A 120,185-nucleotide genomic window follows, 5' to 3' on the forward strand; every position below is an offset into this window, starting at 1 on the left:
ACATTTCGAAGGTAAGCGTCCCAGCCACAACCCTGAACCTTCTCGCCTAACACAGTCAAATGCACACTGACGAATGGTTGTTGTCAAATGCACACTGAGTGGTTGTCCGTGAACTTTTGGTGCATCCTCACTGCAACAACGTAGGAAAAACGAGAGAATTACTTCGTACCCCAAACAAAGAATGCTCAAGGAGCGTGTTCGTGCTCACCCTCTGCGTTGAAATGCGTTTCTTCGTGTCACGGTTGCTCTTGTAAGGGTTGTTTTGATTCTTTTTTTTTAGGATTATGTTGACACGGTTTCGGCCCTGGCTGACTAGAATCGTGCAGTCTTCATAAAACATAAACGCTAAATGGGAGACCGTTTTGGAATTATTTTGATTCATTTACCGCGTGCCAACATTACATTTACCCTCTCGATTGTGGTGGTGTGCGCGCGGGGCTATGCTGTAATCCTAACACCAAGTAAACAGCAATCACACACACACCACTACGAAACACACCGTACGGTTGTAAGGCGTTGCCCATGACAACGACAACGGCGTCACCATTCCAGAGGTACGTGAGGATGCGCGTAAACAAACCCACACACACACCCTCATACATGTCCCATTGCAAGTGCAACAGTTTACAGTACATGTGTGTGTGTGTGGGCTGGACTGCTTCCGCGTACTCGCAAAAGTGCATCCGTTTTGCATTTTCCCCTCACGTGCTGTAGATTTTCCTTCCTTTACTTTACTACTAACCTTGACTTCGGGCTGGTATATTCGACCCCGTCCGGAAGACCCGTTTCGTACAAAGCAAAACCGACCGACCGACCGACCAACCGAACGGAAGGAAGGACGATTTTTTGCTATGCCAAATACCTGGCCTCGAACCATCCCAACCTGACGGTCTTTTGTTGGGCACGGAGGATGGAGAGAACCGTATTTGACCTCTCCTTTCGGTTGCAATCCTTCCCACTTGTGCCCAAGGATAAGCTCAGGCTGAGGAGGCATCGGTGAAGGGTTGGAAATGTAAAGGAACCAATTTCCTATCATCGCCTATAACCGATTAGAGTGGTATTACAATCTCGTAAAATGATTTATATAGTTGCTATTCTGTACTTACACTTTGCGGAAGTGATTTCTACCGCACGGTACATGTTTCGAAACAAAGAAGAATGTGCACGGAAATGATAGCTGCACTTTGCGATGCATCATTAACCAACATTGCTGGTATGTGTAGATTATGGGTTATGATTTTCCGCCTTGTTGTATGGGAATTTGCAGCAAAATAAACACCCGTTTAGCTCGAATGATATTGCTTCACTTTTGAATAATTGTGTACGATTGGTTTCAATTCAATAGAGGTTTATCATGTTTTAAGTGTCTGAGTGTCATTATGAAGAGTAGTAGAAGATATTAAACATTCGACTGTATGGGTTAATCTGAATATTATGTAATCATGTTATAAACTATTTTTTAAACATTTGAAAAGAGTTATGCAATGAATTTCTCTTCAATCATATTATAGTTATCTAGGTTTTGAATTAAAAAAGAGTACATACTTTGAATGTGTCTTTAACGCATTTTCTATTCAAAACGAAGGATCTTCAATTTCATTTTACATCAGTATTTTGTTAACTATGCTCAAGGAATAGGAACTGGGTGACTAAATTATGACTAAGGAGTCACAAAAAGGACAGGTTTACATACGAAAGTCAAATAGGTAGGACGACGGAATTAAATGAGGACAACGTATGTGAAAAAGATCATTAAGGTCAAACGACGAGTGGCGTCTGTTCGGTTGGGCTCATAAATTGGGATACTGCTGAGTAACGTACATGCGTGCAATAAAGAGGGATGCAACAAATCAGGGTTTAGCGTTTGTGCGGCGGCTTTCGAATGAGTCGAGACGAACTGGTGGACACCTGGACTCATAGCCAGTTAAGGATGCAAAAAATGCACCAACTTCATATGCAGCAAACGGTAAATTTGCTAAATACTGTATACACCTGATCGTGGCGTTTTTTGTGCAGTAGGGCCACAGCGACCCAGATTACAAAACAAGACTTCAGCGAAGATCGTACCCGCGAGCAGAACAGTGCTTGTAGGCAGAGCAGAGCGGATAAGCCGCAAGCATCACGTGTGATCAATCGTGCCTAGCATTTTCCTAACAGATGATCATTGAAGATTCTCAAGCCATATACCAAAGTCCTTGATCATTGAGATGCGGGATACCTGTAACTTATCGAAAACATAGCAATGGCATGTTGGTGCAGATGAAAGAGTGATCGAAATAATATTAAATTATTATCTTATTATATTATTAATCGTTGTGTTTTCTCTTTTGGTCATCCTGCTAGAAAAATTACATAGGACTACTTTTTTTGGTCAAACTCAGATAATAAGAGAGTCTTCAATTAAGGACCTTGGTGTTTGGCTCTATGACACCCTCACATTCAACGGCCAGATCAACCATGTTGTTGATAAAGCGAACAAAGTGCTGGGACTCATTACTCGTCTACTCTCTGAGCTGAGAGATCCGCTATACCTTAAGGCACTGTACTGTTGCTGGGTTCGATCTATGCTGGATTACGCTGGTGTTGTGTGGGCCCCGGCTGTAGGTGCCACTATGCAGACACTGATTCTCTCCAGTCAGAGGAAATTTACGCGTATCGCAATACATAGATTTCTGCACGGATATAATGCACCTGCACCCTCATATTCTCTCCGCTGTCGTATGCTGGGCGTGATGGAAATTCAATCCCGACATTGAGAAGCACAGTCCTCCAATATCGATGCTCCCTCGCTCCTCAGCTATATTCCACTTTATCATCCCCAGTCGTTCGGCTTTTGATCAGAAAGATCCGTTTTTGAGAGCTTGCGCCTCATTTAATCAAGTTCATGATATATTCGACTACCATGTTCCCCGACAATATGAAAATAACTAGTAATAATAATAATAATAATAATAATCTACAAACAGGAAAAAATAATAAATTGTAATCCAAGAAGAAGCAATCGAGGGCAATTTGGAAAGATTGAATGTCTAACATCATGTAGCTGGAATGTCGTTAAAGGCTTGTAACAATCAATATATTATCATATATTTGTTAGGTGTTTTGATACAAAGTCGTCATTATCAATTCTATTGTGGTCTGTTTACGAATGAATATGTCATTGTTTAGTTTGAAGAATTCGTTGGGAAGGGTCGTTCGGTTAATCAAACAGCTGTTTCGTGTAGGAAACATTCATTTAGGTTATCACCTCCACTCAATATGCCACAATAATAAGGTTATCATTGAAAAAAACCACTTTAAATTTACAATCTGCACTCTGAGACACTCAATTAATTAACACGTTAGGCAAGTGATTCAGTAAATCAATAGCCTATGTTGCATTTGCACGCATCAAACAAATCGCGGACCCCACTGATTGAGCGTAACATTGCATGAAAAGATAAACAAATATTTTCCTACGCGAACGAAGCAAACAAACACGTACTGCTGCACAGTGCAGGTTGACGAATGCGTTAAACAGCCAGGGATGGGCAACTACTGCTCTACGCGTTTACTTTCTTAACGATTGTGTTAAACAAAAACGAAAATGTTCAACGCAAAACAATCATTTTTCTGTGTTAGGAGTTTGAAAGCGTGTAATAAAAAGCACTTACATCGAGCAATAATCGTACTGGACCGAGCGCAATACCTTATCTCGAGTTTTCGCCTATAGCGGATTCCTATGTTAAAAGAGTTTATACTACCAGTTCGAGGGTCGTAAAATATCGAAACAGAATTTCAAATAAAGTATTTTAATTGAAAAACAAAAATCTTTTGCATAAATTCGTGGCAATAAACTTATTTAACATTAGTGAAATTCAAAAAGAGCATAAAATATTTTAAAAATAATGAAATATTTTTAAAACACACATCGAGCTGTCAAACTTAGGGTATTCACGTACTGCGAATTCGCGCATATGGAGTATTGCGTACTGCGCACAATAGCTGTATAAGAAGTTCAATAATAATTTCAGAAAAAGTATATATTATAATAGCAAACGTTGAACTAAGGCAGAGTTGATAAAAAAGGCAATTCTTAAAAATATTATACATTCATTCAAACCTTATGTTATGTGTTTTGTAACAGATACGTAAACTATTATATTATCCAATAAATAAAATCGAATGAGAGCTTTTTCGTATTTCGTTCATACGACAAAATTTACAGGGTTTTCTAAATCATTTTCGAATTTTAACACCATCATTATGTATCACCGCTTGCAAAATGTTTTTCAACAACAGTCACGTGTTGTCCCGTCAAAAATTGCGAGGGTTGCGAGTGCATCTGCTCGAAAGCTTATGGTATTTAAAATAATCTTTATTCATTCATTTTTTTTTCTTTAGGTGTTTTTCGCAAATGTCAAAAGTCAGGTGTTTAGTATGCTACAATTTGCATTGTTACACCTACTCTCGGGGTGTTATAATTGTAACTGTTAAAATTAGCGGCGAAAAAACTGTCTAGGCTCGCAAGCTCTTTAATGAGAGGGCTGGGAACTTGTATGGTGTGCGAGCCCTCACGCGCACTCGCAAATCGCTGTCAATTGCATGGCGGGGTATTTGCATCACAATAACATTTCAGTTCTTACACATGATTTTAACACATCACAAAGACCTGTAAAACTCAATTCAGATAGTGTTGAAAATCATGCGAAAGCACTGAACTTTTTTTAATGAAATTACAACATTTGACATCTGTTGAAAAACATCTCGCAAACAATGAAAAATGTTGGGGACATTGGATATTGACTGGAGAAATCCGGTAAGTAGAATACAGAGTTTTCCAAGACAGTTTCGAATGTAAACGTTGTTATTCACCGCGTGGAAGATGTTAATCCACATCAATCTGATATTTCATTTCCATCATGTTATTTTTTAATTCCTTCACAATGTTTTCAACACTTCAACGGGTGATGGGATCCGGTTTCAAACCCATGGTGAAAAAACGATAGAAATAAAAGCATGAAGTGTTGAAAATCATGCTGAAGAAATACAAATGAATATAGTGAAAATGAATATAATTTTAATCCACTACCTCCAAGACCTTGTGCATATGCAAAAGGTTACCGTCCTCTGCCTTGCATAGACGAGTTTGCCCACCGGATCGAACCAATGTGCCACATTCAACCGGTAGTCGTTGTTATACGGGCAACACGACCCAGTTCATTCACACCGTCGACGCGGGTTCGGTGACGTTTAGTCATTCGTCACCGGATTGAACAATGCAAAGAAAATACGAATGGGAGGAAGAGAGAGGGAGAGAAAAAACATCTAATCTAACCATAACTGACCTACCCTCAGACACTTTTCGGCGTACAAAGCTAATCTATGACACACACAAAAAAGATGCCACCGTAACTTTGCCACCCTGCATCGGACTGGGTGGCGGTAAAAATCACCCAACCATGAAGGCAACGACCTTCCGTCTGTAACAACACACAAAAACAAACAAACACAAACGCCACAACCAGACGAGAAATGCATCTTCACCCTCATCATTAGCACCGTTTTCGGTACGGTATGGCTCCCAACCACAAGGCAAATCATCCCCCAGCACGTTGGCTGGCTGGCTGGCTGGCTTTGTGTTGCATTCAGGGCGCCGCAAGTGTTGATGTGTAAGTGCGGCAAAAAAAACCCCAAATAACCGGATCTTCCAGCTCAGGGTGGGTGGTACACCTTGCTTTGCAAGTTATGTCGCTCGTGGTGTCTGGGATGGACGACGTGTGTGTAGTAAGTGGTTGAGAAAGCGGTGTTGTAAGCGACAACGCTTCCAACAGTTCGACACGATCGACATTAACCGTGTTACTGACCTGCCCAAACAAAGGGGTTTTTTTGTCACACGTGTGGAAAAAGTGGAAAAACCACCCCTCGGCCCGGTGCCGGCATGCAGGGGCGAACGACCGACACAGTTCTATTTGTTAGCTTCCTAGCTTGCGCACTAGTTTGTGGGAAATTCGCCCATGACCTCTCGGGGGGCCAGACGGGAGTTTCCGGCGCAGTTTTTCGTTTGTCCAGTGCATTTTCCCACATAACCGCGCAACCGGTGTGTCATCACCAAGGAAAGGTTAGTGAATATGTGTGTGTGTGATCTTGGGGCATGTCTTTCGCATACTGTTGGTGATGGTGAATCCGTGGTGAATGTCCGTGCTTGCACACATTTCTTTGTCTCGCAATGCGTTCGTGCGGCTTTTGTTGAATGCCAAGGGGTGGAAAACACGCAGGAATGAATGTGCCGCGGGATTGCGGTTAGGTGCTACCGTCGTTTGAAATTCGAACTGAAACCACCCTTCCACCGCTGTTTGCGGTGTTATGATACGGTCATCCGATACCGTGGCTACGGTTCCGTTACTAAACGTTTCAATCAACCGTCGGCGGTGTAGTACTTTGCAAACGCATGTGTGAGATTTTTGCGTTTTGCGATGGCAGATTATGTGGCGTGGTTGTTTAACTGCTTGTGTATTAAATTACAAATAGCTACTTGCTAAGTGGCGGTAATTAATTCATTAATTGGGTTGAATTATAGGTCTCGTTCGGGTAACAAAGATCGTTTCGCGAATGATTCTAAGGAGATTTCAAATCTACTGGCGAGATCGTTTAAATTTTTATGTTGAACTAGCTCTTTCTTTTAATGGCTTTATTAATAAAAAAGCACAAGAAAATTCTGCTTTAATGCTTCATCTAAATGCTCAGCGCTTTTTAATTTGCGTTATTTGACGGATACCTTAAGTTTGCTTTACGTTTAACACAGCTTCCAAACAAGCAACAAGTTCTCCTTTCTGTATCGAACAAACATTTTTCAGATTTCCTGGGTCGTTGATAAAACCCAGTTTGTCTGGGTCGTTGATAAGATTTATTAATATTCTTACAGAACTGTTATAGAAAAAAAACATTGTAACGCTCCTGAACAAACTCAGAAAATGTACAAACAAAATTCATGTTCCCTTTACGATTAACGATTAATACGATAACAATTGAATAATTCTTTATGAAAATAATGTCTTATTCAGCATTGTATGTTTTTTTTTTTTTAAAATAATTACCTGCAATGATAAGTAATGAATTTTTATTTCGTAAATTAATGCCGCCACTTAACACATTGGCTTCAGTACATTTCATGCTCTCAAATGCAGCACGGTATTGTATCCCAAATGTACCAAATGTGTATTGTTACCAAATGTAATTAAACGATCGTGGATGTAATTCACTTCAGTGCATGTCGAGTGAACGTTGGTAGATGACGGGTCTCATCGCTATTTGGCTAGACTACTTGTTCAAGTATTTTAGTAATAATACAAGTTATGTTACAAAGTGTTATATTTTTCATTATTTTCGATAAGCGATCCATGGTTTAGTAAAACTTTTAAGTAGCTTTTACGCCTCTAATATTTTCAAACACTGTTTATTTGTTTTGGAGGCTTTTAGGCTCGCGATCGGCATAGTACGGCTGGCGAGCCGCATGTGGCTCTTTGCCATTCGTATATTTCATACAAGTTTCAAACATTTTATTTTCTTTTATCTTTTTGGCTCTTCACGTAGAGCTCTGCGAACGTTTTTGTAGAATATGGCTCTTTTGGTAGCAAAGCCCTGGTTCCGTGGTTTAGGCTCCGTGGTTAAGATAAGATACACTCCAGGAAAAAAGTAACCGCAAATGTATTTAGTTTGTATTACCGAGTTATTGTAGAAAAAATCAGATAAGAAACGAAAGCTTCTCTTATTTAGCTACCAACCACCTTGCCGTAGTGGTGTATTGAGCGGTGTAACGTAAAATCACGATCACGATAAAATTTCCTCCCTTTTTCCATTACTAAACGCCAAACAATGCACTGCATTGTAGTGTTTCGTTTTGGTCGCTTTACGTTTTGGTGGTACGCTGTTGAATGGGATAAAGCGCGCGCTCTTCCCTGCTTACACACACAAACATTGTGCTGCGCAGGTCCGCTGTCCTTGACAGTGGGAAAGAAAAACTGTGCCGCGCCAGGTCATTGCATCCCCACAGGAGGGGGCCGCGCAACCGAAAAACCGCCGCGGAAATGCAACAGCCAGCCAGCACTGTGTCAACTGTCGTCATTGTTGTGGGGTGATGGTGGGTGGCGCCGCAGTTCGTTCACCTGTGCGCACCGAGCGATGCTTGGTGCCGAAAACATCGATACAGCTGCCTCCCAAACCGGTGGGACGCATGGGACAAAGAAAGGTTGGTCAATGAGCAGCAGTGTAAGACGCCTTTTATTCGGCACTGGTTTGATTTTCGAAACGATTTTTGTTTGTGCTCATCATTATGTTGCTCCAGCAGTAGGGTGTATGGGAATGAGCCCCCCTCCTCACTGGACGCGGATACGCACGATCAAACACAGACAAGCATATATGTGCTCAACACCGCACCGTACCGCACCCGGAACGAGTCTGTCTGTAGGGGCTTCGCCATACATTTCGATAAAAAAGAAAACGGAAACCGCGTAGCGCGTAAGGGCAAGGCGCGGAGGGCGCTGTGCAAAACTTAAACCAGTTCTTGGTGGTCTTCAAACCCTTCCCTCTCCTCTCCCACCAACTACCATGCTCGATGATGGCCATGTCGTTGTGCTGGTGTTGGTGGAGTGTGTTTCAAACGATGATGGTTCGTGTTCGTGCGGGTCTCTGCTACCGCTCAGTCGTAGTCCGTGTGCCTTGGTGGATGGAGCTCGAGAGCAGCAGGCTCCTCGTGTAAAGTGTCCGTCCGTGAGCTGCGAGGTCTGAGCAGTAGGCTCGGCTGAACAGTTTCGCGTTGTCAGCAAAGCACAGCAAAATTAAAAACCGTGTGTGTGTGTCCGGTGTGTCACACAGCCGTAACGGCACGTCGCCACTTTTCTACCCCGAGTAGATTTCCCAAGTGCAGCATCAAAAAAGGTAACGCGATCGAGTGCAGTGATCACGCCGCTAACCTGAAGGGTTCGTGCACGGTTTTGTGTGTTTTTCTTCTTTTCTTCTACTATGCGGTGTGTGTTGTGTGTAGTGTCCCTTTGCCATTCCCCATATATGGGTGTACGTTTGATACGCTGGCGGTGCACTTTTGTACCGGTGGCCTTTCCTTCGCGTGCTTTGGCAGGAGAAGCCCAACATTCGAATAGAGCCTAGCCAACACACTATCTACCCCAGTGACCCACTCACTGTTCGCGACGTGTCGTGTGGAATTTCCTTTACAACGAAAATGTTGGATAATTGTTGGCCCAACTTCCATTAAAGGCAGGTGCCTCCGCTCGTTATGGGCCCGATGTTGTGTTGTGTCGTTCCATATGAGTGTGTTTTTGCGAACAAGTGACGTAAGAATGGTAACGTTTTGGGGAATCAACATTCTAAGCTGCTGCTCAAGATCGCTATCTAACTCACCTCAAATCTGACTCATGGCCGAAAATGACGAACCGTTCGTAGTAGTCGTGGCAGAAGAAGTTTGATTAGCACGTTTCAAACTTTTTATGCAAATATGCGTGCTGCTGCGTGGATTGAAACACCAAACATCTTCAAACTACAAAAGAGAGAGACGGATTGTGGTGCGTGTGCGACTGAGACAAAGTGCTTTAAAATGGTGACGTTTAGCGCATAAAGAGAAGGATCTGCGATCGTAGCGCAGAAGGGGATCGAGATATTTTTAAACAAACCCCCCAAACACGCGTCCGGAGTTCGTTCACATCAACCCCAACTCGATGTCAGGTCCATCAGGCTGTGTACGTACGCTGCCTGTTTATGTTTTGTGCGCATCAAATTGTGCTCGTTTGTGCATCGGAACCAGCAGATCGAGAGAAAGACTGCACCGAACGACTCGATCCTCACTGGAATAAGAAGATCTTTCGCCTTAATGAAGGTGCCTTTGGGAGAAACTTCTCGTGCGTTTTTTTAGTTTTATTTCAAACGACGGGCGAAACTAACCGCTCTGATGGAGGGTGTCCAGTGTGTGCTTGTGTGTTTTTTTCTGTTATTCTTGAGGGTATCATTCGCATACGGCTATGTGGACCAAACGATCGTTGTCGGGGGGGCTTATCTTTTTGAACGCGCACTGCTGCTGTGTGTGCAAGTTAATGTTGCGGATTGCATATGTCTTGGTTTTGTGATACTGGCTGGAAGAGGAGAAGGAAGCACAAGGAGGTGAAAGCAGCTGAAGTCGAGTGTAGGGACCGGTTCGTCTTCGAATGGTCAATTCGTGTAGCGGCTAGCTAGTGTCGAGGCTGTTGTATGAACAAACAATTTGAAGTAGCTCGCTGTTGCTTGGCCGTGTCGGTAAATATATCGATGAGATTTTTTGTTTTTACATGATTCGCGGACATCTGGCATTGAGTGAAATGATGTGAGGTAGGAGTTAATTTGGGAAATTGGTAAATAAAAACCACATTATTTGAACAGCTGTGTGAGAGCTGTGAGAAGCAACCAATGTTCTGATGCGGTGAACTCCAACTCTGATGAATGACGCGCTTCTGTCTGTATGTTAAAATAGCTATTAAATATCATATTTAGTGGTTTAATTACATCCATTTATTAGAATATTATTTGCTTCCCCTACCGCATCGACCCATTTCATTCGTGGAACAGGTTTGTCGTTCGATTAAGAATGTCTCGACGATGACGCACTGACTCATCATAGCTGCTTGAGTAGAGCGCTCTCGCGAGCGATTCGTTGGCGTACGTGTAGTAATTGGATTTTATTGCGCCCTGGTCGTTATCAAGCGCGACTCAAACATCATCAGTAACGACCCCATATAATGTAACCCGGCAAAGGTGATTGAGAGAAGTGTGTTGTCGCACTTTAATTTCCGCAGCCTATAAAGCTGTATTCCTTTTTTTGTGTGCTGCTTGTAAGACGCAATGCTAATAGGAGGGAAAGTTTAATCGATCGCACGCACGCCGTGTCGTTCGCGAAAAAGGGTGAAGCAATGTCATCTCATTCAAGCGTGTGTTAACAATGTATTAGATAGAAATCACTGCACTAACAATGAAGATGTTGAATTGGATTGTACGCTCAATTGCATTGAAGGTGAAGTGATCGTTAGATTCATTCTGAAACAATTAAACGCTTTTTTTAGTTTTAAATTGAAATCACATATTCGACTTTATCGATAGCTATTAAGGTATGTTTGCTTTCGCTTCTGAAACTGTCCCCATTCAGTGGCTGTTTGAAGGTTTTTCGGATTCAGCTATATTTGGTAGTCATCAGCTTCTTGATGACAAACTTGAGCGGAACATGAGCGGCTCCATACACGCTCGGGTCGTGTGCACGGCCCAGCTACATAAACGATGGCCATGGGGCAATGCGATGCTAGAAGCATGCTAGAATGTGATTTTGCAATACCGCCATGAGCGGCCTTGTTGTGTGGTGGTCATACCAGCCGCTGTTCTTTATTAGAACGGTGTGGTATTCGCTGAAGTGGTGGAATACAAGCACGGTGTTGCGCACTTTGAGTTAGAACAGGGAGTGGAATAAAACACAGCTGGTGATCATTCTTTGTTCTGGTGGATGATATCAAACTCATCTGATATGAGATATTACCATTTTCAGTCGATAAACAACGTTAAGAGGGTGTAGAGTACGTGACTTTCAGACTGGATTGTCCTTGCGTTATTCGTTGCCCGGAATCGATCACGGACACGTCGTCTCCAGCTTATCTTTACATCTTGCTACCTCTTTAAACTCTCGTCAACTTGGGTCTTTCTATCTTCTGGAATAATAAGGTCTACTGCAACTGATAGCAACTGATTCATCTAATTCCCTGTCCATAGTCTTATTACGCATTATAGTAAGAGCATCATACTGCTCGCATGACTCGTTAGAATAACTGTTCTTCGTCTAGTATCTCCACAAAATATTGGGTATCGACTAAAATAGACTTTAGGTCATCTTTCTCCCATGTTTGGGTTGTCGTGGTTTGTCAGATTTGGACAAAATCCATGTATTAAGAACAGAATACTGGTCCTGTACAACTATAGTAACGATCGATACCCTAGCGGTATCTGGAGGAGAAGTATTGACATCCATCGAGACATCAAGAGGCGTTCCACTTAGCATATATGATTTTGTGCAATACTGGCTTTCTACCCAGGAAAGATTATGTTTTGGGCGACTTCTCTTAAGTGAATCCTAAGATGGTTACTAGAGACACTCTTTATGCCATAATCAATTATATCATTTCTTCGCCAACCTGAAACCTGCCGCCAATCCTTTAGTATACGTCAAGCATATAGAAAAGCTATATACCAATGTTGTCCAAAGTTGTTCAAAACTCCCTATCGTGAAAAGATGTTGTGTTATTCCATAATTGAAGATCGAAAGCAATCTTCATACTGCAACTTGAAACATAGTCCTCGGGATACAGTTGGATACGTATTTATCAAGACATTAGTGAATATTGTCAATTGATGATAAAGTTGCATTGGATTGGAATCATAGGATATTGAAATTTATTCAACTACGCCCTAGTTCTTTTAAAACGAGTCTTGTTCATTCTTATAGAGCTCAACAGAGCAGAGCAAAATCGAGCAGTTTTATAGTGGAATTTTGCGATAGATTTCATCCAAATTTGTTACAACTTGATTTTCAACTAGAATTTCAATTGGTTTTATTTAACGATTTTAATGATGTGCTAAAAACACTTAGGCGGCAGCGATACTGGACAGCCGGATTGGTCAACTCAAACCATCAAACCAGCCAACGATCGCCTTGGCTATATATGAGTTATTGATTGGGTGCCATAGGCAGCATAATATGTCCTGCATACTGGGACTCAACCTGTGTGGACTTGGATTTAAGCAGGGCAAAAGAAACACGCACTTTGAGCTTTTTTTTTTTAATTTATCTCCATTTGAGAATGAAATAAATATACAACTGACCAAGGTCTTTCAATATCAAACACTTAAATTCAAAGATTAGAATATTTTTGAAGTTTATGTATAAAATGTCTTCGAAGCTTCTTACATAGAATCCGAGAAAAAATGATAACCGAATCATTAAAATATAGCATTATCATCAAATCCGTGGGCGGAATAGTAGATTACCATACCAATCTCCCAAACTCTTCTGAACACTGTTGTTAATGGAGCAATCTTCAACTGTTCGTACCTGTTCTTTATCTCAACACCGCATAGATATTTGTTGAAAAGAATTCATGACTCAGTTCCGTAGATAGTTCTCTCCAGTGACATGTTAAACCTATGTCAATCAAGCACATGTTATCTTCGCGGTAAACCTCAAGTATGTGTGATTAGTCAATAGCCTGATAAGCTGAATCTACAATCTAAAAGCACTTTCATTGCATGTACAACGTATAGTTTCCATTTCGTTAGCCCTCATCATACGATAGCGATTAAAGGTCGCAACGATATCAAATTCCTTCGAAACAATCATGATCTACCTAATGTGTTGTCCTTCTTTTCTCTCTCCCCCTTACAGCACTCATCGATAACTATTGCACATAGGAAAAGAAATCCATCCGTTCCCGTCCAACCTCCACCCCACACTCTCAAGATGAACGACCTTACCGCCCTCAAGTCGCTCCGCCCGATGATGCGCGATCTAGACGTGTACGATGTGCTGGACGAGTTTCAGCAGCAGCGCGTGTTCAACAACGACGAGTGTATGGACATTACCAACGAGCCGAACGAAATGTTTCAGATCGATTTAATGTTCTCCTTGCTGGAGGAAAAGCAGCAGCGCGATTCGCAGATAGTGGCCCGGTTTATGGACGCGCTCCGCCTGTACTACGACTGGATCGTGGAACGGTGGGAGCAGTGCCGGGGCGCGCAGACGAAGGAGTACAACCGGTACGTGGCGTACCGGAACGAGTCGTTTATGCCCTCGCACGAATCGATCAGCGTGTACCGGCAGAAGCTCAGGTGGACGATGCACAAGCACCTGATGTCGTTGCGGCACGGTGTGGCGGAGCATCGGTACCTCTTCGTGTGCGGCATAATCGGCACCGGCAAGCAGACACTCGTCTGTCACGCCTGCGAAGACTACACCGTGGTGACGCAGATGAATTACAAAATCTTCTACCTAGATCTGGCGTACTGCAACACGCAGGAAGCGATACTGGAGCTGCTGGAAAAGCTGCGCGTCCAGCTGGGCGACGCGGTGAAGCAGGAGGAGCGGGGCAACAACTACAGCTACCCGTCGAACAAGATCGACTACTGGAAGCGCACCTTTACGCAGGCGTTTGCGAACGAGCTGTCGGAAAGCTTGCTGGTGCTGGCGCACGTCAACCGGCCGAGCTTGATCAAAGACTTTGACTTTAAGTGCAAAACCGTCGTCATCACGAAGGACACGAACGTGGTGAACGCGGTCAGCGAGTCGGAGCGGTTCGTGGTGATGCTTCCGCAGGGCTTCACCGAGGCCGAGGGTTTGGAGCTGTTCGCAAGAGCGCTGAAGAAGAAAAACACCATGCTGCCGCCGGAAGCGACGGAACTGTGTCGGGCTTGCAAGTACAACCCGTTCCTCATCAACCTGATCGCGCTGCGCATGAGCGAGGAGTGCAAGCACGAGGTGCCAATCAACTGGCAGCAGCACATTGACAATCTGGAGAACTTTAGCATGCCGCGGCCGGAGCGGGTGTCGCGCACGATCGCCTCGACGCTGGAGCAGTTTAGCGTGGAGGAGCAGCAGCGTTTCCGCGATCTGGTGATCTTTCGGGACAATGTGCCAATGTCGTTGCGTGTAATGATGCTTTTCTTTTTAAACTTATTTTAAGTATTTTAAGTCACTGGTTAGTGTTTGGGTCTAGTAGCAGCAGTCTTTTGAATGAGCGGTGCGATAAAAGTTTTCGTAAATTTCGATCATCACTCACTTAAAGCACGCTCATTTGCTCGCGACCCAACGCTAACCACAACTAAACCATTTACTACTGTCCATTAACCCTCACAACCGTGGCACAGAGTTATAGGAGTAACCGTTAACTAACACTTTCCCCCTTTTTCACGTTTCCATTTGCTGCACCTCAATACTGACATGCTCCTCTCACACCCAACACGCCACGGTATGCAGTTGCTGGAGATGTACTGGGAGCTGGACAAGGACACAACGGAGGCGCTCCTAACGAGGCTGGAGCGCAGCGGGCTGCTGGAGAAGCGTGTCTGCAAGAGTAAGATGTTTTACATAATGCAATACATTTGCTATAACGATATCAAGCTTCCGCCCGGCTCCAATATGGTCAATCTGCATCGCCGACTACTCCAAAACTATAGGTACGTCTCTCTGCACGCTTTTCACCACTATATATGCACACTCCGTTCAGAACATATCCGCACGCAACTATCGCACGCGTGCACGCGGAACTAACGATTCTTTAATTGTAACGCTCCAGCTCCATACTAACGACACGAGATCGTACGGTATCGAACGCTTGCAGTATAATTTGTGTTTGTTTTCTATATGACTAATCTATATTGTGCTCTTTCCCATTTGGTGTACGCACCGCGCCACCACGGTTCACAGCATCCGGGAGAATCTCGCCAACCGCCGGGAGCTGGAGCTGACCAACGTGTTCCCGAACGATGACTATTTTCACTTCCACATCGCCTACCACATCGAGCAGGCCGGCGAGCATGATCTCTTTCCCGAGCTGTACCAAGACTTTGGCTTCCTCGAGCAGAAGCTGCGCATTGCCGGCCTGCCCAACACGGTGGGCGATCTGCGCAAGTACCAGGAGCACATCTTCCCGACGGTGGACGATCGGGAGGTGATCATCGATTCGCTGATCGATTTTCTGATGGCGGCGGAATGCTTGCTGTCGGAGGATACGCGGCTGCTGCAGCGAGCCCTCAACTTTCCCGGCCACATCGGCCACCTGGCGAAGCAGCAGGTGGATCGGTACAAGAACCGGGTCTGGTTGCGTGATGTGTAAGTGCTCGGGACGTGTGCTGGATCGCCTCGGAAGATGGCGTCATGTAACATTTAATCCGATTTTTGTCTTTTCAGCGTGCACTGTTTCGAATCGTCAGTCATAAAGCTTTGCCACCGACCAGACAAGGTCCGCTTCCAGGATGCGAACCACGTGTTTGTGTCGCTCGCCAACAACGACATCCAGCTGTGGAATCTGTCGGTCGAGTACGAGCTGCCGCCGATGACGTTCAAGGGCTGCGACGGCGATCAGATTAAGGACGTGCAGCGCATCAACCAGTTTCTGGTCGCGCTCAATCGGCGCGGCTTGATAAAGGTGTGGTCCACGAAGAACCCGCCCGACCGGCCCGACTACCGGATGTGGGAGGCATCGCCACGGGAAGCAGAAATGACGCTCACGATCACGGGCGGGTTCGCCTGTTTCAGCGTGCTGAAGCGATCCGGACACACGGAACTGATCGCGATCAGCGAGTCGGGCGTGCTGTGCGTGTACAAGGTGTACAGCTCCGTGTTCCGGACGGAGAAGCCCGACATCAAGCACCCGACGAACATCAGGAACGCGTACCTGCTGCAACCGTTCCGCGACCTGGACAAACCGGACGGTGGCGCGGTACGACGCTGCCTGTTTCTGGTCAGAAGCGAAGACGGTACGGCACGGGGCATCGTGTTCAACATGATGTCGACGAGCGTGGAGTCGTGCTTCGTGGACGAGCAGCCGCCGCTAAACGTGTACCAGCTGCCGGAGGGTTTTCTGTTCGTGAGCACGCACGAGGTGCGGCTGCGACCCCTCGAATCGTACGGATTGGGCCAGGCGAAAACGGTGTACGAGCGCAAGGCGTGCACCAACACGTGCAGCGTAGTAACGGAGGACAAGCGATTCCTCGTGCTCGGTACCGAGCGCGGCATCTCGGTGGTTAACATTGGCGATGGGGCGGAGGTCCGGCGCATGAACATTAGCCACTCGATCGTCGATCTGGACGTGCTGATGGAGGATGGCATGTCGCAGGTGCTGCTCGCGTCCATCTCGAAGGATGGGGAGCATGCGATGAACCTGTACAGCTTACCGCTCGGCCCGGTCAGCGATCAGTACCAGCTGGAGGGGACGACCGCCTTTCTCGCCACGCTGGACGACGATCCGGTGCAGCTGAACACGGTCGACCGGTACTGTCGGTTGCAGCAGACGCTGCTCCACGACGAGGATGGTGGCGTGTCGCACGAGAAGACGTTTCAGAACAGTGCGATCGACGCACCGGTTCTGTGTCTGGCCAAAACACGATCGATGTACTATGTGGGGCTGGAGAATGGCAAGCTGCTCGGGATGACCCAGTGGCATGCGGATCCGGCTGTGGTGCACGTCGTGCTCGAACTGGGTACGGAGATAACGTATCTGGAATGTTTCCGTCGCGTACGGCAAGATGATCTCGAGGCGATGGACATACTGGTGGCATCGGGAAAGGGCGTATGTAGGATTTGCGTGGACGAGCGCGTCGAGCTGGAGCTGAGCGAAACGGTGCGCAATTGTTACCTGCTGTACGATCGCTATCTGCTGCTGATTGGCGATCGGTGCTCGATACAGGTAAGGCGTCCGCGCATTATCCGCATCGGAAGTCGGTCAAATTACATCAATTGATTCATTTGATTCGTATGTTTGAATCATTCATTGAGATTAACATATTTCTTCTTGTTTTCTTGCAGATCTACGACTTTGAAAACCAAACACTGGAACTAGTGCAGAAGGAAATGGAACGTACGTACGGGGCGGCAGTTTATGGGCCACCGCCTCGCGCCGCACTGATACTGTGCACGGCCGACGGGATCGTATACCATCTTGGACTGCACCAGGCCGCGATTGAGTCGTTCGATTTGGCCCCGTTCGACATGCTGCTGACAGTGAAACCGCCACAAAGTGTCAGCGGCAGCAGCAGTCACAGCATGCCATCCGACGTGGGTCACCACGCCGCAACGACCGTCATCTGCAGCTGTGCCTTATCGGCTGACGGCGAGTTCCTAGCGATCGGATGCCACGACGGCCGGATTATACTGCACCTGATGGAGCATAACCGGCAGCTGGGTGTGCTGGAATCGCACCAGTTCCCGGTGTCCGCACTGTACTTCAGCAGCTGGACGGACCCGAGCGCACCGCACATACTGGTCAGCGTCGGCGATCAGATCGTCTTCTGGAGCGTCGACTATCTGTACAACAATCAGCCGCGCAAAAGTGTCACCAGCATACGGCTGTCCGGTCGGTTTAACACGCGCCGAACGGCGCCCGTACCCGACGGTGCACACGTGTCATCGCCGAGCGAGAACCGCCGATCGTACGGTAGCAACCATTCCGGCTTTTCGACCCCGGTCGTGGGTAGTCCCGTGAGCCGAAGCTTTCTGGGCGAACGGTTCGAGGAGTCGTCCCAGTGGTTCGACAAGCGCGGTTCCACCGTCAAGCCGCATCTGCTCTCCTGCATCAAGCTGATCGGCCGGGCGAAGCGGTTGATAATGAACCGGGAGTTTAGCAAATTTCTTACCATGGATGACGAAGGGTACATCCATTATCTGCGATTTTACCGGCCGTCCGTGAACCATCTGCTGATGCCACCGCCCGCCAACTTTGGAATGCGTTCGCCGACCATCGTCACGGCGGCGACCGCCAACACGCCAACGACCACGAATGGCACCAACGGTGGTGGAGGTGGCGCTCATCCCTACATTACACACCTCATATGACGGTTGGTAGCAAACGAACTGACCCTGCGGTATATCTGCTACTACATGTTGCTGTACATCTTCTACACTGCCTTTACACGGTAGGAGCAACCGACAGAGACATCCCAATGGTGACAGGCGTCCATGAGCCGCTACGGTGCGGTTGGTTCGTTTGCTAGTTACTAGTTTGTGTGTGTGTGTGTGTGTGTGTGTGTGTGTGTGTGTGTGTGTGTGTGTGTGTGTGTGTGTGTGTGTGTGTGTGTGTGTGTGTATGTGTTCGTTTTTATTGCGTCCCGTTCAACGTAGCATCCCGTAGAACCAACAAAAGATATCGATCCCTCCCTTCACTGTGCCAACGGAAGCGACACAACTGTAGGCTGCATTTTTCTACTGCAAGTCCCTTTTAGTCACGTAAGCATACCCCCGCAATAGACAATACGTGTCCGCGCTTAAGATAAAAAAAAGTGGAGTAGGGCAATTTGTGTGTGATAGCTGATTATTTTCGGAATATATATTTTAAATCTCACTGCGGACGCTAGCGTATGTCGATTTCGGCTTTAGTAAATCAACGTTAGCATAAAAAGAAACGTACAGAACAGACTGAGGCGAGAATGGTTAGATTTCGGAAATGCATTTTTTAAAGCTTAATTAAACTATACTCAAATGTACAGATTTCACACCACAGAAACATTTCGCTCAACGTTAGTGTGTGGTAAAAGCCGCGGTGCATTATTTCTCCCAGGCTACGGTCTGCCTGGTGGAAAGTGTGTAACTTTTTATAGGTTATATATAAAATACTTTATACGACAATTTCTTTTAATTGCGACATTCCTTAGATGTAAGGTCGATTTCGTAAGATGAGACTTTTTTTTTAAACTTAAAATCGTGTAGAAAATTAATAAAATAAAATCGTTTTTGTGATTAAAATGTGTCGGTATATGTGGTCACTGTTACATGGCTGTGTGAGAAACGGAAATGCATAATGGGTACATTGGGCAAACTGGTTTAAAAATTCCTCTTCCTCTTAAAAAAGTTACTCCCATAAAATAAGATTCTAGGTAAAAGTATAGGTTTAGAGTTAAAAAAGGATTAAATGAGACTCAGCAGAAACTAAACAGCAGAAGGATGTTATTCGAAAGATCATACAAAATTTTTGATTATTTAAATATTATCAAGATTTTTTTCGATCCTAAGACAGTTTTCCTCACTTTGACCTGTCTTAATGGTGCGTTCAACCGACGAATAAGAAGGTTTAGATGGTTCACCGCTGGAACCGTCTAAACTGAGTCTACTTAATACTTTGTCGTAATTAATCAAACCCCCTTGCATGGCCCTATTGCTCCCCGAATCCATACGACTTCCTATCGTATAGGATTATGTGGCTTTTCCTTATCCCTATATGTCGGTGTATATATTGATTCTTATTTTATTATCATCCACGATCGCTATCTCCTCGTTGGTGATAGATTTGCGTACTGGCGCCGCTGGCGGTTGCTGTACGTCGGTGGACATTGACTTACCCGTGGGGTGCGTTGAGAAGGTGTGTGACAAATCCGTTAATTCGTCGAGAATTTCTAAAATGCAAAAAAATAATTAAATATAATGCCTATTAGGAAGAAAGTAAGCGGCAGATGCCATCTTACCGGTAATCTGTAGATCAATGTCACTTTTAATACTCTCATACATTTCCGCCGTTTGATCGCGCTGTTGCTTTTTGAACATTGCCACCCGGAGACTGTTTCCTGTAAATATAATCCAGATAAATTAGAACAGTGCAGTACAGTATTTCCATCGCACTCTTACTTCTTAAGGGTTTCCGCCGAACCGAACCCTTTTCGGGTGTCGTAACGGCTCGATCCCGTGCTCGGTGAGCGATAATATCGGTGAATGTGTTAATTTCCAGCAGTGATGCTGCCTCCAACCGTCGCTTGCCCGGTTCACCGCGTCGGCTTCGATACAGAATGTTGGTGGAGGACAGCCGTGCTTGGCTGGCCGAAAAAAGCTCGCGCACGTTTGCCTCGATCGTGTGCCGGTCGGGCGAAGTGCCATTCTCCTCACCCGGGGATGACGCACCCTCCTCGGCGGGAGCCATCCGCGTTTCCTTCGTTTGTGTGCTGATGGCCGATTGAACTTTGCGCAATTTCCCCTGCAGCACGCGGAACCGCTTGATGATGCGCGAAGCGTCAATGCTCGCATCGGGCCCTTCCGCGCGCTGCACGATCGCACGACATTCCAGCACCATCGTACGGTAGTCCGCGAAATGGAGGCTAATCCGCTCCTCGTGTAGTTTTATTTCGGACGCGTTCAGCTCGAGATGCTGCAAAAATACGTCCGCCTTTCGTGACAGTTCCAGTGCTTGGGGCAGGTTAAAGCTTTGCTGCCACGCATCCAACGCACTGTCCAGCATTTCCAACAAAGATAGAGCAAATGCATTCGTGTCGATAATCTTGTGCACCAGCCGGCATAGGTTGGCCGATTCTTCGAGCCAGTGGCGTTCGAGCAGCATGGAGTTACGGTCCGCCCCGAGGTACAGCGAGGGTATCAGGTACGAGTCGAGCGCTTCCAGCGACGCCAAACAGCTCCGTATCGAGGAGGCTATCTTTAAACTGTCCGCGTACGAGATCGCAAACAGCCCGATCTGCATCAACCGTTCCACGAAGTTGTCGAACGGTTTGGTAAGCTCGTCGATCTGCTCCTCGCAGCTTACGCCCGCGATGTGGGTGCGCAGTTGCGCTAGCAGTGTGCGATCCGTGTCCCCAAACGTGTCGTACACAAGCCGCAACAGGCACTCGTTTACGTGAGTTTCCAGCTGGTAGATGGCACTTTCCAGCACGCTCACCCGTAGCTTCTTGTCGCTCGTATCCTTCCCTTCACTATCCCGCTCCAGGGCCACGCATTCTTTCAGCACCTTCTGGCAGAAGCCCGTCACGCGGTTCCGATCCTCCTCGGGCAGCACGTTACAAAAGCTAAACGTCTGGGATATGAGCGCCTCGACAACGGACCGAATTCGGCCACTCTCCACAATCACCTCGTTGTACCGGGTTGCGTACTCATCCTCTCCGCACCCCTCGTCACTTGCCACTGTCAAGGGAGCGATCAGACTCAGCGCCAGGTCAAGGTAGCTGACAAAGTTGGAATCCGTTACACTTTCCGGCGCGTCGTCTGTCTCGAGTACGGCCTTCAACCGCTCCAAGCACCAAATGATTCGATCCAGAAAGCACTGTCTTGCCTGCGGCAGTCCTTGCGAGCGGGAACTGCCAGTGGGCGGTTCCATTTCCACTGCGATCGTTTTCTCCAGCCACCGGATGCACATGACGATCTGCGAGATGCACAGGAAGCAGGTTTCGAGCGTGCCGGCATTACCGTTTCCGTCGAAGATCAGATGCTTGTGGACGAATCGCAGCAATCGATGCAGATCGGCACAGACGGACTGAAAGTGTAAACCGGAGGGAATGATTTTCAGAACGAACCAAAACCGTTTGCCGGACGAATATGTTCCCTTACGTCAAGCCATTGCAGACCGGCCTTGTCCGTCGGAATGAAACCCCGGTACAGATTATCCTGCGCCGCTTTTATACACTCCCGTAGCTCGGGAAACATTTTTCGATTCTAAATTACGCACAGGAAAACGACGCAGCGCTCCTTCCCTGGCGCTTTCAAAACATTTCAAACTGTCAACGGCTACCGGTTTGACGTTTCACTGTGAGCTCGGTTCCGTTCCCGAAGGGATTGTTCCATTGGCTGTCATCTTCTGTTTTGAAAACAGAATTCTCCCCCCCCTCCTTAATGTTGGTGTGTTTTTACATGGTTTTTGTACACACCGGCTAGAACGGAGTGGAAAAAAGCGCCGGAAACCAATCGATAAACGCGCACGATGGGTTTGCTAACGAATCCATCCATTTCGCAAAAGGCTAAATATTGCCGCAAGCTGGTCCGCTACAATACGGCCATCTGTCTGACGCTGTATCTGCTGGGCGTTGGCTTTTTCTGCGCCCTGCCGGATGCCAACTTTAACTCTGGCACCTACTTTTCCGAGAATGCGCTACTGCCGGGACTGGTAAACTCCGAGCTGGAGATGGAAACGGTCAATCTGGTCAAATCGCTGTCCGGTGAGTTGCAACGGGAGCGGGAAAACTACCCGAAAGGGATGCCGTACCCGTGGCTGCTGGCAAAGATGCGACGGTTCGGGCTGGAGACACACACGCACAACTTTACGCTCAACTATCCGTTCGGGGGTGGAAAGGTATGAAAATGTTTCTCCTTCGGTGTGATTTTTTTCAATATCAATTCTTCTCTTTTCTTGTAGCGCTTTAAAGGTGAAAACGTGTACGGCATACTGCGCGCCCCGCGCATTGCATCCACAGAAGCGATTGTGATAAGCGTACCCTATCGGCCACCGGAAACCGTCCACACGGACGTATCGGCCGGTGTGCCGTTAATGCTCGCGTTCGCCGATTTTGCCCGCCGCAAGAAGTACTGGGCGAAGGACATTATTTTCCTCGTCACCGAGCAGGAGCAGCTGGGAATGCAGGCCTGGCTGGAGGCGTACCATGGCGGCGACGAGGGGCGAATTCTCGATTCGGGACTCTTGCGTGCTCGGGCCGGTTCCATCCAAGCAGCCCTCAATCTGGAAGTGCAAAGTTTGGACATTAGTCATATAAACTTAAAAATTGAAGGACTCAACGGACAGCTTCCCAATCTGGACCTTCACAATCTGGTGCAGAAACTTTCGTCGAAGAATGGCATAATAGCGGGATACAAACAATCCTCCTCCAGCCCGAAACGATCCTTCCGCTACCAGGACAAGCTGCTCAACCTGCTGTCGATGGTGTTTTCGCAGGCGAGCGGCGTACCGACGGGAAATCATGGTCTTTTCCACAAGTACGGCATCGAAGCGCTTACGCTCGAAGCGGTCAAGCGGGAACGGACGCAGCAGCAGCAGTTTCAGGAGGTCGGTTCGATGCTGCGCATCATCGAGGGAATTAGCCGCAGCTTGAACAATCTGCTGGAGCGCTTTCATCAGAGCTTTTTCTTCTATCTGCTCGTCTCGAACGATCGGTTCGTATCGATCGGCGACTACATGCCCAGTCTGGCACTGATGGCGGGTGCGCTGCTAATCAAAGCGTTCATCCACTACCTCTCGCTGTACTACACCGGGGACAATGATGAGACCGAAAAGAGCGAGGAAACGGATGCGGTAGAAACGAAACAGAAGGCTGGAAATATCGACATAGGGTATTTCTCCGTCGGGATCGTCCTGCTGGTAGCGCATACGATCGGTGCGCTGGTTGTGCTTCTGCCACAAAGCAAAGCCGTAAGCCACTATCTACACGAGGCCGAGCTCTCCACACAGTTCGGACTGTTCAGTTTGTTCGTGGCCGTACTGGTAGTGGCCCTTACCCTTCCGGCGTTCTGTTCACTGAGTGGCATCAACGGGGAAGCGTTACATGTGGCCGTACTGCTCGAGCTCGGCACCGTACTGTTGGCGGTGGGAATGCTCAACTTTTCCCTCGGGTTCAGCCTTTCCGTGCTGCTCGTACCTTTCATTATTCTTATCCGACCGGTAGCATCACGTGGTGCGATGTTGTAAGTGACGGAAAAAGCCGTGTGAAAATTAGGGAAAATTACATTACATTAACGAGTTGTTTTTGTGTTGACTTTTTAGCCTTTCCCGTCTGTGCTGCTTGCTGATAAACCCGCTGGTGGTGCTGTACTGCGTGCTGCTTGCTCTCACGTGGTATCTGTTTCCCGAGCTAGCTTTAAAGCCAATGCTTAACAAAGCCCTTACAGCCACGATGGATGCACTGACGTTCTCTGTGGTGGATTCAATGGTAAGTTCACATTGCTGTACTTGGTATAATTTTGTTTCAATAAATTCTACTTTTGTTCTTTAGATCTATGGTAACTGGCTGTTCGATATGGTATCGCTCATCTTCGTCCCATGCTGGGTATTGCTGTGGGTACTTCTCTTCCCAAAGACTGCCACAAACGATCGACAAACGGTGGGGCGATAAATGTTAATAAAGACTAATATCGTGAATGGCTAAATATGGCCACAAATGAATATGGTATGATGCGTTTGATTTTTGTATTAATTAGCGATCCCTATCTTTTTATTACGATTGTGCAAGTAGACGTTTCCAGACCGAATAAACACTTTGTAAAAATTCAACAAATAGATCTGCTATCTGCTTGCCACCGAAATTCTAACATTTTTGCTAGACATTTTGCTCCGCGGAACATATGGAAGAGCCGGACGACCAAGCCTGTAAAGTCCTTAAATGATGATGATAAGTTCCACCTCTTACCCAAACACAGGTTTGAGAGGGACGAAAGTATCTATAAGATAATTCTACTCGAATATTTGTAATTAAAAAAACGAGCAATAGGTGGGGCATCGGAAAACTCTCAGAGGAACTGTCCGAGTAGATATGGGATAACAAATTAGCACACGAAGGCGCGAGATCAGCAGCGATTTCTGGACAATTTTGCAATGCGGGGTAGGTAAGTAAGTATTTCTGCTCTATCATCCCTGGAACTCTTTGTTCTTAAATTAAACTTTGAGCCTTTTTAAACTTAGGAATATCTGGAGTTGTTTAAGAGCTTCAAGAGCTTCAGTAGCAGAAGGAGGAGCTGGAGCCCTCCGAAAGTCTGCTTAATCTCGAAATGTTAGTACTAATATAGTACATCGATCAACTGTACGCTTCAATCTCAAACTACTGTTCATGTTACTTTTCTGGTTATTTGCTTACGTCGTTGGGTACCCACCGAAACCTCTATGTAGCCGAATAGTTAACACGTGCCATTGCTATGCACACGTGTTCATACTGATGTGCAATTCATTGGCAAAGCTAGGGACAGGAAAGAGAGGAGTGTCTTTGGAGGAGACGTCTCAACCTACAAATTGCAAGGTGCAAAAATAGGGCAAAAATCTTACCGTTAAATAAAGCTTCTGATTTATTAAGAACCTATAAGCTCCTTTCCAACATTGCAAGCCTTCTTCTCCGTATACACCAATTCTTAAGGCATGTGCTTCAACTTCTCCTAGCTCAAAACATGTAAATTCCCACAAAAAGACTAGGCACACGTGACTCTCTAGTACTTACCGCTAAAAGTCCTACGTATTCTTTCCGGCCGCAATTTTCCTCCCAAGACGCAACACAGATTAGAGTGGTTAGTGTGGTTTGTGTGCGTGTGTGTCTGTTTCGAATGTACTCAGGCAGAGGAGCACGTCGTGCTAAGAAGATGATTCGCCTTTCGTTGTATCCTCCCTTCTTCGCTCCGTACGCATGCAAGTGCGCATCGTACGAATGATAGAAAAACAAGTGAAATATTATGCTAATACGGTAGGGAAATATGAAAATTGAAATGCTTTTCGCCATACTTGACGTGAGGACGTGGAACGAAGGGCTTACACATACCCTATGCAGCTTGATATTGGCAGGGATTGCTCAATAGGATAGTTTATGCAGGGCACAATTTGTTACCCCAGGCTACTAGGATCATTTTCGTCGGTAGGCAATGGTAAGCATATGAAATGTCCGAGGGTTTGAACAGATTTGATGCATCTTTCTTTGCGTGCTGAAATGGTTGAAGCTTCTTTACACTTGTCGGTTCATAGGTGATGGTAAAGTTTTATTTAAATTGAATTTCAGTTCAGTTTGGATTTGGTGTAAAAACTAACGATAAACATTATTCGTCACTGTAGTTCGTATTCGTAATCCAGACGAGAAGGCTAATAGTGTATCTAACACTAAAAAAACACTTCCTTTCCACTTCGCTGCCAAATACCTCCGGGGGTAATAATTTCGTCAAATTCTAGTACTCAACCCCGAACAGTGTCTTGCACGCGTCCTTTGCTGCCGCCACGCGGGCCAACTTTTTCGACGACCCCGTGCCGAAAAAGCACTGCTCGTCCACCCGTGCCCGTGCCTTGTAGATCTTCTGATCCGTGGACCCGAGGATCTTTACTCCATCATCCTCGAACTTCGCCTGCGGCACCATGAACACCAGCAGCGAGGTCGGAACGTAGCTGGTCGGATTCGGAGGAAGCTGGGACCGGATCTTGATGCCGTCGGCCGTCGGGCTCGAAACGGTCGGCTGCCAGTTCACAGCCAGCAGGCTCGCGTTCCACTCCTCAAGCAGTTTGTGGACGGCAAACGAGGTCACATTCGTCATCAGCAACGCTTCGTAGGAGTTTGGCTCGACTTCGTCAAGCTGCTGCTCCTCGTCGCCCCGGGCCGACAAATGTTGCAAAAAAAGGTCACGCAGCACCATCTCGGACACATTAGCTTTCGCTATCTTTTTGTTCTGCCCGATCGCTTCGTAGCGGGTCGCATTGACGACGATCTCCGCCTTGAATTCAAGATCCCGCTGCTTGGCGACGGTGATCTCCGGCATGGCTGGGCTGAGTACATTGTGCAACGCGAGACCGGAGCTGTACGGTTTCAGCACACTGGCCAGCTTGGAGAGTTGCTGTGGTTTGGGCGTTTTTTTGAACAGCTTACGGCGAACTGACCCTTCGTACAGCGGAGTGCTGGCGGCGCAGATAGCAGTGGTGCTAATGCTTGCATCGGTGGGGGTGGTCGTGATGGAGTTGTAGCTGAAGTCAGAAAGACCACCCACGTTGCTGTTGTAGTTGTTGTTGCTGCTGTTGGTGCTACTATCCGCAGCGTGTGAATACGCTGGAAATAGTGGCTCCCCTGGGCAGTACGGCTGACTGTTCTTGTATTCTCCCGTGGCAACACTGAACGGATTGCACAATGCCATGGTCACTGTTGGTACACCGATTTACGAGGCAAATGCTTTGGCACTTTGTATAAAGAGTCTGAAAAATAAAATTCCTACAAAAAAAAACAAACGAGTACAAAGAATAGTGACGGAGGTGGCGCAGTTTGCAACGGAAAATGTACTGTGGTAAAGCCCGGTCGACAGTTTTGTGACAGCTCGATCAACAGTGCGTAACGTAAATGTAGAAGCAGTTCGTTTACAGTGAGTGAGAAAATTATGTTTTTAAATATTTAGTGCGTTTTATTTAATATTATAAATTTTAGTATTATTCAGCAATACGGCCTTTCCTCAAAGATATCTTGAAAATTTTGTTCGAAAAGTGTGTTAAATCTTAACAAAAGAGGTGAGTACAGTCTGAATTCAATTGTAAAATGCTTTTTACCCAAGCGCCACAGATTAAGCTTAAACGACTGGAAAATTGAATATCCATAGAAAAAAAATGAAAGCTCCACAGCTTCATTGGTTCGATCAATAGATGGCGTATTACAACACATCATTATATTGCTATCCTTTTCTTGCAATGTGTTTCGACAAGTTTCATCTTATCATGACCTATATAGCCTTCTAACTTTCTGAGCAAAAATCTATATGAATGGTCGTGTGGTCAGATACGTGGGTATCAACACCAACGACCATTACTCAAACCTCACTTGCTTCAGTGCTGGTGGTTTTCATTGGAGTTTAGTATTTAAACAATCGTATCGCCGTTCTAGTTCTAGCGATGCATAACTTCAATGCGAAACCATACAACAGTACAGAGGAAATGAGAAAGCTCTCCTCCAAGCGATGAAGCTCAACTGGTTGGGGTATCCCACCAACAGAGAGCGCCACCAGCTTTTTCGCTATTTTTAGAATGCATGAGTCGTTTACCGTCTGCTAAACGAAGTCTTTCTATATTCCGTTTAGGTAGAGAACTTGAGTCGTTTAGAAGCCGTTTAGTGGTCGTTTAGTGGATTTGTGGCACTTGGGTACCCAAGTGCCACCAATCCACTAAACGACCACTAAACGGGTTCTAAACGACTCAAGCTCTCAGCCTAAAAGGAATCTAAAAAGACTTCGTTTAGTAGAAGGTAAACGACTAGCGCATTTTTAAAATAGCAAAAAAGCTAGTGGTGCCATCTGTTGGAGATATAGCTAGACTGTGGAGCTTTCCTCGCTGTAAGAGCTTTCTTCTTCCACATGTACTGTTGTATGGTTTCGCATTGAAGTTATGCATCAGTTATGCTAGAACTAAAACGGCAATACGATTGTTAAAAGTTGAAATACTACACTCAAATGCAAACACTCAAATTTGCTTAAGCAGTCAATTTCGGTACGCTAAAGATCGCTGTTTGAATGAAAGTAGTAAAACAGTATCAACGTTCCAGGTGGTCCTTCTAAATAGCGCTTAATCAGCTTCCTTAAGCCAGGTTGCTGGTTGCCGGTTTTTTCTTTGCCATTTATTTTCAAGAAAAGCGTCATAAATGAAATAAACAACACGATTTGTGTTTTTTTTATGAGTGTGTTTATTTTAAAATTCTAAACGTTCTTGATTTTCACGTAATTTCACATATTTTATTTAAAAAAAAACCATAATCAACTAACTCCATGTTCCTTCTTTTTCCTACCTGCAAATTTCCGTTAAATGCCTTCTAATCGACTTGTAATCGCGGGCGAATTGAAGGTATTTAGCAGTGGATTCAAATGCCTTTGAAATATGTCATTGAAAAATTTCGCTTTGAATTTGAAATTTGAATTTGCAACTGCCAAAAGAAAACCTTACAAGCGTCTTCAACACACTGCACTGTTTTATTGTTCCCATATATGAGCATGATATTCGATAGCACGATTTACGTGGTTTGATTTCTTGCGTCAAACCCTGAGCTATTTCAGTTTATCGAAAACCCAAGTGCCACAAATCCACTAAACGACCACTAAACGGCTTCTAAACGACTCAAGCTCTCTACCTAAACGGAATATAGAAAGACTTCGTTTAGCAGACGGTAAACGACTCATGCATTCTAAAAATAGCGAAAAAGCTGGTGGCGCTCTCTGTTGGTGGGATACCCCAACCAGTTGAGCTTCATCGCTTGGAGGAGAGCTTTCTCATTTCCTCTGTACTGTTGTATGGTTTCGCATTGAAGTTATGCATCGCTAGAACTAGAACGGCGATACGATTGTTTAAATACTAAACTCCAATGAAAACCACCAGCACTGAAGCAAGTGAGATTTGAGTAATGGTCGTTGGTGTTGATACCCACGTATCTGACCACACGACCATTCCTGTAGAATTTTGCTCAGAAAGTTAGAAGGCTATATAAGTCATGATTAGATTAAGCTTGTCGAAACACATTGCAAGAAAAGGATAGCAATATTATGATGAGTTGTAATACGCCATCTATTGATCAAACCAATGAAACTGTGGAGCTTTTATTTTTTTTTCTATGGATATTCAATTTTCCAGTCGTTTAAGCTTAATCTGTGGCGCTTGGGAATGGTCTGCATTATTCAGTTCTTAAATACCAACCCGTTGAAAGGTGTTAATATAGCAAACTTATTTTGATAGCTCTAATTAAAGAAGAAATTAGATACATATTTTTCGCATCCTGATAATGAGGGGTGAACTTAGTGAAATTTTAAAGGTCTTTGAAAAGGTACGATTTTAATTTTGCTTCTCAAAAAATTTTGTCTCTATTAATTATAGCAAGAAATTATTAAGAAGCCGTTTAATGCTGGTAGAGATCCACACACATAAAAAACATTCCTACAAACCGTTGTGTGCATCGTCGTAAGGTTTTTTTTTGTTATATTTATCCTCTTCAACATTGATGTAACACTTTATTATCGCGATACATACTTTTCTGATAAAGTGTACACCAAAGCTGATTGAGCACTGTTTGGATTAGATAAGGACTATACGCTTATCGTTTACTTCAAAAACACTTCCGATTAGTTTTTTTTATATTATGGCGGAAGTAACGTGACTTGAAACGGGTGTGGAAGTTAAAGTGCTAAACAATGAAGGTATTCAAGTGCTCCAAAGAGATAATAGCGAGTGGAATGAGGACGCAGTCCAATCAGTGAGTATATGAAGGGAAGTCTATTAATCGTTGATCGAACTTTACACCGTTTGACCGTAACGGAAAAAACTAAATGCCATTGCAAAGTTTGATGGAAAAAATAAGGAATGCACGAATCGAAACAATAGCGCTCAGTACTGCTTCACTTTAGCCTTTAGCTTGACATATAGTTGCACCTAAAAGCGTGTGTATAATCCAATCCACATAACAACCTCCACAGATTAAGCTTAAATGAGTAGAAAATTAAATATCTAAACAAGAAAAAAGTATCTAAAGCTATAAAGTTTCTCTGATTTGCTCCACTAACTAGACATTGAAAACTTTTTTTATATTTTTAAATGCACCGGTAGGATTCCTATTAGCCCAACAACTTGAGTCGTTTAGACCCCGTTTAGGAGCATCTGCGGAACATGGGTAACAGCTGTTTAGTTTTTTTTTAAATGCTGCAGTTATTTAGTGTCTGTTAAATGGAGCCGTGTTGGATACCATTTGGAGATTGTGTGAACCCCATTTAGAAGTCGTTTAAGACATATGTGCCGCATGTGAGAGAAGAGGAAGAGAGAAGGTAAACGCTTTCAAAGCGATGAAAACCGAACTAGCTACTCAACAACAGATGGCGCGCCACCAGCATGTTTCTTCCTCTTCTTTGGCTCAACAACCGTCGCTGGTCAAGGCCTGCCTGTACTACTTGTGGGCTTGGCTTTAGTGACTTATGGATTACCCCCCCCCTCCCTCCCCCCCGTAGCAGGATATTCAGTCCTATCACACTTAAAAATATTTCACGATCTCGGTTAAAAAAACTGCCGACATTCGTCGGCTCTTTCGATTCTTGCTGATATGTCAGTTGAAAATTTCCCATTGCCGATAATCAGTACCATTTAAAACTGAAATATCAGTTAAACAAATATTTTAACCGAAACTCGGCAACACAACATACCGATTACGTACGTTAAAACTGCTGTCACCGAGGTCATCCGTCAAAATAACCGAAATTTCGGCTGAGCTATTTGAGTTAGCCGAGGCTCGGTTTTCTATCTGTCATTCATCATTTTGTCGATGCAGAAACCTTTCGAAGTGATTTTGTGTTATAAAATTAATAGTGTGAAAAATAAATGAAAATATGACACCCAGCATGAAGAAACCGATCATCAGTAGCGTACGATCGGACACGGGTGGGCTAGGAAGCTCTGTCAACGCACGTAAGATAGTTGCTCGAAGCAGTCCTTATCCAAGGATTACCGGATGCTAGTCCGATTGGACCAAACTTTGCCGCCCCGTTCGGACTTCCAGGTTTCATTTCCAGTTAACTTCACGAGGTAAATATCCAAATACTCGACCACGTGAATTCTAATCAGGGTTCACTCAGGCTTGTTTCACTCTGCCCGCTTTACAGAACCGTGTCTGTACCGGTGCCCGCTCCATGCCCGGCCCATCTTCCTGCACCTTTACTACATCCAAACGCTGAACACCATCTGGTGTTGTACCGGCGCCCGTCCCTGCGCTTCCCATCCCACCACAACTCTCAATAGGGGGGGGGTGACTTCCTGCCGTCCAACTACAGATACGATGGTGGCATCATGCTGAAAAAAATGTACACCGGCAATCAGCATGGGCTCAGGCTGCTATGGCTATGGCTCAATAAATAATTGTATTTGTTTTTATAACTCAAACTAACTTTTTATCCAAATAAAACAACTAAAATTAAAAAAACAAGATTGTTTTTATAATTAGCTGAAATCTCGGATTGCTCTAACCGAAAATCTCGGTTAAACGTAAACGTCAAAACAAAATGTCAATTGCATTTTTAACCGAGATTTCGGCAACAGAAATTTAACCGAGATCTTTGCCGAGATCTCAGTTGTGCAGATCTCGGTAAAAATTAACCGAGATTCGGCAAAAAAATTTAAGTGTGTACGTATGGCGGCACGTTCCATTTTGGGCTTGAACCCATGACGGGCATGTTGTTAAGTCATACGAGTTGACGACTGTATCACGAAACCAGCATGTTTGGAAGGTTTTTAAAATATCTCAGTTGTTAACTGTCCTAAATGGAGTGTTATTTAAACACTGTTAACAAACCTGACCGTTGGTGAGTTCTATGCAAATTTTTAAAACTGTCGAAATTTGCGACCCCAGCTCATCCATCCATCCACGTCGACGAGCCCTGCGCTGTACGCAGCGAAAGAGCCAAAAGGCCGACTCATGATCACTGCTCCGCACGGGGCTCAAGCAACTGCGCTGCGCTGCTTTGTGCTGGGGCGAGAGAGACGTTCAGTCAAGCGATCAGCCACTTATTTTCGACGTTTCGCTTGTGCCGTGCGGTTGTGCGTTTACGTCGCTGTGTGTCGCGCTGTGGATTCGTTGTGCGTACCGAGACTAGAAGAAGAGAAATAAGAAACACAACACAATTGCACACTGCCGTGTCCGAGGTCAACTTCCGTTTGTGCTACTGTTAGCCGTGTCGTTGTTGTTGTTGTTCTTGTGTTCCTGAATTCAGTTCCCGATCGTTCCCGCTTATTCCCAGCACCATGAATCCTGCTAAATCATTGTCCTCCAATGGGACGACAGGTAAACAAATCAACAAATACAAAAACTCTCACAACCCCATTAAAGCCAGCCTGCGTCATCATTACAATCGCCCCTATCTTCCACATCAAGCACGCTGCGGGAAGATAAGGGAAGCGATCGGGATGATACGGGAAGCGCGTCTACGGTGGTTCCGCATTGACATTGGGACGGATGTGTGCGAAGCCTTTGACTCCCGCAAATGACGAGGATGGCCAATTGGGATTGAAAGGAATCCTGCATTTTTAAATCACGTGATTCGTACGCGGTGTGTCTCGTATGGAGCGAGCGAGAAGGTACACCTTGGTGGCGCTACACGCGATCTGAGACGACTGGCTGCAGTCGTGGCGTGTTCCAGTTGCTCTGGGCGCGAGATAAGGTCAGAGCGAAACGCCTGCTGGTGTTGGATGGTGGTGATCCGATCCCGCGGAGGTCATTCGAGCATTGTGGCCCGCGTGTAGAAAAGAACGCGTCGAATTTGTGGTGAATGTGACTTTGGGACAAGGGTAAATTCGCACACCGATGCCGTGTACGACGCCGTGCGATAGTGAAGCGTGGCCCGATGGTATTAGTCATACGTCATGTCATGGAATGTGCTGCTGGAGGGGGGAACCGGGTCGGTTCGATTGAGGGGGAAGGGAAGGGACGAGGGAAAACCTGGACAGGGCGACCACATCATACATAACCGGCAAGCGTAATCTCTGCGCGTCGTGCTGCGACGTACGGTGGCCGTCTTTGGGCACGTGTGTATGTGTGTGTGTGTACATGCGGTCAGGTGGGGTGTACAAGAAAGCGCTTGCGGGGTTTCGGTGACTTGCCGAATAATGTCCGCTGCTCCATGTGGGTATGAAGATGTTTCTAGAAACATTTTGAATTGGATTATTTTATCATCAGGAATTGTTGGAATTTAATCCCTATTCTGTAAATTGGAATAAAAAAATAAAAATTAATGTCACAATTGATTGTCAAACCCAGAACAATCAAAAAAAATTTAGTTTCGTTCTCATCTTGAAAAAAAAAAATAATTACTTTACTTCCAATGGCGCGGCGACACGGAGGTGACATAATGTTGAAAAAAATTTCAACTTTGTGAAAACTGTTAGAAAACTGCAAAAAGAGCTTTTCTCATGACCACATAAACAATCTATGCATGAACGACCAAAAGCTCAAACATCTGAATATCATTTTGTTTGAGAAGTACTGAATAGGTACATAAATCAAATAGAAACATGCATTTTAGCATTATTATCATAGCAATGGGTCACAATTGCGACGAATAGCTATGCTTTATCGCGAACGTCAAATTTTGTCACTTTTTGTCACTTTTTGTCAACTTTATTTCCAGGCTGCTCCAGGTTACGAAAATTTGGCAAAAGCTAAAACAAAGTGACAAAAGCTCACGTTTTCGAAAAATAGCATTTTGTCACTCCCGTTTTTGCGCCTATAGATTTTTGTAAAAAAGTGTTGATAATTAAATCATCCAGTGTTTGGAGTTGAATGAAATGGGCCGAATTGCAATTGTTCGATAGCAAGATATAAAATAAGCGCAGCCTGTATGGGTTCGAAAACAAGGTGTGAAGTTGCTGGCTGTAGCTGCTATACAAATCTGTTTTTTTAATTGCAGCTAGTAACCGGATAACGAGATATACGCGAATTTGCAGCATGTGATTGTTTGTTTTGCATTGTCCTGTTTTTTGTTAATATACTTTTTTGTTTACATTTTTGACATATTTAATGCTCGTCAGAATTTCATTGTTATTATTAAAAATAATATACCATGATATTTAGGTAAAACATACCAATTTTTTGAAAACAGCTCGGGAATACGCTTTTATGCAAGATCCTGTCTAGCGTATATTGCATAAAGCAATTATCCGCAGTACGCGATACTCGATATACGCTAATTCGCAGTTCGCGATTCCTCTAAATTTGACAGCTCCATATGTTTTTTGCAAATATTTAAATTCTTTCAAACATTTTATGCTCTTTTTGAATTTCCTTAATGTTCTTAATGCATTTTGCATTAAATTTGTGCAAAAGATACCTGTTTTGTAACAAAAAACTTTAATGCTAAACTCTGCGGCGATATATTTAAACCCTCAAACCGTTAGTGTTAACTATTTTTCCAAAAGAATTCGCTATATGCGAAAACTCGAGATACGCTATTGCGCTCGGTCCGGTACGATAGCGTATATCGGATAATGACTGTATTTATTTATTTATTTTAAGCAACTTGTTAAAAAACAGTTTTAATATGATTAAGTAATTAATATAATTTGAAACACATTCTTCAAAATGGAAAAGATAAACAAACTCAATGGAAAACAATGGAATTACTAAATTTCCGAATGATTATTAAATTCTATCATCGTTTAGAAGATCATTGCATCAAACCAGAAGCAGTAAATTAGATTAATTAATCTCTTGGCTTACGCATGTGATACATATTTTATATTGTTATTGGTTTATTTAAGAAAGCTATTTATTTTAAATGCACTGTTAGTATCGATACTTACTTGTGCACCCAATGCCACCGACCGCATGTTGCATAGCAACGGTTTAAGGCCGGTGTGGTGGTATGTGTAGCGTCACCCCGTTCGCGCTTATGTTTACGTTTCAGAATCCGCCGTCCCACTGTTACCGCACCGGGTCCACTGCCAAGACCCCGCTCGCATGTTCCACAGTTTCTCCCGTTCAAGGCCAAGGGCTCTGGTTCGGCGGATCAATGCAATTCGTGCTCGCCAGTGCACGATTCGCTCCGGACTGAGGTTGAATTTCGAATGTAGCGAATGCTGCGAAAGTGAACGGATCATCGGAGGAAACCTTCCTCTGGGACGGTTCTCGAGCTGCAAGTTCCGATTGATCTCGTTATTTTAGGTTAGTGAAAAACAAAAGTAAAGGTCAATTCAGAAGGGTAACGCTTGACAGTGGCTACTTTGTGATGCACGGTTTGGTTCCTGTTACGATCTTTACCACAATGTACCACCGAGAGTGAGAAGGATCGGCTGGGAGAGATGGGGAAGTGATTTGAGCTAGATTTTGTCACGATTTTGGGGTGATTGATCAAGTGCTATCTTCGGTGAGGGTGTGTCACAGTTCAAAAATTCAACTTTAGGGCCAACATTCAACGATCAGAACATTCAAGATGAAAATCGTTGATAGAAAATTTGAAATCCACCCTTATCTACAATCAAATCTATGTGTTTATGTTTTTTATGGCTAGTCTCGTTGTATATATGTTATTAACTGATTTATACGTGTACATTTCTTCTTTTTCTTCTTTGGCGCAAAAATCAGTGTTGGTCAAGGCCGGCCTGTACCACTAGTGTGGGCTTGGCTTTCAGTGATTCATTGACTTGGCCTATAGCAGGATAGTCAGTATGTATGGGGGCACGGTCCATTCGGGGCTTGAACCCATGAGGGGCATGTTGTTAAGTTGCGCGTGTTAACGACTCTACCGCGTGACCGACCTTGTGTACTGTTTTATTCTAAGCTAAGCATTGGTTTACAGGGTTGCTCTAGCCAGCACAACAACGTAAGCCAACAATTCAATCCCGTAAAATACATTTCAACAATAACAATGGAAACTCGAATGATCTGTCATTGATTGCTTTGTATACGTTCGACTAACATTTGACAAAGTTGAATTGGGATTTTACGTATTGGAAATGAAGCTTACAGTGTTGAGTTAGCAAGGCAAACCCTGTAATGTTGTTGCACTCAACAATACTGCTGGCAAACCCTCCTTGTTTCCCTGAGTTCAATAGACATTCAACGTTAGATCAATGCCTTAAATGTTTGAAATTCTCCATGATATATTAAGACTACCTGGAATTGGAACACAAAGGACAAATATGTGAACGGAACCGAAGAAGCGATTATTTGATGGTTGGATATCTTAAGATCAGTTAAATGCCGAAAAAGCTTGAATGGGCTGAGCTACTGCGAAATGGGGTTCGTACTTTTTTGTTGCTATTTGCCTTTTAGATATTTAAATCATTGTGATCTATAAAAAGAGTTACTAGGAATAGTCGAAGGATTACTTACTTACTTATCCGGCGCTACAACCGCTTTGCGGTCTTGGCCTGCCTCAGGAGTGTCCGAAACCGCTCACGGTCTCGCGCCTTCGTCTGCCAGTCCGTTATCCCGGCCTTAATGGCGGACGCCTCCACGCCATCTTGCCACCTCAATTTGGACCTACCACGCCTCCTCTGTCCTTGTGGACGGCCTAAAAAGACTTTACGGGCTGGGTCGAGGATATGGCATAGGATTTCTCAGGACAATAAACCTACTCCGATGAACCTGAAAGAATGTATGATCAAGTATTTTATTTGCAGAGAACTTTTTCACATCAGTATTCTAAATTTGTTATATTCAATAACGTTGCATAATTAATTTTATCCTCATTTGTCCTGAATTTTATGTTAGTTATTCGAATTAAGTACATTTGAAAGCACTTGTTATAAAGTAATCGTGAAATGCAGTTAAATATATTTAATTATGAATTTTCTGTCAAAATAACGAATGGGAAATATTTATTTTTCTTTTTATTTGACTTTGGTCCACAAAAATGACTGTGTTCCAACCATTAAGAGAGAAGTAAAAATCAAAATGATTGTTTTTAATTTGATGTGTGGGCTTATTAAAGCATAGTAAATGAAAGATAAACGTAAAATACAACTCCCTGTAGCTGTATTAAGTTTATCGTGTATTTAAAATATATAAATCCTACCATGTTATTATACATATCAAAAACATATAAAGAACATCAAAACGCGAACAAGAACTTTACTGTGATGTGATTTAAAGTATAAAACGATTAAACAATCAAAATACTGGCACTTGATCGATGCAACAGTAAAATATGTAGAAAATATTACGAAAAAGTGAGACATATCATGGCGAATATCTATGTTTTGTGTTTGATATGAAGATGTTAAGATAATTGTTCGACGAGCACATCAATGTGAACTGTACAGTTGCGTCAATGTTGTGCAGCCATGTCATTACGATGGCACTAACTGTTCCAGGTTGTGAAGATCGTTTGAGCTGCCTAATTAGACACAGCGAGACCTAATAACCGGTAAATATACTCAGATGACGTGAATGTGTCTATTAAAAAAGAGCTTTTAAAGTGTCTACCACATAAAAATTACTCCTGAGATCGATCACTTCTCGCTGGATAGATTGATCATCACCTACCGTTTGGGATTAAATTCAATTTGCGTATCAGGCCGCACTTGAATTATATTAACTGAATCCTTCCTAAATTCTGTTGCTGTGCTGTTAATTGGTATATTTTTTCACTAGAATGTGGTTGGTTTTTATACATCGAATTTAAAGGGTTTTTTTTGGGTAAATTAAGATATTCTTCCATGTGGATGTTTATAATTTTTTGTAAAACTATTGCAAAGGCACATAATATTTGAAGTAAAAAAATATGACTATGTGTTCGTCTAACACGTTATAGCAACTTCTTCTACACTGCTTGAACAAAATGACAATGGCGTCTCATAACATGCAACATCATTTCAAACGATCGAACTCTTCCTATTTTCACAACAATTCACAATCTACTAAACTTTTGTTTGTTTGCTAAAATTCTTCAAATACACACACACATAAACACACATTTAGTGCAAACCACGGGGAAATTCTTCGACGATCAGATTGGCCACCTTTACACTGTCGCGGCCCAGCAATCGATGGCAAACTCACTGTTTGCGTCCACTGTGTTTACCCTCATCGAGATTGCAGTTCCGAGGGCAACGAAGGCGGCGGGGTGGACAAAGGAAGCAAAAGAGTGACTCGTCAAGTTTCTGAAACTACACACTCGACCGCCTCGAAGCAGACGGTGTGTGACGGTGATGTATCGGACGATTCACGAACTGCAGCAACCTTTCCAAACCTTCGTGCAAGGTTTCTGCTTTTTTTCGTTTTTGCTAACTTCCTTCAGGTCCAATTCCGTTTTCTTCTAATTTACGTAATTCCACAACCGCGGGTAAAGGTGCCTGTGTGTGTGTGAATGTTGATGTGTTTGACAAATTGGTAAAAAATGACTCTCATCCTTTACGTCACACCGGACGATCGGTGATGAGTGTAGAGAAAGGGGCGGGAAGGCGAAACACTTCGAGCGCAAGCGTCAGCTCCCCCTGAAGAACGTGTCCCCTTATCACGGGCGAGCGGGTGCTAATATATGATCTTCACTTCCGAAGCGTGCCGTACACGTGACTGGCGCGGCGGTCGACCCGATCGTAAGAGGTTGAACGAAAAGACGCCCACTGTTGGGGAGTTAGTTCTAATAAATATTTCTATATATAAGCAAGTAAACCCATAAGAGGGGAAAATATATTGCATCTACTAGCTACTGAGGCTAACTGAAATGGAGTAGGAGGAAAGGGTGGTTGTAATTGCATGCCACCCTCCGCGCGGTAGCGGTTGTTACATATACGACACGGATGGGTACCGCACACCTTCACGGCTGTAGCCGATCGCTAGCCCAGCCGCCCAGTCAGTCGATCGGTAGCCGATCGTGGTGGTGATTGTTTTCTTTTGGGGTTGCGATCACCGTTTTATTTTATTTTACAACGGTCGCGAAAGTGGTGTAATCATTGTTTTATTCGATTTTTCCCTTTCACTCTGAACTCTGATAGAAAAAAACGAAGCATCAGTTTGGGTTTTGCGCGCTTTGTACACGGTTTTTCTTTCGGGAGTGCTCAATTCAATGCACACACAGTGACACACACTCAGCATGAGACGGTTAAGTTCCTGGCTGCATGCTCGCTTCCGTGCCCGGACGGATTCCACGTCCAGCATACCATCGTCGACCGGAGCTGACGCCGAATCGTCCTGTAAGTGGATCGCGCACCAGAATTTGCACCACATGTTGTGGGCCCTTCGTATTCCAGCCTGCTCTTCTACAGTGGTGGCCTTTGCTTTGTTGGAAGGAAAAAAACGTAACGAGGCTTTTTCTTATCCTCGTTTAACCTCTCCCTTCCCCCTCTCGTGTAGCTGCCAGTTGATCGAACGTTACCTTCACGGTTGATGATTTGCGCTATATTGTGTGCTTGTGTGAGGTTGCGTGGTTTTGATTCGCGAAAAAAAAAGAATCAACAAAATCGTACGCATGTGGTTGAGTAGTAGCAGCGTGTGTTAGGTTGTGTGTGGTCTCGCGCGCACACCTCGCGCTAAGACAATGCGCGAGCGCGAACCATCTTAGTCGCGTCGCGGCAGTACAAGTGCAAAGATCGTGTTCGTCCGGCAAGTCTCGATCGGGGTGGATTTGTTTTTTGGGAGATCAGTTTTAGGTGCTTTAGAACTTTTTTCTCTTCTTCCCTTTGTCTCCCCATCTAATTTATTGGCAGTTGTTGGCTTCCGCGGAAGCAGCTAACTCCCAGTCACGGTTCTAATTATCTAAATTATCATCGAACGTTTCCAATGGCTCACGTGTCGCTTATTGCTCTTTCCTCTCTTTGCATATGACGCTCGTCACGACGCTCGTGGCTGTGCAGCACTGTCCGGTAGCAGCAATCATCATCCGAGCGGTCGCCATTTCGACGGCGAATCGTTGGACGGCGAACAGGCGCTGGCCATCATCCGGCGCAACCTAAAGTCGAGCGCGATGGACACGGAGGGCACACACTTCGACTGCAACTGTCCGCACATTTTCGTCGTGTTCGGCGCATCGGTAAGTGTAGCCGGCGAGCAAACCGCTGTGTCCGGTCACCGCGTGACAGACAACACGCAACATGGTGGAAGGTGTTTTTTTGTTGCTTTGATTGTTTTTTTTAGAACGAACGGAGTGCTTTTTAGCCCTAGAACTTTCAGACCTTCAGGCTGGAGGACCGACAAGTGAGACATGCGATAATTTATGGTAACAATATTGGCTGACGGTTGGGTCGGTTTGACCGTGTGGAATAAATTCATGAGCAGATACTTTCGTTTTGCTCTTCTACGCGTGTGTTCGTTTGTGCGTGTGCTTTTGTAGCAAAGTTAATGCTCGGGAAGGTAGAGAAAAAATGACCCTCGCACTATTGATTCCTTTATTTTTTAGTTAAATAATGTGAGCAGAATTAGACATTGCTAAATGGAATTCCCGCAAATGTGCTGGCTTCGATCTAACCCGTTGCACGTGTTCGTGTTCTATATAATTAATTGTAGTCGCATGAGATCTCTCTCGTTGTTAGTATTAGCTGCGTAATCCGACGTCATAATAGTAACATGATAGATATGAAGATCAGCAAGAAACCGCTAATGTATCAAGTATCGCTGTGGTTTTGAGTGTATGAGACATATGTGAGTTTAGTATACATTTAATATAATTTACCTACCCGTGGAGATATTAGTTAAGTGCCGTAGTTAAATGCCATTTCTATGGCTAAGCCGATTTTGGGCCAAATTAACGAGCTTTTTCGTAGCCAGAGCAAAATTTTCCATTGAGTTCTATCTGTCGTGAGATGGAAAACATAAGTATTCGTAAACTAATTTACCTAATTATAAGCTTTTTTTAGGGGTTTAGTTTCTTCCCTCATGATCTCTTTATTCCATCTCGGTCAGTATGGAGAGCCTGTAATACGGCCCGCGATGACTTTCTAGCGTTTAAAATAAATAGTCTATTGTTTTGACTATTTTCATCCAAATTTAAATTTTGCTTTAAAATGGCGAAAATCAAGCTTCAATAATAGAAAGCGGATGAAATTCAATATATTCAGTTAATATGATCCTATTAAAATGAAAATTAAATGTTCACCTTTAGCTAAAAGAAACATCAAAATGACCCTAAACAACGTTATTTAAGAAGCAATGCGAAACGTGAATTGAAAATTTTCTTGAAGAGATGTTATTAATACGTAATTGGCAGAAACTCATCCGTTCCATTTTAACATTTCTTTTTAGGGAGATTTGGCCAAGAAGAAGATCTACCCTACCCTATGGTGGCTGTTCCGGGACAATCTGCTACCGTCCGACACGAAGTTTATCGGTTACGCACGCAGTAAGCTGTCGGTGGCCGAGCTGAAGGAGAAATGTCGTCAGTACATGAAGGTAATGTGCTAATGTTTCCAATGGTTTTAGGAAAATATCTGTAACAATTTTGCTTCTGATTTTTTCCTCCATACAGGTGCAGGAGGATCAGGTGGAGAAGTTTGAAGAGTTTTGGTCGGTCAACTTTTACGTCGCCGGCAGCTACGATTCGCGCCGTGACTTTGAGCTACTCAACCAGGAGATCAGCAAGTTCGAGGTAGGCCGTGCGGCCAATCGGCTGTTTTACCTTGCGCTGCCACCATCCGTCTTCGAGTCGGTGACAGTACACATTCGCAACACCTGTATGGGCGAGAAGTAAGTGAAAGCAGCCAGCGCGGTGTGCTTTTACGATCACTTGCTAACTCTCTCTCCCTCTCTTTCTTGCAGGGGCTGGAATCGTATCATCGTGGAGAAACCATTCGGTCGTGATGCGCAAAGCTCGAACGTGCTGAGCGTCCATCTGGCGAAGCTGTTCACCGAGGATCAGCTGTACCGTATCGATCACTATCTCGGCAAGGAGATGGTCCAGAACCTGATGACGATCCGGTTCGGTAATCAGATTTTCAGCCCCACCTGGAACCGGGCGCACGTGGCCTCAGTGCTGATCACGTTCAAGGAACCGTTCGGGACGCAGGGCCGCGGTGGCTACTTCGACGACTTCGGCATCATACGGGATGTGATGCAGAACCATCTGCTGCAGATACTGTCGCTAGTGGCGATGGAAAAGCCGGCCACCTGCCACCCGGACGACATCCGCAACGAGAAGGTGAAGGTGCTGAAGAGCATCCGGGAGCTGGCGATCGAGGACGTGGTACTGGGCCAGTACGTGGGCGATCCGAACGGTGCGGATGAGGATTCGCGCATGGGCTACCTGGACGATCCGACCGTGCCGAAGGGTTCGGTAACGCACACGTACGCGCTGGCCGTGCTGAAGATCAACAACGAGCGGTGGGACGGGGTGCCGTTCATACTGCGCTGCGGCAAAGCGCTGAACGAGCGCAAGGCGGAAGTGCGCATCCAGTATCATGACGTGCCGGGGGACATTTTCGACGGCAAGCCGAAGCGTAACGAGCTCGTCATTCGGGTCCAGCCGGGCGAAGCGCTGTACGTGAAGATGATGACGAAATCGCCCGGCATCACGTTCGACATGGAGGAGACGGAGCTGGATCTGACGTACGGGCATCGGTACAAGGACGTGGCACTGCCGGACGCGTACGAGCGGCTCATACTGGACGTGTTCTGTGGCTCGCAGATGCACTTCGTGCGCTCGGACGAGCTGAGCGAGGCGTGGCGCATCTTTACCCCGCTGCTGCACTACATCGAGCGGGAGCGTCCGGAACCGATCAAGTATGTGTACGGGTCGCGCGGCCCGAAGGAAGCGGACCGGAAGTGCGATGAGAACAATTTCAAGTACTACGGCTCGTACAAGTGGCATCAGAAGCATTGAGCAGGAGAAGGATCTGGTTGGTGGCTGGTTGATACGCATGGCGGACGTTTGCTGATAGGAGAAGCATTGTTATTTATTTATATACACACACACATACACACACACATACGTCAAACAGAACACGTTAGGCATTTTTGCTACCCTTTACTTTCCTCTTACGCGACTACTTACATCATTCCCCTTCCTCCTTCTGTGTGGTTGTTTGTTAACCTCTTTCGGAACCCCTCTTATTTAAGGCAATGGCAAAGTAATGCATTTTCTTCGTCTGTTTTTTCGGAGCTAACCGTTTTTGTATTGATCGTTGAGAATAAAAACGAAGTAAGCACTTTTCTTGTAGCAGCTCGCGGTCCTTGTCCACATTTCTTTACAACGGTGCGCTCTTCCCACGATCAGTAGTCACCATTCTTCACGCAAGCATACATATTGATTAGAAAGCTGTTAGTATGATGATTTCTTGAGAAATTTGTACCTAGAACGGGGGTTTTTGCTTTATACAAGGCAAAACAATTCCATATGGCGAGCTTTTTCGTGCACGTTCGCTACCGAGAAGAGCCGTAGAGTGTATTCAAAAACAAACAAAAAACTTCCATATTTAGAGCAGCAGACCGGACAATTTGGGGAAAGTATAAGTGAGTATGAAGCAAAAAAGAAAAAAAAAAACACATCAACGAGTGATTTGTCTTGTCATCATCATGCGCAATTTTTCAGCGTGCTTTTTCGTGGTGGGCAGCGTTATTTGCCCATAATATACCGTAACGATTTCGTGACGAGCATCGTGACGGACCCCACACAGTACCAAGTTCTGCTTGGGTGGGGGATGTTTTTTGTCTGTTTGTTTGTACCCATCACCGCTTGTTGTTATTGCTCGGCCGTTCCTTCGAGCTCCCCGCCAAAAGGGCTTAGTCGAGTATATGGTTCCAAAGGGACAAAAGGCGTTGTGATAAATGGAAATGAACCCGAACCCCGGTGCATAGAATTATTGATGTGGGGCAATATTTCGTGGAAGCCCACTCCTTTCCCTCCCTTTTTGCGTATTCCAACCCATTTTACCCATTTGGAGATTGGTGGAAAATTGGTACGAAAACCGCACGATCGCAGCGAGATGACCGTAAAAAAAGAGCGGGGCAAGAGAGAAAGCGAGCGCGGCGACAACCTTCAAACCATTCAATAGATCATTAAGCATTGGCGTTGACGTTGGGGTTGGGTTGGCGCTTGTTTTTTGGCCATCTCCATATCGTGATGCGGTCGTTGCGGTGGTTCGGTTTTCGCGTGTGTTGTACAGATTTGCGATGATTAATTTAATTTTTATTCGAATACAAGAAGACGCTCTAATATGAGTGTGTGTGTTGTGTGGAAAGAAAACGGAAACCCCGTAGGCCCAGATTCGTCGCGCCAGTTCGCTCAATTATAGTGCAATTTAGTGAAGCAATCAATCATGGGAGGAAAAATCGTTCATTCGAAGAATTGCACCGTGCCGATTCGTCTGACGAACGCTCAATGGTCAAGGGGAAGCGCAGCAGTAGAGCAAAACCGTTGACGACGCTACTATTTGATGATGAATGTAAGTCTGTTTTTTCTCTTTGTAAGATATAATCGATTCAATCTTTACTGTAGAAACTTTTTTTTCATTCACATTTTTAGTTCCTTAAAAGAGACGAAAGGCGAGTGACCGAACCGAACCGGTTCCGTAGGTTCCGATTAATGGATGGACTAGTTAGAGTGACTTACGGGACGGGAAAAATGAAACATAATTGACAGCGCACGAAGAAGGATGCTACAATGAGGAAAAGCCGAAAAAAACGCTAAAAAATGTACGCAATGGAGAACATTAGAACTCGGCGCTTTGAATTTCGGGGTGAAATTCGTTGACCGAAGCAAATTAGCGAAGCTTTTCTTCAGCTCGCCTAGCAAATGATTCTTTTCCGCCCGTGTCCGGGCGGGCAGGAAGAAGCGAATGGAATGATTCGCGCAAAATGTGTGGCGTTTAGTATTGTTTCCTACTTTTCCGACAAGTTGACTGGCGGCGGGCTTGACTTGCAGCGCCAAAAAAAAAAGAACCAAAAAAAGAAGGACAATCCCTTACTCAAGCCCGAAACGCATCAATGATTAATGGTGCGCGAGCAGCGTGCGAATGGGAACGATCTTTGCACGAGGCAGAAAAGGGAATTAAATTTATTAATGATGTGACGCGTTGCTGTACTAAGGAAGCAGGAAGGCAGACAGGCAGTACCAAACTGCATCGCGACCCACTGGTAGCTTCCGTCCTTTCACAAACCGCCCCTGCTCGGGGGGGTTTTCCGTGTGCTCTTAGTTTTGGGTTCCACGTTTTGGGCGTTTGCTGCTAGTTTCCATTTCTATTTTCATTCCGTTTCGTGCGTCTGTAATTGACCGTACCGCGCTGACCATCCTGGTTCTGGTGTCCCGGAACGCTGCAAAACCGACCGGACGAATTATCGCGAACCCGGGTATTGGTGTCATTTGTTTTCCCACTCGCCTCTTAATTAGATAATAAATGACTTGGGCGAACGAGGAGCTTGGCGGGTGACAATGGCCGACTACGGCAGCTAGGGGGAAAGGAGGCGATGAAATTAAATGTCATGGTGCGATAATCGTAGAAGCAAATTGCCGGTCCAGGGCAGTGAAACATTAAACATGGATGCGGGTGGCATCGTTGAGATGTTGCCAGTTTGGGCGCACGGTTGTGGTTTGTTGAGGTGGAGCAGCCTGGTACGAGAAGATTTCTCTGTATTTGGGTTCCAAATATGTTCTAAGATTTTGTTTTCGAAGAGTGTTTGTTTGCAATGAAATGTAAAATATTGATTTATGTTATTTATTTTTTTAACAATCGCCTCAGTTTCGATGAGATATGTTATGCAATGGTATTAAGTATGCTGATCCTATCTTAGTATCTATGTACAATAGTATATGATTTCAATGGTATGATTAATGGAAGAGTGAAAAAATCTCATAGTTTATGAAAGCATATCTAATGCATTCCTTATTATTGCTAACACATGCTGGGATTTTACATTGCGCTCAACTTACCAGGTTCATTCAGGCTTTATCACCTTTATTGTTTTCTTTTTTTACTTTTGCTTTGTTTATTGGCTGATTGGTAGCCAAGGAAATTCTTAACATTCCTTTCTATTATTCCCGTGATTTGAAAGTATGCTTTCAAAGGGAGTTCTTTCGCCATGAGGGTCTTTGAAGTAAGCTCAGGAGAAGGCATACTAATTTTAAATATCGTCCCCAAACACAAATAATGAGCTATGAGTGGGTAAAGATCATTTTAATGAGAAAGCAGTTGCTTATTTATTAATGAAGGGTGCTATAAATCTGCAATTGATGCTTCAATGTGAAAATTTGACAATAACCGGAATCACTTCGGAATGACTTCATCCAAATTCGGAAGATAAGTACAACGTACTACGCTGTAAGCTCGGAACCATGTAGATCCATACAGTGGCTTCCGACAACTGCAGCCTGAACTGTTGGAATAGCTAAATCCGGGGAAACTTTCTTAGCCTTTCAGAGCCTGCTTCCGTGGCTTTGCAGACGGAATCGGAAGTGGTTGGGAGGCCTGGGTACGATTCCAAAAATCCATCACTAGTTCAAAACTTCCTGTAACTTCATCTTAAGACTACAATAAATAAATCAACTGGAGTAAAGGCTCTTCCATAAATAACGTAACGTTCACAAAAAAGGAAGATCCCTATTTCAGACAATTAAAAGTGAGACAACTGGGTAAATGGGTGAGGGCAGGGGGAGGGGTCTGTTTCCAACGCTACAATATGTAGTATATTTTCCATACTTTGGTTTGTATTTTTGAAAAAAAAACTTCAAAAAAATTGTTTTTGAATATGTATATCCTAATAAATATATTTTGGTAATTATCTTTATAAAACTCATATAAACCTAAAAAAAGTTATAATAGAAGTTTTTAAAAATGTATTGCTGTAAAACTTTCCTAAAGTATGTTATTTATATTTTTGAACAGTTTTTAAATGCATTAGTAAGTGCAAAAAAAACCATTTTTCGAAGTGTTTTTATGGTTATGGTAGACCATAAATTCGTTTTTTTGTAATAAATTATGTAACCATGGTCCTAAAATTAAAAAAAAAATAATTGTGAAATTGTATTTTACACAATTCACACATTCACTGTTTTTATCTATTCCCTCCGGATTTTCCGCAAATCGCAAAAGCTATGTTCCATATAGTTATGGTAGACGCTGTATACGACGGGACATTACTTTTGATTAATACAACGGGACTGTTCCGTTAAATACGGAAGTCCGGTCAGCCTATCAATAGAAAACTCCCTTGACTGGCAACATATATCAGCCCGAAATAAGAAGTTAATATAGTAGTTCTGAGATTTCGTCAAGCTATTCAAATCATTTTAAAATATAAGTTATCAATATCATAATGCAAATAAACAAACTCCTTATTGTGGTTGGGTTTTATAAGATTGTTATTCTGTTTTTCCACATTTCACACGACGATCACGAAATGAGATCATGTTCACTAGCACACTCAAAAAGATGATCCTTTGAAATTAATAACACCAAACCACACACTTCAACATGCCGTGCCATTCGTTTCGATGCGTAAAGGAACGTGCCCACTTGTTTCGGCATTGCCCGTATGTCACCTGCAAGGGATGATAGGCTCAGCACAAGGCGGACGGAGGAGGAGCGTTTTTTAATTACTATGGAAATATTAAGCCCATATTAATAAATTTTCGTTCGAGCATTGCGACAACGGTCCTCCTGTCTCCGCAGCGGGTGTACTTCGAGGGAAGAGCGGGATAAAGAATTGTCCGTTAAATACAACAAACCTTTGAATCGGTCTACTGTAGGTGGACCTACTTGCGGTGTAGTTTCGCAGCACATGCGTTACGATTGCATACTGACAGGGAGCTAGCAGCGCAGCAGCAGCAGCACAGGCGCCTCTGTTGGCGTTATTTAATGCGTGTCTCAAATAGAGCGCAATGAGCGGATTGAATGCAGACGTATAGTGATGCGCAGTACAGTACAGCGAGGGAAAAAAAGAAAACACCAATAGTCCAGCAGCAATGGAGGAAAACATCGCATTCGCATTAACGGATGTTGCTCGATAGCCGTGAAAAGTCGGTGCAAGCGTTTCGCCATCATTTTCGTTTTTTCGTCCGGCACGGGGCTGCGATGCGATGCGACGGTGCTTTATCATTCCGACGGCGTGCCTGAGCCGATGGGGCTTTGTTTTATCGCGTGTTGTACCAATAATCGCGAGCAAATGGGATGAAAAATTAAGAAAAAAAAGAAAAAAAAAGCAAAAACTCGCGATCAGTAACGCAACAACAATATTGGAATGATCCAATATACCGTAATGGATGGGACAAGAAAGGGAAAAATGAGACTGCGAGGGGGGGGGTAAAAAAGAGAAAGAAAAGCTTCCGCAACTGGTCGGCTAAAAAGCGAAAGCAATGAAAATTAACGTACGCTCGAAATTCAAATAACTGGCATGCCGGTAATTATTTTCCTCTTCGTTTAATTGGCATTTTTTGCTGATTTTTTTTTGCCATTTGCCGTTGTTTTTTCGGTGGAGCTTTTCGGTGGAGGCAATTTTTCAGAGCTTTTCGGTGCAAACCGACTTCACCCCGGTATTGCTATCGATATTTGATCAGTAGGTGTGCGTACGGGGCTTCCATTCCCATTCTCATCAAGCGGGGACACCGTTTGCAGCAAATTTCGGAGTTCGATACAAGCAACACTGTATGTGTGTTGGGTACATTTTTGTTTAAAGCTTTTACTTCAAAGGGTGAAGGTTGGACTTTTTTTTATTATTGCTTTCCTATCGATAACCTACAATTAATAAGTACGGGGTGATATGTGCGATTCCGCGTGCCGAATGTTAAATGAATGCGGGCTGCGTGTACGTACGGGCGCGCTGCAGTGTTACATTTTAATCACAATCGTTGCCATTAATCAGCTTGCCACGGCACATTATCGGTCTGTATGTGTCCGAGTGTATGTGTGTCTGTGTCCGCAGTGACGTAAGCGAAAGAGAGGAGTAGAAGTTGTGGGCTGTGCGTGATTTTTCCTCGATTTGATGCTACCGTGCTGCAATTAAAATCGCCCGTTCGTCTGCGTACAAAGCGTTTGGCCTGTCGGGCAGTTCTGTTTTTGGATTAATTTTGACCACTCAAACTGAGGGAAAATAAAGTAAGGTACAAGATAAGGTATGAATTATTCCACTTTCTCTTACTCTCTTTTTCGCTAATGTTTAGAACTTTTCCCTGCTAACACTTCAATGAATGTTTCTTTAATGCGGAAAAATGATCGTTCGTTTCATTGTTCATTTTCTACCTCTCATGTGCTAAATGCAAACACTAATACAAGTGCAGGACGTGTTTAAGTTGCTGTTAAATGTAATTGAACGTAGTAGTAACATTCAGCAAAGTGTTTATTTCTCACAAAAAGCTCTTTATGCTCGACTGTATTTAGCGTGCAAGTCTTTTGGTGTAGCTGAAAAGTGGAGAAAAAGATACAAATAAATATTATAATAGAGAATGAACGACTAGTGATGTTACTGCTAATATTATGCCAACATTTCGTACAAAATTAGCATTTATGATGAAACGGTCATGAAGTACACAGTAAATTACTATGAGCCACATGATATTACAAAATCCTATTGATATCACAATTCTTGGAAAACATATCTAAGAAAACCAAACTCATTGGAGTGTAAGGTAGTTTCTGCTAGAGCTAGATCTGCTATTAAAAATTAAAACTATTTTGCTTATTTATTGGAATTGTGATAAAATATGACTCTTTTGCGATATCAATAGCCAATTTCCTAAACTAAAATGACCTACATTTCTTTGCTATTTTAAGAACTTTTTCCCCATATTGTACACATTACTAAACAGAACATTCTTGTCCATAGTCAATTGCAGAGTAACGGTTCACTTCGGTCGAGTTTGGTAAACTGGCAGAAAGTGAAGAGTTTTCTCTAAGGGCTCATTTATAAATAACGTAACGCTAAAAGTTGGGAATTTATTATCCCCTTTTTTCAACGTTGTGTAACAATATTTAACTGTTTTATGTACGTACGTATATAACATTACAATATGACTTACTAATTATAGATAATATAAAAAAATGATAAAAAACAAATTCATAAATTCTACAAAAAGTACATTGCGTCTTAGATAGACTTTTTAAAATTTTAAATTTAATGTATTTTATGATGTTAAGTACATAATCTGCAATCTAATTAAAATATAATTAAACTATTGAGGTAAGATAAAACTTCTGCCTTACATAATTAACCTTGCAAGGAGGATATTAAAAACCAACCAATCAGAGTAGTTAACACCATCGAAAAAAAAGGAAATAAACTAATGAAATGCGAAAGATTGAATCCAAAACGACAGTTTTTGACGGGATACATAACCTTAAAGGGAGCCTTCGCTAATTATCTTTTAATTCCAGCTCACTCTTTCCCAACCCCTGGCTTTTGTTCGTTAGCCGGTCCCACGCGAAGGCCCTTCTTTGGTATCCCTCCCGGTAAGGGTTTAGCCTGCCGGTGGTTTAATTTGTGCCCTTCTCTGCCGCTGGAGTATATCGCATGCGATGAAATTTATTCTACCCCATCAAACTGTCACTTTAATTCCTGCCAAACAGCGGCTCCTTTTCTGTTCCTTCATTTCCATTTTCCCTCCGAGGTTCCGAGGCATTTCCGAAATGCTCGCCCGCCCGCTCCCGTCCTTTCTTTCCCTCTCCCAACCAGATACGTACCGAGGACGGTCAGCTTCGCCTGCGCTCTAATTGGATGGTTGTGTTTGGCCGGCCCAACCTGACACTGGTAGAGGGCCGCATCGTCGTAGGACGTGTTGGTGATCCGCAGATTGTAGACACCGTCGCTGTGGTTCTGGTTGAGGGAGAACCTCGGATAGCCGACGATTTCATTACTGAAGCCAAGCGCAAACCCGTCCTTGGTCCACTGGACCCGCCCGGCCAGGTGCTCGATCTCGCAGCGCAACACCACCTCGTCCCCCTGGTTCGCCTCGATGTCGTTCGGCGTGATGCGGAAGGTTTGCTGCGGTTCGGCATCGGACGACGTCACATATCGACCGCACACTGCCGCACACAGAACGCAACCGGCCAGCGGACGGAGATAATCCGGTCGGTGATGGACATGTGGACACGTACGGCCACCCTCCCGGGAAAGCATTGTTTGTGTGTGTGTGAGGAGAGATATATTTAAACCGTGGAAAGGGGGAAAAGACAAGCAAGAAGGTACGATGTTAGAAAGTGAAGACTCGTTTAGCAATCTTGTGGTATGGACATTAACGTTGGCATCGGGCGTGCAGTAAGTAGCAAATAAATCTTAAGATCAATTAATTTTAAATCAATTTAGCGCAATAATGGCAGCTAATAGTTATAGACGCAGTACATTGGTTGTGTGAGGATGAAGTAATCTAGTGATGGGTTGACTGAAGGTATGGGATGTTCGAGTTCCTTAGTTTCTTAAGGAAGAAGTTTACTGTGATGCACGCCATGCTTTTTGCGCTCTTGGGGTTTTTCAATTTGTGTCTCTAAGGCACCATTTCTTGTTTGTAAATCAACTGCTATGTTCTCCTCGTATCATCAATGATTTTGTAAATGTTTATATTAATTGAATTTTACTGCAGTTTTTAAGAGTTAAAATGTTTCACAGCACTATTGGTTGACAACAAAACAGCAATATTTAATCGAATGAAAAACAATAAAAATTAATATACAGTGGCGGCCACCTAAAGTCGGACACCTCATATTTTCACCTATTATCTGACTTTGCGACACCTTGGACAGTTCTCAAGACCACCTATCGGAAAACTTTTTCTATTGGTGAAAACACTCTTTAGCTATGTTCTTGCAAAAACTCAGACCGATATCTTTTAAAATCTCACAACACCATGCAAAAATGTGGTAAAAGGTATGAAATTTATGCGCTCAGCTGAAATTCAGACAGTCTTCATTTCATATTAAAATGACCACGTAGCATGCGAATATTGACACACATGTGTTTTAAATTATTTGATATCAGTTATTAAAGGTGCATCGACTAGTTTGGGTGGTCATCTGGGAATATTATATCCAGGGCCAAGTGCTCTAGGGTCTGAGTCAGCCAAATTTCGTTAGTCCAAGACTCGAACAGAATAAGCATAGGGGAAGGTAGGTAAAGACGGACACTACTGGACACTTCTCATAAATGCATGAAAAAGGTAATTTTCGAAAAAATCAACAATGCAGCATCCTAACTTAAAGTTAAACAACACATTTGAGAACATTTTTGGCATAATATATGCAAAATTGGTTAAATCCACAAACAAAACAAATTTTCAATCGTGTGCACCCTTGCGGATCTAATTTGACTACTACGGATCTTAAGCTCTGTAACTTGCATTGTTTATATTTTCGGAAGTTTTATTTCATGAATGAGTTGTCGTGATCATTAATGAAAAAAACTGGCGAAAGTACGAGAATGAAAACAATACAAAATATTGTTTTCTGGTGGTTTCAACATCCGGACACCAAAGCGGGAAAGACGGACACTTTATTGTAGGGAAAGATGGACACCGAATTTATTGATTTATTTTACTTCTTATATCAATTGATGATAAATGGATTTCTTCAAATACCTTAAATAAGGGTATTCCGATGCTATAAATCAACCAGCAACTAGAGAAAGTATTGAAATAAGCGAGAAATGAAACACCGGTCAAAATAGTAGCCATTCGTTATGCTATTACTTGCTCGAAATCGAATAACTTGTCACGACTTGGATAACTTTAAACAATAAAAAGATGAGGCATTGATTCGACATTGTTCAGGAATAGATGAGAAATTCTATGGGATTACAAATATCAAAAGTTGAATTTTGACATGGTGTAAAATGGCTTTAACTATTAACAAGTCCCTAAAAAAATACTGGGGTCGTGGGCTTTTCGCGGAGTAATTTCCTAAAATGAAGTTCTAGACTGTTGTTCTGTAAGCTGGAGCAACGGCAGCTGTTAGTGCGCGATATTTCAATAATGCTTTAGATGCTGCATTCTACGATATATTACAAGTGCCGCTTACAATTTCTAAATTCATGGAAACCGTCGTTTCAATTGGACTAGAATTGGTTTATGTACGTATCATGATATGCAAAGCAATAAGATATGTAAAAATACTATAAACTTCTTCAATTTCCTACGTTTTTTGTAGGTGTCTATCTTACCATTCATGGTGTCCATTTTTCCCATATCAGGTGTCCGTCTTACCCGAACATTTCAAAACTGCACGAAAAAAATCATGTTTTTCATTCATGAAAAAACGCAAAAATCGATGGAAACTTAATAGTTACAACACATTTTTTGATAAAACATGAGTGTAAGATAATGTACGCACATTTTCATGGTCGTTGCACTTATAACATATATCCCTAGATTTTTACCATTTCCCTTACCGTGTCCGTCTTTACCTACCTTCCCCTAGTAATTTTGTAGAGAGTGTTATTGTTTTTCATGATTTTAGAGTTATTTGAACTTTTAGAAGTATCATAAATGAAGGAGTAATTGGAATTTACTGTCTTTCCTGCCATTAAACACCTGATTGACTCAATGCTGTTGTTCATTATTTAGATAGAATATTTACTGCATCGAATTGGTTGAACCTTTTTGTTTTGTTTTTGAGTTGTCCGTTGAGTGGTCTTGAGAACTGTTCAGGGTGTCGCAAATTTAGATAATAGGTGAACATATTTGGTGTCCGACTTTGTTAACGCCTGCTTACGAACAATTCAATATCTCGCTGAAAGTGTCAATTATATGCCCGAACGAATCAACAACTCGCTGAACATGTCAATAATATCATTGAAAACCCTGTAATTTCAATAATTTCGGAACACAAAGTTTCAGAAATAACGTAAAATTTTGTAAATAACGATTGTCTTACAGTCAATAATTGATGCCTTGGAGGCAAAAATTATGACACGCTGTCAAATCTTGGTGCTTTAGAGACAAAAATAGGTGAGGTAGAGTCAACATTTGGCGGCAACGACTGTATTTGTACTGTCTACCAGCTTCTGAAATTAACCATGCGCCTCCATTTCCATATTACCCTGTTACACCCGTTCTGCAATGATCAGCATTATCATCCCCAGCACAGTCAAATAATAATAATTAAAAAAAAACATTACCTATTTAATTTGTGATTTAAAAAAATACATCTTTTTCAAATAACTAACTACATAAACCAAAGCTTGGACACTTTAATAAATAAACTGTTGTGACTGTTGTATCACAATTAATCGTTATTAAATTAGTATAGGATAAGAAATACATTACAAAGCTTGGTGTCTAAAATTGTTTAGTATTTTTCGTACCATTCAATATATTGCGCTACTACACTACTTGAACTTCTTGAAATCGTTTGGAAAATAGAGAAACTACTGCCCTTCCCCTGCAAATAATGAAACGGTGCAATGGCAACACATTTTCTTTGGATCCGGCACACTGACGGTGAATAATAGCAACGTCACAATGGACAGCTTTGATGCCGAGGGAATCTAATGTCGATCTTCTTTTTTCCTTTTAAATACCACTCTCAAAAGAAGCTCACATTGCAATACATTCGAGAGGCAGAGAGAATGCGAGAGAGCGAAAGAGAGAGCAACAGAAAAAAGCCAAAAGGTCACACATCCGAGCAAGTACGTGAGAAAAGTGAATCCCCGCACGGGGGTGGGGGATGAGTGGCTAGTGCTAATGCTGTAAATTGTAATTTATGGTTCAATCAGAGTAGCTCGTGTGCCCGCTGTACTACAACCGGCAACGGTTTGGCCCATTCGCTCAGTTGGTTTGCTAGATTCACGATCGTGAAAAATCGTTTCCATCTCCGTCGGGGTAATAAAATCGCATTACGTCGTGCAGGGTGAACGGTTGTTTTATTTGACAGTAATTAAACTAAAAAAAAAGAAGCTGGTACGGATTGTTGTACATCGAGTGATAAGGACACCTAAGGTACAAAAAAAGAAGGAAAAATAGCGAAAACAAACGATTGATGGGAACGAGACGAAAACTCGAGTGAAGTGAAAAGCTGAAAATTAAAAGCACAACATGACAAATCAATGCCACACAGAAGAGGGAACGGAGATGAATGTTGCTAATCGGTAGATCGTTTCGTGCCAGTTTCCTCAGCTGACCTTGAGTATCAATTGCACCCCCAGACGAGACGAGCGGGCGTTGATTTCCAATTAACAAAATGTGCTAAATTATTGTTACCAAAAAATAAAAAGCCCCTCCTCACAACAACTCTGTTCTCCGGCAATCAACGTGCGCAATAAATCTTGTCGTCCATTTCATCCGGCACGCTTCGTGTTGACCTTTCCCCGCTTTATACGGTACGGTTTCTACCATCGTGCCATCTAATAATTCACGAACAAACTGTGGTTGGCCAGGCTCGGTGGCATCTTCAATCAGACGGTATTTGCAATTCCGGTGCAAGTTCGTGCTGTTTGGTGCCAATTAGTACGGAACACGGAGAAAGAACAGTTGACTCGAATGCAGCAATGGCTAATCAACGCTATCAATCGTAGAGATATTTGTGTCGGTAAATCGGGCTTGTTTTTTTTGCTGTTGTTGTTCGTTTGTGTTCTCATTGGAAAGATATATTTCATCGAACGTCGCTCAAAGTGTGCGTACCAGCACTCACGGCCGCTGCACTCACTGAATATGAAGCGTACGGCGGACTGTGTGAAATACTGTACGGCGACGGAGCCGCTGTGCGGCAGACAGGTACTGATATGTCAATACAAAATTGATTACATGAAACGGAACGGATTTCAGCTTAAAAGTGTAATCTGCAATAAAATCTATCCGTCATCAATAAAACCTTCGATCGAAAACATATGTAGGAATGTTTGGACAAGAGTGTGTGTTTTAGAAAGGAATGGCTTTGCAGGATTCTTCTTTACAAGCAAGCATTTGTGTTCTGTTTAAAAACCGTTGTTGATGTTCTTGTGTCGTTTTTGTTTGATAGAATCAGTTATGAATCGTTATTTACTAAATTGACAAGGCTCTCACAGCAGTTTAAAATCTTTTTATGTACTTTGGTTTGTATTTTCAAAACAATCATTCAAACTATCAACAATTAACTGCCATTTTGTTTTATTAAAAAAAATATACAATTTTACAATTATTTTCATGAAACCTTGAAGAAAGTGATTCAAACACTTATTAAAAATCGTGAAAAACGTATATCGTGAATCATTTTTAAAATATGTTATTGGACGTTTTGGACGATTTTTAGATGCATTAGTAAGTACAACAAATCTATGTTTCGAAGTGTCTGTATAGTAATGGTACAACCCTGAATTAGTTTTTTCGTAATAAGTCATGCAAATTACTAATAGTCCTACTACTAATTACGTAATAAATAGTCCTAACAATTTAAAAGAAATAAAAAAAGATGTGAAATTGCATTTTGCATAATTCATACATTCACTGCTATCTGTTTGTCTATCTGTTACGCACATCGCGAAAAACGGTTGCCCGCATATACGGTAAGCGATGAATCATCAATTGATGCAAAATAAATAAAACTTCTTTAAGCTCCAGATGCGCGATCACTCTAAACTAGAATCTTAACACGTTACTGTAAAATTTAATAAAAACACTAACAGGCACTAATCACTCGTATACTTGATACTCTTCCTGCACGTGACCCTTAAATTCGTTCGCCGCGTAACACTTTGGTGTTTAAACGTACGGCATAGGCCATTACCCTAAAATGAAGAATCAATTCGCTTAATATTTCCTAGAATTGTAGAGATTGAAAATTCATGGTAGAGATGCCAATTCAGCTTCAGATTCGTTCAAATGATCCGGATCTTTAAAGTGAGCGAGTGAAACATGCATCAGTTTTTGAAAGATCCGAATAATCGTTTCTCTGAGAAAAACAGAGGCGAATGATCGATTGCCCATATATGTTTGGATCGTTCCCACATATATTTGAGCTATCACCCTATTGGACGTACAAAATATGGGTAACGCTTAGAATGAACCAAAAAACTATGAGAAACATAAAAAATAGGGAGAAAACCAAAAAAAAAAAAACATGGATAACCCCTGTAAAAGATGTCTCTCTCTTTTACTGTCTCTCTGTTTTACTACATAATTGGCATTAACTGATAGGTTTAACGGGGAAGGAACGGTTGAATGATTGATCCGATCAAATAATCTGAAAACTTTGTTAATGAACCGGAACAAAGCCGATCTTCAAAAAGATCCGTTTTTAACACCTGTAATTTGTTGTAGCAATGCAAGGACGATCAAGATGAATAGAATTGAATCAGTCCGGCCTTGTAAAATACAGTACTTTTTTCAAATAGAATACCGGACCACATAGAGCACATTTATGACTAAAAATATTATTTGACCGCCAACACCAGGCTGTCCCGTGAACCGTTGCTTTGTTTATTGGAAATGTTTGATTTCGATTGGGATTTTGTTGTTTGAGTATGTGGAGTATTTAGTGTATGCATATAAGTTACCAAATGTTTGCAAGATGAAATATGTGTGAGGTGTATTAAAATTGCTGTATTTATATTTTATTACGCTATTCATTTTAGAGCACTTCATGAATTTCGCTTGGTTAGTTAAACCCAGATAGTATTTATGTTGAATGTATTTAAATTCAGATCGATAAGGATAATGATCTATGGATTGATAAAGCAATGCTTAGATCAGATGCTATGAGATATATGTTTTAAAAATTGTTTTGCTGCTGAAAAATTATAAGTTTTATATTATTAGTATTTTTTTAAAGATATAAAATTTCTGGAAGTATTTTAACTAATTAATTATTTGACAAGAGTAAACATATGCACTGTTTAGAACATTTTAACAATCTCATCCCTTTATCGTATATACCGTACATCCATCATCTTTGATGCTGATTTTTTCATCGTGTCAGATAGTGCATATAAAATACAGCCAGCTGTTTTGTATCCGGTACTTACCAGCAGTCACGACGATTGAAAAGCAGCAAAACTTCGTCACCAGAAACATCATTCCGCTCCACGTCGAAGCTGCCGAAAACGGATCAGATCGGAAGCCAATGCCGGGACCGTACCCGCACGCCCAATGCCGGAAAGATTACGATCGCAAAGGATGAGAAACAAAGCAAAGCAAACGATGAAAATTGTGACCAGATTATTTTTCCAGTTGATTGGGAGCAAGAGGATCCCCATTTTTGAGCAGATAACCGGACAGATATGGCACGGTATCAGAGCGGCTTACGGCCATTCGCCAAGACGCTCACGAACGTCACGAACACAAGGACCTCAGGGACGACTGGGACGATTGACCTTACCCTTTACCGTTCTTCTTCTCTTTCCCTCTGTGTGTAGAGCGTTGTGTCGTGTTTGTATGTTCGTTTCTATGTGGCGAACCGTAGAACGATGATTGGGTGTTTATCGCCAGTCCGGTAATCGGATTATATTCGAATCCCGGCTAGGGGTTTGTGTGTGTGTGTATGTGTGTGTTTATACCTACCTCTCCCCAACACCTACTGTCCATTCTTTCACGGCAAACAAGAAAAAAAGGATTGACAAATTTTACAATCCAGTTCATTGCGATGGTATTATGAAGAAAAGAATCGTGCAAGGCCGTTTGCCGGGTGCCGACATTTCATAAGCAATATATCGGTATCGTTTCCGGGCAGCATAAATAGGGCGGCCGTCACTATTATGCAGGGAAGCCACCAGCCACACATGCATCACGGCGGCATCCGGAGGGGACATACAACCGTAGGCTTAATGGATAGTAGTGGCTTTAAAAATGTTTGCATGATTGGCCAAGGATTACGCCTTATGCCCATTGTTTGCCGACGCAAACCGGTACAGGCATCTTGACCGAGCACGCTGCATCATTTAAAATGGGAAGCATACGAAAAGGCTGATGGCACAGAATACAAAAAAAACACGCAAACAACACTTATATGCACAGACTCACACTCACACACACACACAGATCCGTTCGGGTGATATCAAGCCAAGGTTTTATTGCATTGCGGTAATCGTAAAATTAAAATGGAAACGAGGCAGTAAATGTGTCTAAAAGGGTGCGATAGGGCAAGCCAAATCAAAAGCAAGCTCGGTGATTGGTGAGGAGTTGCAGTGAATGTGAGATGTTTGTTGAAAGTATAAAACTCATTTACAATTTTATATGACATTCGATTGGGGAGAAGAATCAAGTGATGAATAACGATCGATTTGTGGATATTTCTTTTATGATAAATATAAAATTAGGTAAACAACCAATAAGGTAGTCGCTTTAAGCTACAAATGTGTGTTTTAGCTACCAATAAACGCAGTATTGTGTCTAGGAAGCAAAACACATAATGTGTTGTATTTAGTAGTTTTCGTTATTCATGGAAACTCAATTTTATATGAAAAAGAAATATAGAAACAGTTGGATGAATGTACCTACACTAGCTAGAAAACTCATGTTCAATAATTACGATTTCATTCACAATTTGGTAAAACAATTTAGCGTAAAAATACGTTGAAAATGACCAATAAAACATAATTCAATGCAATATGTATGAAAAATAAACTTCAAATAAAATTTTTCTAATAACACATACACGAAAAACTATCATTCACCGCTCATCGGGAAACCTGACGAATGAAAAGAGTTTCTCGAATATCACGAATATGAATCTCAATAAATTCCTAACATTATCTCACTTTTCGCTGAATTGAGCAGAATTTAACAGGACATTATTGCAATGTTTTATACGTTTTTTGACTTTCAATACTTTTCTTGTAAAAAATAAACTTCAAATAAATATTTTTTTTAACATTTATGGAAAATTATCATCTACTGATCATCAAGAAAAATGACAAAAGGGAAAAAAACTACTATAAATTCCTGGCATGTTCGCGCTAAACGTGGAGTTCATTAGAATAATATTACATTGTATTAGAAATATGTTGGTTTAACAATAAAAATAAAAACATAAATAATTCAATGATTTTTTTCAACTGAAAAAAACGGCAAGTTTGCGTAGTTTGTATTTTAAAGTACTTGGCGACAAAACTTTACAGATAAATGAAAGAAAATAATATATGTGCGCATGTTGTAAAAAGCTTATGTAAAACATGTTTGATAAAAGCCGACGTATTTGTCATGTTACACTTATCTTTTGGTTTATAAATAGATATCAGAAAGAATTAATCCTCAAAAAATCTGTATTATAAGCGTTTACAAAATTGTTGAACAAGACGTAATATGTTAAGGCTATGGGGCAAGAGTACAACCCGTATGGAGTAATACGGCTGAATGAAATAACATAACATAATTTCTTCGGTAATTGGAGACTTTTACGTGTGTGGCACTAGTGTATATGTTTTTACAAGTCTTCATTTCGTTTTTAAGTATAAGTGTCTGTCTTTGTGGTTTAATACTATGAAAATCCCTAAGCTAATGCTAATCATACCGTATGAGCTTGAAACTAATTTTGTCATTGTTTGTATGCTTTGCGGTTTTTACATATTTTCTCGACTCTCTGCACCTATGTGTTTTGCGAGCTTATTTAATATAAGTAAAAAAACCATAAAATAACATAACATAAAATAGATGCAAATAAGGAGAAATATCGACTATTATGTATGACAGTCGGTAAAGTTTAACTAGCAATTGAAACGAAACCATCTATACACTCATTTGGTTATTTCACTAAAGTTTTACTAAAATAAAATAAAAAAGATCTTGCCCCTATGACACTTTTGCCCCTATGGCACTTTTGACCCTATGGCACCCTTGTTCAAAATTCCGCTACATTGGAAAATAGATATTATAAATAAAAAGGTACATTGACACTGAGTTTTTTTTAAATTTATTTAAGGCATATAAGATAGTTTCTCGATATTTATCACGAATTAATAACAACGACCTCAATTCACTAGGAATGGCCATCCATATTATTTATTATTATCGCCTAAAATAATACGGCTTTGCCATTTCTAGTAAACCATTACTTTTTAATAAAAAAATGAAAAAACGAGCATGTGGATGAACAATAACAATAGGAAATCAGTGTACCAAACATGGCAAAAATGTAACATTCCACACTCCATTATATACATCTGATTGTGCTTTTAATTCAAATGTTTATGGTTATTATTAAAAGAAAAGTTCTGCAACCACCAAGCAAGTTTTTTATAGCTTATTACAAAACACAAAACTTAAGCTTAAAAACACTCATATAAATTTAAGCTTTATCAAATTCAAGGTACTGTTATTTTCACTATTTAAATATGTTGATATTTTTTAAAATGAATTTCAACAGCTTTGAAGAAAGCAACCGCGAGCTTCCAAAAAAACCCAAACAAACACGAACTCATTCCGGTTGTCACATGTGGTACCGCAAGAAACATCTGATTCCGCATGCATGTCAACATATACAGACAGCCCGCTGTCATTTGCCAAGATGCTGCCCCAGCTCATCCAGCGACCAGATTGCACGGTACGAAACAACGATAATTTATTCCCCTCAAACAGGGAAACCACACTGGGAGGAACAGAAAAAGTTCTTCCGAGAAATCCCACGATTGCTGATAAGGTTAGGATGGGCAAAATCGTACCGAGCGGCAACACACTAATAAGGTTAGAATTGGTTAACAACAAACACACGTCCACTAGGCAATCCCATCTACCCGCTTTCGGCAGCCACCAAGCACAAACTAGCGTTTTCGAGGTCTGATCCCTTCCATTTTTATTTCCCTCATCACTCGTCACACGCAGTGTATCAAACTCGTCACTGACACTGGGCGATTCGTATCGTTTCATCACAGGCCCTTGGGTTAGTTGGATTTATTCCTTTTCGCTTTTTTGCTTTCGATGCTTACCTTTACCACCTGGAGGAAAGCTGCTGGAAGCTGGATATTTCTAGGCACGCAATACCTGTGTCCACTGACCGCTTCTGTTTGTGTTACGGTTCCACTATATCGAGTGTGCGTCAAAATGCTTTCGACAACATCGCCAGCGGAGAGCATGCGCAGTGTGTGGCGTTCGTTTGAGACACTTCCAAATGCAGCACCCTCTCGAAAGCTGACGTGCATTCTGAACGGGTGTTTTCAATCGTTGAAGTAAGAAACGTTAATTTTTGAATTCTGAAATAAAAATATATAAAAAACCAAAACATCCGAATGAAATTGAATGAATCGATGAGCTGAAAATAAATGGTTATAATTTGATGGAATTTTGCAAACTGGGCACTGCTTCACTCCACGATTGCGGATCTTTTAATTGATTTTAGCCCGCGCCATCAGCGGGCAATGCGCTTGAGCTTTGATGTTTCATGCCGGTGCTATTTTGATAGCATATTATCCTCTCTCCCTCCCATCACCGCGTGATCGTTCGCCGTTCCGCTTTCAGCACGGTAGAATTCAACATTCATATCCGGTGTGCAGCACGTGCCAGTACTGCCGGGGTACCCGGCCAGTATCGGGGTAAATTTGGTACCCATTGTTCAATCAGTAAAATCAATTTATCTTGCGCCAAAAATACCAGCCAGCGCTCTAGTGCCACGAGCAAGAGCTGGGTGGGGGATCCGTCTGACTCGGTGCGACGTGCACGAATAGTGTGGCGTGCGCTTTTCGCGAAATATCACACGAAACACTAATTAATCAAAGCCCAAAATTTAAATTGACACCATACAACATGACCGCGCGCGTGGCCCTGCGTCTGTCCGTGCCGCGGTGTTGGCATGTACGGTTTGTGTGTTTGTTTACCGCGTGTCGCGTGTCCCGTGCCCGTTGGTGACGCGAAGCAGTAATGACGGACGGCTTTTCGAACGTGTACGAAATGGATGTGTTTGGGTGACTTATAACCTTAATTACAACGCAAACAGCATGCCATCGATAACGGGGTAAATCAGTAATTATGTAAATTAAATCATTGCTCACGGCACCGGTGTGGAAGAGGCTCTTTGTGGCTTTTTTTCGGTGTGTGCTCTCATTCGTTTCTGATTTGGGGACGTTTTCTATCGCCCTTGTTAGGTAATGCTGGGAATTTTGGAATCCTGCGGGTAGTTTGGTGTGAAAGACAGTGAGAATGCTCATGTTTTGCAATCCAATTTATTATAAGCATGATCTCACCTCATAATCAATACTACCGATTGTGTTGATGAACTGCATCCATCTTCTTAATTGTCTATTCCAACAATTTCTTCATTAGCAAGTGGAAGTGAGCATAAACAAAAACCATGACACATGATGATTGATACGTACGATCGGCATTGCAGTGAAGGAATTGTCGACAGATTTGTGGTACAAATGGTACAATAATTTCATTGCTGATTGGTTGACGTAATTAATTTATAGCTAAGAGAAAGTAACGGGATAGGATTTACGCAGCTAAATTGCAAGAAATTTATTATGAAGCAATTTGCGTTCTATTTTGTAATTGTTCATAAGTCTATGTGTGAGTGTGTGTGAATGTTACATGATACAGCAAGGAATAAATCATTAATTAAGGCGCATGGAAGTACATGCTGCAGTTCTTGGCATAAGATACAAAAGAAACTGGCACTTATCGTATGGCAATACGTCAGAAACATTCTCTCTGTAGGGTGTTTTAACCATGCAGGATTACACTAGTTTGTGTCATTTGTACTGAAACTAAATTAACAAAACTACTAGTATCCTCATACACATTTAAAATTCCGAAACTCCTATTTAGCGTTTCAGAGAAATTAAGGTTACTTTTTATGTAAATATAGCGAATAATCAAGCCACAAGCAAAGAAAATTTTATTTCTTTGTTATTTAGGGTATTTTCTGTTTAGCAATAATTAAAAAAAACGAGTAAGCCGTCCTACTCAAAACTAAATATATAAATACAGAAATATAGTAAATTTAAAACATCCATTGATTGTGAGCTGAATTTATGCATTGATACTAACTGTTTAGGATGGCAACAGAGTCATTTGTAAATTACAATAAAATGAAATTTATTATGCATTAAAAAAAATCATTATCATATGCTAGAAGTAAGGACCATTTCTTTGAACCAATACTTAATATCCTACTCGATTTGTTAGCATAAACTAGGCCAACAGTTCAATCTCATCATTAGTAAATAGAATAAAACCATAAATACAGAACATTAAAAAAATAAAGTGAATAAATAAAAACATGATAGATAATAAATTAAAAGAAATAAAAGAAATAAACAAAATCTAATAAATCAATAGAATCGAAAAAGAACGAATTAAATAATTAAAAATAAATTGAAATATATAAAATAAACTCTGAAATAAATAAATAAAATAAAACGAATAAAAAAAGCTTGCTAGATTAATCTCAAGTTTTTTTTAATGATAAAGTTCTATTTAAACAATTATACACTCGATCTACATTGTTTCCGATTACCTATTAAAATAATTTATTTACGTATTGATATTTTACGCTTCAATTTTGTTTTCCTTTAGTTGTCTGTACTTCTCTCTCTCTCTCTCTCTCTCTCTCTCTCTCTCTCTCTCTTTCTCTCTTTCTCTTGTTGACCTGCTCCATTTACTTGTATACTGTGTATGTATTTATTTGTATGTATAATATGTATGTTATACTCTAATTTCACATTATCTAGGGTTTTACAGTATTTACTACAATCTACTTCAAATTCATTAGGAGAAGTGTTCCGTTTCAGGTGATGTAGTAGCTTCAACGTAGTATATTAATTATGCACACTGAACAAGAAAAATTCAACTGCGCATCAATAGCCAATAGTAAATTTCTGCAAAATTGCGCCTTCAACTGTTGGATCCATAGTGAAACGGCCAACCGCAGCTGAAGGCTCAAAACACTGATTTTTATAATCAATCAAGCCGCAAACTCGAAAGTATATAAGATTCAGTGTCTGGAAAAAGCCTTTTATCTAGGTTTACAAAGGCTCAATAAAATTATGGCCTGATTTGGCTAGCTTTCACTACAGTCGTGAGGTGGTACACGTTGTTGTTATATGATACACCAACAAATATGTGGATGTCATCTACAAGAACATGAACTTTCCAAACTGTCTAGATTTCATGGCGATTGAAAAAAATGTGGCTATAATGGAATCGAAATTAAAAAGAACAAGAAAACACACAAGAACAGCTGCCCAACTGCAATACTATACAAAAAAGGCACAAAAATCTGCACAAGTGGATAAATCGGTAGAGTGCCAGCTGATGCAAGACACCAAAAGAAAGGTTCGTGAATTTTTCGGTACATAAAAATCATATTTTTATAATTATTGCACCAAATGAAAGGGATCAAATTTTTAACGTTCTTTAAAAAGTGTTTCTTTGTTGATCCGTTCGACTTACATTCTGTAATGAGTGACCAAATACTGAATGAGGAGGTCTTTAATTTGTGATAGTTTATCCGCTGTGCAGTTCATTAACCCCGTTATTTTTACTCGTTAACTCGCACGACTCAACAACATGACCGTCGTGGGTTCAAGTTTAGAATGCACCGTTCTGACCGCAATTAAAAAATTGTTATAAAACCTCAAAACATGAAATCAATCAGAAATAATAATAATATAGGATGACGTCAAGCAAAGTGGTCTGATTGAACGATTTAATTCACTATCTCTTATTGATTCAGCAAGTACATAACTTTGTGGTAAGCAATCTTTTAAGCCATATTATTTACTCGACATGGAGATGTTTGTTTTACTTTGCTGCTTTACTTTACTGCACCAATCCCGTGTGGAGCATTTCCATTGACAAGCATCGAGCAGCAACAATTGTTTTACCCTGTTTGTCGATCACCGCCACCAAGCTGTTAGAAAATTTATTGGAAAAGTTAGATCAAAGCTTCAAACCATGGTCAATGGAACTAATAATTTCACCACAAAGCAACATGACCAACAATACTGCTCCACGGATATTGCTGACAAGCTGGAGAGAATATTGCGTCTCTTAAAATACAAGCAACACAGCACAGTAATATACCGCGCATAGTGGTATGGTGTTTCTCGATGTCGAAGACAGTGCTGAGGCCGCCCGCAATGCGTTGTAAGTTTTTCAATTTATGTTTATTCTTTTCGATATGATATTTCAAAACTTATTCAATTATGCTTTGCTACAAAAGAGCTGCCGCTTGAAAGGAAGCATCGAAAATAAAATAAAGATGGAACTATTGGGCGGTGGTAGTTTGTCCGCCTTTCACCATGCTGATAGTAGTTGGGCTACGACGAGTAGATGGGAATTTATACCCGATGCTGTACCGAGCGGATAAGCATATGCTAAAGTATTTTGCTGCTAATAACAGTAACCACTGCTCTGCTCGGACCGGCGAATCATGGGATAGTTTTGCATAAATCCCGAAATATGCTCGCATCAAAACACAAGCAAGACATTTGGCCAACATGAATATCACATTACAAGTGAAATGTTAGCTGCAGCAGCACTGCACAAGGATGCATTAGAACTGAGTGAAACAATTTAATTTATTATGAAAACCACACACGAAATCCATAAATGCTTCCTTTCTACCGCTTCGTGCGCTGCGGTCGTACGAGAACGAAACCATGGAGGTTCGCCAACCACTTCCTCACGTGGCACGCTGTACCGGTGGTTTAGGGCCAGCAGAAAAACGGGAACAGGGAAAAAGAGTTTTAGAAGGAATTTTTGCCACGCCGATTACCATTGGCGCCTTATCATTCGGGAACGGGTAGCAGGCAAGCTCGCACCGCTTTCAGTAAAACCCTTCAACTCGCGCTAGATGAAAGCTGTCAAAAGTTTTAGTCACGGTCAGTTTGTAATGTGCAAGCGTGTATTTCTATTCCTGCAAATCGTTCCATCGTGCGGGGATAAGCTACAGCACATACACGCGTTCCTGGCTGGCTATTCCTAGCATGAACGGTACCTTGGATCGCACTTTGCAACATGTAGGGGATGGGAGAAAATTTAATTGCCAGCAGTTTGGCGTGAGCACTGCTGCTGCATTTCGGTGAAATGGGTAATCAGGGGATGGTATAATCCAACTGATTATTATTACATTTACCAAATCAAAATTACAACATGCCTTTGAAATTGTGCTTCACTTCCATTTGGCCAGGCCTGGTGAGCGTGGTAGGACGTTTTGTGATGTTGATTTTGGTCCTAATCAAAGGTATCGGATTTCTATGGAGTAAAATAGTAATTAAAAATGTTACGTTAATAATTACATGGATTGATACAATAAAAAGTATACTACGAGCCACATAGCAATTATTGATCATTGATTAAATTTGGCGATTGATTAAACAGAACAGACAGGATGGACAAAACGAGCATTTCAAATGCTTTGTTTGTGTTTGAGTTGGTATTATAGCAACTTACTCAAGATGACTTTTTGAATTTGCTAGAATAATATTAATAATACTTACAGCACTAATGGTAGTTATATACGATTGAATAAAAATTATAGCCTAATAAATTGTACACATAACCTTTGAAGATTTTTTTTTGTTCGAGCTTTGTGGAAAAATGTTGGCACGCTTCATTCATATGTTGCAACATAAAAATATTGTTTTTGAACTCCTGGTAAAATAAACATATTGAATATAAGTTGTATTTGCGTAAAATATATTTATGAATGAAATCAATGAAATCTAACTTTGACCCACTGAATTGATAATTTTGGGATTTTATCTAAAATAGAAAAATACCAAGGCAATATTATCATTGCAGTGGAGTGAGCCACAAAAACATAGATAATTACAGTGGAACCCCTCATAATGAGTTTAATACGTTCCAATGACTTCGTTATGCGTTCCAATGACTTCGTATAAACATATTTGAAGGATTTCCTCTTGTGTATTTAATAGCTTACTGTGCGTATTGATAAAACAAAGTACTTAACAAACAAAAAAAAGCATATTAATAAAACAAAGTACCAGTGATAAAACAAAAAAATTGAAAATCGCGATAAAAATAATCAAAATTATCAGTATCTAATTACAACGAAATATATAAAATATGTGATTTTTCATGGTAGACGGTATCATTGCAAAAATAGTATTTGCATTCTTAATGATCAGTGGTTTTTGTAACTATACAATAAAATAGAGAAATAAATGATTTTCAACGAAAAATTAGCTCACAGGTTTGTTAGTTTGTAAAATCCAACCTTGGCTTGATGGCAATTTTTCCGATCCCTGCTTAAAACGTTCTTTGTTAGCGTTTGAGAGAACTACTTACTTCTTCTATAAATCATGTTTCAAGAAACAGCATGTTGTTTGCGTATTTTATGTTCATGTATTTTTCTTAAAACCTTTTCAATTACACTTTAGTATGTACTACGCAGTTTATGAATTTGGGGCTTTTTGTTTAGAAAATTTTTTAAGGAAAGATTCCTTTTTGCATCGCTGTGAACTATAACATTATTTACTATGAACTAAGAAAATTATGTTAAAGCTTTTGATTTTACGGATAAAAAATGTATTATTCGTGGAATCTGTACAACGCTGCTATATTCAACTATACAATATGTTTAATTACATTAATAAAGTAACTTTGCAGTGCATGTTTTGCTAAATTCAAGCACAGAGCTGGTGAACACGCAATACAAAACCAACAAACGGTGGTTCATTTAGAATATATATTTATATACATATATATTTATATACAATATTTATATATATATATATATACATATGACAAATTAGAAACAAAAAGCAACATTGTACGGCTGGGAGCCCAATTTTCAATTGACCCGATTTCAACATGCCTACCTCACGAAAGAGTGACCATCAATAGGGGAGGCCAGTGGCGGAGGGATACGCAACCATGCTGGGCAACAAATGACAGCGGCTCGAAAATCATGTTGTTCAAATTGTGCTTATCCAGCTTCCGGGGACAATAGGAAAACTTTGACCAGCTTGAAAAATGCCCGAGACCGGAAGCGGTCTATAGTCATACATTCATACACACACACGTGCACATCGCACCAGACTGGCCGACGACCTTTTTCTGCTAAGTTTTGAACCAGCCCTGTGGTTCGAGCATAATGGCGCATTATGTTGATGAAGCGACCGCTCGCTGGGTGATGCTGGGGTGAGTGTACGACGATGATGATGGTGGTGTTGGTGGTGGTGTCAACGAGCCCGCTGTCCGTCGACAGTGTCGTCATCGTGCAGAATATACGGATGGATTTTGCTTTCCCACCACGGTAGGCCCTATAGTGTGATTTTCGGACTTGTTTCAAGGCATAGACGTCGGGTCGTTGGAAAGCTCGCCGCTCTCCCTGCACAACTCTCCGTCCAACCCCCCACCAAAACCTCAGGTCTTGTACAAGTTGTTTTATCTTCGCTTTTGGGGTATTCATTTGAATAAACATTATTCACCGCTAGGATCTTGATTAAAAAGTACGGAAAATGGCGAGTTGGCACCGTTGCATCGGTTTTGCTCGGTCGCACTTGGAAAATGGAAAAGTTCGTTCGCTCCCGAACTGTGCTGTATCGAATTCAGCACCACGTAACGATCATTTCGAACTTGCCCAGTGCTCGGTGGTTTTGTTATTTTAATGTCAAAAAGTTGAACAAATTTAGCGATGTTTGTGTGTACGGTTTTGGGGGTCTACTGGTTTTTTTGCTGGTTGCTGTTGTGCTTTTCTCACTTGTTTCCCATTGTGCTGTTGGAAATTGTTGAAAATTATAAAACTTTTCGTTTTTCTACGAGCGTTAAATGAGAAAGAGAGATAGAGAGAGAGAGAGAGAGAGAAAAGGAGGGCGAAAAAAAAGCAAGCAAGAAAGAAAGAGCCGGACATTCGAAATGGGATTTGCAAATAGTCGTTCACCTCAAATGGAGAAGCCTGGTGGTTTGTGAATTGTATGCGAGCGGGAAGGTTGATTGGAATTTAATGATGCTTTTGTACAACCGGAAGTTCGACGATTAGGGCGGAGGTTAATTAAAAGTGTAGAATCAATGTAAATTTATAGCTGAAGGAAACAATAAATTGTATGCTATAGCCGAATCAAAAAATCAACGAAAAATTACTTTTGTTTCGTGTCAAAATTATGTGATATTAGTTTATTTTATTGAAGTAAACAAAGATCTTATGTTATAATGAGTATTTATGTGTCTTAACATTTAGCTACTATTGAAAAAGCATGTGAAATATATAAATCTAGTAAACATTTACACGACAGCGTGTTTAGTGTTCTGTATTCTCGAAGTGTACTTTGTACTCGAAGTGTCTTGACAATTCGTAAAATATTTTAAATAATTTATTTATTTATTATTTATTATTAAGCAAAGGTGGTGTTTTGTGGACGAGGTTTTAAATTGGTTTCTATTTTCATTTATTTTTTCAAAATTATTTATCTTAGATTGACCAAATGACACTAATGAACTTGACTATCCATGACTTTGTAAGGTATAGGTAGGGTAAGTGTACCAATTATGGCTATAATATGTCATCAAGATACCGATTTTACGCCTGTAAAAATAAGTATTGGATAAAATTTTAAACTTCTTTATGTTTTTATGTAACCTACAATTTGTAGAACACGAGAGTATTTTTTATTTTGACTCAATGTTTAGCTAAACAATAGAAAATTTCGGTTAAAAATTGCATCTCAAGTTACCAATTATGGCTATAGTGTTCCTAGCAATTCGCCATAGCTGTACCAATTGTGGTTGTAAGCCGAAACTCGTGGATATTTACACCAAAAATTACTTTGTGACATTGTTCTAACTGAAATCAAGTAATAATAAGTTTACTGCACCAATATACAGTCAGTCCAAAAAGTATTCGTCTAGCTGAATATTTTGCAGAAAAAGGGGAACAATGGCCGCAATAGGCATGGGGTGGTAAAAGTAATCATGGGGTTTGATAAAGGGACTATCAATACACACGTTTTGCTAAAAAATAAGCATTAAAATAGTGCAATAACAACTAAATTATTTAAAAAACTAAAAAAAGTCGTTTGATGGGCGCGCAAAAAGTATTCGTCTATCAGACTTTTGGCATAAAATGCGTATGAAAACAAAGGTTATGGAATCAAAAAATTTCCTGATCTTGTTTCTTATTGCATTTATGACTATTGGTGACTACTTGCACAATTCCAGAACTCATTTGAACCTTTAAAAAGGCGTATTTTTTATCCACTCATCCTACAAGACTTGTTACAATTATCCTCTGATAGAAATATTGCATTTCCGGACTACGTGGCCAAGTTCCATTGAAAAATGGCAACTGATATCATATTGAGAGTCTACTAAATCATTTTCATCAGTTTGGTTTCAGCTGGTTTGGCATTTTGGACAAATGACAATGCCTTGTTTGTTCTCTAGCTCGACTGTTCTTGAAACATGTGATACATTTTAAGTACAATTTCTCAGAACTGGGACTCAAAGTACTTAAAAACTCCATTAATATGTTTTCCTATCTCGTCTCCTATCATTTTGAATCATTTTTCTTGCTCTCCTTACCGCACTGAGCCCTAGTATCATGACTCCATGATGCTACCGTTACCCGAGGATTTGATGTTGGATCTTAGTAGACTGTTTTCGCTATGGTAGATGTCGCCCGTATGACCTTGGCGATTTAAACATGTGTTAATATGTTAGTAGAGTCTAATTTGAAACAAATTCCTGAATTATTTGATGCAACTTAACAGATTTGGCCACTTTCTGTGTATGGTATTATTCAAACAAAACATGTTTGTAACAACTCACTCATTAAAGCTACGCACCACATGACCAGCTACGATAAAATGCAGCATGACCCATCAACCAAATGTGACCCATATCTTTTCCTTTTCTTATTGGCCGTCACAAAATGCACTGATTCCATGGTAAAATTTGATTTTTTGGACATTAAACCGCTTCTTTCAATCTAACGAAACCTCACAACCGTCAAGGATGGCTGCTTACATGGCAGTTTGTCACACAATTAGTGTCAGAAAAATGGCCAAACTCTGATCAAATGAAGGAACGAGCCCTTCCACACATTTTGTAATCTTTAAAAATGGGTAGGATAGGTTATGCATAAGTTAAAGATACGATTTTCGCCATCACGCTCCAATCATTTAACTCCCCCGCCTTTAGTGCCTCTCTGACCGCTTGAAGTGCAATTGAAACAACAGAAATGCATTATTTTAGAAGGAAGTCACCAGTAAATTGATAATAATAAATTTAATTCACGTCTAACGTCTAGACTTTTTTTAGTTTTTTTATGTATTTTGGTTGCTATTGCACTATTTAAATGCTTATTTTTTAGCAAAACGTGTGTATTGATGGTCCCTTTAGCAAACCTCATCATTACTTTTACCACCCCATGCCTATTGCGGCCATAATTCGCCTTTTTCTGTAAAATATTCAGCTAGACGAATACTTTTTGGACTGACTGTAAGTATGTAACCACCATTAAATACGTAAAATTAACATTTTAATATATCCGTTTTCTATCACTGGTTGAATTGATATCCACGCTCAATTAATCGCACAATTGATGAGGCTAATCCTAAAAAAATACTTTCGTACACCTTTCTGAAGACACCGTACTTGGACACACACCTGACAATCCTTCATATCACCTGGAAGCTATACCGAAGCCAGCTACCGTTTCAGCGCGATACGAAGATGAGCACAAATCAAGGTGGTCTGTTTGATTTTGTTTAAATGAAGAGTCGTAGCCATAGTTCAACTATCTTCTGACCAAGATACTTCTGGCCAACACTAGCACTAACTATCACTCAGGGAAGAACAAGAGCGCATTTGGCAATAAGGCGACACGAGCGGCTTCAGATTTCGCTTTCTTCGTATGAAAGTCATTCAAGGCTGTATTATTTTGGTGAAACTGATTCGATTTCATTCTACTGACTATTCCACTGATTACTGATTCGAACACTTTACAAGAAAATGATGCTTAAAAAACAAAATAACACTTTATATCACGAAAATAACAACGAGAAACCCCGATTTGATCACTTGTAAACTACGTACTACGACCAAAATGACAGTTGTCAACAAAGTATCCATAGCATACTGCGATATTTGGTACACCGAAGGTTAGTTGTACCAATTATGGACGTACAGAAAAAAGGCATATTTTCGATGAAATTTTGGTAGATTTTTATGCGTAGTCGTTAGGTAACCAAAATGATGATTTTGAGATAAAATTATGGTTAGGTGCTTGAAAATCGCTAAAATCCTACAGTGCTGCTCTTAGCAAAATGGTAAGAGATACCAAAAATCTGGGCAACACATTTTAAAAGGGTGATATTTAACAAACGGAAGTGACTAACATGAAGCTAATGAAGCACAAATGTGTTAAAATGTTCATAATTGAAATTAAAAATTCGTCCGTGGTTTTAGAATGCAAATAGGCTGTTTTAGAGCGAAAATAGTGTTCGTTATAGTCATAATTGGTGCTCAATGTGAGGTTTATGTTACTCAATTCAAAGTTTCTTGTTACTATCATGAATCATGAACAAAAAAATCATCAATTAGATTAATAATTCACGATACAAATACCGTCTCAACACGGAATCACCCTTAAACAAAGTCAAATAATCAGCAGCCTAATAAAAATATTAAGGCTGGTGTTCTGAAAATAATGGTTGTATCAAAGAATATTTTTTGTATTTTTTAAATGCAAAACAGTTATATAGCTTTTATCATAACATAATGAAACAATATCATTTGTCATAAGTTCTTGATTCTTACTAAATTACACCGTCAATAATCTATGCATAAACGTGAAACAGGGAAAAAATTCGACAAAATGCTTCAAGTAAAAGAGAATATTCAGCATTGATTCGAATAATTTAGATTCTTTATACGAATTCCAACCGTCGGGTGATTGACCATCCACTTTTATCAAGTTTACTGTGACAGGCGACTTAAGGCGTACGTGTCAAAATTGTCGTGTGATGAATTTAGATGAAATGTTATGCACTTGATGGAAAGAACAGTAATTTGTACCGCTGCCATTAAGTTTCACTGTTCACACGAAGCACAACCAACGCATTTGCTGAATACTAGAGTGAATCTACATATTCAAGAAGCAGGGTCTAATATGTGACTTGCATGATGGATGGTGTTGGATAGCGCCAATCAGTTCTAAGTTCGAGCGGAGTACAAATGTACACCCAGCTCGTGCAGAGCTTAAAAGCAATTAGTACCATTTTGTGGAATTTCCACCCCACGAAATGCGCGCCTGTGAAAGATACGAGAAAATCCGGTGCCCGACCGATTAATGGCGGTCAGTAATTAAATAAATGCAAAATTGATCCATAATCAGTTCGTTTGAAGTATTGCATGTTTATTGGCCTGTTTTGCATAGTGATTGGTTTTGCCTGCTATCGTTCGGCATACATTGTGTGTGTGTATTGGCATGTATGCGTGTGTTTGTGTGTTGTCCCGTTCAAAGCAGAACGTCGCGTCAACTCGGGTGTGACAATTGGTAAATGTTTGCACTATTTTTTAGTGAACGAAAAAACCCCTACTCATGGAAACCGGCATACAATTTTTTCTGTATATGTGAATAGTTTTGTTTATGCGTGCCGCAATACGGTAAATTAATTTATTTACCAGAACCGGGAGCCTGCATTCCTTTCATCTGGTGAGATTTAGCATAGTGAAGGGAGATGGTGTTCATGTGCAATGTGTTTTGTTTGTGGTTGAAAATTTAACTTTCGCATGAAATAAAAAAAAATCGTTTAATGTTGGTACAGCTTGCGGATAACATTTCAGTAACAAACATAGGTCTAATTAAATTTTATAACTAGTAATCATGTCCACGGTTTGGACAATGTTGCAGTCCCTTGCCACTGGAGCTGTTTATTGATCTGGGAGTGTGAATTGTGTTTACATTTCATTGGTTGTTTTAATTAATACATCTCTTACATGGGTAAAATTTTAAAGCATTTGATTTCTTTATGGTAAAATTGATGTAAAATAATTGTAGTGGTTGAAATAACCACTCCCGCCTACCCCCTATAAAAAGTGTGTTATTGTTTAAAGTTTCGGCAGGAGCCCGCAGCATTGATCTGTCAAATCAACAATTACCGTGCACCTGTTATCGGCAGCATTTAAAGAGAGAAATAACTTCTTTTTCGTGATTTTAAAATTCCATGCGGGCTAGATTAACTGCTACAGCCATAGAATCTTTCATAAAAACTACACTTTCATTGTTTTAATGCTCTGGTTCTCTTAATAACGAAATCTGCCGAACTATTGGCTGACAGAAAATCTGCCGAAACATGTTGAACTCTGCACATTTTGTTTGATACTAGTTAATTTGACTAGTTTAAAGGGCTACAAAACGAAAGCTAAATTTCAAAGATCCTCTTTACTACAAAGAGAACGCAAAAATTACTGGTCTGGAAACCAAATTAAAATTAATTAATCTTTTTTTAGGTCCCGCCAAATTAAATGTTTGCATTTTTATTATTTTAGAATAACAAATGAGTAATAAACGAGAGTTCATCTTCGTGATATAACAACCTTCGCGGTTATGCCGGTCTAAAAAGATCTCGCTATTTTTTTATGTACTACACAGTCCACGGACGGACGGACGGACGGAAACACTTAACACAGGACCATCGCAGTAATGTTGCACAGTGTGCGTGCCACTTGATTGTAAAGGCAGGATTTTGATGATAGTAGTATGCGATTTGCAAGTGACGACACGCGATCGGAAGCAAATGACACGATAATCAACTGTAACACTGTAAACAAGTGTTATACCAATCCAACTCATTACAAACCCAATTCATTTCAAACAAATTAGAGATGGAGTTGATGCAATGAGCCGTTTTTTGTCAGAGCTGATGGTTGGTTGTAATTTTATAAATACATCGAAAATGCAGCCGAAACTCTTGCAAACATTGCCGATTTGTAATTTGTAGGACATGCGTAACTTAATAAACAAAAATCTGGTTTTGTTCAATAAACTAGCTGTTGGAGGGGGTGGGTTACGAAATTTGGGAGGAGGAGGGGGTTCTTCCAACCCTTCCAAGGGGGTTCTTAGAAACTTAAGACTAGGTGTTTGGTATTTGTGAAAAAAACTATTTGAAAAATTGGAAATGATTATCATTTTAATTGTTTGATGTTGATATCGGCTTATTTTACGGTCTTTAAGATAAGCATTGAATCAATAAATATTGACTCTGATTTTGGGGCACTACTTGGTGCCTTATTTTGTCTCATCGATTAGGAGCTTTGTTGGGATGCCTCTGGGTCGATTGCATAACAATTTGCTTATTTACAAATTAGGATCGTCTTGCCCAAGACTTTTCTTTACAAACAAATTTAGCCAATATTTAGTGCATTATTGCATTATTGTGAGCATGGATGTTTTGAACTAAATACTGTAACTGTAACTAAATATTGTATGTAGTTTTTCTGCTTCATTTTGCAAGCTTATCATAGGTACACTAGAAAACATTCAGTTGAATGTAAAACAATGCATCACGATTAAATGATAATAGTCCCCTCTGCATTGAGAGCTCGACATTACACAACCAACTCGAGGTTAATAATGTCTACATGCATGGTACGATTCGGCAGCACGTTCAAGCACAACCGAGACAATTATGGGTATTGTGCGGTTGTGTTGAAAATCATACGTTCGTCTACTGTAAGTCCCTAACTTCGAGCAGGCAAAGTTTTCTTGGCCACGAAAACCCTTACCCCTCGAACGTACCTGTCCGTGTAAGTACGCCGAAAGAAATAGGGATCTTGGAATGCGCGCACACTTCACTCCACTTACCGTTTCACGCTCTCCCGCCACACACTGAAGCATAATGTGCGGTGTGAAAATTTAACTGCTGTCATCGCCACTTTCCCGTACAATTTATGGTGCCCCGTTGTTTAGGTTTTTGAGTCGCCCGGTTTCGTCTAATTTGTATTTAAGTTCCGTAAACGGCACGGCTCTCCTGTGGAAGGAGGTATGGTAGCATTGCTTTTTGACTGTCACACGGAGCCGGACACACCACCCAAGGGAGGTAGCAAAGTGAAGGGCAGCTTTTGAAAAAGCCAGCAAAAGAAGTAAGATGCAGCGCGGGACGAAAAAGTCGTGCGGAAGACGAGCGGAACCCAACTTTCTGGTCAACCTCCTAAAATGTCCGCAGTCGTTCGGTGAACGTCATGTTTCTTCCTCAACCCACCCTACCGCTCACGGACGACAATAAAAGCACTCGGCCCGTCTCGGCTATGAAGTGCCCCATAAGTAAGCTGTATATTCATGATCATAATCCTTGCAAATAGAGAGTCTTCTGCGTTTTATATCAAACCGCTTGTGGCCGGTGGCCGGTGGGGACCAGCGACATTTGAGCAACTTGGCCGGTCCAAAACGCAGCGCCATACCATTAACAGCGCAACCGGAAGGAAACAGTCGTACAAGAAAATGGTACGACGACCCACAAATGGAATGGTGCCGGGTCAGCTGCCGCGGCTGCGAACGACAGGAACAGATGAGCCGAAGCTTAGCCATGGTTCGCTTTTGATAATAATAAACAACGCATACTTCATCGAGAAAATCCCGCCCAGTTATTTTAACAAATGAAATGTAAAACGAATGCAATGAGGTTGAATTTGTTTTCGGAGCAGGTTCGAGTAATGTAAGGATTTGCCCTCAACATTACAGACCTCAACATTACAGACCACCTCTCCCCTCGAACGACCACTCTCTTTCTTTATCGCAGCGGGCTTGGGAGGAAGGAAGAGGAATAATGCGCTTTTCGGTGAATGGAAAACCGGCAGTTGCTTTTTTGCTTGGATTACGGTGCGGTAGCATTACGCGGTGGCAAGATTGTGGCGATTATTCTTCATTGCTGTTAAGGTAAGAAAACTGGGAGAGCCGACCTACTGTGGTAAAATTAATTGTGATTGGAGGTTAGCGTGGCTTTTCCCGATGGCGAGAAAGGCAATAGGCGTACAGTTTCGATAAGTGAAAATTATGCCTACGCGAAGATGCAGCACAATTATAACGATGTATTTGCTTTTTTCAACTGTGGGAAGGATTAAGGATGTAGCGTACCAGATGGATGGAACAAATGTTATAAAATATTAAACATATTTAAACAACATTCTGTTGCCTTTAGTTGCTTGGTGGTAATCTGAGTTTAACTTTTTTTAAGCTTGGCCCTTCTCATTTTTGAATGTAGAGGTCAATAGTAACGTAGGTTTAACTTATGTCGAACTTATTCGTCGAATACAAAAGAAGGAGTTTGTCTTTATAGTTTAAGGTCAATCATTTGAAATAAAAAAAATGATGGCTTTCATTGAAATTTCTCATTCTCATTCTTAGGATAGGGTCATTGTAACTGAAGACATGCCTACGCAGTTCAGGCGCGAAAAAATCACGGTCTCTTAGACTTTGACACAACAAGCAACTTTACGCCTATGACTTGGTGATTCTAATCCTAACAGCAAACAGCGCGTTCTTTAGTCTAAATGAGATTAGACATTAAGTGCAAATAAACACGTAAGGCGTAATGTGTGAACCGACTTTGTACAGCTTCAAATTTGTTTATCCACAGTTCAGAGTAGTGATTCCATTCCACACAGTTTGACTCAAGTATTACTCAAGATCAAGTATGACTCAAGATCGGACGCAACACACATATATAGCCTTCAGGCAAGTCATGTTATTGAAATCTTTGGCGAGTTTACAGATGAATCCTAGCAATTTCAAAGTTTGCTAATGGTGTGTAGGTAATGAAAATTGAAATTTACAACTACAATGCTCGGTGACGATCGGTTAATGTAAAGGATAGCTCAGCATTACGATGCTGAAGCGGAGAAAGAGAGTTAGGTTTAAAGTACTTTATGTATCACTACTTTTACATTCATTAGAAACTTGATTTAAAGATTTAACTATAGTACATAGAATAAACTGCACTTCATATATTACGCTGATCGATAATTTATTGGCCATTAAAAGTCTTTGAAAATATTCCTAATAATTTGACACATAAAAATACGAAATGAAGTTACTGTATTCATGAGACATTTAGTATAAAATTGTACACGTTTGTTTTGTTCTTACTTATTGTTCTTCGATCGCTTTATGATGACTGATTTATCTGATATCATCGTGCCTTGTATAGTGTTCTGGTCCCAACTGATTTCTGTTTCTTCTCCTTATTAGTTAGTTAGCTTTAAATAACACATCAAGTGCAACGGATACAAAAATTATAAAAATACTATAAAGCTACCAAACGAAAGTATCACCACAAATTCAGTAATTCCAGACATTGGCTCCAATCGTTTTCGTCGTTTGAATTATTATATTTATTCTTCAAATTTGGTAAAAATTATTGATCTCCGTGTATTTGACACTAATAATGGGTCTGTGGTACAATCGTTACGTTGTACGACCTAATGAAATGTCTATCATTATTTCAAATTTCGTATGGAGCGGCATCCATTTCTCCCCATGGGCAAAAGACTTTATTTCTTGTTAAGATCGCTACACAAATTTTCCCACTGATTTTTATTGAATACCAATGTACTGCCAAAAACCGAAGGAAAAATATGGTTCAGGGCAGGTAATTAAACATACTTAATCGAGTGTGATCCTTCTAAGCGGTTTTGAGATGAAACAAAGATTTGTTTACAATTTTCGGTAAGTAATAATACGATACAGATGTTGCATATGGTTTACCGCAAGGTAAGATAGTTTAGTTAGACATAGCATATGTAAGACTTTCCAAAATTTAGTTCAATCTTTTGGCATTGAAAAAAAATAACTTGACAAAAAGAACATTTTTATTTTTAAGGTTTCTTCCCTGCTAATGCCCACCTGGGCAATAGGTCCGAAATAAACTTCTCTCCTTATTGTTTTTTTAGTTCTCTTGGAGGAGGGGAACAAGGGAACAAGTTACTGCAAGGCTGAATTTTCAGTTTTCGCACTTAAATCATAGAAGGGGATTGTCTTGTAAAGAATATTGAAAGGAGTCTATCACAAATTAATCTTAGGACTTCGTATAATGGTGAATGTGTGGATCTACGTTATCCATGCTGGTCCTTTGTTTGGAGTTTTCTTTAAGTTTTTTACACGTTTTTATTTTATTCAATGACCTGGTACCGGTATTTTCGTTTTTGATTGGTTACGGTTTAAATCGCTGAGACATAAGCCTTGCATTAACATCTTTCGATTTTTGTGCAGGTCTTTACATGTATCATTCCAATTCAATATTGTCACAAATTGAATTGAATCATCATCCTTGCTAAAGTGAAAAAAACGGCAGTTTTTAATTATAAAAGTAGAATTTAAAATGTAATAAAACTGCGCATAAAAGCGCATAAACAATCGAAGACAGCCGCACATTTCTCAAACCATCCCATAAATCAGCTGGCCGCAATTTATTTTACGAATCCGAGGTTTTCCCGTACATGAAATCTTGCTTTATTAACCTCAAAGTACAATTACGCGAGACTGTAAACAGTTTAAGATTCCTGCTGTGTCATTTCGCTTTGCATACGGGTGGTATGAAAAGCGAATGGACACATTCCCAGTGTCAAGTGAAAACGCATCGAACGGGTGTTCCTGATGCTCTGGAGGAGAGGAAAAATGTAAAGTACTGCTAAATTTACGATGTTTTACGATCGTAAACTGATTCGGAATCGGTGGTTTGTTTCCCTGTGTGATAGGGTGGGGCTGGGTACATGCGTGGCATGATAAAACTTTACAATCATGAGCTACCATAAATTAGTGTGTGGTCTGTGTGTGTGCGAGTGTGCCATCTCCGTTTTTATGCCTCTCATAATTTAAGTGTGTTGAGGTTAAATGAAGTATGCAATCCGTGACCGTGAATCGAGTGCTACTTAGTTTCTTCTTCAATCAACGGAAGGAGACTTTATTAAGTCGGGACAGCTCGTGGCTGTCTGACAAGCGGCTCTTAAGTCGTGGCTGTCTGACAAGCGACATTTTGGACAAAAAATATTATGAACTTTAAAAATGCTTAGTTCAATTTAATCTTCAATCAATTCAAATCTTGTATGGTCATTTTGTGAGTTTTTTGACACTCAGTTTTTCTATCCAAACGCGCAAACTTTCCGCTAATTAACGATTTTATTCAAAAAACGCAGTAAGGAATTGTTAATTAGACTTTCAATAATATTTGCCCATAAGCTAAAATTTGAAAGCTCTATTAGTTGAACTCTATCCGTGATGGCCAGAAACGTGAAGCAATATCGTTCGAAAGCGTGCGCGATCAAATAACTGCACCCCGTTACGATGAAAACGGACATCGTGCAACAGTTTGCAGATGTAGTATAAGCCTGTTACGGAATTGATATTGAATCGAAATTGAATATTAATATTGAGAAATTGATAAGAAAACGAAGGTAGAATATAAAAGCATGCTTACACGCATGTCTTCATCCAACATGACGATAATTCTGGTTAACTGACGACAGGGAGCGCGCAAGGCCTTAGATTTATTTGTGTAAGTAATTACCTTTCAAAAGATGTTTATGAAGGTTTTGTTCTATAGCCAGCTGAAGTATGTCCTTTTTTTAATCCAAACGTAATTGTTTTCTATCTGTATACACTTGGATAAAATTGAATGGCTAATTGAATTTTTGAAAAAAAAAACATATCAAAATAAACGTGTAAAAAGTTTTAGCAGTATTTCAGTATTTAGCAAGTAAATTGAGGCTATTGGTTAAACATTTCGACAATCCACAATGTACATGTATCAATTTAAATAACATGCGTTGTAATGGGGTTTGTTATATTGTTGGAAAAAAATCTCTAAGAAAACTCTTGGAAAATATAAAGCTATTCAAATGCAAAAAGAGGATCTGTGCAATGTACCTATTTTTATGAGTTTAATATCACAAAGTTGATTTTTCCCGCCTCTAAGAAACTCTTTTTTTAATTTAAAATTACCATCAAACTTTTTCTCTTAAAGAATGCAGAATGCTATGAACAACTAAAAGTACCTACAGACAAATAATACAATCTGTACCTAAAAATGATTTGACCTACGTTTGGAATTTGACTATTCTGCTGATCCGTGTACCAGCATCGAAATGTTTAATAATGTTTCTAACTAAGCTCATGGTGCTGTATAAAAAAAAGTTGTAGCTTTTTGAATTATTTCCAATTTTGTGGTTTTTAGATTCCTAGCACATGAACTAACTCACATTCCTTGTTGCTTTCCAAATAAAATTCTTGTTGTTGGTTCGCTCATGGTTTTCGAACGCTAGAATTATATACCAAAGAGTAAGCATATCAAAGCTGTACCACAGAAGAGGGCTGTACCCCGTAAACAGATCGTACGACATTGTTAAGGAACGTGTGTACGTGTGTGTCAACTACGAACGGTTCGTCAAAGCGGTAACCATTAGATATGCTCTCTTTTGTGCGAACTGTGGATGGATAAATCCTCATCGAGCCTCGACTCTTCAGTTTAGATTTAATAAAATACTGATTTATGTTTCAGATTTTTCGTATTTTTATGTAAAAAAATCTAACACTTTGTTATGGTTGTTATTTTTTTATATTTTTAAACCAGATCCAGGTCTCGGAAGCCTGTATTGGTAAATATGTAGGTGGAAAAATGGTAAGGACGCATAGAAAATTGTAAATATTAACTGCTATATTATGTTATCGAACAATTAGCCACATGTTATAATGAAAAACTGGGATTAAAACTGGAACAAAGATTATTCATAGAAAGATACTCATAGAAAGAACTTTCAATGACAATCACAATTTTAACTCGATGTACCATTAAGCTGCTTAGAGAGGAAAAAATCATGCTGAGCACAATCATGTCATATTTTTTTCTCCAAAGATTCATGAGGCACTAACAATCCATAAACAATATTCCAATTGCTAAGACTAGGCTGGCATATGCGAAACGTTTAACAATTAATATTGGCCCAACGAGCTCGTACCACGAACAATCGCACTGGCATGGCTGGCAGATCGGCCCGAAAACAGACAGCGACAATCGTTACGCCATATTTGGATCGGGTTTTCACCGGCCCATTCGTGAACGGGTGGAAAGTTTTGCCGTGCTCGGTTAAGAGCGAAATTAAATTCAACATCTGGTTTGGAATTGGGTTAAAATCTGCCGTGAGGTAAGTGCTTTACCAAGTGCATTACCAAGTGCATGAGTATGTGTGTCTGTGTTTTTGAGCAGCGGAAGGGAGTGGTAAATGGCAGAGGCGAGGATGTGTTTCGAGTGCTGTGCAGCTTTTTATTTAACTTTTTCGACCACGAGCTAGTGAAACAATGCGAACATCGAATACGCAAGTTGCTAAACGCAGTCTCGGAAGTTTGTAGTGTATGTGAGTGTGTGTGTGTGTGCTTGTATAAGGCAGAATTTGACCTGGTGTGTAGTACCGCACAATTGTGGGCAATGTGGTAGAAATTAAATTAAAACTGAAATAAAATTATAATTATCCTTCGAACGCTTCGTGTTTGCCAATCGGATGGCAGCAGGTGCCCTCGATACGCTACGTGGAAGTATGTGCTACTCGGTGGCATTGGGCCGTACGGACAAATGTTAAAAAGAAGAAAAAGGTTTTTTTTTCTTTTAGTGTTAAATTTTAGATTGCTCTTGCAATGGAAAAAAAAAAATTCGGCAAACTATCTTGCGTGTTGGAGAGCTATCTCTGATAGTGTGAATTGTGAGCTTGAAATTTTTTATAGAGTTGATAAATCACCGAAAATTGTATCACATGTTCTGGTTGATTGAGTTTATTGATGAGATTGATTGCGTACAATTCATTTTAACTCTCACAGGCTAGAGCATGTCGCTAGTGACAAAGCGAATGGCACTTGTAACATGAATGCGTGAGCCAAGGTTAGACAGTATTGTTAGTAGGCTATCTAGAGTAAACAAAATATGTTATTTTATATATTTGAATACTTGTTCCTAATGCCAGGTATTTGTAATTTAATGTAACTTGAGGCTTAAATATTAAAAAATGGCATTATTTCCTATATTGTAGCACTAAAAACTACTAATTAATTTTACTAATTAAGGAAAACATGAGTGTAATTTCTATGTGCAAAATGTTTAGTTTTCTATACAATCGGAAAAGAAATTTCAAAAAAGCAAATAATAAAAATGTCAGAGAAAGTTATTACTTTTTTGACTGGTGATTCGTTAAAGCATTTTCATATGCATGGTGTCTAGCGAAATGATAATAATAGTACAATTGGTAACCCCACAGCAGAACAAATAATATTACTTCTAACAAATCTGCCCATTTTGCACCGTAATGGATAATTTAATTTGTTGCACTCGAAGCATTTAATAAGTGTAATTTATAAAAACTTTTGATTCAGTAAAAATTCTTTTTACTGAAAGGATTACTGAAACTTCAGTTCAAAAAATTTCAGTAAAAAAAAATGAAGTTCTGTAAAAAAAGTTTCCAGTGTAGGATGTTCGGTTTCGGTTCAGTAAAAAAAAGAAGTTCTGTAAAAAAAGTTTCCAGTGTAGGATGTTCGGTTTATTTAGAGCTTGAACACGTGACGGCTACGTTATTATTTAGGACTGCACCACGAGGAAGGCCTAGATATCGATGATAGTCTCAATACAAAGTTTTGGCGATTCAGCTCAAGACCGTGGGACAATTTGTCTTGAGTCAAAATCTACTGCTTCACCACTATGCATGAATACGTTCACGATACTCAGGACGGCGAGTTTTGAATGCAGCAAACTTTCTCGATCTCAAAACATCAGAACGTTACTACTATACTATAGATCAAGTAATTGTGCCAGTCTTGCATTTCAATAGCACAGTTCAGACACAGGTAATATCGACATCTCGCTGTTTTAGTTGTCAAAATAAATAATAAAACAAACTCATGGTGCTTTTGATTGACAGCCGATGTAAATCTTTACTTCTGGGGATTGTCGCATTTTTATAACAAAATTACAGTTTCCGTGTTAATAGTATTGTTTTATAAACACTATTGATTAGTTATATATCAAAGTGTGTACTTTTTATATTACACTATGTAGTATAAAATGTCACCAAAACTAGTGTGGTCAATGTGGGTAAAATCGACACCACACTTGGTAGTTTAGTTTAGTTTAGTGTTTATTAATCGATGGACTATAAAGCCCTCTAGAGTCAAAATTTGTTTACAATAGACATTAGATAACGAAGAAAACATATTTATATAGTTATTGTTGGACGCATTCCGAACACTTAAAAGTGAAGTCAGTTCCGTTATCGTCATTCCAGGCTCATAGATATCGTCAGCTGAATTTAGTAGACGGCACATACAAAGAAGGGGGTTACGAGAGCCAAAGGTGGTTCGAGTTTCAGCGACTGCCAGCATTGGCCGGCGACGGAGTATTCTGGCAGGAACATAGAGGTGAATTCTTGAAAGCAGCTCGGGACAGTCGATGGAAGCTCGCGCGTCATGTTTATGACCAAGCCAAGTAGCCGATTGCCACTAGCAACTACTTGGTTTATCTGTTCTTCGAATGAGAGTTTAGCATCTAGGAGGACTCCTAGATCCTTTACACAGTTCACTCTTTCGAGGTTCTGACCATCAAGCGTATAATTAAACAGCGCTGGAGCTCTTGAACGGCTGAATGAGATTATGGCACATTTATCAATACAGACGCTTAGTGCGTTATTTTAAGGTTATTTTAGGAAAAAAAAAACTGCTGGATACTGGCTGCAAGATTACTTTTTAAAGGAATCTGAACCATTCATTCCGCAAACGAGATGCTTACTCCGCAGCTTCTACTATTTGGAGCCTGGTTCCATGCTATTTGTAATGATTTTTGTTATTGGTTGTTACTTCATCTGTTTTGCATATTTCAATGGTCGAAGCTACCCCCACTTCTCATAAAATCATCTCGCAAGCCGATTAGAATCCGTTCGCGGACTAAACTCTCTATGTATGTACTCCAGCTCATACAAATTTAAGTTCGCTTAGGCATTTCAATCATCAGTCGGCATCGCGAAGCCATCAACAAATTTTAACAGTAGTTTAAAGTTCAATTTGGTTTGATTAAGTTCATTTGTTGTTCACTCCTGTTAAAAAAAACGACCGTGAAAACAGGTAATGACTGTTCGAAAACGTCTATAAGCAAACATAAATAAAATTTTATATATAAATAAACATACACTCTAGACGGTCGTTTGCTTGGGACCAGTCATTAAAATTAACAAATGAAATCAAAGCGTTCGTGATGGCAATGTCGAGCTTTTTTTTTTTTTAACAACTATGGTTATTTTTAGCTATTTCTTTCGCGGTGGTGGCGGCTATCATTTCCAATTTGAGTGAGCCGTTAATTTTGTTCAATGTTTACAATACATGAAATAGCCAAAATGGCATTTGAAATAAAGGAAAAAGTACAACGCACGACCGAACATACATTTTAAACATAAGATAAATATAAAAAAAACACAAACTAATTGATAATATGGCAATTCGGCAGGGCTGTAATAAAACATGAAATCATTAAATTGATTACAATAATTTGGTCATAATTTGTGCATAATGATTCTTCAAGCAAATTGTTCCTCTCCATTGTTGGACCGTTTACCTTCAAGTAAATTTAATACGCCATTCGCAATTTGCCAGCACTATAGAGTGTGGCCAGTCATACAACCGCCCAAGCAGGGTTATAAATATCCGCCCAAGGGGTAGCAAGGGGCGAAGAAAAATGTTACCCGAACAAAAACAATTCTTTCCAGAACAAGTCATTCATTTAAAGCAACTTGTTTTATGGCAACATGTCGCAGGCTAAACCCGGCTTCGAATTGCTTACAAGCATATGCACACTGCGTCTAAACCACAACACTGTCACACATGCCCGCACGATGTCGACGAGTCTGCACCGCTGCTCCTCTACGCACGCCAGGAAGCCAGGAGGTGGGAATCAAAAAACCGTCTTGTAGCGGGCAAATAAAAATGTAAAATTGACTGGCAAAGGGTTGTTTATTGTTGTTATTTGCGATGAAATATTCAAATTTAACGACCCTTCACTGAGTATGCGTGTAATAAATGGTTGCGACGCTTCGTTAGGATAATGGAATTATGAGTTGTTTGAATTATGAGTTTGAGCTTTCGGTTTGTGTGCGGCACAGTTTCGGCATTGCGGCGAAGGTATTGCATTGGCCCTGATGGGTACGTCGTTTTCATTTTTTTTTTGTTTTGTTTTCAGGGGATGAGGTCAAAGTTTGTGTGTGGTAAGCGAGGAAAACGCACAGAAACGGGTAGCACAGTACGCACATATGAATAAACGCTAACAGTCCTTCACCGGAGTGTGCGTTTGTGTGTATGTGTTGTATCGAGTGTAATTTTTCCAACTGTCCCAGTACCTTTCACTGTTCCAGGAGTGAGTATGGGTTTGAAAAAAAGAGGGAAAGTTCAGGGATAAGGTTGGCAATGTTGGAGGTTGGAACGGAAAGTGAGATAAAAATAATTGGCACCCATTTTCCGGTACATGGCAACGCCACCAAATCTCCCACCTCTACGCAACCCGCTAACGCGAAAGGATCATCCCTTCCGCTACCAGTGTGACACGCTGGAAGTTAGGTGAGGAGTGATGCTGTTTGCTTTTCTTGTTTGTAAGTTTGCCTCATCTTTCTTGTGTGTGCGAGTCTTGTGTGTGTCGGGTGGAAGGGTAGCTTTTTAGCAATATTCCGGACCGTTAGCGTTAGCGTTAACAAACCCTTACGTATGTGGTACGATTTGAAGGTTTTTTATTTTATTACTTACCGGTCGGTTTGGTTGATTTCCTCGGTGTGTGCTCGGTAAACCGCCTGCCGGCTAATGATATGAATATTTCAAACAATTGCAGCACCGAGGAAGCCACTTGAATCAGCGAATGCGATGGAATGCTTGAGTTTTGGGGAAAAAAGTGATTCAGTCTCTCCTCGAGATACGCGACAACTCAAGTTACGCGAATTTTTAATTTTGACACTTGTCAAGAAAATATCAAGACAGTAAAAAAATCCAACAATTGTCAAATGCACAATTAATTACATTTTTGTTGATAGTTTGAAATCGACAGAAATAAACGATTTGTATACGATTTGTATCAAACGATTTGCATGAAATTTGCAATTGAATGGAAAACAGTACCAAAATAAATCAAAATAACCATTTATCAATAATACTTTGGATGAAATGCGTGATGTTTGACTTATGCGAAAATCCGAGTTACGTGAATATCTCCGGAATGCATTATTCGCGTAACTTGAGGAACATCTGTATTTCAGTGCAGCATTAGATTTTTTTATGGGTTATGTTACAACTCATAGAAATTAGAATAGCTTCATTTCTATTTACATTTTGTACAGTTATTACCATAGCTTCAATTAAATTAAATTAAATTTCTGAGCAAGTACATTCTAACAATATTTTCGATTCCAACGATTCACATTCCGGACAATTTTGAGCTTTTGTTTCATATTACGCACGTTTAGATTCAAATTCGAGACAGCGTAAAAATTTCGTTAATACATTTTACAATCACACACACACACACACACACACACAATACCCCTTACTAGCTTTCAGCTTATTTTATACTAAGTATATACAGTTCTGGGGCCGGCCTCGTGGTACAGTCGTCAACACGTACATCTTGGGAATGCTTGAATTTTGCGGAAAAAAGTTATGCAGTCTCTTCATCAAGGCCCTCAAGGGTTCAAGGCCCAGATGGACCGTTCTGCCATACATAGGACTGACTATCTTGCTATGGGGAGTAATCCAAAAGTCACTGAAAACCAACCCCACAAGTGGTACAGGCAGACCGACAACAATGTTGTGCCAAAAGAGGACGATGATACCCAGTTCTGAGGGTCTGTGTCAGGCACCTTTTCCATGGAACGATTGTTTAGCTTTGTTTTCATTGAATCGCGCCGAACTCTGCTCGATTTCCCGTAGCCATGAGAAGCGGTAATTTTTAGTTGTCAAAACAAGAATCAATGGATTCAAAGGAACAGTCCTTGATCTATTGGAACAGTCCAATGAATCAATTGATTCTTGTTTTGAAAACTCCAAATTACCGCTTCTCATGGCTACGGGAAATCGAGCAGAGTTCGGCGCGAATCTTTTTCGTTCAATTTTAGCCATTCGCTGGTGGCTGGAGGGCACGAATCTTTGCTAGTAATTTAACAAGCAAACAAATTACAAGAGGGAACTGACTAATTTTCAAACTGTGCGACAAATCTTAAGTACATGCGAAAACCAATTCTAATTCAGTCTAATAACGCTACTTACTAGCAGATTGTCACACACGTATCAACATATACCGTTGCATATTTTCACTGCGTATAAACAAACAGAAAGTACGCACTAAACGTACCTGCGCGTTAAAAGAGCGATCGCCTAATGTGAGGCGACCGCTTGTTAGATTAGCTATAACCTCCATAGAATCGGGATGGTCTGCATCTACTAGCTGTTTCCTCTTGATTGCAATTACTTGTGGTGATAATTTTCAGCAAAGTGATGTCCGATGATGATATGATTATCTGATATACGCTATCGTATGGGACAGTGCACAAAAGCGTATATCTAGTTACAATTATAAAAAAATGGAAAAATAGTTATACTACTGATTCAAGGGTGGAAATTTAAATTATGTCTGGAACACGTTTGCTTAAAAAACTGACATACTTCCCATCAATTTAAATAATAAATTTTTGAAATGTAAGTTGAATTTTAAAACGATTATATAAAATACATGAAAATATAAAAAAAAACACACACACACATGGAGCTAATTGAAGCGTGCTCATGAAGTGGAAACGGTAATTACGATGTAATCAATGCTTTAACTCATTAAGCAAATAAAAAAAAGTGAAAAAGAATACAATTGTTATCATGTTTAATCCATCTTTTTGGTCCCCATTTTCGTTCAACATTTTGTAAAAAGTGTGGAAAATTTAAATAATTCACAAAAATACTATTGTTATATTTAAGCTTTACAAGTTGGGAAGCGTTAGGATTTTGAAAAAAAAAAAATCAAAAATAAAACACGTTTAATAAATACTATCCTGAGTGCTACTACTACTTCAAGTGATATTTAGTTAATGTTAATTATATCCAACGGCTGTATCGTAAAAAGTAAGTGAAATTTGGTGAAAACAACAGAAAAAGAAACAAATAATGAACCTGTTACTTTATATCTAGCTTTAGTTTTTTTTCCAATACTGGTTTTGCAGAATAATCATTTCCTGTAATCAATGTAATTACAATTCACTTTTGCTCAAAGTATAGCACAAAAAAAAAAAAAAACAAAAAGTGACTATTTTATAACGATGTTAAACCATTAACGTTATTTGGATTTTCATCATTCGTCCACCGTGCTACGTACAGTTATTTCGAGCAAACTTACTTCTAGTCCTTTGTTTCCATGCAATTCAGTCATCACTTAAAAGCGCTTCCAATAGTAACATCAATTAACTGTAATTATTTAATCAATTTTGTGTGAGCAGAAATATTGAATAACTATATGAAAAAAGTTTACACTGTCTTTGATTGGGCTAAATTATGATTATGAGCATTTTACTTGTAATTACTCGTTGTGTCCAACAACAATAAACATAGAGCCACACTATATATTCAGAATGAAAGGGCATGAACATTTTAATGCTTAGAATGATATTCACTGTGATTGGCATCGTCAAATCTGTTTGTCTAACTATTGGTTACATTCTGGTGACATTGAAGAGTAATGAAAAATCTGACTTTGGATTACATTCTGGTGTGCGTAATGTTTTTCAGCACATCCGAAATTTCCGCTGAAGATAATTCGTCTAGACCATTTCAATTACGTCTCGTGAAAATGTTGTGCATAGATCAACCTTATACACGTGCTATTTTACATCACTGTAAAACAGTCTTGCGTCGAAATCAACCAACTTTATTAAATCTTTCATTGACTATTCCTGAAGTGATTACAAAGTGTTTTGTTTCATTAAAAATTGAGTATAAATTTAACTTATATCAACCATTTCTTTTCGACGCAATGGTCGAAGGCTGTCAGTTTTTGCGAAAAAGGCCAGATGATCCGTTATCAACGTATCTTTACAATATTTTTGAGGAAACACTTCCAATGGTGGTTCGGCCATGTCCGCATGGGGTAAGTATTTGGAAGTTTTGAATACAATAGGCGCATTACGGCTGGGTCATTACTTTTAAATAAAAAATTGTAAAATACATGCACTTAATGTATTATTTCAGAATCGAACCTATGATATTTTATGGACGATGGATGAACGATTGTCACCCCGTTCTGTACCGGCGGGAGACTACAGAGTGACAGTTCATTGGCGATTAGTAGACAACGAAACATTATTCAACTTGCAGATATACTGTACAGTGCGACGCAAAGGCATATTTCGTTCCATGATAGAGTGGTAACAACAGATTATTTGTAATCTTTTTCTGGCCTTTATTTGTTCCTTTAGTTGCTTGTGCAATTTAATGTTTTCATTTATCCATGCACTCAGGTATTTTAAGATCTCGACTTTTTCAATAGTTATTGTTATTTATTTTAGGTGGAATTGGTTGTTGACTTCTCAAAAAATCATAGGTTTGGTTTTTGTCTATGTTTGTGGGCAGCTTTAGTTTATTGCTTTCTTTTATCAAAATAATTAAGGCTCTTTATAATTTTATCTGCAGCTCTTGATGTATTTTTTATATTTTTGTATGATGACAAAATCGTTTGCGTATTGTAATAATGGGTTGCAATTTATTTGTTTATGTATCTGTATAAAATTCCCTTTGTGGTAGTTCATATATTGCTAGTTTTCTTATAGTTTTATTTTCTGATGATATTTCAACCGTGCGGTTATTTAGGAACGATGTGATCCATTTGAATTAGGCCCTAAGATATTTGTTCCCCTTACAATATATTTACTAATTTTACGCTTAATTTTTTGATGGTATCTTTACTAATTTTAAGGTTTGCTCTAAAACCAAGTGAGATTATTGGGATAATGTTTTTTTTATGACACATTCATGCAATAATTATTAACTATTTTAACGCCATGCTAACCATTTTTGTTCGAGTTGGTAACAGTGATAAAGGACTGTATTTTTTTTTGATCGTTAGTATTAGACTTTCCCTGGTTGGAGTAAAGCAATCAGTTTGGTCTTTTTGTATTTTTTTATTTACATGCCATAAAATATACATATTATCCAGCCCAGGTGCTGTGCTTTTTTTCAGCAAATTTTGCCAGATTTCATCCCCTTAGTTCTTTTAGGTCATTGTTTAGAAATTATTTGGCAGCTTCGATGTTTATTTTGATTAAGTTTTCCTTATTATTAGTGTAAGGCATATATACTGGTGTCTATGTGTTCTAATGCATCTTCAAAATATTTTTTGGTTAGTTGATTTTTGAAAACAAAATTTTGCCAAAGCTTTCTTAGATTCTATTTCGCTGCTGTTTGCTTTGTGTTGATTCATTCTTTTTCTCATTTCACTTTTCCTTTGTCAAGCCTGTTCTCTGGATTTGTTCCAATAAATATTTGATTATTTTGATGATAATATTTGTATATTTTAGTATTTTAGTTATTGATATAATAATAACACTACCACCAGAACAAACCAGAGTAGTTCAGCTATGGTCACCAAAAAGGGCAAATAGGGTCAAGGGGAACAACTGATCGAGGTCAAATCGCAAATTGACAGTAGTAAAAAATGAGCGAGAGAGACCTGACTAATATTTTAACTGTGCAGCAAATGTTGAATACACATGAAAGACAATTATATAATTGTCTAATAACTCATTGACAGATTGTTACACATATAACAACACAGACAAAACCGTTGCTATTATCACGGCGTATAATCAAACTGAAAAACGCCCAAAACGTACCTACGCATTTAAAAAGGCGGGCAAACACGGACCGCTTGTTAGGTTAGCCACAACCTCCATAGAAACGGGATGGTTTGCTTCAACTAGCTGTTTCCTCTTGTATGTATTTAGTTTAGTGCATATCGCTATTAGAATTTAGTTCAGGTAATAATTTGTAGAAAAGTGACGTACAGTAATTACACAACATACTATATTGTAGGAGAATGAGCAGAATAGCGTATCTCGAGTTTTCACGCATACCGAATACCAATGGAAACATACTTTGGAAACATGGAACATGGAAACAGGTAGTATCTGTTAAAGAGTCGAAAAATATCGAAAAAAAATACACGCCATAGTTTTGATAATAAACTTGTATATATCGTGGGGTATATCGAAAAAATAAGCGTTTCAAATATATGTAAAATTAAAAAAAATCGTATAAAAGCACAATAAAAATTTTAAAAAAGAACATGGAGCTAATTTTAGTATGCTCATGTAGTTGGAACAGTAATAAGGATGTGACCAATGTTCCAAATCATTTAGTAAATTAAAATAAAGTGAAAAAGAATACAATTTTGATCATGTTGACCCATCTTTCCTCCTTTCTGTATGATATTTGGTAAATTGTGTGGAAAAATGAAATAGTTGACATATAATGCTGTTGTTGGATAAGGTCTCACAATCGATTGAATTTTGCAAAACAATTTTTCATAAAAATAAATAATTTTTAAATGCTATTTAGTAAAGGCTAATTATATCCAATGGCTATATTGTGCAAAGCTAGGGAAATTAGACAAATATTTCAGCATTTAATTTGCTTATTATTTGATTTTCAAATACTCGTTGTACAGAAGAATTATTCTTTTGCAATCAATGTATTACAAAATCCATTTTGCTTAAAGTATCTTTGTTATTTTTCAAAAACAAGAGACTCTTGTGATAACAACAACCATCAGCGTCGTTTGGATTTTCGTCGTTCGTCCATCGTGTTACGTACAGTTTTTTTTTAGCAAAGTTACTTCTCGTCAGTTGTTTCCAAGCAATTTATCCTCCATTAAAGCACTTCCAACAGCAACACCAATAAACTGTAATTATCTAAAAAGCGTACTTCTTTTGGCTATAGCAAACCACAAAAATACCATAAACACAAAAGATTTATTTATTTTATGCATTTTATTTTTGTAACAATGAATCTTTAGCATAAAACATGAATCATCGCATAAGAAAAGTTTAAGCTGTTTTTGATTGGGCTAGATTATGATCATAAAATGCTCGTTAGTAATATCTCTTTACAGCACCAATTACAAACAAACTGTCACAATATGTATTCAGAACGAACGGGTATAAATATTGTAATGCCTAGATTGATATTCACTGTGATTGGTTTTGTCAATCTTTTTTGATATTGAAGAGTAATGAAAATCTGGCTATTGGCTACATTCTGGTGATATTGAAGAAACATGAAAATCTGGCGGTTGGTTACATGCTGGTGATATTGAAGATTAATATAATTCTGACGAATTATTACATTCTGGTGATATTGAAGAAACATGAAATATAAGACTTTTGGTTACATTCTGGTGTGGGTAACGTTTGTCTGCATATGTGAAATTTCGTCTGAAGATAATTCGTCTAGACCATTTCAATTACGGCTCGTGAAAATGTTGTGCATAGATCAACCTTATACACGTGCTATTTTACATCACTGTAAAACAGTCTTGCGTCGAAATCAACCAACTTTATTAAATCTTTCATTGACTATTCCTGAAGAGTTTAGCAAGTGTTTTGTATCATTCAAAATTGAGTACAAATTTAACTTATATCAACCATTTCTTTTCGACACAATCATCGAAGGCTGTCAGTTTTTGCGAACAAGACCAGTTGATCCGTTATCAACGTATCTTTACAATATTTTTGAGGAAACACTTCCAACGGTGGTTCGGCCATGTCCGCATGGGGTAAGTATTTGGAAGTTTTGAATACAATAGGCGCATTACGGCTGGGTCATTACTTTTAAATAAAAAATTGTAAAATACATGCACTTAATGTATTATTTCAGAATCGAACCTATGATATTTTATGGACGATGGATGAACGATTGTCACCCCGTTCTGTACCGGCGGGAGACTACAGAGTGACAGTTCATTGGCGATTAGTAGACAACGAAACATTATTCAACTTGCAGATATACTGTACAGTGCGACGCAAAGGCATATTTCGTTCCATGATAGAGTGGTAACAACAGATTATTTGTAATATTTTTCTGGCCTTTATTTGTTCCTTTAGTTGTTTGTGCAATTTTGAATGTTTTCATTTATCCATACTCTCAGGTATTTTAAGATCTCGACTTTTTCCATAGTTATTGTTATTTATTTTAGGTGTAATTGGCCAAAATCGTCTGCGTATTGTAATAATTGGTTGCAATTTATTTGTTTATGTATCTGTATAAAATTCCCTTTGTGGTAGTCCATATTTTGCTAGTTTTCTTATAGTTTTATTTTCTGATGATATTTCAACCGTGCCATTATTTAGGAACGATGTGATCCATCTGATTAGGTCCAAAAATATTTGTTCCTCTTACAATATATTTACTAATTTTACGCTTCAATTTTTGATGGTATCTTTACTAATTTTAAGGTTTGCTCTAAAACCAAGTGAGATTATTGGGATAATGTTTTTTTTATGACACATTCATGCAATAATTATTAACTATTTTAACGCCATGCTAACCATTTTTGTTCGAGTTGGTAACAGTGATAAAGGACTGTATTTTTTTTTGATCGTTAGTATTAGACTTTCCCTGGTTGGAGTAAAGCAATCAGTTTGGTCTTTTTGTATTTTTTTATTTACATGCCATAAAATATACATATTATCCAGCCCAGGTGCTGTGCTTTTTTTCAGCAAATTTTGCCAGATTTCATCCCCTTAGTTCTTTTAGGTCATTGTTTAGAAATTATTTGGCAGCTTCGATGTTTATTTTGATTAAGTTTTCCTTATTATTAGTGTAAGGCATATATACTGGTGTCTATGTGTTCTAATGCATCTTCAAAATATTTTTTGGTTAGTTGATTTTTGAAAACAAAATTTTGCCAAAGCTTTCTTAGATTCTATTTCGCTGCTGTTTGCTTTGTGTTGATTCATTCTTTTTCTCATTTCACTTTTCCTTTGTCAAGCCTGTTCTCTGGATTTGTTCCAATAAATATTTGATTATTTTGATGATAATATTTGTATATTTTAGTATTTTAGTTATTGATATAATAATAACACTACCACCAGAACAAACCAGAGTAGTTCAGCTATGGTCACCAAAAAGGGCAAATAGGGTCAAGGGGAACAACTGATCGAGGTCAAATCGCAAATTGACAGTAGTAAAAAATGAGCGAGAGAGACCTGACTAATATTTTAACTGTGCAGCAAATGTTGAATACACATGAAAGACAATTATATAATTGTCTAATAACTCATTGACAGATTGTTACACATATAACAACACAGACAAAACCGTTGCTATTATCACGGCGTATAATCAAACTGAAAAACGCCCAAAACGTACCTACGCATTTAAAAAGGCGGGCAAACACGGACCGCTTGTTAGGTTAGCCACAACCTCCATAGAAACGGGATGGTTTGCTTCAACTAGCTGTTTCCTCTTGTATGTATTTAGTTTAGTGCATATCGCTATTAGAATTTAGTTCAGGTAATAATTTGTAGAAAAGTGACGTACAGTAATTACACAACATACTATATTGTAGGAGAATGAGCAGAATAGCGTATCTCGAGTTTTCACGCATACCGAATACCAATGGAAACATACTTTGGAAACATGGAACATGGAAACAGGTAGTATCTGTTAAAGAGTCGAAAAATATCGAAAAAAAATACACGCCATAGTTTTGATAATAAACTTGTATATATCGTGGGGTATATCGAAAAAATAAGCGTTTCAAATATATGTAAAATTAAAAAAAATCGTATAAAAGCACAATAAAAATTTTAAAAAAGAACATGGAGCTAATTTTAGCATGCTCATGGAGTTGGAACAGTAATAACGGTGTGATCAATGTTTTAACTTATAAAGTAAATAAAAAGAAAGTAAAAAAGAATACAATTTTGATCATGTTGACCCATCTTTCCTCCTTTTTGTACGATCTTTGGTATATTGTGTGGAAAAATCAAAAAGTATACATACAATACTGTTGTTGGATTAGGTCTCACAATCGATTGAATTTTGCAAAACAATTTATCATTAAATTACATAATTTTTAAGTGCTATTTAGTAAAGGTTAATTATATCCAATGGTTATATTGTGCAAAGTTAGCGAAACTAGACAAATATTTGACCATTTAAGTTTCTTATTATTTGAATTTCAAGTACTAGTTGCACAAAAGATTTATTCATTTGCAATCAATGTACTCAAAATCCATTATGCTCAAAGTATTTTTGATATTTTTCAAAATCAAGTGACTCTTCTAATTATCACAACCATTAACGTCGTTTAGATTTTCGTCGTTCGTCCACCTTGTTACGTACAGTTTTTTTTAGCAAAGTAACTTCTAGTCGGTTGTTTCCAAGCAATTTAAACTCCACTTAAAGTACTTCCAACAGCAACACCAATAAACTGTAATTATCTAAAAAGCGTACTTCTTTTGGCTATAGCAAACCACAAAAATACCATAAAACAAATGTTTTAGTTATTTGGTGCATTTTATTTTTGGAAAAAATGAATCTTTAGCAAAAATATTGCATCATTGCATCGGAAAAGTTTAAACTGTTTTTGATTGGGCTAGATTATGATCACAAAATGCTCGTTAATAATTTCTGTTTCCAGCAACAATTACAAACAAACTGTCACACTATATATTCAGAACGAACGGGTTTAAATATTGTAATGTTTAGAATGATATTCACTGTGATTGGCATTGTCAAACCTGTTTGATATTAAAGAGTAATGAAAAATGTGACTATTGGATACATTCTGGTGATATTGAAGAAACATGAAAATCTGGCGGTTGGTTACATGCTGGTGATATTGAAGATTAATATAATTCTGACGAATTATTACATTCCGGTGATATTGAAGAAACATGAAATATAAGACTTTTGGTTACATTCTGGTGTGGGTAACGTTTGTCTGCATATGTGAAATTTCGTCTGAAGATAATTTGTCTAGACCATTTCAATTACGTCTCGTGAAAATGTTGTGCATAGATCAACCTTATACACGTGCTATTTTACATCACTGTAAAACAGTCTTGCGTCGAAATCAACCAACTTTATTAAATCTTTCATTGACTATTCCTGAAGTGATTACTAAGTGTTTTGTATCATTAAAAATTGAGTATAAATTTAACTTATATCAACCATTTCTTTTCGACACAATGATCGAAGCCTGTCAGTTTTTGCGACTAAGACCAGTTGATCCGTTATCAACGTATCTTTACAATATTTTTGAGGAAACACTTCCAACGGTGGTTCGGCCATGTCCGCATGGGGTAAGTATTTGGAATTCTTGAACACAATTAGTGTGATACGGTCGGACCACGGTCGGTATCACTGTTGAAGAATGGATAAATAATGCCTTTAAAAAAATATTTAATAATTTATTTTTAGAATCGAACCTATGATATTTTATGGACGATGGATGAACGATTGTCACCCCGTTCTGTACCGGCGGGAGATTATAGAGTGACAGCTCATTGGCGGTTAGAAGATAACGTAACATTATTAAACTTGCAGATTTACTGTACAGTGCGACGCAAAGGCATATTTCGTTCCATGATAGAGTGGTAATAGTTCCACGTGAGTTGTATTCAGTAATGGTGAAATCATGTGTATCACATAGGTTGGTTCCCTTGAATAAAACGAATAAATGCAATTGTTGATACTTATGAAATATGTTATGATTTGTAAACCTTTGCAAAGTCATTGAAAAACGCAACGCAACTTAACAGGTTGGCTGATAAGTCCCCGGTCTGACAGATAGATGGCGCCGCTAGTATTAAATGCATATTATTTTTATATAGTACCAACCTTCAAATGATTCGTGTCAAAATTTGACGTCTGTATGTCAATTAGTTTGTGAGTGTGGGGGATTTGGAGTTAGATGTGATATGCACTTTTAATTGTCCGAACACTGTATATGTTTGTAAGATGTTGTTAATTCACAAGTTTATTTCACTTTATAACTGATTGGTCAGTGTAGCATATCTGCTATACACAACTTATTATAATACACACTATCAGCTATAGACACATTATAACACACTTTGGAAAGCCAAACCACACCATTGTAACACATTCATTATAACACATTCAGTAAATCAGATCATACCATAGCACCGCAACCGGAAGAGTTCAGGCCGTCCATTCAAACAAATAACAGATGTGACACACTTATCAAAAACAACCGAAACGCACAACATACGCAGGAACAGTATGTAACCCAAAGCAGGAACAGTATATGCGTTAAACCCAAAACAGGAACTTAGTGACAAGAACCACCGTTCTTGTCAACAAAAGACAAACGTAACTAGCTGAGTGAAAACAATAACTTTCCAACATAAAACCCGGAACCAAATGTGCGAAACCCTTAACTTCATTTGAGTATAAATAAAAACAATTCCAACCGTGGCAAGTCAGATTCGTTCGGACTGTCAAGATAGGACATTACGCTGCCCAAAAATCTTCGCCTTCCAACTTATTTCAAGAGTTTAGTTATGTCCCCCTTCCCAAGGTAAGGCTTCTAAACTCCAACGTTTCCAGTAAGGGAAACCTCCTAGAGGTTTCTATGATCGCCTGGACGATCAAGTGTCGAAAGGTCCGCTCGAACGAAGTTTTATTCCATCTCGGCTCATGTCAGCGAAACACTGACCTACCGCGACGGTACTCGATCGTACAGTTGTACGATCATCGCATTACAGTCAGAACGCAACTTTTTGGGTCTGTGGTCAAAACGCGACTTGTTGGTACGGGGATCAGAACGCTACTGATCGGGTCAGAGTTCAGAACGCGACTGTTTGGTATGGGGATCAGAACGCTACTGATCGGGTCAGAGTTCAGAACGCGACTGTTTGGTATGGGGATCAGAACGCTACTGATCGGGTCAGAGTTCAGAACGCGACTTATTAAGCTGATAAGAATTCTATCGGTCAGCGCGTAGCGCTCTCTCGTTGAGCAGCGCACGGTGGCAACGATTAAGTTCCCTCTCTCTCTCCTTCTCTCTCTCTCTCTCTCTCGCGCGCACGTATGCTAAACGGAATACGATTTCCTCAACAGTGAGATAGAGCGTATTTTGTCAAGCAACTTTTGTTATTTTGTTGTTTCACCAAGACAACGCACCGTGCCACAAGTCATTGAGAACGATGGCAAAAATTCATGAATTGGGCTTCGAATTGCTTCCCCACCCACCGTATTCTCCAGATCTGGCCCCCAGCGACTTTTTCTTGTTCTCAGACCTCAAAAGGATGCTCGCAGGGAAAAAAATTGGCTGCAATGAAGAGGTGGTCGCCGACACTGAGGCCTATTTTGAGGCAAAACCAAAGGAGTACTACCAAAATGGTATCAAAAAATTGGAAGGTCGTTATAATCGTTGTATCGCTCTTGAAGGGAACTATGTTGAATAATAAAAACGAATTTTGACAAAAAATGTGTTTTTCTTTGTTAGACCGGGGACTTATCAGCCAACCTGTTTCAAACAGATCGATCTTGCTTCATTGTTGTGTTATGATTGACCATCCGTCAGTTTATATAGTGTATGTACAAGTTTAGAGTGGTTACTGCTGCAACCTTCGAAGTATTTCCATTACCTATTACTTTAACATCTTCGTTTTCTTGTGACCCATTTTTATTGCTGTTTTGCAATTGAAATCTAATAACAATTTAAAACAGATTCAATTATAAAAAAACTCTTGAAATATTACTTCATTAAGTTTTGATTATTTTGATGTTTTATAATAAAGTTGGTTAACAATTGGCAAACTAATTAAAAATTATTTACAACAAAGGTTGTTTACTCATTATATCGAACATTTACATGCGCGGATAACCCAAAGATAGATATAAAGTGCCTATTACATTACAGGTATAATTCTAGAATTTATCCGTCCCTGACCTCGTTTGACAGAAAAATCCGTTCCGCAAGTGTAATAACACATTCGGAATAATGCAACAGTATGTGAATCATGTCTTTCAGTTTCAAATAACTTTTATATGTAGAAGACTGTATTTGGCGATGACACTATCACATCTCGTTTATGTGTTTCTCACTAAAAAAATACCGTTTTACACATTGACAGTGTAATTTTCCTTCTTAACAGAAAATTGGGCCAGAAAAAAAAATTCGGCCGAAGTAAAAACTGTTGAACGAGTTTTGAAACACTAATTCTATTCATACTATTCAATGTGATAGGGTATTTACAGGCAAATACAATGCAACGTGAAAAGCGAAGCAGATAGAGATAATCGGTTTCGGCGTTGAAAGGTTAGTTGATAAAATAATTGAAACGAACTCGTTGCGCGACGTATTCAAGCATCGTTACAATCTCGATTGATTTGAACGTTGTATTCGTTTGTTTCGACTAGTTTTGCGTAAAGTGCCACTTTGGGCAGTTTGCGTATACCACCCATCCTACCTTTCTGACCTTTGCGTCTGTTCCGACCAGTGATGTGCGCTTCAGAGCGCAGTGATAACTCTGCAGCCGGCTCCGAACTAACGGCTTCGAAACAACGAGGGGGTTTAAACTGACTGAATCTATCTTCTCGAGATTGTTAGCTTTTACCCGATATGATTTCTTACCAGATGTGAACCCAAATCCCAGATAAGATCTAATTTTCAAAATATTTAATTCAGGATGCGTAGAAAAATGTTTTCAAGATGACGCAATTTACAAGTACCACTTAAATCCAAGAGACACTTTTAAAGAATCTTGTTCAGATCCCATGCTGATCCTGATACTGTTCTCTATCGCGTTTTGTTCCTGAAACTTTTATATACACTTGCAGGTCTGATTTAAGTATAAGTTAATATCATTAACTTATACTTCCCCTGGAACTAATTGTGATCATATTCTGATCCTGCAACTGACCATGACACCATTCTTGTTCTGATACCGATCCTGGGTCCATCAGGTTTATACTTGGTACCTCATTAGCATAATAAACAACATAAATTTAGAGCACTAGTTCTGTAAATTCTAATTTCTATACTGTTTGTTTCTTATTGAAAGACCTGTCCCGGAAGCCTTAAAGTAAGCACATATATGGTGTAATGTAAAAAAAAACGTTTTAGGGTGACAGCCACTTTACATACTTTCTCAGTAAGAAAACAGAAAAGCATTACATAAAATGAAATAAAATTTGTATCGTTCTTTCTTTACTTCTCGAAACACTCAAAACCTAGTTTGCCATGGTATGTGTTAAATATTAAAATAAATATTAACGGTCAATTCGATGGTACAGTGATGTTTTCCGTCAATCCCGATAGAGGACACTATCGAAGTGGAGTCGTGCTGATAACGATCGGGCCGAGCAGTCCCGATAGCACGAAAATTCCCGAACGTGGCAAAGGTTACGATCTTTAGCCATTCTTTCACCGATCCCCGAACCAAGCGACTGATTTTTTTAGCTAGGGTAACTGTACCTATAGTGGTGGTAGTACCAATAGTGGTGGTATTGCACTAAAATGCGGTTCATACCGCAAATTACAAGTAATTACGTTATTTACGTTAGTGTAAAATGTTCTTTAGCCTTTTACAAAGGTTTTAAAAGTTAAATGGGACCATTCCGTTATTTAAAGTCCGAAAAATCCATTATTTTGTGAAATGTGTCAACATTTTTCCAAAATCCTTAGGATTTCATAACGAAACTCATTTTGCTGTTAACGTTCTAAATGACCACATAACCACGCAATTACCAGTTTTTCAACATAACTGTTATGAAAAATTATTGTTTTACTAAAATTATTTGCCTTTTGACCATATTTATGCATTTTTAAGTGTTTTTCACCATAGTGCCATTATAGGTACACAAAACAGGCATGTTCCTATAGTGGTTATAGTTATAAAATCATTGAAAACAGCTCGTTTTAGATTTTTTCGAGGATATTTTCGACATGTCGTACTGTTTTCACTAAAATAAGCAACAGAAATGAGTTTTATGTTGGTAATTTACCAAAAACAGGCCAAAATTCGCTTATATGGCTGAATAAAAATTGACTTCAAATCAATCACACTCTTCCGGGTGTAGGTTGACGACAGGTGTGATGCAGTACTTTTGTCAATAGTTTCATTGATCAAATCTAAACATTTTTTTACGATCAAATTACGCAAGAAACCTATATTATGGTAGTAAGCCTTGCTATTCATACAAAAACAGCTTCGAAACTAAGTTTCATTGATATTATACACCGTTTTTGATGCATTTTTGTTTACCACCACTATAGGAACACAATACGACGACTATAGGAACCATACCACCATTATAGGTACAACGAAGCAGTCACAAAAATATGTATTTTTTCGTAAATTTGATGTATTTCATGATAAAAATGGTTGTGGTTGCGTAAATAAAACATATTCCAATTGGTATGTGTTAAAATATTCAGAAATTGTCCTTCCTGACACTTTAAATCCATTAAAACACATCGGCACCACTACAAATTGCACCACTATTGGTACATTTACCCTACAATAAACTAACTACGTTGCTTAAAAAACGCTTGAGTATTTTATATTTATTGTACATTCGGGTGAACGAAAGAATTCTGTTGATAACGTTTCAACAGTATGTGATTGCCATGGTATGGATGTTCTTCGTAACGCTCTAAGTGGACATGCCGGCCTATATAGGTTTTCGTAACATATTCAGTACCTCGCAGCCGGATAGTCAATTTTGGCTACACAAAGGGTTCACTGTAGTATCGAACTACGAACCTGCATGTTATAGTTATAGAGTTGAAGACTGTACCATAGGACCGTCTCCATTTTATGGATGTATACTCAACAAAAACCATCCAAACGATCGCTGGACAGTAACACTGATTAGCTTTTACTATAATTTGACTATATGTTCAAATGTCTTTATGAATGTTTATCATTTGTTATTTATGAAATGCCGTGGAGCAATTGGAAACGCAAGCTCATCTGGAAGTGATTTTAAAATTATTCAATATCTTTCCACGAATCAAGAGTCGACTCGTTACAAACCAGAGATATCAAACAGTGCGGTATGTGCAGTAAATTGTGTAGAAAAAGATTATTCGTTGGTAACAGTGGTTTCTCCATGTTCCATCTCCCAAACATTTCATTCTCGTCGTATCCCGTAACGTCGTAGCATCAATGCTTCAGTCCACGACAAACGGTTACAGTTTCGCTAATTACTGTCCCAATGCTCGTGGTTGTGTTTGAAATTTAATTACTTCGTTCTGTTTGATGAGCAAACATTAGACCACGACCAACGGTGTCCGTCTGTGTGGTGGTGATGGTTATGGTGGTTTAGGATAAATAATCTTACCATACTTGCTGCTAGCCTGGGCGGTAGAGATAGTTTCTTCAAACATGCTACCCGCTACCATCCATCATTTTCCAATTAACATTGGTTCAACAAAACAAGCGCATCGGCACACATACACACCCACACACCCGTATTCAGTATAAGCTTCCTGGCAAAACGAATGAGGCGAAGAGCACTTTGCACTGTTGCATTTCTCGTCAAGTCTGAACCAACTGCTATTGCAGTTCGTTTACCGGGAACTCGTAGGGGAATTGATGTGGAGTAAGCTATTGGCCGCCAGGAATTGCGTTGGACTGCCAAAGATTGGGAATAAAGTTTGTTTGATTTTAATCAACATCGTATTATGAATTTTCTTACACAAAAACAAACATACCGAATGTGATAGAGGTACGGAGGAGCTAAGATGCCGTGAAAGACATGGTTCTCAGTACCTGCAAAGATATACGGGCCACATAAGCACTACATAAACTACGGGAAGTCTCGGAGCCCTAGGCAGCCAATGGTGCCGAGTGTAGTGTCAGGTGTAGTGTCCGCAGGATGGCAGCACGAATTTGTACAGGTTGGCAACACGCTAAAGTCACTATCACACTAATCTGTTGTCACCTGAGGCGATAAATCTGAGACATACTTCTGCACCATAGCACTGGAGACCATTGCCAGTGCTTACAGGAGTGGTTGTAAGTGCTTTTCGCTCTTGCATCTTACCTGGGTGAAGGATGGGAAAGGAATATTCACATCGGTTGGATGTAATCCGAATGTTTCACACTACGAACTACGGTGGTTTAGAGATTTGTGCTGAAATGGATAAATTTTGAGTAGCGGTGAAACATGTTTACTTACGCGTTGGCAAAGTTTACTGTCAATGGATACTGGTTGCGGTGGACAGCTTTGACGAGGCGAAGTGTTAAACTAGGTACAGGCTTTGAGCAACTAAATTGGATGGTTGGGAACGTTTAATGTGGCACATCATGAAGAGGGAACTATTTTAGAATATGAAGATGCAATTAAATCGCAAAGTGGATAAACAACATTTGTTGAAGCCTAAAGTTATACAACCAAAAACATAAAGAGTGCTGTCGTCGGCTTCCACCCGATGCGAACCGAGCGGTCGCGTAATAGTATTAGTGTTAGAAATTAAAGAATTTTCGTAATAAAGTAGAATCTAAGCTCTCTACCATTCGGTGGGCAACCACCGTGCCCACTAGACGTTCTTGATTCAGCTCCATATATCACACGTTTGCAATTAACATAAACAACATTGAAGTTGTTAACGATGAAACATCAAAGTATAATTTGCGTCTGAATGACGAGAGGATCTTTTCCGATGTTTGCCATTTAGAAGATGATTTTCCGGAGTATAAAATTGGCTAAGAAGAATTGTAGCAGGTGTTTAGTGCTGTAAAATGAGAGCACAGAGCATGATAAAGGGTAAAAGTTCGAAGAATTATAGTTTGGTTCATTTAGCGATAAAGCTTTTTGAAATATCTCTATCGTGCAAAGGTGCGTTTGAATTAAATAAAGTATTTGATCGTATCTGTTGGAGAAATATAAAAAATAACTGGTAACTTATTTTTCTTTAGTTTACTTACTCTTTTGTTTATTTTTTTTATTTTTGCTAAATATGAATGATCAAGCCATCTTCCAAGCTCTTTTTAAGCTTTATTTCAAGCTTAGAATTCTTGGCTAAAATGTTCATGTTTCAATGTTGTTTGAATTTGTTTGGAAGGATTTATTGCTGTGGGGAGTTATACGATACTAGGCAGTTTTTTTACATCGAGTTTGAATTACATAATTTTTTTTCAGCCTGTGAAATATGTAAACAAATGTTAAGTTGTGAAGGTTTGTTACGTTAAACGAAAACATTTATCAATAAAGGTTAAACACTGTTTGATTCTAAAGATTAAATTGCATTATAAGTACTATGACCCATATCAAACAGAAGAAAAGGAAAACAAACGGTTATAAAATGCATCTTTGTTTGTACACAAATGGGGAAATCCAATATGGCAGAACGTATTTGTTAACTTTATACAGCCCGATGATAAATTTTGTTCCACTGACAGGCTGAAATTGCAACTTATAGGCTTGAAATTGAAAACGGGTGTATGTTCGATATTGAACCCCATTGTCATGATTCTAAAATGATCGGAAAAGTACTATTGATTGATGTAATTCATGATGTAGGTAATAAGCTTATTCCAAGCGCTTTAGCTGACTTAGCTTTAATACTGTAAGTTTTGCACTTTTATGGTTTTATGGACGCAGAACAGTATTCCAAAAATATTGAAATATATATTGAAGTTATGATTAATCCAGTCTATATTTGAAAAGAAACACACTGAGCATCGATATTCCAGAGATTGAGATGAGATTGACATATCTGATTAAAGGCGGTAACAAAATCACGAGTTTCATGAAATGTGTACATTTCGGAACAATGTAGACACATTTAATAAAATGATGGATTTTGGGCTTCTACGTAACGGAATGGCACCATTTAATTTATTCATATTCCTATTCATATTTTATTTCCCTACGTGATGGTTAGAGAAATACTTAAACAATATTTATTACATATGACCCTAATCTAACAAAAAATAATGCATCACGGTATTATCGAGGGTTCTATGGCGCGATCGGAAAAAGGAAAAGGGAAAGTTGAATTCAAACATATAGTGTACACAGTTGAACTGACCAATTCTACGAAGATGGGGGTCATTACGGCCCACTCCTGTTCGGCGAGACGGGATCAGTAGCGGAGGATGGTTACGAAGCACACGGTGAGGGGCGCAGAAAGGGATAGAAGAAAGGAGAGATAGAGAATCAATATTATCAGGAAGTAAGGCGGCAATAAAGTAGAATTGGGCATGGGAACGGCGGTTTTCCAGTAGGTCCAGGCTAAGCAACTGACACCTGTTCCCGTAATGAGACAGGTGGGAGGACAATCCACATAGAATTTTTCATATAGCAAACCTGTACCTGCACCCGCTCGATACGTTCATCGTGATGCTGAGCTTTAGGGGACCAGATTACTCGTCAGTACTCCATAATTGATTTGGCTAGAGAGAATAAGATTAGAGTCTTCAGGCACATCGGGTCGGACAAATCGCTAGCAATACTCTTTAGGAGACCCAATGCTTTCCGCGCTTTATTGACAACTGTGTCAATGTGGTGGTTGAAGGTGAGAGCTTTGTCAAGCCGGACACCGATGTCTTTTAAGATACAAACACGATTGACATTCACAGAATTAGAACCTACCAGTGAACGATTGGACACTGAGAACAACTAATCGAAATGACGTTACAATTATCAGGGCATAAAGTGAGTTAATTACGAGCAAACCAACAGGCCAAGAATGTTTTGCAGGGAAGCACAATCACTAGGAGACGATACAGGGAGAAAGATATTGTGGTCGTCTATAGCAGAGCAGAGCGTAGCAGAGGAAACACTCAGGAGAGAGGACAGTATGAACATCATTAATAAAAATATAAACAACGAAGGATTTTAGCCTCTACCTTGCGGTACGCCGGCACTACATGAAGAGGGACTCGAAAACATTTCAAAACGACAACATAATTTAAAGGCCAGCGAATATTTCAGCATAAATACCTTAAGTACTTCTAAATTATAAAAAAAGGAAAGTACGGATTTTAGTGCAATAAATACAACCAATGTTGGTACTACCGCCACTATAGCTACATTAACCTTACAAGAAGTATGATTAAACTCTTTCAATTAGACAACATACCCAAACATACCATATGGAAACCGAATGTTTAGACTTGTATGAGCTAGTAGATCTCTAATTGTCATGCCACCATGGCTGTTTAAATGTATAAAAAATGTAACAAATCATTATGCAATAGCTTTCATTTCATTTTTGCATGTGGGTTATGCTTTATTTTGGAATGTTGTAGCAATATTCAACCATCTACAAATGGCAGTAGAAAAAGTTGTACGCACATAGTAGAAGAACGTTCATACCTCGCACCGAATGGAGAAAATGTAAAGCTGCTATGCTTTATCCGCTAGACACACTCGCTTGAAGTGAACTTTGCCGCATGTGCAAGTACACATTAGCACTAAAAGTAAGGTATTTAAGCCGGTGTTACCCCTTGTAAGAAAATACACACCCACTCTCTTTCTCTCTCACACACACACACACTCACACACATCCATCCGTGGTGGCCGCCACGGAAAACTTTTCCTTGTGCGCTTCCGGCGTGCAGCATCAAGCACGCTCGACTGTTTGTTCATTGCTCCCGGGTGCGGTGATGTTTTCCGTGATGAAAACGGTGCATGGCGGTCCGTCTTGCAAAACCATCAAACACACCGACACCATGTGTGTGTGTGTGCATATGATGAGGAATTGTTCTCGCTGCTTCGTGCAAATGCAATGGACAATGGAGGGTAAACGCTTGCTTACCTGCACCCCACACGGTAAGGTAGGTTAGCGAAGAAGTTGGCGAAAAAGCTGGCTCACCTTACCGTTGCAGAAGGAGTAGCAGTGGTATTGGCATACACACACACATTGCTTTTGCTCATTGTTGCAAACAACCCGGAGACGCTCACTCTTTGTTATTCAAATGTCTTGGCAAACGAAATTCCGCTGTAAAAAGCATACAGCTTGCACCACCCGGCACCTCCAGCGTCACAGTTCGGTTGCTTCTGCGTTTTCACTTCCGCACAGTGAGTTCACATTTCCGTTGGAGGCTATGTCGGTATGTCAGGATGGAAGCTTTTCTTCCCTTCGCTGGAACCGGTAAGAAGCATTAGCGTTGGCCAGCGTGGCTAAGGGATTGGGGATTGGGACGGTTGGCAAGTTCGACCTGCTCGATTTAACTTTTCGGTCCTGCTGTTCCCCTACCTGTTGGGATGGTTGGGAGAGCATCTTCTTACGACGAAACCCGTTACCTGGTTACCCTTTTACCTCAGTTTTAACATACTTCTTTTCGGTGTAGCTGCTACTTCGGTGTCGGAGCGATCGGAATAGTATAGAAGCTAGAGTTTGCTAGAGTGTTAAGGATTGTGAATCAATTGTTGCATTTGTGCTGCTCCATTGTTGCCAAAGTACCGCATCTTTGCTAGTCTCGCTTCAAGACTTTTGCTTTGCGCTCGGTTAGCCAACGAAGAGTGAGAAGTCTTTCTTTTTCGACTTATTTTTCAAATACACAAGAAACCGCCTCTAAACCTCCGGGGTTGCGTCAATGCTGACAAAACATCGATTTAGCTATTTTGTCTCATTGCATTGCCTTTAATAGCCAGTTTTTAGGTTCGAAGTACTATCCTTCCTCCCTTTCCTCGGGATTGAGTTCCAACAATAGATCGATCTTCATACGAGCTGCCCTGAATGGCATTACCATGGAAGTGAAGGGTTCGTCTTTCACTGTGCTCACATTGTTGCTAGTTTTGTCCATTTTCTTGGAACGAGAACGAAAAGCAACAGTCATTCGTTTGGGTGCATGAGGATACTGGTGCGCTCGGTTTTCTAGTGGGTCTTATGTCATACCGTGGTATTTGACTTCCCTGATAACTGAGCTCACGCGTCCAGTCAGAAGTTCAAATGGAAGGTGTATTGGATTTTGTGTAGCTACCGTTGGTGTTTCTACGAATTTATAAAGCAGATTTGTGTTCGAGCATATATCAAACGCGTAACGCGTTTCCCTGTGCCAGCAGGGTAAATGATTTTTTTTTTGTATTTTTAGCTGTGAAGCTTCGCAGTTAAGTATTTTTGTCATTTATAGAAATGGCAATGCTTTCAAGGAACCTGACTTTCTGCATTTAGTTTGAAAGGCTTTTATTCTCAGTGAATAGGCAGAAAATAGAATAGTACATGAGATTAGTTGTATAGCGTGTCCTGTAATGTGTAGTACTTTTAAATGTGTTATAACTACAATTATGTTAAGAAATACGGTCCAAGCCGTTCTTTGTGAACAAAAACTAAATAACTATAATTATCATATTTTATGAGACCAAACTGTTCTTTTTTATCAAAAAGAACGATCATAAAGGTCGCATAACGACTCTGAAAATTAAATTAACGGCACCTTTAACTAAACTCGATAAAAAACAGGTATAAAAAAACAGAAAAAAAAATCTAAATATGGATTCAGATTTTTTTGCCTTTTTTTGTTAGAAGTTTTTCAAGCAACCGATTTCAACTACGGCCGGATCGCAACAAACAACTGACGGAGTCGGTTTTGAGCTGATGGTGCTCCACAGAGCCCATCACTAAAATATACATTGCATTTCCGGTTTTCACTCGTTACTGACTAATTGTTTAGAAGATTTCAACTATCTCTTGTCTTGCATCTTAGGGACAAAAACTTTTCGACTCTCTGTCGACTTTTCTCCTCACAAAGCAACATGTTCATTAACATGCAGGAAAACAAAATTAAACCCAGCAACCAGTACCAGCGAAACGTCCCCTTCCAGGCGGTGCCCAAGTCGTTTGAAGAGACGTTTGATTACTGTGGAAAAACTTTACTGGTTTCATCCGACACCAGCGACTCACACAGACCATTGAGGACGGGGTGGAAGGTTCTTCTTGCCGTGATCAAACCCACAGGAATCTTTTTCCGGCCTGCTCTAGGTTACGCCTGAGTGACAGTGGTGAAGTTTTGGGATTTTGTTTGCACTTTTCATTTTGCATTGGTTTTGCTCGTTTGCATGCGTGATGGGTTGGCCGGGGTCTGGGCCATGTTGGATACAAAGCACCTGCTTTTTTTCTTTTCTTCCACAGATTCATTCGTTGTTGACTAGCAGCGCCCTTCGCAACCCTACCTATTCCATCATCTGCGGAGAGTTATGTCTTTTCGTTTGATGTAACGCAAGCTTGGTAACATTCTTTCAGGCAGAAAAGTGTTGATTACACGATTTCCAGCACCAAACCATACCGCGTTCCACGAGGCCTGCGTGTGGCCTTAAACTTGGATCCCTTGGTGGCGAAAGTCGTCGGTATCGCAAACGTTTCCTTTTACGGCTGGAACGCATTCTAAGTGAAAAGTTTTCCCAGCGTGCCGCTCCTCCCAAGTTGACGTTGGTGGGACGGATTTCGTCTTATCAAAGAAGTTGAAAGTTGAGGTGGGAATGAAGCGAGGGTGAGGGAATTTTTAGCTGCTGAAGTGAATACGTTGGACATCGTTATCTGCTTTCTGTTTGTTTTTGTGGAATGGATGCTTTTTTTAGTATGTGTGTGTATGTGTGTGTGTGTGTGCGGGAACGCTTCAAAAGGTTGAACTAGTGCGGAAATGTTGTTTGCATATCAATCATGTGTAAGGTCTTTTATTCAGAGAAGGTTTTTCTCAACTTTGTCATATGTGCTGGTTTGGATAATTTCCTGTCAGTGTGGGTTTGCCCGGCTATGGATAAAGAAACAAAGCGGAAAAGTTACGCTGATTTGTTACAGATTCAAGATAATCTATCTAATAAAAAATGAAAATTTTAAAGTTGTTGATGAATGTTTTATGTATGATTATTACTCATAATAATAATATATGATAAGAAAATAGTTTTCATTATAGTAATAATAATAATAAAAATAACAATAGTAATAAAAATAATAATAGTAATAATAATAATAAAAATAATAATAATGAAAATAATAATGATAAAATAATAATAATAAAATAATAATAATGCAATCCCCGAGTTATGACGATTCGCAGATACGATGATTTTGATTTGGACAGTTAAAAGTTATCATTTAGAAGAAATATTTTGACGTTTCATCTTTGGTTATAAACTTTATATTCACAGATATTCGACATACATCTTTTTCGACTTACGCCTTGCTTTGGGATTTTTTTTTAAATACAGTGTTATTTTGGGGGACAACTGGAACAATAATAATGATAAAATAATAATAAGAACTATAAAAATATTAATACATATAATTCATTGACTCCTGCTGTGTATAATCAATAAGTCCATTGACAGGCCTTAACCAGTTACGCATAATAAGAAGAAAAAGTAATCAAGTATGTGATTTTTAGTTACACAAATAGCATAAGTTCAAATTTGGAGTTAAGAACTTATATAACAGAAATATTGTACATACATCTTTTAAACCTGCATCAAGTAATATAAATTATATTGTATCTTTTCGTCCTTTTAACAATTGATATATGTGTTCGCTTATGTGTTGGTAATTGATTCACAAATTTTATTGCTTGCATATTTATTTTGTAAGCTGTTTTTAAACCGTTTTTACCCCTTCTTGACCAAATCTAATGTTTTTTTAAAATAATTTATGTGGAATGTTTTAATTATGCTTTTCAAACACACAACAATAGAGCGTATTACTAGACTGGAGAAAATTAATGTATAAATCCCAGAGATTACGTAACTGATTGTTTTAATTAACAAAAAAAAAACGACAACTTGTTCAAAACCCAAATCAAGACAAAGCATGAAGGTTCAATATCAGGCAAATGAAAGCTATTGTTAGACCCTGTAGAACTTGTAGTAATTATTATCATTTGCTTGATTTATAATATTTGTTTGAAAAAATAACTTTTCATCTGTTTCTGATTACAATTCAAAATATTTTTTTATTACATCGAGTTTAAAATAATTTCATGTGCATCTGCATTGGGTGTATCTGCGTCAAGCTTCAAGCGACTCTAGACCTAGTAGTAGTAGTGATGAATAAAAAAACATAGAAATGTTAGCAATATATAGGAAAACTGACGAATAGGTTCCACGGAACTACTGACAGAAATGATTCAAACCTGAAAGATGAACATAGCGTTGCAAATCCTTGTCAGCGAACACAGACGGATTGATAAGGGGTTTTCATAGCCAATTCGATATTGTAAACTAGCTATCGGTTTTCGTCAAGTGTGGCTTTGGCGTAGTAAACCCTCAATTGGTTCACGACGCCAAAGCCACACTTGACAAAAACCGATAACTGGTTTACATTATCGAATTAGCTATGAAACTCTGTAAAGAAAATTAACGCCTAAATGTATGCAATGTATAGAGCGGTTTTCTCCCATGCAGTAATAGAGGTAACATATTTTAATAATTAAATTGTGATGAAAAGCCTGGGCGTCAAACCGTAATACAGCTGCTAAGTGATCGTGAGGCTGTGAAACTATTCCTATATGCCTGGTTCCTTTTACAATGCTTCAAATAAATAATACACTACAGCTTTACGCCGCTTTAGCCCGAGGAGATTGATTTGAAGCTCTCGTACAGCTGTATCTTCCTTTCTCCTCCTTCCTTTCCTTCCACAATTTCTAATGCATATTGACACACAGCAGTGCGGCGTTGTTTGCGCGCACCGTACCGGAATCCGGAATCGAGTTCATCCGGGCGATTTATAAAGTAACCGCATTTGTTATTTGTTAATAACGAAAATTCCTCCCCGGTGGTGCGATGCGAGCGGTGCCTTTTGTTCGTCAAACCACAGGCCACAGTGAAAGATGTAAAGGACGATGAAGAAAACTCACTGTAATTCAGTCTGAGTAATGCACTCCGGGCACAAAGCCTGCCTGCCTGCCTATCTTTAGAAGCAGCAGCAGCAGCGGCGGCAGCAGTGGCAAAAACAACACAAAGAACACACGAAACTTTGGAGCAGCAAGCTCGCAAACAAAAATTAAACCAAGTTGAGAGCTCGGAAAGCAACCTCACGGTCGAAACAGGAAAAACAACGCAAACGTATTATATCAACAAATAAACAACAAAACAGTTGAGCAGTGTGCGTGGACGCTTGGAATCGGCTCGGTTCTAATTAAATTTTACAGTTTTGGCCTTTCGCTCTTACTCCCCCTTTTCTCTCTCTCTCTCTTTCTTCTTCCGTTACAAAAACCAAGCACTATGCGAGTATCGACGGAACCGGAACGCGTGCGGTCGCGTGCGTTTGCCGCGTTTTCATAATAAAGTCAACTTTTGGCCCAAGCTGGGTGCGATTCTGTGTATGTGTGTGTTCCGTTTCTTTCACCCGATCTCCGAGCTGGCGAGTCGTGCCGAATCAAAAGCTCGGTGAAGTTTCGGTCCACTTTCCATTTCCACACAAAAACGAACAAGTGTGCCAAGGGAAGGCTGGTTGCCGGGGTTTTTCATCTCGGGCCGAGCTGTGTCGCTGCTGGAATGTGACCCAAACAGAAGATGGATGGATAAGAAATGCGCCACATTAATTTGCTGGGGGAAAACTTAAATTTCTTCGCGCATACCGGGGCACCCGGGTTCGTCGCTCGTCCTGTCGGCTCGTGTAAGCGAGCGTGCAGGGCGGGGAGCATACCAGTGAAACAAGGAAGCGATCCGAGCCAGCAACAAAATACTGGAAGAAAATGACCTGCCACGCCGTGACAGCGAGAGCGCTAGGTTCTGTTTTTCTGAACACTTTTCCGACTATGTGTGTGTGTGTGTGTGTGTTTGTGGATGTGTATAAGGACGTTTCAACTTCCGGTGCTGCTTTGGTACCGCGAAGCTGATCCTTTCTATCCGCTGGCGGGATGTGTGAAGCGGACGCCTCGCAGCAGCATGGCTCAGCATCAGTTTTCGCGCAATGAAAATTAAATATTTATTTTAGCCCGTTCCTCCATCGTGTGCTACACGGTCGGGCGATCACATTCTTCTCCCATGCACACTACCATACGTTGCTGAGCGCTTCTCCAAACCGACACATGTGTGTATGTGTATTTGTGTGTGCGTGTGCGGCATAGGCAAGGGCAAACATGTCTCTGCTGTTGCACAAGGCAACGTTAGGACGCAAACTTATTTAACGACTAGCAATGGGTAATTCGCAGGCGCAGATTTGGACAGAATACTTTATTGGTTAGTTGCTGTTTTCGCTCACGCTTTTGCATGGTATTATTTCCGTTTCGAGGACTTAAGGCTGTGATTTCAATCGTTCGCGGGTCATCAGTTAACCATATGAAATGGAATAGTTTGTATGATGTGAATCGGTTTGTATAGTTCGACCCACCGGGAGATTGGGTATTTTCAATACGATTTTATTACTCATTTATGAAATTGGATACTGAAAAAACTTTAATTACTATTTCTTTAATTACATGAGAGTGTACATACAAAAGAATTTATTTTTTGATGTTCAGTTACATAAAAAATGTATACAAGCTAATAAACAACTGAATTGAACCTGTTAAGATTTCTATTGCTAAATAAAAAAATCAAATTGTATAAAATTGTAATTTTAATATCGATACAATTAAAAATCATTTATTGTAAATATTACCATCCTCCAAATCACTTGAATGGGACAGAATGAATGTCATACTAATGAGGAAACACATATGGGATTTTCTTTAGTTTTACATTCGAAGCAAAAAAAATGATTTTCTAACGTACATCAACGAAATTTGAAATGAAAAACAATAATAAAAATGATCAAACGCTCTTCTTTGATCACACATTTAATGACTGTAATCTCTGGAAAAAAGTCAGATGAAATAAAGTCTCATACAAAGAGTATAATTTTCCGTACATTCCATTAATGATGCATGTATGTTGGTGATGAAATGCTAAACATCGTAAAAAATGCAATAAATTTGCTTTAAGGACTGGTATGTTTGAATTGCCGATGTGAATTCAAATCAGTTCGAGTTAAGTGATGCATGCAGTCGCAATACGCCAAAAAGTATGCAATGTATGCATATCTTCTTTTTGCTTCATGTTGTTGACTGTTGTAAGGTTCTACCAACGCATAGTCACGTGAAGTGATGTCTTGTTCGTGTTTGAGGGATTAGAATATCATCAGTATCAGTGTCAGGTATTCATTAAATTCACTTTTTTGAGACAGACTGATTTTTACCCAGCTTAACTTTAATGGGCTAAAAAGAATGAAACTTATGAAAGTAATTAATATGATAAAAGCTCTTCCTAAACTTGGCAAAAGTTCAATGATTTCGAGGTACTGCTTAGAACCATAATATCAGCACAGTGTGCGGATTACGTTGACAAGGTTCTGCTGAAATCCACCTGGTTGTTAATTGATTTGTTTGTGCTTCCTTTCTAATAGATAAAGTATTTTTATTTCGTGCGTAGGAGCAATCCGAGAGCTGTCCGTTAATCGTACCTGCATCAAGAGATTCGCTCAACTTTAGCAACTTTCCATTTCTTTTTTTCCCATTTCTGTCGTCGTGTCGTGTCGATTTCCGGGAACAGTAAGAACTTTACTTACGACCAGGGAATAAAGTTTAAGGCAAAAGTGTCTCTACTAGATAGCTCATCGTGAACAACGCGTAGGCTAGCCCAGCTATCCAGCGGACAGTGAAACACTTTTTTTGTTCCTGGTATTAGGCTATCGCGATGGCAAGGTCTTTTTTGTTGCTGTTGTACCATATTTTACGTTCTGCGTGCGGAGTTGTGTTTGTGCTGACGATACCATTCAGTGTTGATAGCGTGTTGGATTCGGGGATTCAAGGCCACATTTGGTGACAGACAGCAACACTAGCAGCATTCCCAGTCGATTCGGGATACCAGGATGCTTCCATTTCGCTGTCGAATATCATCGAAAACCATGATAGGAGTTTCGAGTAATTTGTGTTTTGTCTAGCTCATGGAAAAGCAAAGTGAAAAGAAAAAGTTTGCAATGGTTTTGTTATGCGTATAGACTGGTGAGAAAGATGTTTTTTTATGCTTTGTATACGTTTACGTTACGTTTGAAAACATGGATGAGAAGGTTTTTTGAGATGTATAGCGCGTTTTATGCGCCTGCTCCTGTGCAATATCCCATTTGCTGTGTGCATCGAGTTCATTCGAAAAAAACATCCCTTTTTTTGTTTGGGAAGTGTAAGTGAGCTTTTCTGTTCGTGGTGTTGGCATGGAGCGAAGATTCCGTCATTAATTTTAGAAAATCGATCAGGGAACGTACATCATACGTACATTATGAGCGCATGATGCACATTGCAGCTGGCTGCATAAGTACATCATGGCTGCAGGATGGCATGATGAAGACTGAAACATCATCTCTGAGATTTTTTTGTGCGTATGTGGAATGTTTCTGAATTTACCGAATTTACTTAAGAAGAAGAAGAAATAAAGGTTTACCAGGAATTGATATAAACCTATCTTACTGTTGATATTACACTGTTTGCAGAATCAAGCATAGCGGTACAAACAAGATAATTAGGATGTCTAGCACTATTTTTTTTATCAAGTGCAAATTATGCATTGGGACAAAAAATGAGAACCTGTACGTTTTCTCTTTATTTCGTAATTATCCTCCTCCTCCTCCTCCTCTTTTGGCTCAACAACAACCGTTGTCGGTCAAGGCCTGCCTGTACCACTTGTGGGCTTGGCTTTCAGTGACTTATGGATTTCCCCCCATAGCAGGATAGTCAGTCCTACGTATGGCGGCACGGTCCATATGGGGCTTCAATCCATGACGGGCATGTTGTTAAGTCGTACGAGTTGACGACTGTACTACGAGACCGGCCCATGTCATTGTTATTTCGTAATTATAACAACTACAAAAGTGCTTTATTATCCAACAGTTTTAGGAAAGTTAATGGCAGTGAAAATAGTGAGTGATTAAAACGGTACATTTTATGAAAGAATGGAACACTAAACAAAAAACAAACTTGCTAGCTACTACCAAAGAAGTCACTCTTTTTAAAACTATGTCAGGTTGTAATGGTCGTCTAAAAGTATGCATTCTGTAATGGGGGCTTATCGATTGAAAATAATTGTGTAAAAGGCAAATGAGGCAAGTAGGCTCAAAGTCTCTATAAATGTAGGAAAAAAACACTGATTAAATGGCATTGTTCATAGAAATAGACATTTACTAGTTCATACTGTTTACAATCTTACCTCACCAATCGTGGATATCGCGTCAATGTTGAATGCATGATATCTAGGGAAATCGTGAGTTGTTCATGCGCGCCACAGCGTAGTAATCTTAAAACCTTGCTGTTTTCTCTATTTTTCAATGACGTTACTACTGTACTAAGGGAATCTGAATGTTTATTGTATGCGGACGATCTTAGACTTTTTCTTCCCGTGAGGTGTTTTTGTGATTGTCTTGTCCTGCAAGCATCGATCGACGCTTTTTCCGAATGTTGTCTGAACAACGACCTACAAATTTATATTGATAAATGTTTGTCCATGTCTTTTCACCGTTCTAATTGTCCAATAGCGTTCAACTACTACATCTCCGGTACACAATTACTACGACACAGTGCAGTAAAAGACTTAGGAGTTACTCTTGACCGTAAACTTGACTTTCATGTGCACCATAACGAAATTATTAATAGAGCGAACAGAATGCTAGGATGTTTACGCAGGCAGTCGAGAATTCTCCGACCCACATTGTCTTGTCGCACTCTACAAATCACTAGTCAGATCCAACTTAGAATACTCCTCAGTAGTTTGCTGCCAATCGTCGTCGTTATGGTCGAATAAGATTGAGTCAGTGCAGAAAAAATTCACCCGTTTGGTCTTACGGTTCACAGCCAAGCGTAACGTGGGAGCGAGACCTAGTTATCATGACCTGCATATAGCGATCATGAACCTATGACTGCGATGGTTATCAGATTTAATGCACACTATGATTCTGTTGACTGGAATTTCCTGTGTTCACCTGTATTTCTTGCTTTGATACCCTTTGTTATTTATTTTGTGCTGATGTTACATTGTACCATGATGCTTTATGTTATTTATTGCTACCCTAGGCCACTTAGATAGTTTATAAGATCAGTGATAAGGCCAATGATGACAAATAAACAAAACATATAAATACCTAGCATCGTAATTTTAATGAATTGAATTATCAAAAGTGCGAAATGGCGAATATTCACTAGAGTTGTGCCTCAAGTACCAGAACTGCACGATTCATTCAATTTATCCTAAGGAACGAACGACTTACATTCATCTAATCAACGTTCATCGCTTCTTTATAAATCATTGGTCGTTGGTCATCAAAATAACGTCCTACCCACCGATATAACGAACGTTTTAGTACGCCAGGTCGTTCATTTCCCCCATACAAATATGAACGTGAACCGTGTGACCAGGACGTTCACGAAAAGAACGACGTATCCGTCGAAATAAAGAACGACCTAGTACGCTAGGTCGTTGATTCTCCTCATACAAATATGAACGTGAACCGTAATACCAAGACGTTCATGTAAAGAACATCCTACCAATCGTAATAAGGATCTTCCTGGTCTGACTAATAATTTTCAAGATGCAATACACTAATTATGTTCTTCTTGCAAAATTAAACAATTTACCATATTATCTTCAACTGAAATGAACGATTGAATCGCGATTCACGTTCAGTTCATGTAAATGAAAGAACTAATACGTTCACGTTCATGGAAATTAATCAAATTGCCCAAGCCTAATGTACACCGTTTTCGAAGATTTGGTTTCTTGAAACTATTTTATTATTAATTCAAAATATTAAAACTTTCATCACGAAGATCAATA

General features: G+C 40.0%; 6 protein-coding genes across 11 annotated transcripts; 3 read left to right on the plus strand and 3 right to left on the minus strand.

Annotated features, from left to right (window-relative positions):
* Positions 1-8,960: 8,960 nt before the first annotated feature.
* LOC120904293 lies at positions 8,961-19,510 on the plus strand. Its single transcript, XM_040314181.1, has 6 exons — positions 8,961-10,481; positions 13,442-14,701; positions 15,029-15,228; positions 15,479-15,883; positions 15,962-17,459; positions 17,579-19,510. The coding sequence occupies exons 1-6, from the start codon at positions 10,461-10,463 to the stop codon at positions 18,602-18,604; spliced, it is 4,410 nt and encodes a 1,469-aa protein (XP_040170115.1). The 5' UTR covers positions 8,961-10,460; the 3' UTR covers positions 18,605-19,510.
* A 52-nt stretch (positions 19,511-19,562) lies between these two features.
* LOC120904294 (serendipity locus protein alpha-like) lies at positions 19,563-22,338 on the minus strand. The gene is made up of 4 exons (XM_040314183.1): positions 22,088-22,338; positions 20,387-22,013; positions 20,227-20,325; positions 19,563-20,157 (listed from the first exon to the last, which is right to left on the minus strand). The coding sequence occupies exons 1-4, from the start codon at positions 22,181-22,183 to the stop codon at positions 19,979-19,981; spliced, it is 2,001 nt and encodes a 666-aa protein (XP_040170117.1). The 5' UTR covers positions 22,184-22,338; the 3' UTR covers positions 19,563-19,978.
* Positions 22,339-22,431: 93 nt separating this feature from the next.
* On the plus strand, positions 22,432-24,649 carry LOC120904295 (glycosylphosphatidylinositol anchor attachment 1 protein). Its single transcript, XM_040314184.1, has 4 exons — positions 22,432-22,826; positions 22,890-24,169; positions 24,249-24,414; positions 24,478-24,649. Exons 1-4 carry the CDS (start codon positions 22,458-22,460, stop codon positions 24,595-24,597), a joined length of 1,935 nt encoding a protein of 644 aa, XP_040170118.1. The 5' UTR covers positions 22,432-22,457; the 3' UTR covers positions 24,598-24,649.
* A 1,548-nt stretch (positions 24,650-26,197) lies between these two features.
* On the minus strand, positions 26,198-35,653 carry LOC120904297. Of its 2 annotated transcripts, XM_040314190.1 has the most exons (3): positions 35,514-35,653; positions 33,722-33,916; positions 26,198-27,426 (listed from the first exon to the last, which is right to left on the minus strand). In XM_040314190.1, exon 3 carries the CDS (start codon positions 27,350-27,352, stop codon positions 26,402-26,404), a length of 951 nt encoding a protein of 316 aa, XP_040170124.1. In that variant the 5' UTR covers positions 27,353-27,426; positions 33,722-33,916; positions 35,514-35,653; the 3' UTR covers positions 26,198-26,401. The 2 variants fall into 2 exon arrangements, with proteins under 2 accessions (XP_040170124.1, XP_040170123.1); XM_040314189.1 differs by lacking the exon at positions 33,722-33,916.
* Positions 32,668-43,804, plus strand: LOC120904296 (glucose-6-phosphate 1-dehydrogenase). Of its 4 annotated transcripts, none has more exons than XM_040314186.1 (5): positions 32,668-33,000; positions 40,509-40,684; positions 41,893-42,039; positions 42,116-42,333; positions 42,406-43,804. In XM_040314186.1, exons 1-5 carry the CDS (start codon positions 32,961-32,963, stop codon positions 43,463-43,465), a joined length of 1,641 nt encoding a protein of 546 aa, XP_040170120.1. In that variant the 5' UTR covers positions 32,668-32,960; the 3' UTR covers positions 43,466-43,804. The 4 variants fall into 4 exon arrangements, with proteins under 4 accessions (XP_040170120.1, XP_040170122.1, XP_040170119.1 ...); XM_040314188.1 differs by lacking the exon at positions 32,668-33,000 and adding an exon at positions 35,761-35,874; XM_040314185.1 differs by lacking the exon at positions 32,668-33,000 and adding an exon at positions 39,508-39,848.
* A 5,440-nt stretch (positions 43,805-49,244) lies between these two features.
* Positions 49,245-62,516, minus strand: LOC120903260 (irregular chiasm C-roughest protein-like). Of its 2 annotated transcripts, none has more exons than XM_040312564.1 (4): positions 62,389-62,516; positions 58,495-58,563; positions 51,252-51,593; positions 49,245-49,973 (listed from the first exon to the last, which is right to left on the minus strand). In XM_040312564.1, the coding sequence occupies exons 2-4, from the start codon at positions 58,544-58,546 to the stop codon at positions 49,933-49,935; spliced, it is 435 nt and encodes a 144-aa protein (XP_040168498.1). In that variant the 5' UTR covers positions 58,547-58,563; positions 62,389-62,516; the 3' UTR covers positions 49,245-49,932. The 2 variants fall into 2 exon arrangements, with proteins under 2 accessions (XP_040168498.1, XP_040168497.1); XM_040312563.1 differs by lacking the exon at positions 62,389-62,516 and adding an exon at positions 62,125-62,363.
* Between the last annotated feature and the right edge of the window lie 57,669 nt (positions 62,517-120,185).

The sequence above is a fragment of the Anopheles arabiensis genome, chromosome 3, assembly GCF_016920715.1.
Source record: "Anopheles arabiensis isolate DONGOLA chromosome 3, AaraD3, whole genome shotgun sequence".
Lineage (NCBI taxonomy): Eukaryota > Metazoa > Arthropoda > Insecta > Diptera > Culicidae > Anopheles > Anopheles arabiensis.

What these genes read in the sequence shown, in the direction of transcription:
- LOC120904297 (XM_040314189.1), bottom strand. Translation starts at nt 27,352, where the DNA reads ATGGCATTGTGCAATCCGTTCAGTGTTGCCACGGGAGAATACAAGAAC.
- LOC120904295 (XM_040314184.1), top strand. Translation starts at nt 22,458, where the DNA reads ATGGGTTTGCTAACGAATCCATCCATTTCGCAAAAGGCTAAATATTGC. An exon ending in ATCCGTTCGGGGGTGGAAAG is followed by an intron (nt 22,827 to 22,889) that starts GTATGAAAATGT and finishes CTTTTCTTGTAG; the next exon opens with CGCTTTAAAGGTGAAAACGT. An exon ending in GCATCACGTGGTGCGATGTT is followed by an intron (nt 24,170 to 24,248) that starts GTAAGTGACGGA and finishes TTGACTTTTTAG; the next exon opens with CCTTTCCCGTCTGTGCTGCT.
- LOC120904296 (XM_040314185.1), top strand. Translation starts at nt 39,749, where the DNA reads ATGAGACGGTTAAGTTCCTGGCTGCATGCTCGCTTCCGTGCCCGGACG. An exon ending in AATGTCGTCAGTACATGAAG is followed by an intron (nt 42,040 to 42,115) that starts GTAATGTGCTAA and finishes TCCTCCATACAG; the next exon opens with GTGCAGGAGGATCAGGTGGA. An exon ending in AACACCTGTATGGGCGAGAA is followed by an intron (nt 42,334 to 42,405) that starts GTAAGTGAAAGC and finishes TCTTTCTTGCAG; the next exon opens with GGGCTGGAATCGTATCATCG.
- LOC120903260 (XM_040312563.1), bottom strand. Translation starts at nt 62,329, where the DNA reads ATGAAACGATACGAATCGCCCAGTGTCAGTGACGAGTTTGATACACTG. An exon ending in TATTAGTGTGTTGCCGCTCG is followed by an intron (nt 58,564 to 62,124) that starts GTACGATTTTGC and finishes CGTTTTCGGCAG; the next exon opens with CTTCGACGTGGAGCGGAATG. An exon ending in GGCGAAGCTGACCGTCCTCG is followed by an intron (nt 49,974 to 51,251) that starts GTACGTATCTGG and finishes TCCACTTTTCAG; the next exon opens with CTACACCAAAAGACTTGCAC.
- LOC120904294 (XM_040314183.1), bottom strand. Translation starts at nt 22,183, where the DNA reads ATGTTTCCCGAGCTACGGGAGTGTATAAAAGCGGCGCAGGATAATCTG. An exon ending in CCGGTCTGCAATGGCTTGAC is followed by an intron (nt 22,014 to 22,087) that starts GTAAGGGAACAT and finishes TTACACTTTCAG; the next exon opens with TCCGTCTGTGCCGATCTGCA. An exon ending in CATTGATCTACAGATTACCG is followed by an intron (nt 20,158 to 20,226) that starts GTAAGATGGCAT and finishes TTTGCATTTTAG; the next exon opens with AAATTCTCGACGAATTAACG.
- LOC120904293 (XM_040314181.1), top strand. Translation starts at nt 10,461, where the DNA reads ATGAATGACGCGCTTCTGTCT. An exon ending in TGAATGACGCGCTTCTGTCT is followed by an intron (nt 10,482 to 13,441) that starts GTATGTTAAAAT and finishes TCCCCCTTACAG; the next exon opens with CACTCATCGATAACTATTGC. An exon ending in ATGTGCCAATGTCGTTGCGT is followed by an intron (nt 14,702 to 15,028) that starts GTAATGATGCTT and finishes CACGGTATGCAG; the next exon opens with TTGCTGGAGATGTACTGGGA.